Raw genomic sequence first — 144,179 nt, 5'->3', positions numbered from 1 at the left:
AGTTTGTTTTGTAATGAGACTCATTTTGCTAAAGGCACACATTGCATTCCGCAGCTATTGCAATATCACCTCCTGTGCATTCAGTCTGCATAATGCTAATTATTATAAAGTTAAAAAAATTAACTCTATTACAGTATATGGTGGTTGAACAATTGCACTCTTGGTGGCTGGAAGCTAGGGGTGCCAAACTGAGATTATGTCTTGCCCCCTCCCCAACATAAAAACATTCTGACGCACCTGTCAGGAGTTGTCAGATGGTAAGGTAACTTCAGGAGTATAGTAGACATGGTTAAGCACAGAATACAAGGAAAGGCAGGATTTAGAATCTGGCAATGGACAGAAGAAAGTTCAATTACCAGGTCAAGGCCAGCACAGGCAACTGTCATAAGCAAATCTAAATGGCAATCCAAGGGTCATGGAAAGATAGTTGTCTGAAGCAACTCTGAACAACAAGCCATGATCAAGGATAGGCAGCAGTCAGTGGCAACTCTGAATAAAAAGCCAAGTTAAGGGACAGGCAGCAGTCTGAGGCAACTCTGGTTAACAAGCCAAGGTCAGGGTCAGGCAGCAGTCAGAGGCAACTCTGAATAAAAAGCCAAGTTAAGGGACAGGCAGCAGTCTGAGGCAACTCTGGTTAACAAGCCAAGGTCAGGGTCAGGCAGCAGTCAGAGGCAACTCTGAATAAAAACCCAAGGTCACAGACAGGCAGTTATCAGAGGCAACTCTTGATAACAAACCAAGGTCATAGACAGGCAGTTGTCAGAAGCAGAAACTTAATCCATAGCAAGAATGAAGGATTGGAGTACAAATGGCCCACCTTTGAGCAACTTTCCTGAGAACATAGGAGAAGCAATGCTACCCCTATTGTTACCAACTAGCACTGAAGATCAGAAAAGCTGTGGTGCATGTCAATGGCGGCACCAGGGTCAGTGACATCTGGTGCCGCCAATAGTACCCCTTGTGCACTAAAGAAAAAGTGCATGGCCTCGCATAATGGGATGTTTGCCTCGTGAAGCCCGCACTACAATCACTGTGAGGGCATGACCTAGTGAGAAGCCACCCTGTTAAATCACTCCAGGGGCATCCAATCATCCCCAGAGATGCTGGGCTGTGCCCAGAGACTAGAGATGCTGGCTCCTTCTCAGTGACAGGAGCCAGTTGCTGCAGGATAATGTCACACTGCAGCACCCATCTCCTGTCAATGCCAAAGAGCCAGCATTTTGTTGTGTCCACCTTTGAGAGTGACACATGAAAATGGCCCGTACCTTCCACATGCCCTTTGTGACGCTTGTGGCACTGGTTTGATTTATGCCAGCACCCATTGCCAAGAAATGGCAACTGCAGCAGATCAGTAAAGCACTGCACTGCACTATACAATACAGTGTAAGTTTTAGAGACTGAAAACTTGCCTGAGGAAGCAGTGTGATCACCGAGAAATGCGTTGCAAGCATCTGATGGGGATGTGAATGAAGCTGTGCTAAGGGGTATAGTGGTATCTGCATATGTTTGGTGCAGCAGATTCCGCTTCTCACCATGTACTAATGTGGAAAAGTGTAGAAGATGTCATTATCGGTGCTTTTATATGCAAGATAGCGCACCAATGTGCAACTAAAGGTATGAACAGTCAGTGGCACTGGACATTCTGACAACTGCAGCTATCGATTTTTAACAGATATCATTTTCACACCGCATTGTCCCTAGCTGTCCATTCTGACAGCCAAGGATTGTGCAGACAAAAACAATAAAGATTTTTTTTTTTAATAAGAGGCGAGTGCTGCTGGGGGATTTCTGACCTGCACATGTGCAGACTGTTTGCATGCGCCGGTCAAAGCAGCCGCAAGAGGGAGAGTGGACTTCAGCAGAAAGATCAGGTAACACTCTCCCTCTTCGACAACACACAGGCAGCAAATAATACATTCCACGATAAATGGGTAAAGCAGGTCCAGACAAATAACGTGAGTGAAAACTTCCCTCTTCTACTTCATTTACATTTTTTTGTATTTTAAATTGTACTCATTTTTTTAGATATTTTTTATATTGTGTATGATGTTTTACATTTGTATTACTAAGTGCTGCTAGATATTTTATTTGTTCAGAAGCATTTTTTACATTTATAAATATCTTTCATTTTAGGTGCACTAATTCTATAAATCTGCGTCTGTTCTTTGAGTAATGAAGTGAACAGTCAGCAAACAAAGCATCATACCAGTTGTTCCGGAATGAAGGATTGAACACCCAGATATTGCAGTATTATTTAAATAAACTTTTATATATTATTTATTTTATATATTGGTCCGTTTTAAATATTTATTTAGTCTCCTACAAAAAAAGAGAGTATGCTACTCACCATCCCTAATTTGAGCCCTTAATCGGGATGCAAACTAGGGGTTTATCATACAGTTAACTTAGAACATGGATATTTTTCCAGCACCTGAGTACATATATCTCATCAGTGTAAGTTATAGGTCAATTTGCATGTTTAATAAATAAATAAAATAATTTATTTGTATTTTATTGATTTGTCTTATTTAAGGTTTTTGACTGATAGCCCAGAATCTATACGGAAATATCAATATTTAAATACAAATATTGATTTTTGCTACGAAATAATCATGATTTGATTTTAGTTTTTAAAAAGGATGTGTTTACTTTGCAAATCATTTAAAAGAAGACAAAGCATTTCTACAAGGCCACATTATGCTAACCCAAGTTTAGTTTTGTTGAATGATTTTAAATTATCACCTTGCCAACAGGTTTTGCAGGAGTAGTACTTAAAGCGTCATTATTTTTAAACTCTAATTGTATTCATTTCTCTTTATTTATGGAATGTCATTGCCAGCTGTGGAAAGACTATCTGACCCTTGCTGATAAAATTGATATAATGCAGAGATCCATGAATCCCAGAGGCCTTTATTGTGTTTTCTGGTTTCATATAATACATTTAAATATACCAAACTAAAATCTATGAGCTCCTTATTAGATCAAGATCAAAGAATAACCTTTGTTAGCAGCCTATTATAGTTTCTAATTTTTCCATCCTAGGAAACTGTAACACTGCTTTGACCCTTAAATTATATATTGATACAGTGTCCTGCATAACCTGTATAATGAAATAAGATGATTTGAACAATATTGATTCCATTTTCAGCATACCATTAAGCTGATTTTAAATTCTGATTTTAGTTATCACATTATTTAAAATGTAACCTTTTTTATACAATTTTTTAATGGCTCTTGTACAATACAGTGAAAAACAATACAAGACAGGCCATCTTAACAGCATAGTAGGTCCTGTGCAAAATAATGCAATGGTACCATTACATACCTATTCTCAAGAACCAATTTTAAAAAATCATAACATGCCCTTATTGCAGTTCCACGCCTTCTCTCTACATGCTTCCATACAGTGAATAGCTATCAGCACTCTGACTGGTGAATAGCCATAACTATCCACCAATCAGCATGCTGACAGCTATTCACTGTCTGGCTGCAGGATGGGAGGCAGGTAGAGAATGTTGCCTTGTTGCTCTCTTTGTGTGACCACCACCCGCTGCAGTTGGAGGGCCCATACAATTACGAGGCGACGGGCAAATGCCAAGTGTGCCTATACGTTAAGGTGGCCCTGAATACATGTATGGCAGCCAGTCCTTAAGGCCCACTAACAGTCTAGGTTTTTGTAACATCCATGCTTGAGCACAGGTGACTTAATTAGTATCTCATATATGTTGATTTAACCAACTGTGTTGAAGTCTGGATATCACTAAAACTTGCACTGTTAGTGTCCCGAGAGGACCGAGGTGGGGATGCCTGATGTAAGGTATAAAAATACTTTGAAACAAATATTAAATTATATTGAGCATTGTTGGGTACCAGGTGCCACCGTGTACTGCAGTGCCAGTTAGTAGGGAAAACCGAGCATACATTAAACTGGGCCACATAAAAAAGGTAGACAAATTAAATGGCAAAGCTTCTAAGAGAAATATAGCTGGTAAAAAGTGAAAGAGGAATAGAACTGTCTCATGAAGGTCATGAAGGTCATTATAGTGAAAGGGATGAGGGTGATCAGTGGTTTTAACGTTTCAGGAAGATTGGTATGGAGAAATGATCCTTAAACTTCCTTCCTCTAAGGATCGGAATTTTGAGGAAAACAGCTCAACATTATGGAAAGGAGCTACATTATTAAATGGCCTCTATAGAAAGGTTACAGTTGTTTGTACTCAAATACCTTTGCAAATTTCAATGTTAATTTATAACATATTCCACAAAGAGTGTATCACTCTAATTATCTGTGTATTATCACTTTAAGTAGAATTAGCAGAGGTTTAGGTAGAGGTTTGTTTTCTTTTTGCTTTTTGTCACATTTTGTATATAACACCAAAAAACTATAAAGGGGGGCACATATGTTAATATAAATAAAAGAGACACATTTTTATATACAAATGGGTGGTCATAGCATTTTTTAAATAAAGGGGCATTTAGCATATACTTGGGCATCACTAGGATGCTGGGACCTGGACAGGGATTCAGTCTCTACTATAATGGTAGTAATTTTGATTACACTGCCATTGGACTTTGCTAATGTACTAATCATTGGGGTAACTATAGTGCTATGGGGCCCAGAGGCTTTGGGGGGTTTAAACCCAGGTTATAAAGTTGAATATAAATTTCCCAGATTTGCCTGCTAAGCAATTGGGTCTGATCCATTGCCCAGACTGAATTGTGTGACTTTACATTTTCAGTTAGGTGTGTGTAGTGGATGTTATAATGGTAAGTGTGCACTGTAATGTGCCATAATTTTAACTGGAGTCCACTGTAATGTGGTAAAAGATGAACTGGAGGGCACTGTAATGTGTCGTAATCTGAGCTGCTCATTGTAATATGTAGGACACTGTAATGTTATATATTAAGAATTGGGGCATTTTAATGTGGCACAATATGAAATGGAGGCATTATAGTGTAGCATAATATAAATTGGGGCACTGTAATGTGGCATAAATTGAACTGGAGGGAAATCTAATGTGGCACAGTGTGTTCAGGGGGTACTGTAATGTGACAAAATATGAACTGGGTACACTGTATGTCATAATACGAATTGGTGATACTGTGTGGCATAATGTATACTGGCAGCCCTATAGTGTGACATCATATAATCTAGGGAACTACTATGGTCCATAGAATAAACTAGGGCACTACTATGGAGCATAATATTAACTAGGACACTACTATGGTTCAGAAAATGAACTTGGGCACTATTATGCATATAATTGATAACTGCTGCAGAGAGGTGTCTATCAAGAAGCATTGGGACAGGGGCCCCTTGAATATGTTGCTATGGGGCCCAAAACATTCTGGTTATGCTCCTGCTGCTGGTGTCACAAGCCGTGCAGTTAACTCTTCCCTGCCTGGGGTGTGTGTTTTTTTAGCACACTCTGACTGTGTCCCTGTAGCTTATGGTCATCAGCTGATTCAATAACTGTAAGCAACACCTGTACTACCTTATTTAAACCTGCTTCACAAGCCCTCCTGTACCAGTTCATTAGATTACATTTCCAGTTGTTCCAGAAAGTGTTCTCAGTGCACATCTGATGGTTTTACAGTAGGTTCTTGGCCCTACAATCTGCTTTCTTTGTGCCTTCATTAAGTTGGGACACTGCATCTCCAGTGTTTAATTCATCAGCCATTCTGGACTTTATTTATTCACCAGCTATCAGAGACCTGTTCATTTTATGAACCCTGCTTCCTTTGTTCCTCCATCAACTAAGTTATCTGAGACAATGCTCTGAATCTCTAGTGTTCAATTAATCAACCATCTGGGACTTGGTTTATTATTTATTTCACCAGCTATCTGGGACTGCCGATACCAGTTGTACAGTATTTGGGACTTTGTTTATTACCTGCATACACACATGATATATCAGTTTGTCTGGACTATACTTTGATGCTTGATAATCACTTACAGTGGTCTGCAAATATTTTCATGGTTTTCAGTTTCATGTACTTGACCCATCATTTGTCCTCTTCTTAGTGCTGTTCCTGTTCCTTTATATCTCCCTCATCTTCCATGGCTGTATCACTATTACCAGTGTTAGACTGGGGAATGAAGGGGCCCATGCTTAAGGGCGTTGCCAGACTCCAGAGCGGGTGTGGCCAGCTACCACAGAGGTTTGGCTAACCATTGGAGAGTGCATGGTCTGGGCCCCTTGATAAATATATATAGTAAATACTGCTAGTCCATGCATGAAAATGTACCACATTAATAACAGCAATGCACTGTAGAGAATATACTACACTACTGATTCAAAAGTCGCGGTACACCCTTTTGTTTCAAAAACTGTGTAGGAAATGGGAAAATTGAATATTCCAGTAAAGTATGGGTGAGGTGGGCTATCTTTCAGGGTATGTACCAAACATGGGTGCAATCTTGAATCTAAGTCAGTTTTTACATATGGAAAGGAGGTTGTGCAACATGTCAAGCAACATTAGAATTTGCTGAAAAGTTTGTTGCTGCAAACAGATTTGAAGCAGCAGTTATGGTTCAATAGTTACAACACTTTTTTTTGTTGGATTTACGGGCTGAATTTTTCTCTATAAAGGACAGTCATTTAATGTGTGGGCATTGGGGGTAATTCCAAGTTGATCGCAGCAGGATTTTTGATAGCAATCGGGCAAAACCATGTGCACTGCAGAGTAGGCAGATATAACATGTGCAAAAAGAGTTAGATTTGGGTGGGTTATTTTATTTCTGTGCAGGGTAAATACTGGCTGCTTTATTTTTACACTGAAAATTAGATTGCAGATTGAACACACCACACCCAAATCTAACTCTCTCTGCACATGTTAAATCTGCCTCCCCTGCAGTGCACATGGTTTTGCCCAACTGCTAACAAAAATCCTGCTGCGATCAACTTGGAATTACCCCCAGTGTGCTGTGTTGTGGGCTCTTCATGAAGGATGCCAAAATTATTGTTGTCTCGTCAGTAGCACTTTTTGGACGACCACAGTCCCAGTTTCTCAGAATTTTGAAATTAGGCACCTGACAGTGTTATGTGAAATTGGAGGTCTTTCTGGGTGGCAGTTGTTAAAATCCGCAGCTATGATATGGAAACATTGTTTTCCAGACATCAAAATGACCCCAATTCTCTCCTCTTTTGTCAAAGCCATCTTCAGTTACCTGCAACAAAAAAAGTGTTGTAACTTTTAAACCATAACCGCTATTTCAAATCTGTTTGCAGAAATAAACTTTTCAGCAAATTCTGATGTTTGACATGTTACACAACCCCCTTTCCATTTGAAAAAAACTGACTTAGATTCAAGATGGACGATTTCAAGATGGCGCCCATGTTCGGTACATACCCTAAAAGATAGCCCACCTCACCCATACCTTACTGGAGTATTCAGTTTTCCCATTTCCTGCACAGTTTTTGAAACAAGAGTGTACTGTGACTTTTGAATCACTCTGTATAGTCCTGTGCAGTACAATGTAACATATGTATAATGTATAATTCAAGTGCACTAAGATAAAGGGGTCTTTTTACTAAGCCTTGTATGGAGATAAAGTGGACAGAGATAAAGTACCATCCAATCAGCTCCTAACTGCAATGACACAGGCTGGGTTTGAAAAATGACAGTCAGGAGTTGATTGGATGATACTTTATGTCCGTCCCTTTTTATCTCCATCCAAGTCTGGAACTTGATCCCTAGATCCCTACAGTCTTAGGTGTTTCCTCTTTTACACTGTATGCCAGTCCGACCCTGACTATTACTGTATTATTGCCCACTAGCTACCTATACTCATTAAATGTCTACCTGAACCTTGTTTCTTGTTTGCTTAGCTGCCTGCTTAAACACTGCACTACCCTGCATGACAAAAAATCTTACTATTTCACCTTAACCATAGTATTGGCTCCTGCGAGTATGCTCATACAGGGAATTTCCCTCATGAACCGTCACAGCTGGTCATCTAGGGGTTGCAAACCAACCACACATTGGCAGCAACTTGCATTTTAACCACTTGGTATTAAATCATCAACTTGGTTGCAAAACCTTTAGAAATTAGTAGCAGGTTTGAACTGCTCACCAGTATCACCCTCCATTAAATCCACCATAATGTCTCCTGGGACTCTAGGCACTATTAATAAATTATCTTTTGATGGATTTTGGGTCAATAATACTAATCGTCATTATAATCATCATTATGATTTTCCTTTTCTATACTTTGTTTTTACTAAATAAATTCTTAAACTTAATAGAAACATTTCAACAATGTCATATTGTGTTATCACAGATTCAATCCAAATTTGTCTATGTACGTAGTCTTAGATTATTTAAGTTTTTAGTAGAGATTTTAAGATGATGCTAAAAAAAAATAAAACACACAATCATATCAGGTTGTACAATCTAAATTTATCAGCTTGAAACTAATTCTGCAACTGTGAAAAACATCATACATTCATATAATATTACCTGTGTGTAGCAGCTATCTTCTTTGTAGTGTGGTTGATGCTGTGCCTTTGTGTGAAAGAGGAAAGTGAAAATCATCTATGGGAATGGTCAGGCTGTTGCAGATGGGAACTGTCACGACCAGTAAGTGACAGGAGAGGGGAGTCATCTCAGAGCTGGGGAACTGGGGGCAGATTCTCTATTCCTCAGTGAGGCAAATAACGGAGTAGTGGCAGCTGAATAGTGCCTATCCAATACCCAAGGAGCTATTGTTGGAGAGTGCCAAAAGACTGCAGTGCCTCAAATAAAGGGGGAAGCCACTACCATGGACTGGGTAAGAGCAACCTGTTCAAGGGGGAGAGTCACATGTGTGAGAAGCCCTCTACTAGAAGCACAAATTAGTGGCTAGTGCAGAGCCAGAGTAGTGGAGATTTACAGTATTAAGCTATGGAGAAAGAGAACATGGAGAGAGACAAAGTGCCAACCAATCAGATTCTGTCATTTTACAGTCTATCTGAAAAATGACAGGGCCTGATTGGTTGGTACTTTATCTTTCTCCGCTATTTGAATTTTGGACAGCGCTGAAACTGAAACTGCAGAAGAGATATTTATCGAAGTTTTTTTTAAACAAACTTATCCCCGTCTCCAGAAAACATAAATATCAAATTTTCCCGTTTTTTCCCCCCAGATAATTATGTCTATTAAAGATCCCCCTTAGAGAGGGGAAGTGCCATACTGTATGATGTGTTTACCTTGTGTGTATGTGGGGAATGCAACCTGTTAACATACAGTACATTAGTGGCAGAGTATGTGTGATAGCTGCTGGAAATAAAGGGCCGGATTCAAATGTACCGCCACCTCCCACCCGCGATCGCACCCTCTGGCAGTATTCTAATGTTGCTGACGATGGGGTAGCAACCTGAAATGCGCATAAAGAGACCCATTTGGGCACGATCGCGCCCATTACTTTAGTCGAGTTTAGGTGCTTTGCGCGCCTAAACACCAGTTTAAAGGGCACGATCAGTATGATAACGGGTGGCATTTGAATATCGCTCCTCTTTCTCCCGTCACTTTAGATGGGAGATTGGGGGTGCAATAAGATTTGAATTCCCCCCAAAGAGTTAATATATGCATCACACACCATTAATATTGTACTGTTTGAGTGATCAGTATATTTTGTATTGCTATAATTGGAAACATTTCTGAAATATCTCTATCTATCCAGGATGTGTACCTCCACTGTTGCACACCCTGCCAGTGTGACCTAGGCAGTGTTCCCCAGATGGTGGCCTCAGATGGTTTCTAGGTGGACAGAATGTTCTTCATGTGGATCTTTCCATGAATGGCATATACTACTACTACTACTACTATATAATTCTTCTATGTATGCATTGGGTCCTTGTATGGCTCACCTACCACAGTGTAAGCTTCGTAGTGAACCCAACATGGCTGCATCATCTGGTAAGCTAGTGGATGGGATGAAAAATACATGGACTGGGTGGTTTTGTTTGGAACCTACTCTGAGCGTTAAGACATTACAATCTCCCCATTTTGTGTCATCTCTTCTAGGGGTAGACTATTCTACCCAGGGTAATCCTACGCAGTGCGCCCAAGATGGCTGCCTCATCTGGTACCTTGTAAGAGTGGAATACACAACCCTTGGAAGTTGTTACCCAAAAATGCCTACACCAATTCCTACATTATTCTTTAATGTGTGCTCAAGGTTGTTTTTTTATGTTTGTGTGGCTTGTTAATTGCTGTATTACTTAAAGCTTCTGTATTATGTGCATTGCCTTTGTCATTTGTTAAGTGCCTAGAGTCCTGTTGAAGAAAGAGTGCTATATAAATAAAATTATTATTATCATCATCATCATATATATATATAGATATATATATATATGTAGTGCTGACCTCAGCATTGCTTTTTTGTCGCTGTCTTTATTGTGCCTGGAGTGCCAACCATATTGCTCCTACATACTATATATACAGATGGTGCAGCGCTCATCTGAGGCGGCTCCATCGCAAATGTGCACTCCCGGCAAGACTAGGCGGTCTGTCTACCTAATCACACAAGGAGTGCTCAGAGATGCTCCCATTCAGAGTGTCTCTGTTAAGTGAACGGGGCGTGTCTCCGTCACGGGCGGGCGCGCCCGGCCTGACAGGGACATTCTTGGTGATAGGTGCGCCCAGGTGGGCATGTCTAGTCACAGATGGAGCCATGACTAGTGTGGCTCCATCTGTAAATATTAGTTTTTAATGTAAAGTACAACTGCTCATGTGAACACAGTTTGTAGGCTAGTTAATGTGCTGCATGAGGTATTGACTCTAGCACTTACTGACTTTGAAATGTCAAACTAGGCTACTAAACAATGTTAGAATCTGATTAGAAAAGCTGATAAAAATTAGAGATGTGCACCAGACACTTTTCGGGTTTTCTGCTTTGGTTTTGGAACTAGACCTCCATTTGTGTTTAGGATCTGGATTGGCTTTATCAAAACCACCCTTTCGGGTTTTAGATTTGGATTAAAAAACAAAACAAAACATAAAGACAGCTAAAATCAAATATTTTTTTTTGTTTTTTTTTTATTTCTACAGTATTATTAACCTCAATAACATTCATTTAAACTAATTTCCAGTCTATTCTGAACACCTTACACCTTACAACATTGTTTTAAGGCCAAAAGGTTTCACCAAGGTAGCTGGATGACTAAGCAAACATGTGGCCCAACTAGGAGTGGCACTGCAGTGGCATACAGGATGGCAGTTTTAAAAACTAGGCCCCAAAGAGCACATAATGCAAAAGAAAAAAAAGAGGTGCAAGATGGAATTGTCCTCGGGCCAACCCACCCACCCTTATGTTGTATAAACAGGACATGCACACTTTAACAAACCAATCATTTCAGGGACAGGGTCTGCCAAACAACTGTGGCTGAAAAATAAGCAATTAATCTCTCCTTACACAAACTGGCTCTACATAGGCAAGATGTCGTCCTCATCCTCCAATTCCTCACCCTATTCAGTGTTGACATCCTCATCCTTCACAGAGTATTAATTCGTCCCCACTGGAATCCACCATCACAGGTCCCTGCATACTTTCTGGAGGCTATTGCTGGGGAAGGTCTTCCTGGAGGAATTTATAATTTATTTTAATGAACATCATCTTCTCCACATTTTGTGGAAGTAACCTCCTATGCTGATCACTGACAAGGTTACCGGCTGCTCTAATCAATCTTTAGGAGTACACACTGGAGGGGGAGCAACTTAGGTAAAATAAAGTCAGTTTGTACAAGGTCTTACAAATTGCCTCTTTTTTCTGCCAATATACATAAAGACTTTCTGACACGCCTACTTGGATACTTTTACTGATATAACTCCACAATTCTTTCAATTGTAACAGCATCACATTGTCACAACTGAGGGCCTGAGCTGACGGGAGGCAGCCTCAGTTGTAGGGGCTGAGATGTACCGGAACCTGGGAGGTTGTATCAGACCCCTGGACATGTAAGTAACATGAATAATAACTGCCCGAAGCCGTGACCACGACAACTTGGATAAAAGTCAATGATGTTTATTATGACAACTCCGCAACACAGCAGCAGTAAAAGAAAACGTAAAAGTCAGCAAAGAATAAATACAGTTCCTGGGTACTACAGGATGGCAGGAGCCACAGGGCACTGGTAGTGTGAGATAGTTCTTATAATCTTCTAGATGGAAAGTCCTTACCAGGCCCGACTGTAGCAATGGAGATAACCCAGGATTGTGCCAGCTGGTGTTCCAGGAAAAGCTGGGTTGCTGAAGATAAAACGGCTGCTGTGGATACTGGCTGGAACCAGACTGTTGTTAGCACGGAGTGGATACAGGCTGGAACCAGTTAAATAATAAATGAACTTGGGAGCGATGAAATATGAACTGAAATGTAGAACTTGAGAGCGGAGAAATAATAATACCGGTGAAGAGTGGTAAAGTGTAGAAAGGACACCGGCCCTTTAAGAGAAGCTGTACTCTGCTGGAAGCTGAGCTGGAAGCAGGTAATGTTGTAGCTGGAAACAGATGAATCCACAATGGATTGGAGAGTCAGGCTACACCGCAGGTGGAATGCTGGTGCGGGTCTCTATGGTGGAAGTCTTGAGACAGGAGCTGGAACCTGGAAGACAATCACAGGAGAGAGACAAACAGGAACTAGGTTTGACAACCAAAGCACTGACGCCTTCCTTGCTCAGGCACAGTGTATTTATACCTGCAGCAAGGAAGGGATTGGCTAGGCAATTATGCAGATTATCAATACTGAGAACAGATTGGTGGAAATGATCAGCTGACAGAATCCAAGATGGCTGCGCCCATGCAGACACTTGGAGGGAAGTTTGGTTTGTAATCCATGTGGTAATGAAAACAGTAATGGCGGCGCCGGCCACCGGAGACAGGAGGCGCCAGGCTGACAGATGCACATCCAACCACGCGGACACAGCGGAGGCCGCGGCTGACGTAATCGCCACTCAGACACTCTGCATGCAGAAGTTCAGGGACGGCGGCGGAGGCCGCGGGAGACGCCATGCCAGGTGTAATATGGCGTTTACTGTGACAGCGTCCCAGAGTGACAGGAGAGGATACAGGAAGGTACACATCAGGATAACAGATGGGATCCGGTCCTGGAGCGCTGAGCCAGCCTTAGGAGGCATCTGATGGGTAAGAAATGGCGTCCAGATACCCGGATCGTGACAGCACCCCCCCCTTTAGGAGTGGCCCCAGGACACTTCTTTGGCTTTTGAGGAAACTTGGAATGGAATCTCCGGACCAAGGCAGGAGCATGGACATCAGAAGCATTGGTCCATGAACGTTCCTCAGGACCATAACCCTTCCAGTCAATAAGATATTGTAGTTGACCGTAACGGTGACGTGAGTCCAGGATCTTGGCCACTTCATACTCAACGCCTCGTTGAGTTTGGACTTTCGGAGTTGGAGGAAGTGAGGAATGAAACCGATTCAAGATCAGCGGTTTCAACAGGGAAACATGGAATGTCCTGGGTATTTTTAAGAAGGGAGGCAACTGGAGTCTGTAAGCAACAGGATTGATGACTTGTTCAATCTTGAAAGGACCGATATAGCGAGGTGCAAACTTCATACTGGGAACTCTTAACCTCAAATTCTTCGTGGATAACCATACCCGATCACCCACCTTGAGAGCAGGAACTGCTCGACGCTTCTTATCCGCAAACTTCTTGTACCTGAACGATGCCTTGAGCAGAGCTGATCGTACGCTCTTCCAGATATTGGCAAACTGATGCAAGGTGATATCCACTGCGGGAACAGAAGTTGCTGGAAGCGGTTGGAACTCAGGGACTTTAGGGTGGAATCCAAAGTTAGTGAAGAATGGTGTTAAAGCAGATGAAGAATGATACTGGTTGTTATGACAGAACTCGGCCCAGGGAAGTAATTGAACCCAGTCATCTTGAGAGGAGGACACATAGATGCGGAGGAAGGCCTCCAAGTCCTGATTCACCCTCTCGGTTTGACCATTGGTCTGAGGATGGTAAGCCGTGGAAAACTTTAGCTTGACTTGGAGGACTTGACATAAACTTCGCCAGAATTTGGCTGTGAATTGAACTCCTCGATCTGAGATAATTTCTTCAGGAAGACCGTGGAGTCGGAAGATTTCTTGTATGAATACTTGAGCCAACTTGGAAGCTGACGGAAGACCGGTGAGAGGAATGAAGTGTGCCATCTTGGTGAACCGGTCAACTACCACCCAGATGGTATTGAACTTGTTGCACATGGGTAAATCTGTAATAAAATCCATCGACAAATGGGTCCAAGGTCGACGGGGAACAGATAGTGGAACCAGTTGCCCCGCAGGCGACTGGCGGGATACCTTATGTTGAGCACACTTTGGGCAAGATGCAATAAACTCCAAGACGTCCTTTTTCAGAGTTGGCCACCAATAGGACCTAGAGATAAACTCCAGGGTTTTTTGGATACCTGTATGTCCGGCAAAATGGGAAGCATGGGCCCAATGCATGAACTTCTTCCTTAGCATCGGTTTCACAAAACTTTTCCCTGATGGGGGCGTAGAGTCCATCCCTACCGTGGAGAATGCCAACGGATTTATAATAGGATGCTTGTCTGAAGACTCTGACTCATTTTCTTGCTCCCATGAGCGGGAAAGGGCATCGGCCTTGCGATTCTGAGAGCCCGGACAGAACTGGAGTTTAAAGTCGAACCTGGAAAAGAAAAGTGCCCATCTGGCCTGACGAGGGTTGAGACATTGTGCGCCTTTCAGATATAAAAGGTTCTTGTGGTCTGTAAGTATGGTGATTGAATGAGAAGCTCCCTCCAACAGATACCTCCACTCTTCTAGAGCGAGCTTGATGGCTAGCAACTCCTGGTCGCCAATGGCATAGTTGCGCTCAGCTGGGGAGAACTTCCGGGAGAAGAAACTGCAAGGGTGTAAATGGCCATCTTTAGCCCTCTGAGATAACACTGCTCCTACTCCAACGGAGGAGGCATCCACCTCTAAGATGAAAGGAGAGTCGATGTCAGGCTGTTTCAGAACAGGCGCAGAGATGAACCTTTGTTTTAAAAGATGAAATGCTTGCATGGCTTCTTCAGACCACTTGGACGGGTTAGCACCCTTCTTAGTGAAAGCAGTAATAGGCGCCACAATGGTGGAAAAGTCTCGTATAAACTTTCGGTAATAGTTGGCGAACCCTAAGAACCTCTGGACCCCTTTGAGGGTTAAGGGTACCGGCCAATTTTGGATTGCTTGTAGTTTCTCAGGATCCATCTCTAGTCCGGAACCGGACACAATGTACCCTAGAAACGGAATGGACTTGACTTCAAAGACGCATTTTTCTAATTTGCAATAGAGATGATTGACACGGAGACGGGACAGAACCTCTTTAACCCAAAAACGATGTTCCTCTAAATCGTTGGCAAAAATGAGGATATCGTCTAGATAGACCACGACATGACGGTATAGAATGTCTCTGAAGATCTCATTGACAAAATGCTGGAAGACAGCTGGAGCATTGCTCAATCCGAAGGGCATGATGAGGTACTCATAATGTCCGTCACGGGTGTTAAAGGCGGTCTTCCACTCGTCACCCTCACGGATCCGGATGAGATTGTATGCACCTCTCAAGTCCAGCTTTGTAAAGATGGTAGCTCCGCTAACTCTGTCAAAGAGCTCAGTAATCAGGGGTAAAGGATAACGGTTCTTGATGGTAATGTCGTTCAAACCTCTGTAGTCAATGCACGGCCGCAGACCACCATCTTTCTTTTTTACAAAAAAGAAGCCTGCGCCGGCTGGAGAAGAAGAAGGTCGAATGAACCCCTTTGCTAGGTTCTCTTTAATATATTCCTCCATAGAATGCGTCTCAGGCAGAGACAACGGATAAGTTCGGCCTCGAGGTGGAACCTTCCCTGGAACGAGATCAATCGGGCAGTCCCATTCTCTATGAGGAGGAAGGATATCAGCAGAAGCTTTACTGAACACATCCGTGAAATCTTGATATGGAGGAGGTGGAACATCAGACGACCTGGGGGAGGAAGAACAGACAGGCAATACTTTAAACAAACATGTCTCAGCACAGGAGGAACCCCATGCCAGGATTTGCGTAGTCGTCCAATCAATTGTAGGATTGTGAAGACGGAGCCATGGAAGGCCCAGGACCACAGGATGTGTGGCTCTTGGAATCACTAAAAAAGAAATAAGTACGGAATGAAGAACTCCCACTCTCAGACGAACTGGTAGAGTCCTTAAAGAAATAACTGCATCAAAAATTTTGCTGCCATCCACGGCAGTTAAAGAAATGGACGAAGGAAGTCTCTCGGTGGGTAGGGACCACCGTTTAACATAGGCTTCGGTAATAAAGTTCCCAGCTGCTCCGGAATCAAGGAGGGCAATGACGTTCCGATAACGTTGAGCAACTTGAAGCGAGACTGGGAGATTACAATCTTGAGGAGATGGAGAGGAGATCATTACTCCTAGCCGGCCCTCTCCTTGGCGAGCTAGGATTTGGAGTTTCCCGGACGCTTGGGACAGGCATTAATGGTGTGAGACGGAGCTGCACAATAGAGACAGAGAGACTCGGAGAGACGTCTTCGGCGCTCAGCAGGAGTTAAACGGGAACGGCCAAGTTGCATGGGCTCATCTTTAGATGGTGACAGTTGACGAGGAGGAGGAGCAGAAGATTTTGGAGCAGATGATCTTCCACGCTCAGTTGCTCTCTCTCTGAAACGTAAATCAACTTTCGTGCAGAGTGAGATTAGCTCATCTAACTTAGAAGGTAAGTCTCTGGTAGCTAACTCATCTTTAATACGCTCAGATAAGCCATGCCAGAATGCAGCATACAGGGCCTCGTCGTTCCATGCCAGTTCGGATGCCAGGATCTGGAACTGTATCAGATATTGTCCTACAGTACGTGACCCCTGGCGTAAACGGAGAATCTCGGATGAAGCTGAGGTTACCAGGCCTGGCTCATCGAAGATGCGCCTGAATGTTGACACGAAGGCAGTGTAGGAAGATAGCAGGGTGTCGGACCTCTCCCATAACGGTGATGCCCAATCAAGGGCTGAGCCACTGAGAAGAGAAATAATGTAGGCAATTTTTGTACGGTCACTCAAACTGAATCTCACACTGGTTGAGAAATCCCCTGCAGAATCTTGGAGATCCGTCAAATTTTGCTGGCGTTGGAAGATGAAGACGTGGAGCAGAAATGGGTAAGGTGGGTGGGGTTATAGCTGGAGTCACTGTGGTTGACGCACCAGACGCGCCTGATCCACGGAGAGTTGTCTGAATCCCATCCAGCCGAGTAGAGAGATCCTGGAGACAGCGGATGATGTGGCCCTGTGCAGCCTCCTGATGTTCTAGTCGGGCTGCCAGTTCTTGCATCGGCCTGGCCGCTTGATCCTGGTCTCCGGCTGGATTCATTAGGTCAGTGCTTACTGTCACAACTGAGGGCCTGAGCTGACGGGAGGCAGCCTCAGTTGTAGGGGCTGAGATGTACCGGAACCTGGGAGGTTGTATCAGACCCCTGGACATGTAAGTAACATGAATAATAACTGCCCGAAGGCGTGACCACGACAACTTGGATAAAAGTCAATGATGTTTATTATGACAACTCCGCAACACAGCAGCAGTAAAAGAAAACGTAAAAGTCAGCAAAGAATAAATACAGTTCCTGGGTACTACAGGATGGCAGGAGCCACAGGGCACTGGTAGTGTGAGATAGTTCTTATAATCTTCTAGATGGAAAGTCCTTACCAGGCCCGACTGTAGCAATGGAGATAACCCAGGATTGTGCCAGCTGGTGTTCCAGGAAAAGCTGGGTTGCTGAAGATAAAACGGCTGCTGTGGATACTGGCTGGAACCAGACTGTTGTTAGCACGGAGTGGATACAGGCTGGAACCAGTTAAATAATAAATGAACTTGGGAGCGATGAAATATGAACTGAAATGTAGAACTTGAGAGCGGAGAAATAATAATACCGGTGGAGAGTGGTAAAGTGTAGAAAGGACACCGGCCCTTTAAGAGAAGCTGTACTCTGCTGGAAGCTGAGCTGGAAGCAGGTAATGTTGTAGCTGGAGATGAATCCACAATGGATTGGAGAGTCAGGCTACACCGCAGGTGGAATGCTGGTGCGGGTCTCTATGGTGGAAGTCTTGAGACAGGAGCTGGAACCTGGAAGACAATCACAGGAGAGAGACAAACAGGAACTAGGTTTGACAACCAAAGCACTGACGCCTTCCTTGCTCAGGCACAGTGTATTTATACCTGCAGCAAGGAAGGGATTGGCTAGGCAATTATGCAGATTATCAATACTGAGAACAGATTGGTGGAAATGATCAGCTGACAGAATCCAAGATGGCTGCGCCCATGCAGACACTTGGAGGGAAGTTTGGTTTGTAATCCATGTGGTAATGAAAACAGTAATGGCGGCGCCGGCCACCGGAGACAGGAGGCGCCAGGCTGACAGATGCACATCCAACCACGCGGACACAGCGGAGGCCGCGGCTGACGTAATCGCCACTCAGACACTCTGCATGCAGAAGTTCAGGGACGGCGGCGGAGGCCGCGGGAGACGCCATGCCAGGTGTAATATGGCGTTTACTGTGACAGCGTCCCAGAGTGACAGGAAAGGATACAGGAATGTACACATCAGGATAACAGATGGGATCCGGTCCTGGAGCGCTGAGCCAGCCTTAGGAGGCATCTGATGGGTAAGAAATGGCGTACAGATACCCGGATCGTGACACACATGCAGTGACACAAGACATGTCAGTAATTGTTGGCAGGACCGGACCAGATGTCAACACTTTCTCCTGACTGGCTGCAACACCGCCTGCTGGTTGACTAGGAAATTTTATTCTTTTCCTCGCAGCCCCAGTTGCAGGAGAAAATGAAGTAGCAGTTGTTTACAAGTCATGGTCCGCTTGAGCTGACAATTTACTCACCAGCAGGTCTTTGCACCTCTGCATACGTGTGTCAGCCGGAAAGAGAGATACAACGTAGGCTTTAAACCTAGGATAAAGCACCATGGCCAAAATATAGTGATCTGATTTCAAGAGATTCACTACCCTTGTATCATGGCAAAGCGAATGAAGGGCTCCATTCACAAGTCCCACATACTTAGCGGAATCGCTCCGTCTTAGCTCTTCCTTCAATTTCTCCAGCTGCTTCTGCAAAAGCCTGATGAGGGGAATGACCTGACTCAAGCTGGCAGTGTCTGAACTGACTTCATGTGTGGCAAGTTCGAAGGGTTGGAGTACCTTGCACAACACGGGAATCATTCTCCACTGCGCTTGAGTCAAGTGCATTCCCCCTCTTTTGCCTATATCATAGGTGGATGTATAGGCTTGAATGGCCTTTTGCTGCTCCTCCATCCTCTGAAGCATATAGAGGGTTGAATTCCACCTCGTTACTACCTCTTACTTCAGGTGATGGCAGGTCCAAGAGTGTTTGCTGGTGCTCCAATCGATGGCACACAGTCACGGAATGTCTAAAGTGTCTTTCAATTCTTCAGGCCACCGACAGCATCTCCTGAACACCCCTGTCATTTTTCTAAAAATTCTGCACCACCAAATTAATTGTGTATGTGCAAAACATAGGTCATGCTGGAATTTGCCCAGATGTAATGCTTGCACAATATTGGTGGAGTTGTCTGATATCACAAATCCCCAGGAGAGTCTAAGTGGGGTAAGCCATTGTGCAATGATGCTCTCAGATTATGTAAGAGGTTGTCAGTGGTGTGCCTCTTATAGAAACTGGTGATACACAGCATAGCCTGCCTAGGAACGAGTAGGCATTTGTGAGATGCTGCTGCTGGTGCTGCTGCTGTTTTTGCTGTGGAAGGCAATACATCTACCCAGTGGGCTGTTACAGTAATGTCATCCTTAGTTTTCCCTGCTCCACTTGTCTACATGTCCGTGGTTAAGTGGACAGTGGGTACAACCACATTTTTCAGGAAACCGAGGACACCTTACTTAATGTCCCTGTACAGTCCGGGAATCGCATGCATAGTGAAGTGGAATCTAGATGGGATTTGGTACCGGAGACACAGTACATCCCTCAACTGACTAAATCCCACTGCACTAATGGCGGATACCATATGCATGTCTAACACCAGCATAGTTGTTATGGCCTCTGTAATCCGCTTTGCATTTTTCATCTTCATCATATTTCATCTTCCCCTCAAAGGACTGTTGGACAGTCAATTGCTTAGTTAAAGTAGTACAAGTGGTTTTCCAACTTTCTCTCTGGGATGACGATCGACTCCCAGGAGCAAAAACAGCAGCAGCAGTAGTACCACTCAGGGATCCTCCGGAGCAATCCTGGATAGGAGATGACTCATCAGTCATGCCAGTGACATGGCCTGCAGGACTACGTCCGTTCCTGACTAAGGAGGAAATTGATGTTGAGGGAGTTGGTGGTGTAGATTGCAGAAGCTTGGATACAACAGGAAGAAGGGATTTAGGTGTCATTGGACTGCATATGCTATTACCCAAAGTTTCTGAACTTGACAATGACTTATGATGACTGTGCTGCAGTTTACGTATAAATGTGGATGTTCCTAGGTGATTAACGTCCTTACCCCTACTTATTATGGATTGACAAAGGTAACACATGGCTTGACATGTGTTGTACGGATTTGTGGAGAAATAATTCCACACCGAAGAGGTGGATTTTTTGGTATTTTGCCCAGGCATGACAATGGGCTTTTTCATCCCATGGACATCAACTGTCTCCACTGGTGCCTTATTCAAACAAACCACATCACTATCAGAATCCTCACAGTCAACTTCCTCCTCAGTGCCAGCTACACCAATATCCTCCTCATCCTGGTGTACTTCTACAGTGACATCCTCAATATTAATATCAGCAACTGGACTGGCGGTGCTCCTCCCAGCAGTGGCAGAGGGCGTGCAAATGGGGGTAGTAGCCTCCTCTTCCCATACAGTCTTGGGAAGGTCAGGCCGAGACATCACAACCACCGACACACTTGGACTCTCCTTGAAGATTTGTCATATCTCTAAACACAGAGATGTTTTTCCTGTGCTTTAACAAGCTTTATTTTTTCATTTTTTGAGATGGAGGAGGGCTTTTATCTTCAGGAGAAGCTGAACCACCAATCATGAACACAGGCCAAGGCCTTAGACTTTCCTTGTCACTGCATCACTGTATGTTTACAGTATACAGGACAGGGCCAGTGTACCTTTATTTTAACAACACCCCTGTATTTTTACAGCATACAGGATGGGGCCAATGTTTCTTTACTTTAACAACACCTCTGTATTTTTACAGCATAGAGGACAGAGCCAGTGTACCTTTATTTTCACAACACTCCTGTATTTTAACAACATCACCCCTGTATTTTTTACAGGACAGGACCAGCTCCCCTGTATTTTTACAGCATACAGGACAGGACCAGCACCCCTGTAATTTTATAGCATACAAGACAGGGCCAGTGTACCTTTATGTATATAACACTCCTGTATTTTTACATCATACAGGACAGGGCCAGCACCCCTGTAATTTTACAGCAAACAAGACAGGGCCAGTGTAACTTTATTTATACTTGACCCCTTTATTTTTACAGCATACAGGACATGGCCAGCACCCCTGTATTTTTGCAATACCCATGTTTTTTACAGCATACAGGACAGGACCAGCACCATTGTATTTGCACAGCACTCAGTGTAATTTTACATCATACAAGACAGGGCCAGTGTACCTTTATTTATAAAACACTCCTGTACTTTTACAGCATACAGGACAGGACCAGCACCCCTGTATTTTAACAACACCCCTGTAATTTTACAGCATACAAGACAGGGCCAAGTACCTTTATTTACACCCCTGTATTTTTTTTTCAGCATACAGGATAGTGCTGCAAATTGTATATGTTAATACCGTGCTTGTAGGTGAAAAAGCTGCTCCAATAAAAATTTATGTGAAAAAGGAAGTATGGGAGCGCTAGTGTTAAATGTGTACCTGCAAAGTCAAAAACAATTTATTATTCACAGTAATGCTGTATAGTAGTAATGTTTACACTCTTTTCAGAGTACTTTTTTGTTGGGATACCGGATGGCCGGTGCGGAGGTTGCTAGTGTCCGAGTTTCCGAGTTCTGCTGGCTGGAGGTGGAGTCCCTATCTAGCTTTCCCTTTCCTACCTTCCCTCCTTGCGCTGCTGGTCACTCGTTCTTGCAGTCGTCCTCCGTTTCTGGCCTGTTTCACTGTACCGGAAGTGTCCGCTCCGTGACTTCCGGTGTGACGTCAGTCCGGTTTTCCCAGCAACCAATGTGTTTCGTGACAGGGCACTTCGTCAAGGATGATTGTAGTTCCTGTTGGAATGGTTCTTTATAAAGGAAATTTTGATAAAACTTTATTCATAAAAAACGGAAGTCCTTACCGGAAGTGACTTCATAAAATAGCGGGTAGCACATGTTTTATTTGACTTTGCAGTGTTTCATATAGATAAAAGTGATGTTTTTTATTTAAAAAGTGTGAAAGGAGTTTTTCTAGAAAATATTTTATAGGAAAACTTTTAGTTCTATATCTATATTCAGACCTTTTCGTGTTATTGTTGCAAGTTCATATATCCATTTTGTCTCAATCTTTTTCAGATCAGTAACTAGGTCTCCTCCTCTCCAATGGGGTTTTACTTGTTGTATAGCTGTAAATTTCAAATCAGCGGGATTCATTTGGTGTTTGTCTTTAAAATGTACAGGTATGCTGTGTGTATGAAGTCCTCTTCTAATGTTATATAAATGTTCAGCAACGCGGGTTTTTAATTTTCTTTTTGTCTGTCCCACGTATTGCATGCCACATGGGCACTCTAACAGATATATTACCCCTTCTGAATCACATGTCAGCTTTTGTTTTATAGGGTATATTTTGTTAGTTTGGTTAGATTTGAAAGTTGTAATGGCATGTGTGGATTTTGCCTTCGTTAATTTACAACAGTTGCATGTGAGACATTTGAAGAAGCCTTTAGTGTCATTCTTTTTTGCTGTTATATTTTCTACCGGAATGTAACTTCTTGTCAGTTCCTGTTTGAGATTTCTAGCTTTCCTATATATTATTTGAGGTTTTTCTGGAAGAAGAGTTTTTAATTCTGTATCTAGTTTAAGTATGTGCCAATGTTTGGATATGATGTTTTCAAAATCTTGATGGTTGGAGTAATATTGTGTGATGAAAGCTGTATCCATTTTTCTTTTATTTTTTTCTTCTTTATCCTTATAGATGATGGTCTCTTTTCTATCTGTTTGTCCAATTTTTTCAAATTGTTGTAGCAGAGCATCTTCATTATAGCCTTTTTCTGAGTATTGCTTCATTAGTGCACTTCCCTGTTCTTGAAAAAGGTGATCTTCTGTGCAATTTCTCCAAATTCTTCTAAGTTGTCCACTTGGTATGTTTCTTATCCAGTTTCTATGATGGTTACTGTTGTATGGGAGTATATTATTCCCATCAACTTCTTTCCTATAGGTCTGCGTTTGAAGTTTTCCATCTTTTATGTAAATCTTTAAATCCAAGAAGTTTACTTCTACTTTGCTAGTAGTGGTTGTAAATTCCGGTACAGTGAAACAGGCCAGAAACGGAGGACGACTGCAAGAACGAGTGACCAGCAGCGCAAGGAGGGAAGGAAGGAAAGGGAAAGCTAGATAGGGACTCCACCTCCAGCCAGCAGAACTCGGAAACTCGGACACTAGCAACCTCCGCACCGGCCGTCCGGTATCCCAACAAAAAAGTACTCTGAAAAGAGTGTAAACATTACTACTATACAGCATTACTGTGAATAATAAATTGTTTTTGACTTTGCAGGTACACATTTAACACTAGCGCTCCCATACTTCCTTTTATACAGGATAGTGACCCTGTATAGCACAGTGACAGGATAGCAACACCATGTACAGCACCCCTAACAGCACAGTCACCACAGTGACAGGACAGCACCCCTAACAGCACACAGGAAAACACCCATAAAGAGCACAAACTGACCCCACCCAAGACCACCACCCAGAGAGATACAGAGGTCTTTCTCCCTTACTCTCCAATTCTGGAGTTAAAATGGCAGAGACACGTGCCTCCTTATAAACCCATGAGAATCCGACAGTGGGATGATGACACTTTGCCTCGTACTGGGATTTCAGTCTGATGGCAAGTCCCAAGCCGGACTCGGTTCCCGGCTCAGATCGTGAAGTTCGGGGGGTTTCAGATCTCTGAGATCCGAACCTTCTCATTTCTAATAAAAATATAAATTACAACTGTCCAACTGTCACTAATGTTGCTTAAGAGTTTAGAAAACCATAGCACAACTTGAGCCAATCACAAATATAACATAATTAAATTATATCAAGACTACAAGTATATACATTACTAGGATTTACCAAACAAAACCAAAGTGGACTTCTCCTTTATCTTAAAAACTATCCTTTATTATAAAAGTAACTTACTGCTTGAGATCATTTTTTTTGTCTTATGCATGTGTCTACCTTTTACAATTGTAAAGTAATCCTTAAACACTAATGAGTAGTAGATTTTCAAGCATCTATAAATCTTTCAGGCTCATGTTGTATATCATAAGTAACCACTTTTCCAGAAACAAAGCAACTTAAAATGCAGATCGTTATCGTATCCTACTTCAAAGATACTTATAAAATAAGAGCTACAGTATGATATTTAAAATGTTGATTTAATAAATGATGTTTATTTATATTTTTATTACCATGGAGTGGACATTGGACAATTCAAAAGAATAACACATGAACATGTTAATTACAGTACATTACATTCAATATGTGATTTCTTTCAAGTTACAGTGGGCCTGACTCAGAGGGAGAGACAGTTCATGCTCAGCTGCAATTACTTACGGATTCTCAAGTGTGATAATATGCAATTGCTAGTTTAAGCATTCCTCTAGTGTATTCCCGAGCAATGGACTGACCAAGCCACGCGTACTATTCGTATCTGAGTATTGCTCGAGTGTGCTGGCGGATCCAATCTCTCCTCATCAATGCACTATTGCTCACAATTTTGACTCCTCAAGCTGCCTATGCCTGGCCCAGAGTCTCCCTTGTAACTTTTTAAGATATGACAACTGCGGCTGCTTTGCTGTGACCAAGATCACAGCTGCATGTTGAAACATGCCCATGACACTGCCATAACATGCATATACATATTACACCTCCTCTTTTTGTGAGGGCTTCAATTCACCTCAGTCTCCACTCTCCATCCTGAACTGCTCATGGATTGCAGAAGCCATCTCAAGTAATAACGAAATGATGAAACTGATATTTTCAACAGTATTTCATATTCTCATTCTTTTGGCAGAATACAAGTCTACAAAATGCATCATAAATCATTCTACAAAAACAATGGCATACATCATATATTGGGTGTGCACTTATGGATATGCACAATGGATAGAATTATGTTTTAAGTACTGTATATACATTTTTTCATACCATAAACGAGTATTTATTACATTTAAGATATAACTCAATAACCTAGCAGAAGTTCAAATTATAAAATAGTGCAAGAAAAAATAGGTGGTAACACTGCACTAGGCACCAATCTAAGTAACAATGAATAGTGACAATAGGTCAAAATTTGGGTGACAGAAATTAAAGCAGAGGTAAGTGAAGTGTAATGATGCACATTCCTTTACAATACTTTAATTCAGGTGTGTAGAAGATTCTCTGAACTTCTCATATGTAGCAAGACACCCTCAGCAAGGTCTCATTCCACGATGTCATAAAAAAGAAGATATGAAATATATCGTGTAACACAGCTTTTATTTCTCACAAAAGATTTCCAAACACATACTGTATAAAATTTCATCCAAATAAAAATTCTCCCTCTAACTGGGCAGAGCACATGCAGCACAAACGATGACAGCCATGCTGTGTGTATAGGTTATAATTACTGGATCATGAGATAATATAAATTACTCAATCAAGCGTGTTTCAATTCACCAGGTGGCCTCCCGGGAAAAGGAGTTCTGGGTATACCGGCAATCTTCCTTCCACCAACAGCAAAGAAGCACCTTTAGCTGTGCCGACGTATTTCAGGCCTTCCTAGGCACTTTTTCAAGGCTAATGTGCTCCCCCTCAGAACTACAATGCTTATATTCCCAAGACTATCCAATCAGGTCAATAATTAGAAGTTAATAATAACACCTGTAAGGAACATGGCTCCTTCACTAGGTTTACTTCTGTTGCTATGACTACCACTTCCAGTCATGTCTCACACTGCTTCAGATACTGACAGAAATAAAAGGCGGGCAGGGTTTAATATAGAGTCCATATAGATCCGTCCTTATTGCATTCATCTTATGATATTTCCTGCAAGTAAACACTTTCTAAACTTGCTAGAATCATTTGGAAAGTCCCGATCGTAACTGGTCCCCACAGGATGTCACTTCCGGAATACTCAGGTTACTGGATCCACCCACAGTCCCATCTTCTAGCTAGGATCCGTCATCACTTCCTCCCTGAATCTCCTCTTAAGAACGTCCATATCACCAGACGGGGCATGGCTAAAAGAGGTATCGTTATGCAGGGCGTCATACACATAATTTGTTTATGAGTGTCACTATGGCAACCGGATCCCGCTGCAGTTTATTTCCATAATGTAGTCCATGATAAACAGTCATAGAACTTTATAGGAATCTGTATTGGAGCCTATTAAATAAAAAACAACTTTTTATTGACCCTAAAATGAGATATTTCAATTCCATAAATATTAAAAATAAAAATAAATTTTTCATAGTAAAGGACAAAAATAAAAAATGCCCATATTAAAACACAGTAAAAGATGAATACTCATAATAAATGGATAATTTCATAAAAATTCCATACTTTTCATCAATAAACAAGTGATTTCATAAATTACATAAAAATTTCATGAAAATTTCATAAAAACCACTTGACTGCAAAGTCTGAATTGAGACCCCCCAGGTATAAGTGTATTAATTTTATAAATAAGCTACATCTCTAGTTTCGCTAATTGCTTTGCTGTATTTTTTTGGTGATGATTTGCTTCCACTCATTTTAACCCTACAAATCTTAAAATGTGTCCTGGATCACAATTGTGAATTTTTTTTAAATGATTAGACAAGGCGTGGGTTTCGAGGCCTTTTTTCACATTCTTCAGATGTTCCCCTATGCGTATTTTTAGAGGTCTCGAAATTCTTCCTATATAAAACATATGGCATGAGCACTCTATTGCATATATAACGTTTTTCACATTACATGTTATAAAATCACCTATCAAATGTGTTTGTCCATTAATGACTAATTTTTCTAATTTCTTCCCACTGTCTGTCTAAATCGTTTTACATCCAACACATGACCCGCATCGATGAAAGCCTTTAGTACTAATATGCCCCTCTTTCTTTATAGTTGGTAAATCGCTTCTAACTAGATTATTTTTTAGTTTAGGTGCCTTTTTTTAAATAAATATCAGCTTTTCTGGTAAGACTCCCATCAACACAGGATCTTTTTTTAGAATACTCCAATGTTTCTTAATCGAGTGTTCCAATGATTTGTGTTGTATACTATAATTAGTTAAAAATGCATATTCAAAACGATTATATCCACCCCTGACTTGTTCTTTATCTTTTAGAAGTTCTTCCCTATTCATCCCCATGGTTTGTTCCTTAACTCTCCTGACATGTTCAACTTCATAACCACTATCTTGGAATCTCTTTTCCAGTAGGTCAGCTTGTTGTTTGAAGGTGTTATCTTCGGAACAATTACGTTTGATTCTCTTAACTTGGCTATTCGGTATTGACTGTAGCCAATTCCTATGGTGGCAGCTATTTCTGTCTATGTATGTTTGGGAGTCTGTAGGCTTAGTATAGGTCTTTGTGCACAGATTACCCTCCTGTACATAAAGTGTAATATCCAAAAAATCTATACTTTCAGTACTTATATGGAATGTCAAGTTTATGTTAATTGGATTACTGTTTAGGTAAGTGCAGAAATTTTCCAATTCCTCCCTTCCTCCTCTCCATATAAAAATGATGTCATCAATATAACGTTTCCATGACACCAGGCTCGCCCCAAATGGGTTGGGTTCCCAGACAAAATCTGATTCCCATTTCCCCATAAATAAGTTGGCATAACTTGGGGCGAACCTGGTGCCCATGGCCGTTCCAATTTTTTGGAGGTAGAAATCTCCATCGAACATAAAATAATTGTTCACTAGAATGAAACGGACTGGTTCAATTTTGAAGTTTTTAGTGTCAGTGTTGAGATCACTCTTATTTAGGAAATCAGAGACTGCTCTTATTCCCACATCATGGTCTATAATTGTATAGAGGGATTTGACGTCAGCTGTGATCATCAGCATGCCATCCTCCCATGGAACCATGGGTAAGTAGTTCAACAGATCCTTAGTGTCTTTTAGATGAGATCTATTGGTTAATACCAATGGTTGTAAATAATAGTCAATCATTTCTGATAGACTAGCAGTAATAGACTTGATTCCAGATACTATAGGTCATCCGGGTGGGTGTTGTGCATCTTTATGAACCTTGGGGAGAAGGTAAATCACTGGAGTTACAGGTTCCTTGTTCAAGATAAACTCCTGTTCCTTTTCAGTTAGTACTTTTAGAGTGCCATATTTATTAACAAGGGTCTCCAATTTTTCCTGAATTTTAGATGTGGGATCAGATCTTAGTTTATGATAGGTGGTTCTATCAGCTAAGTGAAGTGTAACTTCATTGACATACCATGTCCTGTCCATTACAACAACCCCACTGCCTTTGTCAGTGGGTTTGATGACCAGTTCATTATTAGTTTTGAGGCCTTTGAGTGACGCCCTTTCTTTAAAAGTTAAATTACATTTAACTCCACTGGTATTTAGTTCTTTTATGTCATCCTGAACTAGAGTTGCAAATGTTTCAATGAAGTTCCCTTTCATATGGTGCGGATAAAAGACAGATCTTGGTTTGAAAGGGGTATTGGACATTAGTTCAATCTCCCCTAAATCCCGTACTGTCTCTTTTGAAAGGAAAAGCCTTTTTAAGCAGAGTTTCCTTACAAATTTTTGTACATCAATAAATGTAGAAAATGTATCTATTGATATCGTAGGGGCGAACATCAGGCCCTTCTCCAAAACGGAAACCTCAGACTTTGATAGTGTATACAAACTGATGTTAAAAATCTTGCTCTAGCACAAAATTCACCCACAGGACTTCTATAGTTGCAATAAAAGCAAAATGTCAATAAATTTGAGTAGGGTATCCAGGGAAGCCTGATAAGAAATAAGACAGAGACCTATTTAGCATGATTTGCTAGGTCAATTCAGCAAAATACAGTACCTTCGGGTTATTCAGCTTTGTTAGCAAAAAAAAAAAAAAAAGCACACCTATGGGCAAAACCATGTTGCACTGCAGGTGAGGCAGATATAACATGTACAGAGAGAGATAGATTTGGTTGGGTTATTTGTTTCTGTGCAGGGTAAATACTGGTTGCTTTATTTTTACCCTGCAATATATATTTCGGTTTGAACACACCCCACCCAAATCTAATTCTCTCTGCATGTTATATCACCCCCACCTGCAGCGTAACATGGCTTTGCTCTTTAGTGTGTTTTTTTGGGTTTGCTAACTAACCTGAATAAGGCGCTTAGTTTCAAATCTTTATATTTGTCACAGTGAGTTGATTACCACTAGTGACAGTGTTTTTTTATCAAGAAGAGGAAATTAGGTACTTGTCTGTGAGGTAATGGTGCAGTTGTATACTGCAGGGCCTTATCTAGGTATGTGTGGAGTGTGCCTCTACACATATCGCTGCAGGGTATGGGGCGCAGTTGGCAGCACATGTCAATTATCTGTTTTAATTACATTCACTTGTAGCTTCCCCGCTTTTTGAAGTTTAGCATCTCCTGACCGCCCCAACATTCATGAACTTAATTTGAGAGCTCTTTGTTATTCAGTCACACTGACCTTTATTACATTTCAAGATGCTGACATACCTGGGATTCGAACCCTTTGCCTGTTGCATTACAGTCATACACTCTATTCATTAAGCTATTTGCCCTTACATAGAAAGCTAGAGAATTCTAACTATTTGAAGCTTACTTTGTATTTTGTGAAAAAATTATCAGCATTGCAGCTGAACAGATCTATGTAGTATGTGGCTGCAAGAGATTGGATGTGTTGCTGTATACTACATATTATTATTATTTTTTTTGTTACAAAGTGCAAGTAGCTTCATATAGTTAGAAAACTCCTAGTTTGTATGCAAGAGCAAATAGCTCAATGAGTAGGGTGTTTGGAATACAACAGGTTATAAATTTGAATGCCAATATATTGAAATGTGTTATTTAATAAAGGGTATTGTAACTGAATAACAACAAGTTCTCAAGTGCAAGAATGAGGTATAAAGAGGATTTCTGTCTATATTTTGTCATGTCCCTTCCCTATGAGAGCATGCGCCTTATTTCCCTATTGGAAAAATGGCGGTGTGGGGGATGGGGGGGAATTCTCTCTCTTGCACAGGGCATCAAAAAGTCCAGTTACGGCTCTGGTAAACTGTATATGAAGAAAAGTTTGCCAGTATCAATCCTATGATGCACTGAATAATTTCAAGACTACAGGGAGTGGGACAATTCTCAGACGATAATAACAGTAATAACACAAGATGAGTGCTGAATGGGTCACATTACATACTGTATCCCACTGCTTCTGCACCTTTGCAGCATATTTAGAGGAATGCATCTGATAACTGTCCAGGCTCATCTACTGATTGGGTGCCCCCCAGATCTGGGCATATGCTGATTCATCAATCCATTTCCCATTAACTACAAAATATTTCCACTGTACTGTATTGTATACATCTTAATTGTCCACACTTCATTCAAGATGGCATACAGTATGATACAGAGAAAATACTTTGTAATTACTAGGAAATTTCAGACTGACAGTAAAGAACAAGTAACCAATTGCCATCCCCAGTAAGTGGCTCCTTAACAGGATATTGACCATTGGAAGAGCAGGTGGAGCTGATGTTCTGGGGGTTAGAGCTGACAAGGGGCACTAGGCAAGGTACATTAGTAATCACCCCCCACGTGCAGCTGTTAATATGACTGCCAGGTACCATTCACCAGCAGAACAATGCAGTAATGATGGGTGTGCTAGCCATTGTCCCCCATTCTGAGTGCACATCTGGTCATATGCGGCCTAATGCTAAACTATGGCTCTAAGTTCCTCTGAGTTCCCACATGCTGCTGGCTACTTGACTATTACGTACCGCCTATCTGTCTGGTTGTACTACAAAATAATTCTTAGGGGTCCGGTCAAAATACAGACAGTTAGTAGAATGACAGCAGGATCTCAATGACCAGAATCCCGACACATCTCAGAGGTACAAACAGGGGTTGGGGTTCAGGTAAGGCACTAGGGAGAGGGAGTGTGTTAAGCTGTAGAGTGAGGTAAGGCTGCAGGGGTGGGGGAAATTAGGGTTAGCCTGTGGGGGGGATAGGGTTTGGCTGTGGGACGGGGGAGGTTAGGGTTAGGATTAGGGGTAGGGAGAACATGCTTACCAGGATGTGTCAGGATTATGGCCATCGGGATCCTGCTGTTGGTCTCCAGACTCCCAACTGTTGAGATTTTATATCCAACCCAAATCTTATTACTAGTCCAGCTTTATCGCTATTTAAACATGTGAGTATAATAATATTGCTATCTGGGTGATATTACTGGGTGTGTCGTATGCCCATCATCTCCACCTCAAAATCATAAGTGGTAAATACTAAGTATTTTTTTGCTGGTGTCAACAAAATCCTGCAGTCTTTTAATAAAACTCATAGTCTGCCTAGGGCATATATACAATACATACAATATATATATATATATATATATATATATATATATACATACTATGGACAAGATATCACTCACAAAGGGATAATGATGGTGGTGCCAGGTTAATTTAAAAATGCAAGAACACTCACTTTTCAATAAAAGCAACATAGAATCAGCACTCACGTTTAGCAGTTTAATTGCAATGCAGAATCATATTAAGTCCATAGAGAAGGTTAGTGGCAGCAGCCTACCCGACTGCCTTTTCAACTAAATCCCAGTACAAATGTAGTTCTTATGTTGTGTCTTTTTTAGTAAGTAAGAGCAAATTAAAGTATCAGAGCTGTGATACATATAGTATCATGTTAACTTTGTATAGTAATGCAAGCTTTCTATGTCTGTGGATCCTGGTGAGCTTTCAGCCAATGACACTTCAAGCTTCCCATGTCTGTGGACTCTGCCCTGAAGAAACTACAGAGGTGGAGTACTGTAGGTGAGCTTTCAGTCAGTGACACCACTTTAATTAGTGCTCCTGGCCCTTTAGTGTTGTAGAACTGCCAAGCACAGCATGCCATGCCATTGGGCACATGGAAACTTGTATTTCCAAAGTAGCTGGAGAATCTAAGTTGTTTTGTATACAGCCAGCTGCAAAATAGGGGTTTTGTATAGTATATATATTAAACTGTATAAAGAGGACATGTGGAGGTGTTGCTAATAGCAACCAACCAGATTCTAGCTAATATTTTATAGAATGTACTAAATAAATGATAGCTAGACTCTGATTTGTAGCTATGGGCAACACCCCCTTAGTAATTAGAGGGTTTGATAAAACTCCCTGTATAAAGTGAAACTTTACCAATATTTGTGATACCTACTGTACAAGCCAGTGACGTGCGGTGAGGTCACTGGTTGGGGAGGCACTGGCAGCTAACAAGCCCTCCCCCCCTCCCCCCGAAAAATAAAAAATAAAAAAAAGTGTGGTTCCCCAACACATCAGTAAAACCAGCACTAGGCAGAACCAGCCAGGGGGAGTAATGCCATAGCAGGGGAGACACTCAGTGTGGTGTCCCCCTGCCATAACATTAATCTGCCCCCCCCCCCAGCCAGTCAGCCCAGGGTTGGAATTCCTCGGAAAGTGGGAACCCCAAAGAATAAAAATGGGGTCCCCCCTCCCGAGCAATAACCAGCACTGGGCTGATAGCCCAGTGCTATGCCCCGCACCCCTGGTGGCGATGGGTGCGGGGTTCATTGTGTGTTAATATTGTTCTGTAAAGGTGGCCTACAGGTCCCAGCAAGCCTGCCCCAGCATGCTGGCACTTGGAGAACCACAAGTGCCAGCATGCCTGGACTTAAAGGGCCTGCTGGCACCTGTAGTCCACCTGCAAAGAATAGTAATATTGTTCTTTACAGGTAGCCTACAGGTCCCAGCAAGCCTGCCCCAGCATGCTGGCACTTGGAGAACCACAAGTGCCAGCATGCCCGGACATAAAGGGCCCGCTGGCACCTGTAGTCCACCTGTAAAGAAAATATTAAAATAAAACACCACACGTCTTGAAAATAAGCTTTATTAAACTGGGTCTTATTAAACTGGGTCTGGGGGCAGTGGCCTTTGAGCTCTTTTGTGTGGCTGCCGCCTTCCCAGGGCTTCCGGCATCTTCACCTGGGGGGCGCCACCCCCCCAGCGCTTCCAGCGTCTTCACCTGGTGGGCGGCGGCTGCTAAGCTCTTTTGCATAGCCGCCGCCCAGCCAGGACTTCAGCCGTCTTCTTTCTTCAGGAGCTCTACACAGCTCCTCCTCCGCCGTCGGACTGACTCTCCTCCACCTCGCGCTGACTTATATAAGTCAGCCGGAGGGGGCGGGGCGATGACGCGGCGAGCCGTGATTGGCTCGCGGTGGCCATCTTGAATTTCAAAAATGACGCTGAGGCGCCATTTTTGAAACTGGAACCGCTCCGCTGCCAAACTCTGCAGGATAAAGGTAAATTTCCGCCGCCGCACCGCCGCCGCAACCCACCACCCGCACCACCTCCACCCGCACCACCGCCGCAATCCGCCGCCCGCACCATCGCCGCATCCAGCCGCCCGCACCTCCTCTGCCAGCGACGCCCACACAGTGATTGACAGCGGATCCAGTGACGGATCCGCTGGCCAATCACTGTGGCCTCACTGACAGGGACGTGCTTTCATAGGTTGAAAGCACGTCCCTGTATGAAAGCGGCACCACTAATGGTGCCGCTTTCCCATATATTTTCAATGGGCTTTTACAGCCCATGGCTAGTCTCCGCCCGTGCCCGCCCCCCGCTCCCCATACTTTCCCCAGTGACAACGGGAGGCACCACGATCGGTGCCTCCCAAACACAAAAAGAAAACAGCAATGCAAAGAATAATATTAAGAAGATACATATGACACAGAATATGTGTCATATGCATCTTCTTTGTATTATCTTAATCATTAATGACAGGGGATGCACTGCCTCCCCTGCCTCCCCTGACTGCACGTCCCTGGTACAAGCACCTTAGAAAATGTGCTGCTGCTCCTTCACTCTGATATGTACTCGCCCACAAGGCTAAAATTCACTTATTCTTGGGTCAGGGCCAAGCTCATGAATTATAGGTGCCTATGTACTGTCATCCTTGCACACTTGCACTGCATTCACCAAGTGGGCCTTTAAGACCCCAATTCAGTATTGCCTCTGATTATTTTTTTCACAGGAACTTGCTCCATATGCTGGTCATGTTCCATCCAACAGCATATTTCAGTATGGGAAGTGTGTGTGTGTGTGTGTGGGGGGGGGGGGGGGGGGGATAGGAACTAAAGCATGCTCCATGCTATGCCTAAATGTGTAAATGCTTTGTTTTTATCATTTTTTTGCATGTTTGAAAAATACTAGCTGCTTTTGCATGTAGCAATCACATACAGTGCAGCTTTGTGTGTACACTGAAATTTGGATTTAAGGTTTTGCCAATGTGAAAATGTGCTCTTTTTTATCTATACATATAATAATACTGTATGGGTTGTGTCCGTACATAGCAATTTGTTTTGAGAAATATATATCTAAGCACTGTTTATGAACTATGAAGACAGAAAAAAAAAGTTAACATTTATGTATGTCTGTCTGTTCGTTCTAGCACAGGGGTGGGGAACCTTTTTTCTACCGAGGGCCATTTGGATATTTATAAAATCCTTCGGGGGCCATACAAAAATTCTCATTTGAAATAATTACCCTGCCCCCCAGTAGGTCTGCCCCTTAGAGGTACTGTGTGTGCGCGCCGGAGGCGGCATGTAGGACTTCAAACCAGCCGCCTGTTCGAGAGCCAATCAGACCTCGCGGACCGGCAGCCGCGGTTCCTGATTGGCTGCCGGTCCGTGAGCTCTGATTGGCTCACGAACCGGTGGCTGGTTTGAAGTCCTACATGCCGCCGCCGCCACCCGACATAGCCGCGCTCTCCTCCCTGTCCTGACAGCTGAGACATGCTGCCGCCGAACTGAGCGGCAGCGTGTCTCACTGACAGAAGCGGGTGGGCCGGAGCAAACGGCTTTGCGGGCCTTATACGGCCTGCGGGCCGGAGGTTCCCCACCCCTGTTCTAGCATCATGCAAAAACTACTGGATGCATTTGGATCACATTTTTACTATTGTATAGCTTAGTGACCTAGAAAGAAACTGAGGTATGTATGATTTCGATGTAACATCTGGGAGTAGAGCAATAAAGGAAAAACCAGATGCTTGACACTCTGTGCATGCAGTGCGCAGTCTACTCAAGTCCAAAATGAATATATGTATGAAAATATAGAAAGTTGGTTCTGATCATGCTTCTGCAGAACTTGACTCTGCCCAATTCATGCAACAGAACCAGACTTAAAGTGACTGGTCTGCAGATTAACCTTATTGTGGCAGAGACTCTAACGGGATGTGACACAGGTGAGACTGTGTTCATACCACGTATACACCTTATCCCCGACAATTTTCAAGCTTTTTTTTTCAAAATTCAAACTTTCCTGTAGGTGTCTACTTTGCTATAATGATCAACAAGCAGAGTTGGCCCTAACTAATATGATGCCCTAGGCAAGATTTTGACTGGTGCCCCCTAGTACCATCGCTAGTTCCACCTCTGACCCGCACCCCTTACCTAGCACCATCACCCTTCACCCATAGCAGTTCTCATTCTGGTGCTCCTACTCCCTATATTTTAAATAAGAACAGTGTGCACATTTGGTATGCAGCCCAAAAAGGGGCATGTTCTTACTGGAAAGGGGCATGGCCACAAAATAGTACCCTCAATTCAATTTACGCCACACAGTAGTGCAGCTTTATTCACATGATATCATGTGATAGTGACCCTTATTCACGTTACATCACACAGTAGTACCACTTTACCTTAAATAAGTTACTCCTCATAGTAGTGCCCCTTATTAACATTAAACCACACCATATTGCTCTTTATTCACATTAGACCACACATTAGTGCCCTTTCTATATGTTACGCCACACAGTAGAACACCTTATACACATAATGACACACATAATGCCCCTTACACAAATACTGCACATTATTACTGCATTTATGCACATGACACACATAATGCCCCTTAAACATATGCCGAACATTATTGCACAACCAAACAACTGCACACAGCACTCACACGGCCGCTAACACTGTGACCTCTGCCTCTGCTTGGATACATATGTGTCCTCATACATCTTGCCTCAATACACCATGCAGCAGGAGATGCCTGGCATGAGTCAACTGGCAACTCCCTGCTAGCTCTGCTAACGTCGGGCACCTTTTTGCTGAAAATGTGTCTTATTTACATTGCTATGTGACTAGGACGGACAAGCAGCTTCTGCTGATTAAAATGATATGCGACATGCCTATATTCTGTGTGTGACTGTGGCTGTATCTGCATACAGAATGCTACATTACAGTGATTTCCATGAATACTATGTAACGTAGCATTTCGTATGCAGATTGAGCAGCAGTCACACACAGAATATAGGCATGCTGCATATCATTTTAATCAGCAAAAGCTGCTTGTGCCCCTAGCTATTCCAAGTGCCCTAGGCATTTGCCTAGTTTGTCTAAGCCTGGGGCCGGCTCTATCAACAAGTCACAGGGCAAACACTCAGGGCTGCAGGCATAGATCTTCTCCCATGGGCAGCTTCACGTGGCTTGTTCATGAAATAGTAGCCTCAAGCATCTTTTTCTGTTACTCCCTGAAGGAAAAACTGCAAATATTGTTTAAAGACATTTTATGATCAATGTGTAGACTATAAAATATACACCACAATATTAGATGGCAACACTGTCTAAATTAGTTCTGCTGAACCACAACAGATACAGTATCAACATGAGCGAAGCTACAGCCAAATGCAAGTTTACTCCTAATTATGTATAAACCCCAGAGACTTTTAGCTGATTAAGGTAGATCTTTCCTCAATCCAACAATGCAAAAGTGTACAACATTTAAAAAATATAGAATTGTGTAGTACATGTTAAAATTGTGTGTTGTCTAGGCGTCACATACAGGGGGAGATGTATCAAACTTTGGAGAGAGATAAAGTGGAGAGAGCTAAAGTACCAGACAATCAGCTCCTAACTATTATGTTACAGGCTGTGTTTGAAAAATGACAGATGCTGATTGGATGATACTTTAACTCTCTCTGCTTTATTACACTCCAAGCCTTGATACAACTCCCAAACTGTATTACAGACATTTGGAAGAAGATTTAATACAGAGAGCACCAAGGACCAAGTACTGTAAGTGGTATGTTTACTAAAGCTTCTACAACTGAAAAGTGGTGATGTTGCCCACAGCAACCAATCAGATTTTGTCTATCATTCAATAGAGAAATGATAGAAAGAATAAGGTTGTTACGGGCAAAATCACCACTTTCATACATCAAACTATTCTACCCTTATAAATCAAATTGCTCAATTTAATGAGGCCAATCAATTAAAAGTGTGCCATCTAAATAATCCTCACACTTTTATCCCAGCAAAATTGTTAACAAAAACACAGCCACTATCATGGTCAAATTATTTAGATATTATGGTGGGATCAGGGGCGAATCCAGAAGAAAATGAAAGGGGGGGCACCATGATAGCGGAATGATAATAATTATATTTACATGCACCTAAGACACGCGTGATCCCAGACAAGGGGTCTGGTATCACAGGGAGCGTAGCCTCACAGAATATGGCATCAGGTAATGATTGGCTGTAGGAGCGCATCCTGGTTTATTGCCAATGTTTCACCCTGATGAAAAGGCTGATTGGGCCTTGAAATGTTGGTAACCTGTTCCATTAGTTATTAGTTGGTGGTGGCAGGTGCAGCATACCTTGTTTTGGGCACAGCACTGAGACTCAGACTGCAGGACACAAACTGCCCATCTTTGATTAGCAGAAGCAGCCAGCTGGATCTCCAACAAGCAGCATAAGACATCTGCAGGACAGCCCTGTCACAATCACACGGGCCGCCTTCTCAAAGCTGAGGCTGAGTTTGACTTCACCTAGCATGGTGATAAAGGAAGAGGAGGAGGAAGCATTGGGATACTGTGCAGTGCATTGAGGGCTAATGAAGCCTTCTGCGCCGTCATAAGCAACAGTCTTACTCGATGCTTGCATTTGACCCCGCGCCTGGGCTGGACTCTGGCTGGCTGGCAGTGGGGGAGGAAGGTTGCGGTGTGAGAAGGGGGAGGCTGGAGTTGCAGCTCCAGCCTCCCCATTGGTTACCACATGGACTTTCTGTTAGAGCTGCGACGGGTCCTAGTGCCTGCCGACTCTTTTATCAAATCTGACTGACGTTAATAGCAGTAGTGCTGCTGCTGTTCTCATCCTTTTGAAAAACAAAAGAAGTCACAAACAACAGGGGGGGCACGTGCCCGAGTGTCCCCCCCTGGATCCGCCTATGGGTGGGGTCATTTCTTCCTGGACAGAACTTAAAAGATTACTAAAAAGGCAAACAGTTATGTTTCCATGACAATGGGGGTGATTCCGAGTTGTTCGCTCGCTAGCTGCTTTTAGCAGCATTGCACACGCTAAGCCGCCGCCTACTGGGAGTGTATCTTAGCATAGCAGAATTGCTAACGAAAGTTCCGCTAATTTTCTCGTAACGATTACCCCGCAGTTTCTGAGTAGCTCCAGACTTACTCAGCCATTGCGACCAGCTCAGTCCTTTTCGTTCCTGGTTTGACGTGACAAACACACCCAGCGTTTGCCCAACCACTCCCCCGTTTCTCCAGCCACTCCTACGTTTTGCAACTCGAACGCCTGCTTTTTTCCGCACACTCCCATAAAACTGCCAGTTTCCGCCCAGAAACACCCACTTCCTGTCAATCACACTACGATCAGTACAGCAATGAAAAAGCTTCGTTATGCCGTGAGTAGAATACCTAACTTTTGTGTAAATAACTAAGCGCATGCGCCCTGCGAACCTTGCGCATGCGCAGTAAGCGACTAATCGCAGTATAGTGAAAATCGGCAACGAGCGAACAACTCGGAATGACCCCCAATGTTCTTCTCTTAACCACTGAACAAAAAAACATGTGTAGCTAAGATTAAATACTAATTATATTATAAAGATGTACGTTACAAAACAAAATGTAAATAAATTACAATTTATGTATTTGCTCCAGGTTTGCATGTTCCTGACTGCAGAGACTGCTGCATGGCTCTTTAACATACACTGTTAAATCCTGCGCATTGATTCTATTTTGATGTGAAAAGAAATTAAAGCTCTGGTCTCATTAGATAACCAGTTCTGGTTAAAGATCACAGGGATACTCTCTCTCCATTTGTATGACACTGAATGGTCACAGCAGGCAGTTGCTTTCATACAATTGATTTCAAGCAGAGTTTTGTCTGATAGATGCTTCAAGATTATGACAAGAAAGCATTTTATAATCCTCCTGCCAATGCAGTTATGTTTAACAGACATTCAACTCTTATCGCTGATTGATAACACTTAACTCAAAACATATTTAAGCTTCAGAATGTCAATATTTTGCCGCCAAGTGAAGGTGACCCTTGCACCTCTTGTTTGTTAAATGCGCACAGTGGTTTGCTGGTAAATTTGTAAGGGTGGTTATTATGTGGGCAGGCTGTTATGGATTTACTATCTTAGCCTGAAGTGTTTGCTGCTGATTATGTGATTAAATCAATAATAATTTCTGTTGGACCCAGCGCTTCTTGATTCATCTTCTTTTCCATGCTGTGGAGCAGAACAATGAGCTCTAGTACTTGAGCCTTAAGTGCTGTGTTGTGAAAGTAATGCCAGTGGTTAAGCAGGTGGTTCCTAAATAATCCCACTGAGTACAATGTTATAGCAGCACTGAAGGTGCACCTAAAGTAGTAAGCATGGTGGCTGCATGGAGGACAAGTGCAGGATAAGGGCGTCTTTTTATTATTGCTCCAATTATCCTGTCTTAGCTGAAGCACAGTGAAGCTTGTCCATGTAGCTACGATATGTATTAAACAGTTATTATTTGATTACAGTGGGTAACAAACATTTAAACTGTTCTGTAGATTAATTTCCGGGCATAAGACCAGATCACACTACTTTTACATTGCAAGACTTTTCTTATTTCATCCCCTGCCCCCTAGAGATGGAATTTGCAATCATTGTTGCTAAATTATCTGCTGATCTAGTGGAAAAGTACTGTATATGGGGCCTTATTCAGGTTTGTTAGCAAAGCAAAAAAAGTTAGCAATTGGGCAAAACCATGCTGTGCTGCAGGTGGGGCAGATGAAACATGTACAGAGACGTTTAGATTTGGGTGGGGTGTGTTCAAACTGAAATGTAAATTGCAGTGTAGAAAATAAGCAACTAGTATTTACCATGAACAGAAACAATTTAACCCACCCAAATCTAAATATCTCTGCACATGTCACATCTGCCCCACCTGCAGGGCAGCATGGTTTTGCCTAATTGCTAACTTGTTTGCTTTGCTAACAAACCTGAATAACCCCCTATATCAAGTATATTAAAGTTGTTTTAGCCAATTGTCTTAAGTGCTTGTGATTTCTGCTTTTAAAACAGATGTTTGGGCTTTCATTATATCTTTCTTTTTCATTCCATATATAAAACTTGGTAGGCATAAAGGACTATTGTTAGTTTTATTTTACTTTGTTGCAACAATGTTGTAGCACTCTGCAAAACAATTAACCCTTAGTGCTACAGAAGTGATAACGTAAAATGATCTGCATGTAAGCCAAGGATAAATATCATTTTCAAATACATTTTTCATTTTGGGGTGATGAACACAAAGTGAATGGACATCCCTAATACAATCTGTAGAACATTTTATGGGGCAAGAACACATTTTTGTGCTCCAGCAAGTTGTTTCCCACACATTTTCCTAAGATTTCCAGACATTTCCTATGTGCCCTTTACTTACTATTTGTTGTAGACATTCAGTTCTCCAGTTTTGTTTCTCTGTCTTTTTTCTATTCTTTCACACATGCTCATTAAAGCAGACGCAAGGCATTGCAATAATTCCTTTGAGCGCAATAAAAAAGCAATAAAATATATTTTTCATGGGTTTCGGTAGCTCGCTGACTACCAAGCAGCATCAATTCCTAAAAAAAAATAATGTAAAAAATGTTCTTGAAGAATTATAACATATAAGAAACAGAGTCAAATTATTAATGTATTAATCTCATTCATATTGTAGGAATCTTCTGAACTCAGAGGGTGGGTCTTCCTTAATCCCCTCTTTTGCAAATACCTTATGGCTGAAAGGCCTTTACCTTTCATGAAACGTCTGTGCAGTTAGCGAACACAGCAGGAAAATCTGGGACAATTCAGTGTCCCAGCAGAACACATGGGGACACCAGCAGATCTAATAAAATGGGAACATCTGGTCACATTTTCCTATATGGGTGTGCAAAACTTTCTAGTATGTTAATTAGACTGTGCTGGAAAACTGATCGAAACTCAGGCAGTTTAGCAGTTTTAGTATAGTAATTTGCTATGTAATATTTGAAAGACTATAAATGTTGTAAACCCTGATGGACAACAACTGTGCTAATCAATTATCTTATACTACAAATAGCCATGCTGAGCTGTCTTAATTGTTAAGAGACTAGGAAGTTTATATTATACCAATATGTCTTCTCACCAGGGTGGTAGTAGTGAACTTGCCAAGAGAAACCATATTTGAGAAGTTTGCTATTGATGAATCATGTTTATCTCTGTGGATTGCTAATCAAGTGTGGAGTGAGAGAATCAATATCTGATAAAGCCGTTAATATTTTGCTGAAATTTTCCTCGCAATGTGGGTCTTTTCATTTACACATAAATAACATTCACGGCAGCCTGAAATGATTATAAAAATTGTATAGTCCATACCCCATATTTCACAATAAGTACGGTGCTCAACGTTATATAAAATATACAAGTAATTATAGATATCTAATGTACTAGCATGAAAATTGTGATGAAATATTTTCTGAAGGAGCAATAATTCTAAATTGATATCATAACAAGTTTGCACTGGAACATATTTTTGCTGAATAAATTATTAAATAAATATGATGTAAAGTAATCTTGTATTAAGGTACAGTACATTTCTAGGTATTGCTCTATTATCCTTTAATATGTACCTTATGTCATAAACATTTCAATAAGATTGTGTATGGTCTACTAACATACTATTTACAATAATGAGTATTTGCTGTGTACAGTATGCTATGCCAGTAATATTTGCCTTTTTAACCTATCTTCTCCCAGTCCTAGAAGCAATTTTCTTTCTAGACTACTGGTATTCTTATACAATGCAAAGTAGAAGACCAAGGGAAGAGGTAAATCTAGAGGTCTTTTTTATTAAGATGAAAAACATACAGAAATATCAGTTTCCACATGATTTAAGCATAGGCTTGCCATTATAGCCCTTTAATCTGGGACACATATAATTTAGACATATATAGTGGTAGATGCTCAATTAACTTAGTGATGTCACTCAGGTGCTTGCAAGGGAAGGGTATTTCTAAGCAAGAAAAAAACATTTTGTTTCCCACAGCACCCTGAATGACATCAGTAACCAGATTTATATCCTACACAATATTAGAATTCAGAGATCTTGGTTACATATATTTGCACAAATGAATGAATAAGCCCCCAAGCCGCGTCAAGGCCTCTCTGTATATTGAGGTCTTGACGCATCAAGGCCTCTCTGTATATTAAGGCCTAAGGCTCTATCTAGGTGCAGGGTGTGTCACCCCAAAAATCTGCATAAACCAGATAGCCCAGGGCAGCATACCAGTGAAAAAACTATAGTGTTAATAAATTAGTGTTAGAAAGCCAAAGCTATATACAAAAAGTGATACAAAAAATAATGAAATGTAATTAAAATAAAGAAATAGTGTTAGTGAAGAAATTAGTAAGTGATAGGTGTTAATAGAATGTAAAGGTATGCCACACTAGAGCCATCCAGCCCAGCCAATCCAATCCAATCTAGAGGCACCTCACCCCACACCTCCATTACCCCATTCTGGGTCTATGATTAACCAGCAAGGAGCCACATGATAATGGCTGCTTACTTAATATATCTAAGCTAAGAGCTACCTATCTTGGAGCTCCATATGGCATATCAGGACCTGCACCTCCTCCTAATGCAGGATCCTATCTGCCTCTCACAACAGACATATAGTGGTAGATGCTCAGTTAGCTTAGTGATGTCACTCAGGTGCTTGCAAGGGAGGGGTATTTCTAAGCAAGAAAAAAAAGCATTAATTTACACAGGTTCTGTGGTTGAGTACAAGATGACATGCAGGCTTGAATTTAGCCAGCCATAGAACCTGTGTAAATCTTCCAGTAGGTGTCCTGGATTAAAGGGATATTATGGCAAGCCTATTTAAGTATCATACCTATTTAATAAATGTTTAACACTAGCGATATGAGAGATACAGCCAGTATTGTCAATGGGCTAATTTACTAAGCCTCAAAATCTATTTCCTTCTTCAGATAAAATAAAAAAAAGAAAAAGAAAATAAATGAATAAAAAGAAAACTATACTGAGCAATCTCAAACTTACTTAAAAGTTTTAAAGTAGAATAAATTCTGTAATATATGTTTGTCATGTGGTTGTGAGATGTGAAATATACCTACCTAAATTGGGATATAAGAGTTAAATCACAATGAGAACTACTTTGCTGTTCCCCAGTAAAAGTAATTTGCAGTATAATGAAAGCAGCAGACACACCCTGCATGCTCTATTTTGGAATATTGGTACAATTTATCAGTTTTGACAACTAATAAGTCATGAAAAGAGTTTTAGATGGTGGCACATTATGTGTAATTAGCAGTGATAGTTTCGTTATTTGGATAAATGTATGGAAGTCCTACTGTACACCTCTGAGATGTCTCCAGCATAATATTGGCACCGCCATAGCCAGCTAGGGTGGTAAACTTTTTTTTTAACTTATCAAGAAATCAAAAGCACTTTACTGAGCCATGATTAGTGGCTATGCATAGAGAGGGCAGGACACCAAGATGCTAGCATAGCACCACACCCCTGTGCCACCTGCCCGACTGCCCACTCCCCGGGACCGTCCCAGAGACCAGTGATAAAAAGTCAGCAAGTATGTCAATTCACCATATCGGCCCATGAGGGTAGTTTTCTACCCAGCACTTCAATATGTTTTTCATTATATTGAAAAAAACAATCCACCACATTTTTCTTTTTTGGGGAAAAAATTAGCCATCCCTCAAAAAATCTTGAAAAATGGGTAGAAAACGACCCATCCGGGCCAAGATGGGATTTAATACCTTTTCTCCTCTTCACTCTTCCCAAGCAAATGTGTACTATTTTCTTTTGGCAGCATTTTAGAATAATTAGCACTTAGTTATGTGCAAACTGTATTTTCTCCTTATTTGTTTAATTTGATTTTAATAAAAAAAAGTATCACATTTAGTTGACGTGCATATAATGTTCGTTTTATTTTGCTACATTAGTTTGAATAAAATCTTCAAAGAAGACATTTTTGTACAAATAAATTCCTTGGCCCTTGCTTGATCAAAATATTAATGTAGTTTTATACAGAAGAAACTTGATATTGCAAAAGATAATATGGCCTGATATTTGTTTTGAGTCCTCTTAAATTCTGAAAACACCTCAAATACAAAAAGCCCAAATATACAGAAAAGCACATGCTGGGCCCTAAGTTCCATGTCTTATAAATCCTAAATGTAAAGAGACATTCGATACACCTTTAAATCAAGTGATAAACATTACTGATATGAACAGTCACAAGTGCACATTCACATGATACCTTTTCATTAGCAAATTTATTAATATTTAATTTTCTCTCCCAGATTTATAGAAGTGGAGATATTGCCCATAGTAGCCAATCGGATTCTAGCTATTAAATAATAATAAGTAAAATCTGATTGGCTGCTATGGGTAGCATCTCCACTTTTTTAAACCTGTATTTTAGTAAATATATCCCCAGGTTTGAGTAGCAAATCAGCCAATTTCCCAAGTCCTCAATTTGAAATGGCCCATACATTATTTATGTGTCTTTTTGTGGCAATTAAGAACTATTACAAAGCTCCTACTACCTATATTCTCCTGCCGCCCTTTTAGCACATTAGTAATATGAATCTACAGTTCTAAACACTAGCGTGCATGAGTGGGTCTCTGGAAACATGGCGCCTGCAATGTTCTCAGAAACAAATTAGTACTGTATGTGCAAAAATCACCAGCAAAATGTCCGCCTGGCCGTTTTTCAAGTGATTTATCCTTTAGCAGCAGTGCCGATGTGGGACAACAGAGAGGTAAGTAATTAAATATCAGTGCCGGGTGTGCACCCATTATGGAATCGCTCCCCAGAATTAAAGCAATGCAAAAATTTGGTTGGGAACTGGCCAATCAAACAAGGAACCAGTTTAGCATATAACCTAATCCTAATTGTACAAAAATAGAAAAATGAAATGTTGACCTACACAGCATGGAAAAGTGGCATTCATGTAGACAAGATCATAGTGCATATTCAGAGGGCCTCAAAGTGAGCTTAAGTTTCAGTGGGAACTGTTTAGTACACAAAACACATTTGTATGATTTTTTGCATACTGGAAAACAATGGCATATAAGGGTTTCCATCGACTAACATGAAAACATTATGGGGTAACAACCTCTTTTCCCCCCGCCAGCAGTAATTGATTTGAAAATGATATTGTAGTAAGACAAGCAATTAAATTCCCTTGCTATATTGACCCCAACTGAATAATGGGAGATTCCCAATGAGCAACAGGAGGCAGAGCTCATCAGTTATGTAAATAAAGAAAGGAATGGGTAGTATAAAGTTATATGTATTACCAAAATATATTTCCCATAAAGTATAGTGGATAGGCAAAAACAATCTTGTGAACACAAAGTTCAACCGATGTCATTTAACTATGAGGCCTTTTCACATTTGATAGAATTCACAGGCAGTGTCAGACTGGGGCATGTAGGGCACACCAGGGGAATGTAGAAGCAGTGTGGCCAGCCACCACACAGGTCTGGACCCCTTTTGAAATATATAGAAAATCTTGTTGTAGTTTCTATATAAGTAAAACAAGAACCCATTCCCATTAGTGGTCCTGCTCCAGCAGGTAACTGACAGTCTAATTAGCATTGTATATTTTGAGTGGACAGTCTGGAACCTGACTTCTAGAGGCAGGAGAAGGCCCTCGGGGATTTCTCCTGTGGGTCAGTCCGACCTTGTGTACAGGTTAAAAAAATTATAGAATAGAAACTCTTTTATGAATAAACCACCAAACTACACAACAGTTAACTTTATCTCAGCATACAAAAATTTACACATGCCAGTGTGGTTTCAGTATTTTGCCAAGTTGCAAAAGTTGGGCATCATGTTCCTAGATCAGACTTTCTGTTTTAGTGCATGTAATTGATACTGATTTATGTTACTGACAGAGTTTATAGAAAGAACAGAGAGGTTAGTCTTTCATTGAAACTTTAGTTCCATCATTCTTCACAACTATATCTTTATACAATCTGTGATGAGTTGAATCAACTCAGTGAGTCACTCATCTCTGCCACAATGAATAAGTGCACAGTTTTCTTGTTTACAAATCTACGTTTTATTGCGAATCCAACTCCTTTGGAGAACTATTGCCCTTATACACATTAGTTCTCTGTGTACATTTATAAAAGTTTTATTATTTTGTTAATGGGATGGTTGAAAATCAAATAGAATGTTTGATTAAAAAAAGATATATTTGTTCATTTTATATTTTATTTTTGTTCTTGTGGATTTTAGAGTTCAATACAGGTAGAGTTATGTTTAAGGATCCTGAAAGTGGCATACAGTTAAATAGTAATTATTATAAAAGTAAACATAACCATTCCAGAGCTCAATATGTTAAGAAATTATTGGTCTTCTTCAAATAAAAGTAAATATTGTGTGAGTTTAAAAGTTCAGGTTCAAACCTCTTTCGTAAATCATTGATGCTGCTGATAGCATTTATAAGTATGATTCATACACTACTATTAAATCTCTTACCTGATATTGTTTTATATTTTATGAATGTGGCATAGATTTAAGTAAACATAATAAGCTACAAATAGGAGTAGCTTCTGCTAAGCAGTCATCATATTGCTACTGTAATGCTCAAAAGACAGGGATCCTAATAATATAATAATGGAGGTACTTCAAGAGGCACAGTATGTAATGATTTAAAATTGTTTAGAAAATCAAATTTGTCACAGCAATGAAAAAATTCTTAGGGTGAAACAGAAATTAATGTAAAACCATAAATCTCTATACATTTAAATGATGAAGTAATACGTTTCATTTCAATTGCCTGCCCTCTTATTACAGCTGTCCAATTCTGTTTTCTTTTACTGTGCAACCTAAGCTGTAGTGTGATGTTTATTGAATAAAGAGGTTTAACATGTAATCAAACAGGTGCTCAGTGTTGGTTCTGAAAACGCGCATGGATTGCAGTGTACCGCTTCATTAATTCAACCTGAGTACAATTTTATTTACTATTGAAACGTCGACATACACATTTACATTTATATTGGTCTCAGTATCTTGTTGAATAAGGTAATGTATTTGATAAAGTAATGATTTAACTGAAAAGACTACAGCTTATTCTGAATATATATTGCATTGTATCTAGATTATAGATCATCACTTTATTGTTATATCATTACTAAACACAAAGCCAATTCATTTTTATTTTAATCCCCTTGCCATAATAAGCTCCCATCCTTCCAGCTATTGTGCATGGCTTCATTGAGGAAACACTATTTCCTCTTACCATCTAGTGACCACCAGCTTGAGTGATACTCTGCAATACCAGGGACCCTTTTAGTTTCTATTGCAAAGGGGATCTGTGGTTAGAAGATCCGATGTGCTACAGTGCTGTGTATTGTAACATTGGATTTATTGGAGAATCCTTAGATTTTGGAATACATTTATTTTTAAAACTATAATTTGGTTGAATTGGACCATTTTTAAGAGGAGATGTTATGCCACATGGAACCATGAAAGAAACCTTTATGTGCAGTGAACTACCCTGCTGACTGTGAATAGGGTATGCTGATCCATTCTGGAAACATTCTATATTAAAGATACCTTTACAGGCTTGGTTCTTCACAATATATAGTGAGTGGGGTGTGCACATGCATTGTTTTCCTCAGGGTATTTGCACTGGGGTGTGAATTAATTATCCTAAAGGGTAGAGACTCTACACTTCAAAAGATACCTTGATATGTAAATTACCACTTGATGAAGTGTGAGTTTGGGTATGTAATTAACCCTGAACCTTGAAGACCATCTCTTGAGGGGTCATCATTTTGAAGTTAATTTCTCTTGATGAGACAACACATAATAAAAGCACATACAGAAGAACACCCAAATATCATGAGGCCTTCCAATAGACAATTACATGGCCCTAAGTGGGTACTGTCATCATGCTGTGTAGGGACTGACGCTAATCAGAGAAGCTGTGAAGGTCTCTGGCAGCTTACCATGTATTTGGAAATGCATGCAACAAATATCTTTGACTTTCTATTACAGTATTATTTTCAAGTATTGCTGCAAGTACTATTTAGTGTGCTGGGGGATACCTGGGGGAAAAAGGACCACCATTTTTGTTTTCTTTCTTGACCATCATGCAGACTGCGACCAGTTAAACCTCTGTAGCACCCAATTTAGAGTTTTCTCCTCTCCCAAACAAACCCTGTAAGGTGTGCATGAGCGGCTGCCAATACCAAAAAGACATGTACATGTGGCACCAAGAGCTAATTAGCTACAGTATTTTCTCCCGAACCACCACTAGCCTATAAATTGTAACAGGTTTCTTTCTACTATATAGTATTGTTCCCCCTCGGCCAGTCTCTCAGCCTTCCACATTCCATTTACTTTTGCCACATATACAATATGTAGGCATTCTCCCATGCACTGTCATTATGGTCTAGAGAAAAGAGTTGGAGCGATGCAGTCCTGGACACAGGAGACCAATACTTTCCTCCAGCTGGCAAAGTTTCTGTCTCTCCCCCTTTTACTCCATCCAGGACTTCTTCCTGACATCTCCTGGAATGTGATACTGGTCTAGTATCAGCCAATGCCCAGTACTTACTATTGCTGTCTCTTTAGCTCTCCCTTCAGTTCTGGGGTATGAGTAACAAGACCATGTAGGGTCAGACGTCTGGCTGGTAATTCAGTGGCCATTAGGTCTGGACCGATCCAGTCAGTTATATTTTCCTGGAAGAGGGGAAAGTCATGTCCCAGAATAAGGGGGTATGGCACCTTGATGCTATTGCCACTATGACTTGAACCATTTGTCCCCTTACAGTAACAAGAAGACAGACACGGTCATATTGCTTAGTGGTACCGTGAATGCTCTGGACTTTTGCTGGCAGTAGCCGGTCCATCTACCATTCTAGAACCATAGTGCTAGATATCAAAGTGACTTCAGTGTCAAAATCCAGCAACATGAACACTGTCTGTTGTTGTATCAAAATGGTCACCTGGAACAGCAATGGGCTACCTGTGGACAAGGCAAGACAAGTAGGAAACATGGGCCCAATCATACCACTAAACCATCTGACTTTTGCTGTTCTGAACAATTTCTCCAATAGTGCCCCAGTTTGCCACACTCAGAGTACCCCACGGGAGCCATATTGTGACTTGTTATTGCATCTTTTGCCAGTTTCTGTCTGCCTTCCTTCTCTTCTGTCTGAGCCATTTGCTCCAGATCATAATACTAATCAATGACTGTCACAAGCTCTTCAAATGACTTAGGATTGCTCTGCAGGAACCATTTTGCAGTTCCTGATTTAGGCACTGCATACAATGGTCAAATGCCAGGAATTCCAAGATCCTTACCAGTGGGTTTTGATTGGGCTCTAATCAACTCTTGGTTAACTTATCCAGCTCAGCCAGCTAAGCACACATTGAGGGCACTGGTCTCAATCGCCAATCCCAAAATCGTTGTTCCTTCCCCGGCCCTGTTACTCCTATCTGTGCCAGAATAGCAGTCTTTAGTGGCTGATAATTTGTGTCCTGGACTTCTGGCATATCTACATAGGCTCACTGGGCTTCAGCCATCAAATAAGAAGCCGATTTTTGCACCCACTCCACTGGTGGTCATTTAAGCTGGGTTGCCGTCCTTTAAAATGACAACAGAAATGCCTGCATGTCATCCAAGAGTGTCATTTTTTGCATGATGTCAGGTCCATGCTCACCCAGTCAGCTCTGCCTGCAACAGCCTATTGCTATCCCCTGAGCCTTTTCAATGGTTAGCATTTTTCCCTGCTGGGCCTGCTACTTGACAGCCACATTAGTTAAGGTCCAGAGGTTTTCCTCCATCTTGCTATTTGAGGTGAATGGATAGTGAAACCGGAAATCTCTTAATATACACCGACATGCCAATTTCCAACCCTTTTAGAGTCTTAGCTGCCAGAGGCTGCTGCGTGTTACCTCCTAGAGAGGAACAACAAAACAATAAACAAAACAAAAAAACATCCTATTTGCCTGGATTTACACAAAAACCACTTCTGTCCAGCTGTCTTGTGCATAGGTACCCATACCACACCCAGACTTAATAAGAAGAGGAGAGGAAGAGGAGAAGCCCCCTTTTTTTCAATAACCGTTTTTCTGCTGCAACAAACCCACAAGCAGTTGCATTTGTTAGCAAATATTCCCTTATTTCTCTTTCAAGGGCACAGCATAGACTTTACAAATTTAATCTTTGCATAACTTTTCCACAAGTCCAAACACACAAATTTTTATTGGCCAGTCAACCCCATTCACTGACCCAGCAAGGCAACACCTGGTCTCTGCCATGTGGACCATGGCTAGCAGAAGAATCCCATGAATGACACCACTTTGTAAGAATCTGCTTACAAATGAATGACAAATTGGTTGGCTGTCAGATGTGTTCTGTACTCATCACAAATATTTTAACAGCAGGTATATTTACATGTGATGGTTTCCTAATGTTAGCTATGCACCACTTGCACTAGCTATCATCCAGGGGCTAGACAGCATTGCAAGCCCTGCCCAATAGATCCAACAGTCCTTTTATCCCTTCAAACACTCCAGAGCAATCACACCCAGGTAGTGCAGCTGTGTGTAAAACCTTTCCTGTAGGAAACCGAGGGGCAGATGTATTAACCTGGAGAAGGCATAAGGAAGTGATAAACCAGTGATAATTGCAAGGTGATAAAGGCACCAGCCAATCAGCTCCAATCTGTAAATTAACAGTTAGAATCTGATTGGCTGGTGCCTTTATCACCTTGCACATATCACTGGTTTATCACTTCCTTATGCCTTCTCCAGTTTAATACATCTGCCCCCCTGTCTGCCCCACGTCCTAGGGAGTGAGTCATGCTCTAGACATCAGAACATGGCAAAGTACCTTCTTTGCCAAAATAGCTAAAACAAGTTTTGTGAAAACATATCAACAGTAAAGAGTGACGGTCCAATAATGCTTTAGTGATCAGTACATTCGAACATGAATATATAAAAATTCCACATAGCTGTATATCTAACAAAATGAATACTATCGGGGTAGACAAACAGATAAACAGAATATGTGGAGTTTACAATTTTGTTAGTATTTGACCAGTAAACAAATCACTATCAGATATGGGCGCTTTGAGTATTTGGTCACACTGTGTAATACCCTTGCACTTTTGTAGCATTTTATAAATGGTGTAGTAAGATATAAATTTGATATACACTAGATAAAATTTTTCCTGATAACCTCAAAGAAAATTAAAAAAAGATTTCATCTCAAACTATTGTACTTTAAGTTGGTAAAAAATATTATTATTGTTCAATTTTGTATATTTTTTTTTATTGATGTCAGGCACTGCCCTATATGAGTCTATGGTCTAATTTCCTAGCACACACACATTCACACAAACACACACTAAAGTCCAATTTAGTCAGTTGTCAATTAAAGTATGTCTTCGGAGTGTGGGAGGAAACTGTAATATTGGACCGGAAATTCACCCAAATACAGGGAGAACACAGATAGGACCCTATTCAGGAATTGAACTCATGACACAGGGGGTCATTCCAAGTTGATTGCTAGCTGTCGTTGTTCACAGCGCAGCGATCAGGCTAAAAATTGTCATTTCTGCACATGTGTATGCACCGTAATGCTCAGGCGTGTCGTACGGGCACAATGAGCATCGTGGTTTTGCAAAGAATCTAACGAACATTCCAGTTGCACGTCCGAACGCAGGAAGATTGACATGAAGTGGGCGTTTCTGAGTGTCAACTGACCGTTTTCAGGGAGTGCTTAGAAAAACGCAGGCGTGGCAGAAAAAATGCAGGCGTGGCTCGGCGTTCGCTGGGCGGGTGTGTGACGTCAAAAGCCATCCCTCCATTGTTAGAATCAACGCACACGAGGAGTAACTACAGTGCTGGTCTTGTTTTGCACAAAATTATATTGCAGGCGCTCTGCTGCACAAGCGTTCGCACTTCTGCAAAGCAATAATGCACTCCCCAGTGGGCGGCGACAATGCGTTTGCACGGCTGCTAAAAGTAGCCAGCAAGCGATCAACTCGGAGTGAGGGCCACAGTGTGAAGCAGCAATACACTGTGCTACCATGCCGCCTAATAACATAAAATTTAACAGACACAAATCCCATTCTTAGGGTATATTTTTTTCCCAGATGTTCAAGAATGGATCTAATAAAATTGATGCAGCTGTTACTGTAATTGACCTGAAACAGGAGTTATACAATAGTTATGTCCTCATACGTATTTGCTGCAGTTACACCACAGAGACTCTGCTGAGCATCTTTTTAGTTTCTTGATATTTGACATTTGTTTATCTGTGCTCGACAGTCTCTGAATCTGTATACAAAGTACTACAATCGGGCATTTTAACAGAGGAGGGGGCCTGTGTGTAGACTCCAGGTGGGCACCCTGGTCTCCAGAGAACAGTAGGCTCCTGCATTGCGCCAGAGTCTACTGCGTACTTGTAGGTCTCCGGAAACATGGTGCCCACCATGTTCCAGAGACTAATTATTACTGCACATGTGCAGAGCCATTTTGGCTGTGTTTTTTTCATGCGGCTGCAGTGCCCAACATGGGATTCCAGAAAGGTAAATATTAAAATATAGGTACAGTGTGTGCATTGTGGTCCCTCCTCCCCATGGGCCCAGGGGCCTGTGTGCACCACACATATTGCACCCATTATACTGTAGAAACACAGATGACTATAATGTAGAAGCCACAGCATGTTTAAAAGTACAAGTTCTGTTGTGCTCCAGCCCATATACAGACTCAGTCACACACAACATACTAATAACATACTGTATAGCAAATTAATCAGTGTAGTCGACTAAGATGCATGTTTGGCACGGAACCTGGCAGCTCACTCACGCCAGGATTTTTGCATTGCATGGCGTTTTGAGGCTAGATGAGGGCACATCTGTACTAGAGATGTGCACCGGAAATTTTTCAGGTTTTGTGTTTTGGTTTTGGATTCGGTTCCACAGCCGTGTTTTGGATTCGGACGCGTTTTGGCAAAACCTCCTTGAAAATTTTTTGTCGGATTCGGGTGTGATTAGGATTCGGGTGTTTTTTTTTTTTAAAAGCCCTCAAAAATAGCTTAAATAATAGAATTTGGGGGGAATTTTGATCCTATAGTATTATTAACCTCAATAACCATAATTTCCACTCATTTCCAGTCTATTCTGAACAGCTCACACCTCACAATATTATATTTAGTCCTAAAATTTGCACCGAGATCGCTGAATGACTGAGCTGAGCGCCCCAAGTGGGCGGCACAAACACCTGGCCCATCTAGGAGTAGCACTGCAGTATCAGACAGGATGGCACTTAAAAAAATAGTCCCCAAACATCAAATGATGCAAAGATAAATAAAAAAAAAAGAGGTGCAAGATGGAATTGTCCTTGGGCCCTCCCACCCACCCTTATGTTGTATAAACAGGACATGCACACTTTAACAAACCCATCATTTCAGCGACAGGGTCTGCCACATGACTGTAGCTGAAATGACTGGTTGGTTTGGGACCCACCAAAAAAGAAGCAATCAATCTCTCCTTGCTCAAACTGGCTCTACAGAGGCAAGATGTCGACCTCATCATCATCCTCCGATTCCTCACCCCTTTCACGGTGTACATCCCCCTCCTCACAGAGTATTAATTCGTCCCCACTGAAATCCACCATCACAGGTTGCTGTGTACTTTCTGGAGGCAATTGCTGGTAAATGTCTCCACGGAGGAATTGATTATAATTCATTTTGATGAACATCATCTTCTCCACATTTTGTGGAAGTAACCTCGTACACCGATAGCTAACAAGGTGACCGGCTGCACTAAGCACTCTTTCGGAGTACACACTGGAGGGGGGCAACTTAGGTAAAATGAAGCCAGTTTGTGCAAGGGCCTCCAAATTGCCTCTTTTTCCTGCCAGTATACGTACGGACTGTCTGACGTGCCTACTTGGATGCTGTCACTCATATAATCCTCCACCATTCTTTCAATGGTGACAGAATCATATGCAGTGACAGTAGATGACATGTCAGTAATCGTTGGCAGGTCCTTCAGTCCGGACCAGATGTCAGTTTTCGCTCCTGACTGCCCTGCATCACCGCCAGCGGGTGGTTTTGGAAATCTGATCCTTTTCCTGGCAGCTCCAGTGCTGGTAGAAAATGAAGGAGGAGCTGTTGGCGGGTCACGTTCCGCTTGACTTGACAAGTGTCTCACCAGCAGGTCTTTGAACATCTGCAGATTTGTGTCTGCCGGAAAGAGAGATACAACGTAGGCTTTAAACCTAGGATCGAGCACGGTGGTCAAAATGTAGTGCTCTGATTTCAACAGATTGACCACCCGTGAATCCTGGTTAAGCGATTGAAGGGCTCCATCCACAAGTCCCACATGCCTAGAGGAATCGCTCCGTTTTAGCTTCTCCTTCAATCTCTCCAGCTGCTTCTGCAAAAGCCTGATGAGGGGAATGACCTGACTCAGACTGGCAGTGTCTGAACTGACTTCATGTGTGGCAAGTTCAAAGGGTTGCAGAACCTTGCACAATGTTGAAATCATTCTCCACTGCGCTTGAGTCAGGTGCATTCCCCCTCCTTTGCCTATATCGTAGGCAGATGTATAGGCTTGAATGGCCTATTGCTGCTTCTCCATCCTCTGAAGCATAGATAGGGTTGAATTCCACCTCGTTACCACCTCTTGCTTCAGCTGATGACGGGGCAGGTTCAGGAGTGTTTGCTGGTGCTCCAGTCTTCGGCACGCCGACAGCATCTCTTGCACGCCCCTGTCATTTTTTAAAAAATTCTGCACCACCAAATTCATTGTATGTGCAAAACATGGGACATGCTGGAATTTGCCCACATGTAATGCACGTACAATATTGGTGGCGTTGTCCGATGTCACAAATCCCCAGGAGAGTCCAATTGAAGTAAGCCAATCTGCGATGATGTTCCTCAGTTTCCGTAAGAGGTTGTCAGCTGTGTGCCTCTTAAGGAAAGCGATGATACAAAGCGTAGCCTGCCTAGGAACGAGTTGGCGTTTGCGAGATGCTGCTACTGGTGCGGCCGCTGCTGTTGTTGCTGCGTGAGGTAATACATCTACCCAGTGGGCTGTCACAGTCATATAGTCCTTAGTCTGCCCTGCTCCACTTGTCCACATGTCCGTGGTTAAGTGGACATTGGCTACAACTGCATTTTTTAGGATACTGGTGAGTCTTTTTCTGACGTCTGTGTACATTCTCGGTATCGCCTGCCTAGAGAAGTGGAACCTAGATGGCATTTGGTACCTGGGACACACTACCTCAAGAAATTCTCTAAGCCCTTGTGAACTAACGGCGGGTACCGGACGCACGTCTAACACCAACACAGCTGCCAAGGCCTGAGTTATCCGCTTTGCAACAGGATGACTGCTGTGATATTTCATCTTCCTCGCAAAGGACTGTTGGACAGTCAATTGCTTACTGGAAGTAGTACAAGTGGTCTTCCGACTTCCCCTCTGGGATGATGATCGACTCCCAGCAGCAACAACAGCGGCGCCAGCAGCAGTAGGTGTTACACTTAAGGATCCATCGGAGCAATCCCAGTCAGGAGAGGACTCGTAAGACTTGCCAGTGACATGGCCTGCAGGACTATTGGCGTTCCTGTCTAAGGAGGAAATTGACACTGAGGGAGTTGGTGGTGTGGTTTGCAGGAGCTTAGGTACAAGAAGAAGAAGGGATTTTGTTGTCAGTGGACTGCTTCCACTGTCACCCAAAGTTTTTGAACTTGTCAATGACTTCTGATGAATGCTCTCCAGGTGACATATAAGGGAGAATGTTCCTAGGCGGTTAACGTCCTTACCCCTATTTATTACAGCTTGACAAAGGCAACACACAGCTTGACACCAGTTGTCCGCATTTCTGTTGAAATAATTCCACACCGAAGAGGTGATTTTTTTGGTATTTTGACCAGGCATGTCAATAGCCTTATTCATCCCATGGACAACAGGTGTCTCCCCGGGTGCCTGACTTAAACAAACCACCTCTCCATCAGATTCCTCCTTGTCAATTTCCTCCTCAGCGCCAGCAACACCCATATCCTCATCCTGGTGTACTTCAACAGTGACATCTTCAATTTGAGTATCAGAAACTGGACTGTGGGTGCTCCTTTCAGCACTTGCAGGGGGCGTGCAAATGGTGGAAGGAGCCACATCTTCCCGTCTAGTGTTGGGAAGGTCAGGCATCGCAACGACACAATTGTACTCTCCTTAGGGATTTTTGATTTAGAAGAACGCACAGTTCTTTGCTGTGCTTTTTCCAGCTTAACTCTTTTCATTTTTCTAGCGGGAGGATGAGTGCTTCCATCCTCATGTGAAGCTGAACCACTAGCCATGAACATAGATCAGGGCCTCAGCCGTTCCTTCCCAATCCATGTTGTAAATGGCATATTGGCAAGTTTACGCTTCTCCTCAGATGCTTTTAATTTAGATTTTTGGATCATTTTACTGAACTTTTGTTTTTTGGATTTTACATGCTCTCTACTATGACATTGGGCATCGGCCTTGGCAGACGATGTTGATGGCATTGAATCGTCTCTGCCATGACTATTGGCAGCAGCTTCAGTACTAGGTGGAAGTGGATCTTGATATTTCCCTATTTTACCCTCCACATTTTTGTTCTCCATTTTTTAATGTGTGGAATTATATGCCAGTAATATTATTATATCAATAGCAATGGCCTACTGTACTGTACTACTATATACTGGTGGTCACCACAATGCTGCACTGTACTACTATATACTGGTCACAACAATGCAGCACAGATATGGATACTAGAATTGACACAGAGCTGCAAGATACAGCAATGGCCTACTGTACTGTACTACTATATACTGGTGGTCACCACAATGCTGCACTGTACTACTATATACTGGTCACAACAATGCAGCACAGATATGGATACTAGAAGTGACAAAGAGCTGCAAGATACAGCAATGGCCTGCTGCACTGTACTACTATATACTGGTGGTCGCCACAATGCTGCACTATACTACTATATACTGGTCACAACATTGCAGCACAGATATGGATACTAGAAGTGACACAGAGCTGCAAGATACAGCAATGGCATACTGTACTGTACTGTACTACTATATACTGGTGGTCACCACAATACTGCACTGTACTACTATATACTTTTCACAACATTGCAGCACAGATATGCAGGGCCGGCTCCAGGCACGTTCGAATTGAGCGGCCGCGCGGGGCGCCACCCTTAATGGGCGCCGCGTGCTGGCGCCGCCATTTTCATTCCTAGAGCCGGCCCTGTGCTGCGCTGCCCGGCCTTAAACTATTGTGTGCTTACGCGATGTGCGGCGCTGGCATCTGAAGTCAGACGCCAGCGCAGCGCACATAGCGCACACCACCCGCACCGCCGCCACACCACCCGCAGCCCTGCGCCCTGCTCCCTCAGACAGCAGCACTCCTCCCCCTCCCAGCGCAGCAGGTATTGGGGGCATTTATGGATGGCATTATGTGGGGGCTGCACTGTGGGGTCATATCTGCACTGTGGGGGCATTCATTTATCTAGCACTGTGCGGGCATTTATTTATCAGGCACTGTGGGGGCATTTATTTATCAGGCGCTGTGGGGGCATTTATTTATCTGGCACTGTAGGAGCATATCTGGCACTGGGGGCATTTATTTATCTGGCACTGGGGGCGTTTATGTATCTTGCACTGTGGGGGCATTTATGTATCTGGCACTGTGGGGGCATATCTGCACTGTGGGGGCATTAATGTATCTGGCACTGTGGGGGAATATCTGGCACTGTGGGCATTAATGTATCTGGCACTGTGGGGGCATATCTGGCACTGGGGGCATTAATGTATCTGGCACTCTGGGGGCATATCTAGCACTGGGGGCATTAATGTATCTGGCACTGGGGGCATATCTGGCATGGGGGCAATAATGTATCTGGCACTGTGGGGGGCATTAATGTATCTGGCACTGTGGGGGGCATTAATGTATCTGGCACTGTGGGGGCATTAATTTATCAGGCACTGTGGGGGGCATTAATGTATCTGGCACTGCAGGGGCATATCTGGCACTGTGGGGGGCATTAATGTATCTGACACTGTGGGGGGCAATAATGTATCTGCACTGTGTGGGCACTTATGCATCTGGCACTGGGGGCACTTATGCATCTGGCACTGGGGGCATTTATGCATCTGGCACTGGGGGCATTTATGTATCTGGCACTGGGGGCATTTATGTATCTGGCCCTGTGGGGGCATATCTGGCAGTGTGGGGGCATTTTTATATCTGGCACTGTGGGGACATATCTGGCACTGTGTGGGCATTTTTATATCTGGCACTGTGGGGACATATCTGGCACTGTGGGCACTTATGTATCTGGCACTGTGGGGGCACTTATGTATCTGGCACTGTGTGGGCACTTATGTATCTGGCACTGTGTGGGCACTTATGTATCTGGCACTGTGGGGGGCATTAATGTATCTGGCACTGTGGGGGGCATTAATGTATCTGGCACTGTGGGGGGCATTAATGTATCTGGCACTGTGGGGGCATTAATGTATCTGGCACTGCAGGGGCATATCTGGCACTGTGGGGGGCATTAATGTATCTGACACTGTGGGGGGCAATAATGTATCTGGCACTGTGTGGGCACTTATGCATCTGGCACTGGGGGCATTTATGTATCTGGCACTGGGGGCATTTATGTATCTGGCCCTGTGGGGGCATATCTGGCACTGTGGGGGCATTTTTATATCTGGCACTGTGGGGACATATCTGGCACTGTGGGGTACAATTACTAAGATTCGTATTTTCCAAATTCATGTCCAAGTTCAATCACGAATGACATCGACAGTGTAAAATTGCAACTTTTTGAATTGATTACGATGGATTTACTAAGCTGTCGTATTCGGGTTTTTCTTTTGTTCCGATGTCGATGTCATTCGTGGTTTTTTACCTATTTTTACGGCAGTGATTAGCAAAACACTGCCGACTTTTTTTACAATCAATCTCGGCCGGATCTGTGTGATCCGTGCTGGGGTTTTTTTTTTTTTTTATTAAATTAAACACTGTAAAATCATTAAAAAAAATGCGTGGGGTCCCCCCTCCTAAGCATAACCAGCCTCGGGCTCTTTGAGCCGATCCTGGTTGCAAAAATATGGGGGGAAAAATGACAGGGGTTCCCCCATATTTAAGCAACCAGCATCGGGCTCTGCGCCTGGTCCTGGTTCCAAAAATACGGGGGACAAAAAGAGTAGGGGTCCCCCGTATTTTTAAAACCAGCACCGGGCTCCACTAGCTGGACAGATAATGCCACAGCCGGGGGTCACTTTGATATAGTGCCCTGCGGCCGTGGCATCAAAAATCCAACTATTCACTCCTGGCCGGGGTACCCTGGGGGAGTGGGGACCCCTTCAATCAAGGGGTCCCCCCCCCCTGCCACCCAAGGGCCAGGAGTGAAGCCCGAGGCTGTCCCCCCCCCATCCAATGGGCTGCGGATGGGGAGGCTGATAGCCTTTGTTGTAAAAGAAAAGATATTGTTTTTAGTAGCAGTACTACAAGGCCCAGCAAGCCTCCCCCGCATGCTGGTACTTGGAGAACCACAAGTACCAGCATGCGACGGAAAAACGGGCCCGCTGGTACCTGTAGTACTACTACTAAAAAAATACCCAAAAAAAGACAAGACACACACACCGTGAAAGTATAATTTTATTACATACATACACACATACATACATACTTACCTTAAGTTCCCACGCAGGTCGGTCCTCTTCTCCAGTAGAATCCAAGGGGTACCTGTTGAAGAAATTATACTCACGAGATCCAGGGGTCCAGGCTCCTCGGGAAATCCAGGGGTAATCCACGTACTTGCATAAAATAAGAAAACGGAAAGCCGAGCCACGAACTGAAAGGGGCCCCATGTTTTCACATGGGACTCCTTTCCACGAATGCCAGAAACCCACTCTGACTGATGTCTAAGTGGGTTTCTTCAGCCAATCAGGGAGTGCCACGTTGTAGCACTCTCCTGATCGGCTGTGAGCTCCTGTCCTCACTGACAGGCAGCACACGGCAGTGTTACAATGTAGCGCCTATGCGCTACATTGTAACCAATGATGGGAACTTTCTGCCCTGCGGTTGACCTAAAGTGACGTCACCGCTGAGCAGAAAGTTCCCATCATTGGTTACAATGTAGCGCATAGGCGCTACATTGTAACACTGCCGTGTGCTGCCTGTCAGTGAGGACAGGACCACACAGCTGATCAGGAGAGTGCTACAACGTGGCGCTCCCTGATTGGCTGAAGAAACCCACTTAGACAGAAGTCAAAGTGGGTTTCTGGCATTCGTGGAAAGGTGACCCATGTGCAAACATGGGTCCCCTTTCAGTTCGTGGTCGGGACACCGTTTTGTTTTTTTTGTCAAGTACGTGGATTACCCCTGGATTTCCCGAGGAGCCTGGACCCCTGGATCTCGTGAGTATAATTTCTTCAACAGGTACCCCTTGGATTCTACTGGAGAAGAGGACCGACCTGCGTGGGAACTTTAGGTAAGTATGTATGTATGTGTGTATGTATGTAATAAAATTATACTTTCACGGTGTGTGTGTCTTGTCTTTTTTGGGGTATTTTTTTAGTAGTAGTACTACAGGTACCAGCGGGCCCGTTTTTCCGTCGCATGCTGGTACTTGTGGTTCTCCAAGTACCAGCATGCGGGGGAGGCTTGCTGGGCCTTGTAGTACTGCTACTAAAAACAATATCTTTTCTTTTACAGCAAAGGCTATCAGCCTCCCCATCCGCAGCCCATTGGATGGGGGGGGACAGCCTCGGGCTTCACCCCTGGCCCTTGGGTGGCTGGGGGGGGGGACCCCTTGATTGAAGGGGTCCCCACTCCCCCAGGGTACCCCGGCCAGGGGTGACTAGTTGGATTTTTGATGCCACGGCCGCAGGGCACTATATCAAAGTGACCCCCGGCTGTGGCATTATCTGTCCAGCTAGTGGAGCCCGGTGCTGGTTTTAAAAATACGGGGGACCCCTACTCTTTTTGTCCCCCGTATTTTTGGAACCAGGACCAGGCGCAGAGCCCGATGCTGGTTGCTTAAATATGGGGGAACCCCTGTCAATTTTTTCCCCATATTTCTGCAACCAGGATCGGCTCAAAGAGCCCGAGGCTGGTTATGCTTAGGAGGGGGGACCCCACGCAATTTTTTTTAATAAAATAACAACTTTCCCACCCCTTCCCACTGATATACATGCACGGATCTCATGGATCCCTGCATGCCTATCCAATCACGGAAAAAAAAAGTAGGTCTGTTTTTTTTTAGCACTTTTTTACGAGTTGTAATTTTTCACGGCAGTGTTTGTTTGTTTTTTGCTTTGCACTTCTTAGTAAATGACCGAGATTCATACTTAAACAGCCGCGTTTTGACCGATGGTGTATTCATTCGTAATTTTTTACCTGAACTTGCAAAAAATTACGAATGCCCTCATCACTGCCGTGATTAGTGCTTAGTAAATTACCGAGATGACACTTTGATGAAAAAACGGCATCTCGGTCAAAATCGGGAGCTTAGTAAATTTACCCCTGTGTGGGCATTTTTATATCTGGCACTGTGGGAACATATCTGGCACTGTGGGCAGTTATGTATCTGGCACTGTGTGGGCACTTATGTATCTGGCACTGTGGGGGCATTTATGTATCTGGCACTGTGGGGGGCATATCTGCACTGTGGGGGCATTTATGTATCTGGCAATTTGGGGGCATTTATGTATCTGAACTGTGGGTGCATATCTGGCACTGTGTGGCCATTTATGTAGCTGGCACTGCTGGTGGGGCATGTCACGTGTAGCTGGCACTGCTGGGGGGGCATGTCACGTGTAGCTGGCACTGCTGGGGGGGCATGTCACGTGTAGCTGGCACTGCTGGGGGGGCATGTCACGTGTAGCTGGCACTGCTGGGGGGCATGTCACGTGTAGCTGGCACTGCTGGGGAGCATGTCACGTGTAGCTGGCACTGCTGGGGGGCATGTCATGTAGTGTTCCCGCTAGGCGTCTGTGGCTAGGCAATGTGTCTCAGTGCTCTCCCTGGTGCAATGTGTCTCAGTGCTGTGCCTGGCGCAAAGTGTATAGGAGGTTCTACCTGGTGCAGTGTGTATTAGCTGCACTACTGTGTGGTGTAATGCAAATTGCCACTATTATGTGGCCATGTACCTTCCCCACAAAGTAACTCCCCTTAATTTTTGCTGCGCGCCTTCGGCGCGCACTGTCCATGCTGTGGCATGCAGGTATGGGAACAACAAGCAGTATGTACATCATTTTGCCCTCCTAACTTAAAAATGTGCCCTCCCTGTGATCAGCACCATGCCCTAAAAGGTGAACACTATCATATGTAGCTGGCACTGCTGGGGGGCATGTCATGTGTAGCTGGCACTGCTGCGGGGCATGTCATGTCTAGCTGGCACTGATGCGGGGCATGTAATGTCTAGCTGGCACTGCTGCGGGGCATGTTATGTGTAGCTGGCACTGATGCGGGGCATGTCATGTCTAGCTGGCACTGCTGCGGGGCATGTCATGTGTAGCTGGCACTGCTAGGGGGCATGTCATGTCTATCTGGCACTGCACATTATGTGTATCTGGCACTATACTGGAGACATTGTGTGTAAGGAACACTACTGTGGCTATGTGTAAGGCTGCTAATTGTGTGAAAATATATTTATAGTTTGATGATTCGAAGTTACGAGGCCACGCCCACTTTTCCAGAGGCCACGCCCACTTTTACGGGAGCGCACGCGCCTTCGGCGCGCGCATGGGGGGGGGGGGCGCTTTTACATTTTCTCGCTCAGGGTGCTAGTAGGCCTGGAGCCGGCCCTGCAGATATGGATACTAGAAGTGACACAGAGCTGCAAGATACAGCAATGGCCTACTGTACTGTACTACTATATACTGGTGGTCACCACAATGCTGCACTGTACTACTATATACTGGTCACACAACAATGCAGCACATATTGAGCACAGATCAGGATTCTAGAACTGAGTCTGACACGGAGCTGCAAGATACAGCAATGGCCTACTGTAATGTACTACTATATACAGGTGGTCAGCACAATGCTGCACTGTACTACTATATACTGATCACAACAATGCAGCACAGATATGGATACTAAAAGTGACACAGAGCTGCAAGAAACAGCAATGGCCTACTGTACTGTACTATTATATACTGGTGGTCACCACAATGCTGCACTGTACTGCTATATACTGGTCACACAACAATGCAGCAGATATTGAGCACTAATCAGGATTCTAGAACTGTGTCTGACACGGAGCTGCAAGATATAGCAATGGCGTACTGTACTGTAGTACTATATACTGGTGGTCACCACAATGCTGCACTGTACTACTATATACTGGTCACACAACAATGCAGCAGATATTGAGCACTAATCAGGATTCTAGAACTGTGTCTGACACGGAGCTGCAAGATATAGCAATGGCGTACTGTACTGTAGTACTATATACTGGTGGTCACCACAATGCTGCACTGTACTACTATATACTGGTCACAACAATGCAGCACAGATATGGATACTAGAAGTGACACAGAGCTGCAAGAAACAGCAATGGCCTACTGTACTGTACTATTATATACTGGTGGTCACCACAATGCTGCACTGTACTACTATATACTGGTCACACAACAATGCAGCAGATATTGAGCACTAATCAGGATTCTAGAACTGTGTCTGACACGGAGCTGCAAGATATAGCAATGGCGTACTGTACTGTAGTACTATATACTGGTGGTCACCACAACGCTGCACTGTACTACTATATACTGGTCACACAACAATGCAGCAGATATTGAGCACTAATCAGGATTCTAGAACTGTGTCTGACACGGAGCTGCAAGGTATAGCAATGGCATACTGTACTGTAGTACTATATACTGGTGGTCACCACAATGCTGCACTGTACTACTATATACTGGTCACAACAATGCAGCACAGATATGGATACTAGAAGTGACACAGAGCTGCAAGAAACAGCAATGGCCTACTGTACTGTACTATTATATACTGGTGGTCACCACAATGCTGCACTGTACTACTATATACTGGTCACACAACAATGCAGCAGATATTGAGCACTGATCAGGATTCTAGAACTGAGTCTGACACGGAGCTGCAAGATACAGCAATGGCCTACATTACTGTACTACTATATACTGGTGATCACCACAATGCTGCACTGTACTACTATATACTGGTCACAACAATGCAGCACAGATATGGATACTAGAAGTGACACAGAGCTGCAATATACAGCAATGGCCTACTGTACTGTACTACTATAAACTGGTGGTCACCACAATGCAGCACTGTACTACTATATACTGGTCACACAACAATGTAGCAGATATTGAGCACTGATCAGGATACTAGAACTGAGTCTGACATGGAGCTGCAAGATACAGCAATGGCCTACTGTACTGTACTACTATAATATACTTGTGGTCACCACAATGCAGCATACTGAGTACAGATATTGAGCTTTTCAGGCAGAGAACGTAGCCACATTCTCTCCGCTCAATCTACAATGCACGAGTGAAAATGACGGTGACGCGCCTTTCTTTATATGGAATATGAATCTCGTGAGAATCTGACAGTGGGATGATGACGTTCGGCCTTGTTTGGGTTAACCGAGCATGGCGGGCAGATCCGAGGCTGCCTCAGACCTGTGTAAAACACGTGAAGTTCGGGTGGGTTTGGATCTTGACGATCCGAACCCGCTCATCTCTAATATGTAAAAGTGAAACTTTTCTGGTATCCTTATTGTGGCACCCCATTGGCGTTGCCACAAACTGTAGTGTAACTTTTGTGTACCTTCCCATGCTAAATGCATCCATGGCTGTACACTATTAAACTTGCAGCAGGGCAAGGGTTAATTGTGCCCTGAGTGCTGCACCTGGCACAGGGACACTTACCAGTTAGCATGAAGCATATGAATCCCAGGGAGAGAGAGAGACAGCTAGCACTGTGGCATTTACAGCCATCTTTGGGGACACTTGGCAATTGGGTAGCAGCCATCTTAGGAGGACACCAGCAGCAACTTGGAGCAGAGGGTGCTGTGGAGTAACTCACCCAATTCCATGGCATTCCTGTTGACCAGAGGGATGGTAGTGCGACAGCGCCAGTCAGAGGACAAGGTGAGTTGCAGGTACCACAGAGAGAGAGACTCATGCACTACCATTCACAGAAACTTATTAAAAGCAGTGAGAGCCCCAGTTATAACTCCTCATTATACAAGATCGGACTATACACTCCCCAGAGTATTTACTAAATGACTATCCACAGGCTTGCTAAGTCTAGCACAGCTAGGTGACTACAGCTGCAGTAGCAGTTCACTGTAAGCACTGCTAACCCACAGCAGTGCAGAAAAGGCTCATATAACTTCAACATTACAGGCAGCAAATAACTAAGGATTCAGCTCTTCAGAGACCTGCTGCTTATAGGGCCTAATTCAGACCCAATCGCAGCAGCAAATTTGTTAGCTAATGGGCAAAACCATGTGCTCTGTAGGTGGGGCAGATATAACATGTGCAGAGAGAGTTAGATTTGGGTAGGTTATTTTGTTTCTGTGCAGGATAAATGCTGGCTGCTTTAGTTTTACACTGCAATTTAGATTTCAGTTTGAACTCACCCCACCCAAATCTAACTCTCTCTGCACATATTATATCTGCCCCCCTGCAGTGCACAAGGGGACTCATTCCGACCTGACCGCACGCTAGCTATTTTTTGCAGCGCTGCGATCAGGTCAAAACTGCATATGCACCGCATTGAGCAGGTGCATCTGACACGGTACAAAGCAGATCGGTGCTGGGTGATGGACTTAACAAAGAATCCATTCGCACAGCCGATCGCAAGAAGATTGACAGGAAGAAGGCATTTATAGGTGTCAACTGACCATTTTCAGGGAGTGGTTTGAAAAATGCAGGCGTGTCCAAGCATTTGCAGGGCGGGTGTCTGATGTCAATATCGGGACTGAAGTGATCGCAGCGGCTGAGTAAGTTAAGACCTACTCAGAGACTGCACAAACTGTTTTTGTACCACTCGGCTGCACAAGTGTTCGCACACTTGCAAAGCGAAAATACACTCCCCCATAGGTGGCGACTATCTGATCGCAGCGCTGCAAAAAATAGCTAGCGAGCGATCAACTCAGAATGACCCCCAAGGTTTTGCCCATTAGCTAACAAATTTGCTGCTTTGATCAGATCTGAATTAGGCCCATAGTTGTTATTGTTGCACAGATAACGAGTGAAAGCAAGCATTAAACCATTTATATTCGAGGAAATCTCCCCTCCTTTGAACAGAGCAAGCCTATACTTGTAAAGCTTTTATTTTCAGTGTAAGCCTTTCAGTTTGAACAACTGGGCATTATACTAAGTAACTTTAGTAGTTTTTAAAGAATACTCCAATGAGAACTATTTAAACTAGTGTACGGGGCCTCAATAGTGGTGCAATTTATGTGTGATTATTTTTAAATGCCTTTATTAATTTGACAATATTATTAATTGTTGATAGTCAATTCTGTGATGTTTTTGCTGTATTGTGTGCCGTATATACAAAGTGCATGGTTCTGAAATCAGATTGATGTAGCAGTAAGTAAAGTACTGGCGTATGAGTTTCATGTATACTGTATCCATTATAAGTATCCAATGCTTGTGTGAAACATTTTAAAGCTTTTACAGCAAGTTAAGACTTCACTGACAAGTTCTGGTACAATAACACTTTATAATGGTCTGTCAAATTTAATTGACTGAGCTGAGTTTACAAATACTTACCAGCAAGGTGTACTTACCTGAGTGTCACCTTATTGTTACACAATTTACCAAAAAATCAAGTTCCTTTAGAATGGTCACTTAATACGTGAAGACTTTTTATTTAATTTAAGACTCATCAAAGTCAACACTGGTACATCCAAATCCCAACAACTTTTTGTTGAAGATGATGGCTCCATCATCAGCATGAAAGTAAGAAAAGGATGTTGTTGCACCCAAGCCTATTTTTCTAGTCAAATAATATCAGCTGCGAAAAATTACAATATTGGCAGTAAAGAATTATTGCACATAAAACATGCTTTTTCAGTATGGAGACAACATCTTGAGGATTCGTCCAACCAGTGACAGTTTTTACTCACTACAGAAATCTGTAATTTATATGAACTGCTAAACAATTGTCTTCTAAACAGGTCAGATGAATTCTTATTTCAGTTTACTTCATAATTGCATATTGATCTGGATCCAGAAAGCTGACACCCTCTCTAGAATGTTTTCAGAACCCCATATAAAGGAAACTCTGGAAACACAATTCTGAATTGTAAGAACATATCTTTTATGTTTCCACTGTTTCTATTGATTTACTCATCTTCAGAAAATTGTATATTAGCGTGACTATTTTTTTAAAACATTCTTCAGAGGATGTTAATGTTTTACAAAATCTATTGCACTGGACTGAACGTCATTACCTTTATGTACCTGAGTCAGAAAGAGCAGAAGTATTAAAATTTAGTCAATGACTGCTGGACATTTAGTAGTATATAAAAGTCACGAATTGATGGACAAATATAAAGGAAGATATTAAAAGTTATTTAATAACATGACTGATGCATACCCAGAACAAGATGCCATTCAACACCCCATCTTCCAATCCATTATTCAATTTTGCCCTTGGTAATCAATTTCTACATCTTTTACGTCTTTTAAAATGATGATGATCAATGCTGTATTGGATCATTTCGCAAAAATGTTTAATTTTATCTCAACCAACAAGGTAAGGTGTCCAGTACTGGACTAAATGTGGAATTAATGATTCAGGAAATATTCAGTCCTAATGGCATTCGTGATTATTTAGTTACAAACTGAGGTATTCAAACTACTTCCCAGTACTGGAAGAGTTTCAGCACCACCCATGGGGGTATATTTACTAAGGTCCCGATTTTGGCCGAGTTTGTTTTTTTTCCAAAGAGTCATCTCGGAAATTTCCTAAACACAAATCTCGGCAGTGATGAGGGCATTCGTATTTGTTTTAACGGCAGAGTTCACAAATACAAATGAATATACCATCGGTCAAACACACCTGTTATTTTATAGAACTCAGTAATTTACTATGAATTCGTATTCACAATCACTGCCGGCAATAGCCAAACACTGCCGGTAAATGTTCTAATTTGTAAAAAAAAAAAGCAGTTTTCAAATAGACCTGCTTTCTGGATACGTATTCTGATAGGCATGCACGGATTAGTGAGATCCGTGAATGCTCATCTATGGGAAGGGGTGTGAAAGTGTTAAAAATAAATAAAAAAATTTGCGTGGGGTCCCCCCTCCTAAGCATAACCAGCCTCAGGCTCTTTGAGCCAGTCCTGGTTGTAAAAATACAGGGGAAAAATTGCGTAGGGTCTCCCCATATTTAAACAACCAGCACCGGGCTCTGCGTCTGGTCCTGGTTCAAAAAATACGGGGAACAAAAGACGTGACCCCAATTAACTTTGCGGTTAACCGCAGACCATAAAGTTCCCATCATAGGCTAGAATGGAGGACTGAGATCCTCCATTCTAGCCGCTGCGCTGAGCCTGATTGACAGGCAAGGAGCACACAGCTAATCAGGAGAGCACCATGACGTGGTGCTCCCTGACTGGCTGATGGGACCTTCACTGACAGTAGTCACGGGGGGTCCCGGCAGTCGGAAAAAGGGGTTTCATATGTAAACATGGAACCCCTTTAGTGAAAGGGATCGGGTTTTAGTGGTTTGTTGTATTTTAACCCCCTGGATGCTACATGGAATGAAGAGGACTGAACTTCACCGGATAATAGGTGAGTATTTTGGGCATCTTTTCACAGGTCCACCATGGATTCTACGGGACAAGAGGATCGAGGGGCTCCGTGGTACAATAGGTAAGTATGACAGTGTGTAAGTGTGCATGTATGTAAAATAAAGCTTTACTGTCACGGTGTGTGTGTTGTGTTTTCTTAGGGGTATTTTTTTGTAATAGAACTACAGGTACCAGCGGGCCCATTCTTTCCCCGCATGTTGTTACTTGTGGTTCTTCAAGTACCATCTTGCGGGGGAGGCTTGCTGGGACTTGTAGTTCTACTACAAATAACAATATTCTTTATTTTGACACAATTCTATCAGCCTCCCATCCTCTGCCTACGGATGGGGGGCAGCCTCGGGCTTCACCCCTGGCCCTTGGGTGGCTGGAGGGGGGGACCCCTTGATTTAAGGGGTCCCCACTCCTCCAGGGAACCCAAGCCAGGGGTGATTAGTTGGGGGGGTAATGCCATGACTACAGGGACCTACATAAAATACCTGGCTGTGGCATTATCTCTCTGGCTAGTGGAGCCCGGTGCTGGTTTGAAAAATACAGGGGACCCCTATGTCTTTTGTCCCCCGTATTTTTTGAACCAGGACCAGACGCAGAGCCCTGTGCTGGTTTTTTAAATATGGGGGGACCCTACGCAATTTTTCCCCTGTATTTTTACAACCAAGACCGGCTCAAAGAGCCCGAGGCTGGTTATGCTCAGGACAGGGGACCCCACGCAATATTTTTTAACCCTTTCAACACTTAGGAGAATGTACACAATGAAGCCCTGTACGGATCTCACTGATCTCGCCGGGCTTCATTGTGTTATGTCCGGCAGTGTTTTACTAATCACTCCCGTAAAACACTGCCCGACTATACTATTCACATCGACGTCAGAATATACAAAAGAAGAGGACTCAGCAGCTTAGTAAATTACATCAAAATAAAGCAAAAAGTTGCAAAAAAAATACTACCGATACTATTCGAGATGAATCTCCCACCAAATCGGCACAAATAGGATTCTTTGTAAATATACCCCCTGGAGTGAATGTTACTTTTTCTTCATCCTTCAAAACACAATGATAAAATTGGTCAAATACATGCCAGTCTCACTACTTCAATGAGTGAGATTTGACCAATTGAATCCAGAATGCAGCATTACAATTCCTTAGATACATTCATTGAGCAGAATCCCTCTCCTCAAATATAAATGAGTCATTGGGGATAATTTGTGTAAATCTTAGCTGATTTCAAAATGTAAAAACATATCTGCCCAGCACCTGTTACCTGGCAGTACTGCGGTGCTTCCTAAAATCACATCCATCCGGTGTCTGATTCTGACCGTGCAGCACTAGTGGATAGTAGACAGGAACTGAGAGCATGAGCAGTTAATTATGCAGTGCGTCAACCTGACAGCACACCTCAGACAAACGATGAGGAGATAGAAGAGAGTGTAAGAGGCAGAAGAAAAAGAAATTAAACAAGTGAAGAAAAAAAGAACAGATGTCCCAAGATGAGCAAACTCTATGGGTAAAGGAAAACTGGCATACAACAGCAGTGTTTGGTTTGGAATGGAGACAGCTGGGGCACTAGGACTATAGAACATTCAGTTATACATAAATTAATTGAAATGCAGAAGTACAGTATATGTATAAATAGTACTATGGGATTTAATACCTTGAAATCACTGTATTAAAAAAAATAATATTCTGTGGCTAGAATAACATTTTATATTTTAATTTTAAAAAAGCACAACACACATCATATAATAATTAATAACCCATACAATCACTAAATTAAGATGGGAAGAACCAGAGGATTATCTGGAGTCCAAATTAAACAGTATAAATGAAAAGTCCAGCATATCATATAAGGCTTCTACTTATTATTAGCTGTTCTATCCATTCTTCACATGGGAATTTCTAAATTTCACGGTTGTACATATACATGAGTGTTAATAATTAGGTAAATCTATAGAGATATAAATTTGAGATGTCTTAATGTAAGTAAATATTAATCCATGGTTCTTGGCGTTACCTGAGGAGCACCTGTAGCATATACGGTAAAAAGTGACAGGACCCTTTTTGTAAATAGAACAATATGGCAATAGATCAAAGGCAACACTCTATTAAAACAGCAATGCATACTAATAGCCCCCCTGCATCCCCTTAGGGGAGATTTATAAAAATTCTAATTACGTAGTTTTCCTATTTCCTACCTGAAGAATACATATGTTAAATTTCAGCTTCCTAACATATTGGGAAGTAAAAGAATTCATGATGAGTCAGTCAGTCAGTCAGTCAGTCAGAGAGTGAGTGAACGATATGGTAAAAAGTACAATATAACAAAGATTTGCTAGATTTCAGTGCGCTGCCCACAGCCGCTATTCGGGTATCACTAACGAGGTTCCTCCACCCTCAAATCACACCGACAATCACAAACATATAGGATACCACTGAGTCAGCGCTGTATGGAGGTCAAGATCGATCGTATTCTTATAATCTCTTTCTCTTAGCCCGACAGACCGAAAAAGGAAAGAGAAATGTGGGACATAGTGCAGTACCTTAAGGTTAAAAAGGTTTTTAATCACACACGTTATACCACACAAAAATGTTAAAACATCCTGAATACTACCACTTTTTGTCAATAAAATATACAGCCTACTATGCTGTTTGGCATTCTTTGGTGGACTCAATCCGACACAGATAAAGGTAATGGGTAATTACCAGAAAAAGGTAGAAACTGGCAAAATACAGTTCCACAGGCGTGCAGACATCAGGCCTTTCCGGCTGCAGCGGGAGAGTTCTCTGGTGTCAATTCAGCCTTCTTAATCTGGCATAGATGTACCACGTCCTCCTCTGGTCAGCTAAGTCCACTGGGGCACCCACGCGTTCCGACCCTGCCTGGGTCTTTCTCAAGGTCAGCTCCCTCTGTGAATGCCTCATCTATCTCCTGGTCTGGTTTAAAAATCCCCCTCTCTCCTATGATTGGTCCCGGCACAGCTGGTCACTATACATAGATCATCCTAATAGTCTCTGACACTCGTGTGCCGGGTACCGCCTCCCTATGACATCCTCTCTGAGTGTTTCCAATCGGGATGTCGCTATGCTCTATCAGTCCGGTCACGTGATCTCTCAATGGAGCGTCATGATCTCCTCTGATCTCCAACTCCCTTGTGTGAATGCGTTCAGAATCTCCTCCTCCGGTCACATGAGGAGGCGTACGTCAGTGCGTCATTACGTCATCGCGTCATGTTGTTACCCGTTGTCACGGTAACCATTCGCTCTCGTAATCACTACGGCATCAAGGGTTGTTATGGAGACCACATTTCAAAACAAGTCCCGGACTGCTTGGATCGCTTACCAAACTTCAAAAGCTGATAGTATACAGAAAGTTCAATGCTCTTATGAGCGTTTAGGGATCAATTTCTCTACGGATGAGAAAGGTACATATTAAAATAGTGTAATAGAAAAAAAGTTAGTTTAAAAGCAAAATCCTAAAAGGCTATACACTACAGGAACCATTTTACTTCAAAATCTATGTTTAACCCTCCCGGTTGGAGGGTACCCATATCATAGATTAAACGCATTTCAGCCTTAGCTAATTGAGTAGAGATATCGCGCCTTCTCCAGTGTCCCTGAACCCACTGTAGGCCCACAAATCGTGTAATCGCTGATACTGAACACCCATGCACCCTCTTAAAGTGATTAGAGAGTGCATGGGTTTCCAAGCCCCTCTTAATGTTCCTGATGTGCTCCCCTAGTCTAACCTTTAGCGGTCTTGAGGTCCGCCCTATGTAAACTAAATTACATTCGCAAATTGTCCATTTGGGCGTTATCATTCACACAACGCAAGCCACGCATCTGTAATGATGACAGCAGGTCAACCCCCTTTTCATCCCCTTAGGTGAGGTTTATTAAAATTCCAATTATGTAGTTTTCCAATTTCCCACCTGAAGAATACCTATGTTAAATTCCAGCTTCCTAACATATCGGAAAGTAAGAGAATTAGTGATGAGTCAGTTAGTCAGTCAGTGAGTGAGAGATATGGTAAAAAGTGACAGGACAATTTTTGTAGTTTATTAAATTCTACCATTGGAGGTGCAATTCAAATTTTGATCTGATAGTCCATTTGGGAGTTATCGTTCACACAACGCAAGCCACGCATCGGTAATGATGACATTAGGTCAACCCCCTTTTCATCCCCTTAGGTGAGGTTTATTAAAATTCTAATTATGTAGTTTTCCAATTTCCAACCTGAAGAATACTTATGCTTTCAGCTTCCTAAAATATCGGGAAGTAAGAGAATTAGTGATGAGTCAGTCAGTGAGTGAGTGAGTGAGTGAGTGAGTGAGGGCTTTGACATTTACAGTATATATACTAATAAACCCATATTCACCAGATTATAATGCATTTTAGAAATAGACATTACAGCGGCTGTCCATGTACTAGACCAGGTGACGAATGTTAATAGTCTGCTGTATAGGTATTAACCTGAAAGTATTGTATATCCAGATTAAATAAAAAGTCTTTGTTCTTAGCAGTAGATATTACAATTGATTTTTTGGCCTCTTAAAGCTGCCTCAAAAAGGTTTGTTAGTTAGGAGTCACTGAGGGCAGAGTCTCTCTTCACAAATATTAATTAGTCATAGGGGATAATTTGTGTATCATTAAAAAAAATACTCTTGTTATTTATGTATGGTGATTTCAAAACCTGTATTTGTATTGTATTGCAGCTTTGAAATTGCTCTATAAAGAGTATGGCGGTCTCAAAAATGCACTATGTATTATATGACAGTCTGTTCTAGCCATATTATTTTATACTGTTTCTGTTAGAGATGAGCAGGTTTGGTTCTCAGAGAACCGAACTCTACTGGACTTCACGCTTTGAGCCCAGTTCCGAGTCAGGCTGGGTTTTCCCACCTGACTCAGAAACCAGAACGAGGCAAAACGTCATCATCCCGCCGTCGAATTCTCGTGGGGTCTGGATTCCCATATAAGGACCCACGTGTCGTTGCCATTTTCACTCCGGCATTGGAGAGTGTAGAGAGAGGTATGTCTCCGTTCTCTCAGTGTCCTCAGTGTCTGTGTCTTGTGCTGCAGCTGTCCAGTCACAGTGGTTGAGTCCTCTGCTGCCATATGTTCAGTGCTGTCCAGTGGAGCTGTGTTGTGCTGCATCAGTTCAGTGGTGGTGTTTTGTGCTGCATCATTCCAGTCTTAGTGGTGGTGTCCTCTGCTGCCATATGTTCAGTGCTGCTGTATAATAAGTCCCTTACAGTGTTGCTGTGTTTTCCTGCATCAGACCAGTGGTAGTGTCCTGTGCATCAGTCAGTCCAGTGATTAGTCACAGTGGTGTCCTCTGTTGCCATATATCCAGTGCTGCTTTGCCATATGTCCAGTGCTGCTGTATAAATCCAGTCCATTGCAGTGGTGCTGTGTTGTCCTGCATCAATCTAGTGGTGGTGTCCCTGTGCTGCTGTATATGTTCAGTGATCCTGCCGTATGTGTCCAGCGGTACTGCCGTATGTGTCCAGCGGTACTGCCGTATATGTCCAGTGGTACTGCCGCATAAATCCAGTGATCCTGCCGTATAATTCCAGTAATCCTGACGTATAATTCCAGTAATCCTGCCGTATAATTCCAGTAATCCTGCCTTATAATTCCAGCAATCCTGCCATATAATTCCAGTAATCCTGCCGTATAATTCCAGTAATCCTGCCGTATAATTCCAGTAATCCTGCCATATAATTCCAGTGATCCTGCCGTATAATTCCATATACTGTAAATCCATATAATTCTGTATAAATCCAGTCCAGTGGTGCTGCCATATAAATTCAGTGGTGCTGTCCTGTCCTGTATATTATTTACTTTGAATAAAGGGGTTATTAATATTTAATCCAAATAATTTTGACAGGGTTTGCCCTGTGTGGTGTAGGGGTACACTCACCTGTGCTGCATATTATTATAATAGCTTCAAATTAAGGGGGGGGGGGGGGTGTTTGGTTTAGGCGTATGCTATCCTGTGCCACCAATATTGTGCGTGTATTACATCTATGTAAATTCCAGCATGTCCCATGTTGTTTGTGCCGCACACTTGTGTCGCTTAGTTTAGTCATACAGCTACCTCATTGCACCTCTTTTTCTTCTTTTCATGATGTGCTGTTTGGGGCCTAGTTTTTTAAAGTGCCATCCTGTCTAACACTGAAGTGCCACTCCTAGATGGGCCAGGTGTTTGTGCCGCACACTTGTGTCGCTTAGCTTAGCCATACAGCTACCTCATTGTACCTCTTTTACTTCTTTGCATGATGTGCTGTTTGGGGCCTAGTTTTTTTAAGTGCCATCCTGTCTGCCACTGCAGTGCCACTTCTAGTTTGGCCAGGTGTTTGTGCCGCTCACTTGTGTTGCTTAGCTTTGTCATCCAGCCACCTCGGTACAACCTTTTGGCCTAAAAACAATATTGTGAGGTGTTCATAATAGACTGGAAATGAGTGGAAATGAATGTTATTGAGGTTAATAATACCGTAGGAGCAAAATTACCCCCAAATTTTGTGATTTTAGCTGTTTTTATGTTTTTTTAAAAAATCATCCAGACCCAAAACCTAAACGCAAAAGGGTGGTTTTGGCAAAACCAAGCCAAAACCAAAACACGAGCAGGGAAATAAAACCAAAACCAAAACACAAAACATGAAAAGTGCCCGCCGCACATCTCTTGTTTCTGTAGTGTGTATGTATACTAATGTAATGCCCGTTGTAATTATTAATGTCATTTGCAAGCAAATAATGTATTTGAATGGTTGAAATTTGAATGTTGAAACATCTTGGTTGGGGTGCCTACTTTTCCGTCTTCGCTCCTCTTCATGTCAATAGTCGGCTACGCTACTGCATACAAACAATAAAAAGCATGATTACATGCTTGTACGTTAGAAAGGCCAAATGTAGTACTTTAGAATAGATATTAGACACAATTCTTACAGGGAAAATATACTCCATTGAGGATTGGAGCTTGTTGCTATGTTATATTTCCATTAAAGTTTAGTGATAAATTTAGCAAATACTGCAGAGAAATAAGGATTGACTGAACCTTGGAAATCAAAAGTGCGTGTGGTGCAAGTAGGATTCTGGATTAGTCGTTAGGCATTCTGGAAGCAACCAATAGGTTTATCAGGCTGAAACCTGGGATGTCAGCACTGAAGCCACTGTGCACTAAAATTAGTGATATCTCTGAAAGAGACCTCTTTATTCTACTTACTGCTGGTGGTGTTGGCACACTGTCAGCGCTTACACAGGAGTGGTCAATTTATGTATGTAAGAGATAGGACTGCCCAATGGACTAGCAATTTAATCTGATCCAAGTATCCTTCTCATCTAATGGGACACTAGAGACATATCTAATATCACAGTTGTATTTTTGCTTCTGTGAAAAAAAGCTTAACTTCACCCCTGATAGAAGCTACTGCGCTACTTCTCCTACAAAGATGAAATGAAGTACTGTATCAGCCATAAGGGGAAATTTATGACTAATTGTACCATGCAAATGTACATGTTATATAGCACTGCTGCATCTGCGTTCTCTAAAATACTGTGTTGTTGCAAAAGGGTAGTGGTAGCAGGTCAATGTGCCAAATCTTTCACCTCAGCCCAGGTCAAACCTCCACTATCAGATGTATCTACCTATTAGGGGCCCACATAAGGAGTCTCTGAGGTATATTTAATAGCCTTTATATTGCAAACAGGCATGATTTATATGTAAAGTGGCAATTTTTTAAGAGGCTTGTCCTCCCTTTGCCGAGGATGTTCTGTTATGGTGTCTTAGAAAGAAGAGCCATTAGAGAGACAACAAGAGGCTATTCAATATAGAAATAGACTGTATACCCTACTTATACCATAAAACAAGATAAAGGGAGGGACTAAGGTGGAACCAACTTTTTTCGCTAACAATCACATACTTGTAATACATAGTAATCAAAGAATATAAAGTTGCAACTACATTTAGTCTTACTGGTAATAAGCTTCTTACTTCTACAGAGAACAAATTAGCAAATAAAATATTTATTTAAATGAAGAAAAAAAGGGAGTTTAAAAAGTAGCTGAAAAAATACAATAAGCACAAAATACAATAATAATGTTTAAAGTCTTTTTAAATACCGCACCAATACTCCAAACTACCAGTCTAAAATATATATATTTATTAGAGATAAGCGGGTTCGGATCCCTGAGATCCGAACCCTACCGAACCTCCCTAGCTGAGTCTGGATCCGAGTCAGGCTCGGGTTTTCCCACCTGACTCGGAAACCAGAACGAGGCAAAACGTCATCATCCCACTGTCGGATTCTCGTGAGGTTTGGATTCCATATAAGTAGCCGCACGTCACCACCATTTTCACTCTGGCATTGAAGAGTGTACAGAGAGGATGTGTCTCCATTCTCTCAGTGTCCGTGTCTTGTGCTGCATCTGTCCAGTCACAGTGGTTGTGTCCTCTTGCTGCCATATGTCCAGTGCTGCTGTATAGGGTGCTGTGTTGTGCTGCATCAGTTCAGTGGTGGTGTCCTGTGCATCAGCCATCAGTCATTCCAGTGACCAGTCACAGCGGTTTCCTCTGCTGCCATATGTCCAGTGCTGTATAATAATAAGAAGTCCCTTACAGTGTTGCTGTGTTGTCCTGCATCAGATCAGTGGTGGTGTCCTGTACATCAGCCATCAGTCATTCCAGTAAACAGTCACAGTGGTATCCTCTGTTGCGATATGTCCAGTGCTGCTGTATAATAATAACAAGTCCCTTACAGTGTTGCTGTGTTGTCCTGCATCAGACCAGTGGTGGTGTCCTGTGCATCAGCCATCAGTCATTCCAGTGACCAGTCACAGTGGTATCCTCTGCTGCCATATGTCCAGTGCTGTTGTATAATAATAAGTCCCTTACAGTGTTGCTGTGTTGTCCTGCATCAGATCAGTGGTGGTTTCCTGTGCATCAGTCATCAGTCATTCCAGTAAACAGTCACAGTGGTATCCTCTGTTGCCATATGTCCAGTGCTGCTGTATAATAATAACAAGTCCCTTACAGTGGTGCTGTGTTGTCCTGCATCAGACCAGTGGTGGTGTCCTGTGCATCAGCCATCAGTCATTCCAGTGACCAGTCACAGTGGTATCCTCTGCTGCCATATGTCCAGTGCTGTTGTATAATAATAAGTCCCTTACAGTGTTGCTGTGTTGTCCTGCATCAGATCAGTGGTGGTTTCCTGTGCATCAGTCATCAGTCATTCCAGTAAACAGTCACAGTGGTATCCTCTGTTGCCATATGTCCAGTGCTGCTGTATAATAATAACAAGTCCCTTACAGTGTTGCTGTGTTGTCCTGCATCAGACCAGTGGTGGTGTCCTGTGCATCAGCCATTAGTCATTCCAGTGACCAGTCACAGTGGTATCCTCTGCTGTCATATGTCCAGTGCTGCTGTATAATAATAACAAGTCTCTTACAGTGTTGCTGTGTTGTCCTGCATCAGACCAGTGGTAGTGTCCTGTGCATCAGCCATCAGTCATTACAGTAACCAATCACATTGGTATCCTCTGCTGCCATATGTCCAGTGCTCCTGTGCCGCATATTGTGTTATATAACTCAAAATAATGGAGAATAAAAATTTGGAGGATAAAATAGGGAAATATCAAGAACAATTTACTCCTAGTGCTGAAGCTGCTGACACTAGTCATGACATAGACGATGAAATGCCATCAATGTCGTCTGCCAAGGCCGATGCCCAATGTGATAGTAGAGGGCATGTAAAATCCAAAAAGCCAAAATTTCAGTAAAAAGATGCCAAAAAATAAATTTAAATGATCTGAGGAGAAACGTAAACTTGACAATATGCCATTTACGACACGGAGTGGCAAGGAACGGCTAAGGCCCTGGCCTATGTTCATGACTAGTGGTTCAGCTTCACATGACGATGGAAGCCCTCATCCTCCCACTAGAAAAATTAAAAGAGTTAAGCTGGAAAAAGCACAGAAAAGAACTGTGCGTTCTCAGATGGTATCACAGATCCCCAAGGAGAGTCCAAGTGTGTCGGCCCCCTGCAAGTGCTGGAAGGAGCACCCACAGTCCAGTTTCTGATATTCAAATTGAATATGTCACTGTTGAAGTACACCAGGATATGGGTGTTGCTGGTGCTGAGGAGGAAGTTGAGGAGAATTCTAATGGTGATGTGGTTTGTTTAAATGAGGCACCGGGGGAGACACCTGTTGTCCATGGGATGAAGAAGCCCATTGTGATGCCTGGGCAAAATACCAAAAAAGCCACCTTTTCGGTGTGGACTAATTTCTCCACAAATCCAGACAACAGGTGTGAAGGCGTGTGTTGCCTCTGTCAATCTTTAATAAATAGGGGCAAGGATGTTAACCACCTAGGAACATACTCCCTTATACATCACCTGCAGCGCATTCATCAGAAGTCAGTGTCAAGTTGTGAAACTTTGGGTAAGAGCGTAAGCAGTCCGTTGACACCTAAATCCCTTCTTCCTCTTGTACCCAAGCTCTGCAAGCCACACCTCCAACTCCCTCAACTTCAACTTCCTCCTCAGCCATGAACGTCAGTAGTCCTGCAGGTCACGTCCCTGGCAAGAGGGACCAGTCCTCTCCTAACCGGCAATCCTCTGGAGGATCCTTGAGTGATACGCCTACTGCTGTTGTTGCTGCCACCTCTGCTGTTGTTGCTGCTGGGAGTCGATCGCCATCCAAGAGGGGAAGTCAGAAGACCACTTGTACTATTTCAACTAAGTAATTGACTGTCCAACAGTCCTTTGTGAGGAAGATGAAATATGACAGCAGTCATCCTGTTGCAAATCAGATAACTGAGGCCTTGACAATTATGTTGGTGTTAGATGTGCATCCGGTATATGCCATTAGTGCAGTGGAATTTAGACAATTGATGGAGGTATAGTGTCCCCGGAACCAAATCCCATCTAGGTTCCACTTCACTAGGCAGGCTATACCGAGAATGTACAGAGACGTCAGAAAAAAGTGTCCTCAGTGTCCTAAAAAATGCGGTTGTATCCAGTGTCCACTTAACCATGGACATGTGGACAAGTGGAACAGGGCAGTCTAAGGACTATATCACTGTGACAGCCCACTGGGTAGATGTATTGCCTCCCGCAGCAACAACAGCAGCAGCGGCACTAATAGCAGCATCTCGCAAATCCAATTCGTTTCTAGGCAGGCTATGCTGTGTATCACCGCTTTCCGTAAGAGGCACATTACTGACAACCTCTTACAGAAACTGAGGGACATCATTGCACAATGGCTTACCCCACTAAGACTCTCCTGAGCATTTGTGATATCGGACAACGCCACCAATATTGTGCATGCATTACAGCTGGGCAAATTCCAGCACATCCCATGTTTTGCACATACAATGAATTTGATGGTGCAGAATTTTTGGAAAAATGACAGGGTTGTAAAGGAGATGCTGTCGGTGGCCCGAAAAATAGCGGGTCACTTTAGACATTCTGCCACTGCGTGCCGAAGACTGGAGCACCAGCAAATACTCCTAAACCTGCCCTGCCATCAAGTGAAGAAAGAGGTGGTAACGAGGTGGAATTCAACACTCTATATGCTTCAGAGGATGGAGGAGCAGCAAAAGGTCATTAAAGGCTATACATCTGCCTACGATATAGGCAAAGGAGGGGGAATGCACCTGATTCAAGCGCAGTGGAGAACGATTTCTGTCTTGTGCAAGGTTCTCCAACCCTTTGGACTTGCCACACGTGAAGTCAGTTCAGACACTGCCAGCTTGAGTCAGGTCATACCCCTCAACAGGCTTTTCCAGAAGCAGCTGGAGAAATTAAAGTAAGAGCTAAGAGGGATCAATTCTGCTAAGTATGTGGGACTTGTGGATGGAGCCCTTCATTCGCTTTGCCAGGATTCAAGGCTGGTCAATCTGTTGAAATCAGAGCACTACATTTTGGCCACCGTGTTCAATCCTAGGTTTAAAGCCTACGTTGTATCTCTCTTTCCGGCATACACAAGTGTGCAGAGGTATAAAGACCTGCTGGTGAGTAAATTGTCAACTCAAGCGGAATTTGACCCATCAACAGCTCCTCCTTCAATTTCTCCAACCACTGGGGCTGCAAGGAAAAGGTTAAGATTTCCTAGCCCACCCGCTGGCGGTCATGTAGGGCAGTCAGGAGCGAGTGCTGACATCTAGTCCAGACTGAAGGGAGTGCCAACGATTACTGACAGGACTACTGTCACTGCATATGATTCTGTCACCATTGAAAGAATGGTGGATGATTATATGAGTGACAGCGTCCAAGTCGGCATGTCAGACAGTCCGTATGTATACTGGCAGGAAAAAGAGGCAATTTGGATGCCCTTGCACAAACTGGCTTTATTTTACCAAAGTTGCCCCCCCCCCCCCCCCCCTCCAGTGTGTAGTCCGAAGAGTGTTTAGTACAGCCGATAACATTGTCAGCGATCGGCATAGGAGGTTACTTCCACAGAATATGGATAAGATGATGTTCATCAAAATGAATTATAAATTCCTCCAGGAACACCTTGAGCAGCAATTGTCTCCGGAAAGTACACAGGGACCTGTGATGGTAGATACCAGTGGGGACAAATTAATACTCTGTGAAGAGGGTGAAGTACACAGTGAAAGGGGTGAGGAATCGGAGGATGAGGTCGACATCTTGCCTCTGTAGAGCTAGTTTGTGCAAGCAGAGATTGATTGCTTCTTTTTTGGTGGGGGCCCGAACAAACCAGTCATTTCAGCCACAGTCGTGTGGCCAACCCTGTCGCTGAAATGATTGGTTTGTTAAAGTGTGCATGTCCTGTTTATACAACAAAAGGGTGGGTGGGAGGGCCCAAGGACAATTCCAACTTGCACCTCTTTTTCTTCTTTGCATCATGTGCTGTTCGGGGACTATTTTTTTAAAGTGTCATCCTGTCTGACACTTCCGTATATATCCATTAGGTACTGCCATATAATTCCAGTGATACTGCCGTATATGTCCAGTGGTACTGCCATTTAATTCCAGTGATATTGCAGTAATAATTACAGTGATATTGCTGTATAATTACAGTGGGAATTGTTTGTGTTGCTTGGCTTAGTCAGACAGCTACCTCATTGCACCTCTTCTACATCTTTGTATGAGGTGCTGTTTGGGGCATAGTTTTTGAAAAGTGCCATCCTGTCTACCACTGCAGTGCCACTCCTAGATGGGCCAATTGTTTGTGTCGCTTGGCTTAGTCATGAAGCTACCTCATTTCACCTCTTCTACATCTTTGCATGAGGTGCTGTTTGGGGCCTAGTTTTTGAAAAGTGTCATCCTGTCTGCCATTGCAGTGCCACTCCTATATGGGCCAATTGTTTGTCGCTTGGCTTAAGTCATATAGCTACCTCATTGCACGTCTTCTACATCTTTGCATGAGGCGCTGTTTGGGGCCATCTTTATATCTGCCCTCCTGCCTGCCACTGCAGTGCCACTCCTAGATGGGCCAATTGTTTTTGTCACTTGGCTTAGTCATACAGCTACCTCATTGCACCTCTTCTACATCTTTGCATGAGGTGCTGTTTGGGGACCTTTTTTATATCTGCCCTCTGTCTGCCACTGCAGTGCCACTCCTAGATGGACCAATTGTTTTTGTCGCTTGGCTTAGTCATACAGCTACCTCATTGCACCTCTTCTACATCTTTGCATGAGTTGCTGTTCGGGGCCTTTATTTATATCTGCCCTCCTGTCTGACACTGCAGTGCCACTTCGAGATTGACCAGGTGTTTGTGTTGTCCACTTGTGTCACTTAGCTTAGTCATACAGCAACCTCGGTGCAACCTTTTGGCCTATAAAGAATACTGTGAAGTGTGAGGTGTTCATAATAGACTGGAAATGAGTGGAAATGAATGTTATTAAGGCTAATAATACTGTAGGATCAAAATCCCCCCCAAATTCTTTGAATTTAGCTGTTTTTATGTTTTTTAAAAAAATCATCCAGATCCAAAAACAAAAACAAAACACGAAAGGGTGGTTTTGGCAAAACAAAGCCAAAACACGAAAGTGGAATTAGAACCAAAACCAAAACACAAAACACGAAAAGTGCCAGACGCACATGTATAAATTTATTAAGCATCTATTTTGTTATTTTTTTGGCGGATTTCTGGTAGGTTTGCAATATGCTAATTTGATATATAATCAATGCAATACCCAGCTCAGATGCCACCTGTCCCACCTGGGTGTCCGGGACAGTGTAGGCGCCTGGGATTGTGCTGCTGCTGGTTGGGAGGGCGGAGGAAGGAAAGGGAAGAGCACTGTCCTCCGTCGCCGCCGCATGCACCACAACACCACCTCCTTCATGTCCACCGCTGCTATAGCCGGGACAGCTCCAACGCCAGTCACCTCCGGGTCCCGCCGCTTCTACTCATGGGTGATTGGACAGCGGATCCAGTACTGGATCCGCTGAACAATCACAGCTGCCTCGCTGAAATGGGCATGGTGTCCATATCAACGGGGCACATTTTTTTGAATGGGCTTTTACAGCCCAAGTGCTTGGCCCTGCCCCCTGCTTAATCCCATTCCAATTGCCAACGCGAGGCACTGCTATCGGTGCCTCCCAAATCAATTTAAGGCATTAAAATGGTTAGCATAACATAAAAATTATACTTAAAAACAAGATGGAGCACCTGAACAAAGAGAAAATGTCTTCTGGAATTGTGACAATTTTAAGGTATGCTGATATTCTTTTTTTTCTTTGTTGACTGCACTATATTTCTTCTCTGTAAGCACTAGAAAGTCACAATTTCTCTGTCTTTTGTAATCAGTCAGAAACTAAGAGCCCTCCAAAAAGCTTTCAAACATCTCCACATGACCTACAGATCTCTCTACAACATCCCACATACCAGATTTCCAACATGTCCCCACAGACCACTATACACCTCCTCAGATGCCATCAGACCAACACACATGCTCATCAAACTTCACAACTTGCCAATTACATTCAAACATCCATACATGCCCATCAGGCATACCTGCATGCCCATCAGACCTCCTGACGTTCTCTTTACATGCTATTATATGAACCCACATGCCTCCTCGTATTCACTTAATTGCCATCAGACTCCCTCCATATGTTATTAGTCCACCCAATGTGTCATCAGGCATTCTTCCTGGTTCCTACATGCCATCAGACTCCCTACAGGTCCCGTATGCCATCAGACTTCACAACAAATTGATAACCACACCTAGACCTTCAAGACTATGATTTTATAAAAAAAAAAAAAGATAGACAATGGACGTTGGACCCCTTAATTTTACACTAACCAGCACTATGCCAGTCAGTACTAGTGGTACCGTACTTTATAGCTAGGGAAACACTCAGCTTAGGGTCCTTTTGCCATTGTGCCAACCAACCCTCAGCAAGTCAGCACAGAGCTGGTATCACTAGACTTCCACTAGGGAAGTGCCCCCCCCCCACCAAGTTCCTCAGGGGTAATGAACCCTGAACTGATAGTGCTATTCCCCACAACTCTCAGGCATTAGATGAAGGGTTAATACTAATTGTTACAGATTTAATATTCTTTTGGGAGAGTGATCTTTGGCCCATGTAGGCATCCAATGGACTTGGCAAAATAAAAAAACAAATGGCAGCGCAGGTCAGGACACTCGTAGGTACCACCATAGGAACCACTATGCCAGGTAGGTACCACCATGGTCAGGGTGGGGGAGCTGGCACTGCCTCCCCCCCCCCACACACACACACACTCCCCGCCTCTATTTTCTGCTAGTTATCAGCATTTTTTTTGTGTCTATTTTCCCTAAAAACTAAAAAAAAATTGATGTATTTTTCTATGTTTGATGCCTTTTATGTTTCTCTACAATTTGATGTAAATGAATCCCTATTTGGGACAGACATAAAATTGTGTCATCAGCAATATGATATACCACAACAAATAGGGTGTATTATTAATATTATTATTATTATTTTTATTATTATTTTTTCTTGTATTCTTTTTTTTTTGTGTATTTTTCTTGTGTATATTTTCTTCTGCATTTTTTCATCCTTGCTCACTTTTTCTTCCAAGCACTCTCTCATCCACAATTAAAGGATTGTCCTCTGCAATGCCAATTATGGCAACAGGGGCTTCCTAGTGGACAGCAGAAGTGCTACCCTAATTCTGTCCATCCTTCAATTTTGAACCATCAGGTCTATTTTTACTCGGCTGACACTTGAAAAATGTCAATTTTGTTTAAACATTCTCTCATATAATTGGGTACTCCTATACACTGTTGGATGTTTGCCTAAGTATCTACAGTCATACCATGCTGGACATGCCCGATCTCGTCTGATCTTGGAAGCCAAGCAGCGTTGGGCCTGGTCAGTACCAGAAAGGGAGACCCTATGGGAATACCGGGTACTGTAGCATCAAGGAACATACCTTCCGTTGATGCACCCAGGATTAATCAGTAACCAACACTTTCAATATCAATATCAGATCACGTGCCTATGCTTACTCATTTAGAAGGAGTCCAGAGTTGGAAAAGTCAGGTTTCTTGTTCCTCTCTTATGAATGTATTTATATATAACAATTCATAAGTTGATAGAGAAAACAAGAGATTTAAAATTTTCGCTTTGATGAACGTCAAATATTAATACTCACTTAAAATACAGTGGGTGTGCAGACAAACAACCTGCCACCTACCCCACATTAAGTGAGTAACATACCTTTATATTGTTATTTAATACTTTTTTAAAGCTATTGTTGTTGATAGAAACAACAATATTTTTCTGTCTAGAAAAATAAAAGTTAAGTTTTAATTCCACACTCATAGTGTACCTCACATTATTACATTATTAGCATATTGATTGATACAAAGAGTGCCCCAGAGAGACAATAAAACAGTCTTTTCTTTTCTTTTTTGCTATCTTTTGCTTCTCTGCAAAAAAACCCCCCCCACAATAGTTTGCTCTGAACTAATGTCCGGGAGCACCACCAACTCAGTTCTACCACAAAAGCCTAGTCGGCAAAGTCGGTAGCTTTATGTTGGTTATCATTCATGCCTTTCATACATAACATAGTAACATAGTATCTGAGGTTGAAAAAAGACAATTGTCCATCGAGTTCAACCTATTTGTGGTCTCCTATGCATGATGATTTGACTAAAATTTCTGACTGATGCTGCTGTCAGCCGTTGCATTTTATCCCTATTTATAGTAACTATAATGCATGACTATGCACCATACCCCTGGATATCCTTATCCATTAGGAATTTATCTAACCCATTCTTAAAGGTGTTGACAGATTCCGCCATTACAACTCCCTCGGGCAGGGAATTCCAAACACGTATTGTCCTTACCGTGAAAAAGCCTTTACGCCGTATTGTGCGGAATCTCCTCTCCTCTAACCTGAGCGAGTGTCCACGAGTCCTCTGTGTTGATCTAACCAAAAACAGGTCCCGCGCAAGCTCTGTGTATTGTCCCCTTATATATTTGTAGATGTTGATCATACCCCCTCTTAGTCTCCGCTTTTCCAATGTAAACATGCCTAGTCTTTCAAGCCTTTCCTTGTATTCCATCGTCTCCATGCCCTTAATTAGTTTGGTCGCCCTCCTCTGTACCTTTTCTAGCTCCAGGATATCATTTGTGTAGTACGGTGCCCAGAATTGTACACAGTATTCAAGGTGTGGCCTCACTAGTGATTTATATAACGGGAGTATAATACTCTCGTCCCTAGCATCAATACCCCGTTTTATGCATGCTAATATCTTATTAGCCTTCTTTGCTGCAGTCCTACTTTGGGTACTACTGCTTAGCTTGCTATCTATGAGGACACCTAAGTCCTTTTCCAGTACAGAATCCCCTAATTTTACCCCATTTAGTAGGTAGGTGTAATTTTTGTTCTTGTTACCACAGTGCATTACCTTACACTTGTCTGTGTTGAAGCGCATTCTCCATTTGGCTGCCCATGCTTCTAATTTAACTAAGTCGTTCTGAAGAGACTCGGCATCCTCCTCTGTATTAATAGCCTTACACAATTTGGTATCATCTGCAAAAATTGACACCATGCTCTCTAGACCTTCTGTTTGGTCGTTAATGAAAATATTGAACAATAGCGGTCCTAATACTGAGCCTTGCGGCACACCACTTAGCACTTCAGTCCAAGTTGAAAAAGATCCATTAACCACAACGCGCTGCTCCCTATTATCTAACCAGTTTTTGACCCAAGTGCATATTGTGCTTCCTAGCCCTGATTCTTGTAGCTTGTAGATAAGTCTCATGTGTGGTACAGTATCGAACGCTTTGGCAAAGTCTAAAAAGATTACATCCATGTCTTTACCCTGATCTAGGTTTGCGCTTACTGTTCATAAAAGCCAAGTAAGTTGGTTTGACAGGATCTGTCCTTCATAAACCCATGTTGATTCCTTTTAATGACCTTATTGACTTCAAGGAACTTCTGAATACTATCTCTTAGAATACCTTCCAATTCTTTCCCCACTATAGATGTAAGACTAACTGGTCTATAATTACCTGGTTCAGCTTTACTTCCCTTTTTGAATATAGGCACTACTTCCGCTATACGCCAGTCTTTGGGAACCATACCTGATATAACTGAATCCTTAAAGATCAAAGATAGCGGTTTTGCCAGTTCAGAGTGAAGCTCCATTAGAACCTTTGGGTGAATACCATCGGGCCCTGGTGATTTATTAATCTTTAAATGTTTTAATCGGTCACAGACTACTTCCTCGCTTAAATAAGTATCTATCAGTGGGATATTCTCATTATTGAGATTGTGTGTCAGTCCCTGAATTGGGTCCTCTCTAGTGAATACTGTTGAAAAAAACTCATTTAGTGTGTCCGCTATGTCATTATCATTTTTGCTTAAGACTCCCAACTTGTCTTTTAAAGGGCCTATACTATCCTTCTTTAATCTCTTGCTATTAATGTATTTAAATATTTTTTTGGGATTCGCTTTGCTTTCCTTTGCTACTAGTTTTTCAGTTTCTACTTTAGCCGCTCTTATTTCCTTTTTGCAAATTTTGTTACATTCCTTATAGTGTTGAAATGACTCTGCTTCCCCGTCAGATTTGTATTTTTTTAAATGCTCGCCTTTTCTTACCCATAAGTTCCTTAATCTTTTTGTTAAGCCACATCGGTTTATGATTTTTATTCCTTTTTTTGCTGCTCATAGGAATAAATTTGAGTGTATTTTTAGCTAGCAGGAATTTTAGTACCTCCCATTTCTCCGTAGTATTTTTTCCTAAAAACAAACCTTCCCATTCAATATCCCGGAAAAATACCCTCATCTTTTCAAAATTTGCTTTGCTAAAGTTTAGAGTCCTAGTTGAGCCAGTATAGGGCTGTTTATGGAAACTGATATTGAATGTGACCATATTGTGGTCGCTGTTTCCTATGGGTTCCCCTACTATAATACCTGATACCAAATCCCCATTGTTTGTTAATACCAGGTCTAAGATTGCATTGTACCTAGTTGGTTCCTCAATTAGTTGGACTAAGTAGTTATCATTAAATGTGTTTAAAAACATATTGCCCCTAGCAGTATCATATGAATCGTTTTTCCAGTTTTTCTCTGGATAGTTAAAATCTCCCATCACTACTATGTCTCCTACTCCTGCTGCTCTTTCAATTTGCTTTAGGAACAATTCCTCATCAGATGCGTTGATACCAGGCGGTCTATAGCATACACCCAATACTAAGTTTTTTATTCCTTTTTCCCCGCATGCAATTTCTACCCATAATGTCTCGACAGTGTCTACAGTCCCCTCCTGAATATCTTCCTGTATATCAGGTTTTAAAAACGGCTTTACGTAAAGACACACCCCTCCACCCTTTTTATTTAGTCTGTCTCTCCTAAACAGTGTATAGCCCTCTAGATTGACTGTCCAATCATGAGATTCATCCCACCAAGTTTCAGTAATGCCTATAATATCATACTGTTTGCTTGCTGCAAGTATTTCTAGTTCACCCTTTTTACCAGTAATGCTTCTGGCGTTTACATACATACAACTAAGATAAGTATTTTCCCTTGTATTAGGGACATCTTTCACCTTATTGGTTAGTGCTTTGGTAAAATCTCTTTTAGTACCCATGTTAGTAACCTTACCGCCTGCTCTTACCCTCCCCCCAACTTCTCCCCCATTTCGTTTACTACCGCCATCCCCACTATTCTCACTGCATGACCCGTAGTTTCTAGCTAAACCCTCCCCCCAGGCTCCTAGTTTAAAATCTCCTCCAACCTTCTAACCATCCTTCTTCCCAGCACCGCTGCCCCCTCCTCAGTCAGGTGCAATCAGTCACGACAAAAGAGATGGCGCCTGACTGAGAAGTCCGCCCAGTGTTCCAGGAACACAAACCCCTCTTTCCTGCACCAATCCCTAAGCCACACATTTACCTCCCTAATCTCCCTCTGCCTCCCTGGACTAGCGCATGGCACGGGTAATAATTCCGAGAATATTACTTTAGATGTCCTTGCCTTCAGTTTCTTTCCTAAGTCCCTATAGTCTTTCTTAAGGACATCCCACCTTCCGCTAACTTTGTCATTGGTGCCAACGTGCACCAAGACCGCCGGGTCTTTCCCAGCTCCTCCCAACAATCTATCTACCCGGTCCGCGATGTGCCGTACCCGATCACCCGGGAGACAACAGACTGTACGGCGATCACGGTCCCGGTAGCAGATTGCCCTATCTGCCTTCCTGATGATAGAATCCACTACCACCACCATCTGACTAGGTACCTCACTATCTTTTATCCCAACCGCGCCAGAGGGACCGCTCCTCTGGATGCTAGAGGGAGCAGTCTACTCCGGCACCGTCATGGTATAAAAATTGTTTGACATCCACTCACAATCCGGTCCAGTGCTGATTCCAAAACCCCAACCCATACCTGCATGCCCATCAGACCTCCTGACGTTCTCTTTACATGCTATTATATGAACCCACATGCCTCCTCGTATTCACTTACTTGCCATCAGACTCCCTCCATATGTTATTAGTCCACCCAATGTGTCATCAGGCATTCTTCCTGGTTCCTACATGCCATCAGACTCCCTACAGATCTCGTATGTCATCAGACTTCACAACAAATTGATAACCACACCTAGACCTTCAAGACTATGATTTTATAAAAAAAAATGATAGACAATGGACGTTGGACCCCTTAATTTTACACTAACCAGCACTATGCCAGTCAGAACTAGTGGTACTGTACTTTATAGCTAGGGAAACACTCAGCTTAGGGTCCTTTTGCCATTGTGCCAACCAACCCTCAGCAAGTCAGCACAGAGCTGGTATCACTAGACTTTCACTAGGGAAGTGCCCCCACACCCCTCCACCAAGTTCCTCAGGGGTTATGAACCCTGAACTATTCCCCACAACTCTCAGGCATTAGATGAAGGGTTAATACTAATTGTTACAGATTTTATATTCTTTTGGGAGAGTGATCTTTGGCCCATGTAGGCATCCAATGGACTTGGCAAAATAAAAAAACAAATGGCAGCGCAGGTCAGGACACTCGTAGGTACCACCATAGTAACCAATATGTCAGGTAGTTACCACCATGGTCAGGGTGGGGGAGCTGACACTGCCCCCTCCCCCCCCCCCCCACACACACACACACACACACACTCCCCGCCTCTATTTTCTGCTAGTTATCAGCATTTTTTGTGTGTCTATTTTCCCTAAAAACTAAAAATTGACCCATGCAGCATTTTACCTGGGATGCAGTCAATTTACCTGCAATCAAAATACCAATACTCATTGACCGACGGTCAAAATTCAGACAAGGTCAAAATACCGACATTTAAAATACAAAGTCATAATACCGACATTTAAAATGTCGACAGGTCAAAAAGTTATGAGTTTTTCATGATTTTTTCATTGAAACCGACTTGTTCATACTTTACCATCCCTGTGGACCTGGAGGGGGAATATGCACTCGCCATGCGAGGGGACACGGTACACTTATACGGTGTTCATGTCGACATACACACAGAAAACAATAAAAAACTTGTCGACTTTTTGACCTGTCGACACTTTAAATGTCTGTATTTTGACCTTGCTGGGATGTGAAATATCGGTATTTTGACCATGTCGGTATTTTGACCTTGCCGGGATTTGGGGATTTTGACCGTCGGTCAATTGTTGTCGGGATTTTGACCGTCGGGATTTTGATTGTAGGTACAGATGGAGCCATGCTCATCTAGCCTTCTCTGCTGCGCCTAGGTGCACCAAGGTTTATTAGCATAAGCCTTTCATCTATTCTCAGCTGCAATACAATACAGAGAGAATAATACAGCAGGGGATTAAGTCATTACAGCAGGGTATTAAGGGGGTAATTCAGACCTGATCGCTCGCTAGCATTTTTTGCAGCGCTGTGATCAGGTCAGAACTGCGCATGCGTATGCACCACAATGTGCAGGCATGTCGCACAGGTACAAAGTGCATTGCCGCTCAGCGATGGGTTTGTGCGAAGAATCCATTCGCACAGGCGATCGCAAGGAGATTGACAGGAAGAAGGTGTTTGTGGGTGGCAACTGACCGTTTTCAGGGAGTGGTTGGAAAAACACAAGTGTGTCCATGTGTTTGCAGGAAGGGTTCCTGACGTCAATTCTGATCCCGGACAGGCTAAGTAAGTCCTGGGCTATGCAGAGACTGCACAAGATTTGTTTGTACAGCTCTGCTACACATGCATTCGCACACTTGCAAAGCTAAAATACACTCCCCTATGGGCGGCGACTATCTGTTCACATTTCTGCATAAAAACCCTAGTGAGCGCTCAGGTCTGAATTAGGCCCCAAGTCCAACTGCCCTGGCTCAGTTAATCATATTAAAGGGATAGATGAAGAGGGCTCCATCTGTATTTCATACTGATCCCTTTTACCCAAAATGTTCTCAGTATCAGAATATTTTTTTGAGCGTCTTGTGTTTCAGGTTTGCTTAGTAAATCTAGGGTTTCTAATAGGAAAAATGTGAGGATGGTGAATTCTTCTCTAAAGTACGGATTCTCTGCAGGATTGCCGTGGTTTTGAGTTTAGTAAATTGGCAGGATATAGGGGGTCATTCCGAGTTGATCGTAGCTGTGCAAAATTTTGCACAGCTACGATCAACTTTCCTGACATGCGGGGGGACGCCCAGCATGGGGCTATTCCGCCCCGCATGTGAGTCCAGCCCCCCTCGCAGAAGTGCAAAGGCACCGCACAGCGGCGACGCCTTTGCACTTCAGGAATAACTCCCGGCCAGGCAGAGGTGATCGTTGTCCTGCCACGGCCGTCGGCGTGCCGCATGTGCAGGAGCACAAAGGCACCGGCGCATGCGCAGCAGGGACCCGATCGCTCTGCTGCGTGAAAACGCAGCGGGCAAATGGGTCGGAATGACCCCCATAACCTGTAAAACATGTCAATCGTGCCAATATTGCCAAACCAACATTTAATGAATTCCTTCCCCCCTTTTTCCAGGTCTCAGAATGTTCCCTGTCATTCTCTTTTTGAGACTGGAGATCAAACATCTCTCACCCACTTCTGTTTCAGTAGCCAGTAGTAAACATACAGTATATAGAAAAGCTATATATGACTGGCACATCTCCAGTACTACACAGCTCCCGACACTATGGTGAAAGGCCTTCACTATGAACCAATTGGGATATACATTAAATCATAGCCAGATGTTTTGGGTTTGCAATGACTATACACAAGACGCAGGGGTAATTCAGACCTGATCGTAGATGTGCGAAAAAAATCTACTAACAGTATCTCTGACATGCGGGGGGACGCCCAGCACAGGTCAAGTCCGCTCCACATGCCGGGACCTGCCCCCCCACACACACACAGACATGTGAAAGCTTCACACTGCAGCGATGCTTTCTCATGGTTCGAGTAGCCCTCTGCCTACACAGCCTAGCTGCAAAGGCAGACAGCTACCTGCCATTTTTTGGGTCGCAGCAGCTGCATGTGACGTCATGCAGCTACCGCGATGTGCCCCAGCAACGGTCCGGACACACCTGCATTGTCTGGTCTGCGCTCCTTAAATGGAGCGTTGACGCCCACAAAACATGGCATCGAAGCCCCGTCCCTGCCCCCCTCCAGGTCTTAAACTGCGTTCTGAAGAGAACGCAGTTTAGTACCTTGTACATGCGTGTACCATAGCTTGCGGCATGGTCTTTAGGCCCACAGCCACCATAGTTTGCAGTCTGCATTCCACTGATTTGCAGTGTCCTTTATAGAACAACCCAATGTTTTGGATCTGCATTGTAAAGCCAACAGAGTTATTAAGTCATACAGCGCACACATACTCTGCAGAGCTTTACATAGAATATTTGGTCATTCATTTTGGACTGGGGGAAGAAACCTAAGCAAGCAAGGGAAGAACACGCTCCACATTTAGGGCTTTGGTGGTAATCCAATTTGGGTCTGCATAATAATGCACTAGAGATTTGTGATCTGCAATGTATGGTCAAAAGAAATTTGGACTATACTCTGTAAAGCCACCAGAAATCAGATTTCCACTTGTGTTCTGCATTGTAAAGCCACCATATATCTGGGTCTGTAATATAACGCAATCATCAATCTGGGATCGGCATTAAATATTTGGAGTCTTCATGGTACAGAATCCAAAGAATAAAGGTGGGTACACATGGAGAGATGTTTGCTTAATTTCTAAGTAATCTGGCTAGATTGCTTAGAAATTAAGCACTGATCACTCCGTGTGCATAGCCCATAGCGATAGCGATGCCCGGCCCCGCGCGACGCTATTGCTGACTCTAGATTGGCAAATCTAGACAGATCGCTTACTACACTGCTGTGTTGACTGTTGAGCGTCCTGAGATGTGTGCTGAGCGTTCAGTGCTAGATCGCTCAGCACACATCTCTGGGACACATCTCTCCGTGAGTACCCCGCTTAAGGCTGGACACACACTAGGACGATGTGTGTACCCGGCAAAGCAATGTAATGTAATGATACATTGCAGTTCTGTACACACTGCACTCTGCGTGTATTGTTGCCCTTCTCATTAAAAATTTATGCAATCATTCGCTGGGTTGTCCCATTGTGCGTATAGCAAGTTTCTACAACTGATTACTGATCTACCTTAAGACCTTAAGACCTTTCTCTAGGAGATCTCCTCTGCTTTGGCACCCTGAACTGTACAGTGTACTGCAGTCATCTAATTTCTTCCGATTCCAAAGGAATGTACCCTTGCGGGCTCGCCGCGCTTTGGGTTTCGTGGCTCACTCTGCTCACCACTGGGTTACTAAAGGGAGTAGTTGGTGGCATGGATAGTCAAAGTACTATCCTGCCAACCTTGCTCCTGCCCATGACGTCAGAGGTCCTTTAGCCCACTTGGTTGTAGCATCTACCCAAAGGATATTGAGGCATAGCTTGCGGATGCGCAGCTCACGCATTGCATTCTAATTCCCAGATTTTTCCTAGAGAAAAATGAATGAGACTTACAGAACTTGTAGATGCTGCAGCACATACAGGAGGTAGCATGCACACATGACACGGTTTACAGCGCTAACATGTATATGGCACAGGCAGGCTGGCTGGCTGCTATAGGGAAAGGCAGAGACAAAGCACCAGGGAAACCCCTCAAGTTGTGCAGTACAAGGAGACAAGTGGTGAGCCCTAACAGCAGGGTCAGGAGGGGGACACAGGCAGGGCCAGGCACATCCCCATCACACAGGGTCACCTCTACAGCTGCTGATCTGTGCTCACATACTCAGCACCAGGGACAGGGCACAGGCTGGCGTATGAGCCAGACATCATCCAGCCTCAGCCCCCTGCCCGGCGCTGGCCTTGCGGACGATGGAAGAATGACCCGCACACCCCCACAGGCTGCATTCCCGGCTCTGCACACAGGGGTCCCAGCCCAGGCACATGAAACTCTGCCGCGGAGCTCAGCTACTCACCCAATGCCCGTGTCTCTGCTGCACATCCACCCCATACTGAGTCAGCCCGGGCCGAGAGACAGCTTGGCAGATGCCACCAAGCTCTGGAACAGCAGCAGGGATTGGGGGCCCGCAGCGCCGGCAACCCTCTCTCGGGACACACTCACCACCATGCCGGGAGATTGCGGAATTTTCGCTTCTGCCTTTTATATGGGGTGGTATGCTGGAGAGAGGGTGTCCCCCAGGAATGGTGCCTCCTCCATTCCGCTATATACAGTGTACATGCTGTGGCGGCCTCTTGCGCTATGCATGGATACATGCTGCTGGTGCAGTGCCTGGCTGCTGTCCGCGCCCATGCTGTGCCTGTAATGGGGAGCCCCTGCCATACGTGGCCGGTGTGTGCCGGCAGTGTATGGGGGAGCACACGGTGAGGATGGTACATGTAGTGCATCTGTGACGGCACTTCCCTGAGTACAGGCTAGTGGGATGCTGCACAGGTAATGCTGCTATGGGGAGTGCACGCTTTCTGCCTTTCCCACTTATTTTGCAATTGCAGTAGACCGGACTGTGTTATATAAGCAATGCCAAATGCATTTTAACATCAATTAAGTATGCCTAGAATTGCAGAAAATGGGAAGATGAGCTGGGAGAGCAGAAGCAGGCACTGCCATTACACTTCCACACAGAAGCGTGTTGATGGAGATAAAGGGGGTCATTCCGAGTTGATCGCCAGCTGCCGTTCTTCGCTGCGTAGCGATCAGTGGAAAAAAACAGCTAATCAGTGCATGCGTATGCATCGCAATGCGCACGTGCATCTTACGGGTACGAAGTCCATTGTGGTTTTGCACTGGTTCTAGCGACGATTCCAATCGCACAGCCGAACGCAAGGAGATTGACAGAAAGAGGGCATTTATGGGTGTCAACTGACCTTTTTCTGGGAGTGTTTGGAAAAATGCAGGCGTGGCCGGGCGTTTGCTGGGCGGGTATCTGACGTCATTACCGTGTCACTCGTCGCAGCAATCAATGCACAGGATAAGTAACTACAGGGCTGGTCTTGTTTTGCACAAAATGTGTTTGCAGGCGCTCTGCTGCACAGGCGTTCGCACTCCTGCAAAGCGAAAATACACTCCCCCGTGGGCGGCAACTATGCGTTTGCATGGCTGCTAAAAACTGCTAGCGAGCGATCAACTAGGAATGACCCCCAATATACGGAAATCATTGCAATCCAATAAATATCTTGTCAAATAAACATAGTCAGATTACATTTATATTTTAACATTTATATTTTAATATACATACATGTAAAATGTTAACTGATCTGTGTGTAATAACCACATGTCATTAGAAATCAGTATATAAGTTACAGACAAAGCTCACCTAAGGCCTCATTTATCAACAATATTAAATACTAGCGACATATTTAATTTAGTATGGATAAGCAGCTGGTATTCCGCATTACCTCTCCAGCGAGGTCCAGCGCTGTCTCCCACCCTCAGCAGCGCTGGCTTCCCATTGCTGGCAATAGTGGCTTTACAGTTTCACCATCTATAGATGGCAAGAGCGGTGCAGGGGTAAACAGCGGTAAACTTAGTTTACCATTGTTTGTTGAAAAAACAGGACATAACCTCATTAGCGAGTGCTCAAGGGGTTATGTATCGTTTGTGAATGCGGTCCTTTGTTGAAAAATGGCCGTTCCAGGTACAAAATTCTCATAAACCACTTGTAGTGTAAGGGTTAATCCACTTTTAATATTTCATTGTACTCATAAATGAAGAATTAGGGAGCCTTGTTTAAAAGTTAAGGTAATATAATGGAAGCAGGGACAGTAAGTCCTACTTTTAACTAAATCTTGATTATTTTATACCATTTTAGCAATTTGATATAATTTTATTAAAGATTTCTAAAACAGCATATGAGAAATTATTTAATTAGAACTATATAAGTAAAATCATTTTGACTACATGTGTCATGCTGCTTGGTGTGCCGGCCTGTGACTATTCGCAGCCAGCAATAGCTCCGTCTCCTTACGTATGCGAGATGCAGCCATGGGTGAGAGTCAGACGAGTCAGCCCATATTTTACATGTGGTGATAATGTAAAAGGCACAACCAACCTGGTTAAAAATATGTTTACCCCATCACTGCTGAAGGTTTTCTCACCCTTGTACTGAGGCCATTTCCGACATTAGTGCTTGCCACATGCAGGACCTACACAAATGATACCTCTTTTTTTCATAAGACTTTGCATTTTCAGTAAATACCATTAGTCCTTTTATTCATGCTAACCCGTCAAACAGCATGAAACCCCAATGGATAGAAAAGTGTTTTTTACTGAAATTTCAAGAAAAGGAACCAAGAGCAAACTTTATTTTCATCCTATAAAAACTACAAAGAAAAACTTTGTTTTTTGTTTAGCCAACAAACTATCTTTATAAAAATAGGATAAAGCAGAATGTGTAGGTTTTGTACTTGAAATTAAAATGCAGTTTTTACATTTTCACTGTCTTTATGTTTATGATTACTATGTGTAGGCCTAGTATTTTATAAACTACAGTAGACGCCCTATCGCAATAAATGAGGGATCACTTTCTTTATTTGACACAAGATGAGGGAGATGTGGCCTTTAAACCCCTCTCATCTTTGGAAAATTTATTTTTTGTGTGTTGTTTCTGTTATTATCTGGTGATCACCACACAATAGCTACTAAAGGGCCAAATTGTTTGAAAGATGAGACTCCCCTTTTCAAGAGAGGGTGTCACCACGTGTCTGATGGCCTGTTTGGGGTATATAGGGCACAATGTACCTTTCCTCATTTATGGAAAACTCTTTTTTTACGTAGCACTGGGTAATATTGTATGCTGATCACAGGTGATAATAAGACAGTAGCTGCTCAGGGGATCAACATAATTTCATATGGGATCGACTCCATATTTACAGGTATAATTATGGGTGTGATAGCGCATGTACAGTAGTGCTCACCCAGCAATGCATGACAGCCAGTACAGGGAGCATACAGCTGGTCTCACAGCCACTGGCTGCCCAGAGTTCCATGAGGCACAGTGGCAGTTGGTGTAAACTGACTGAAGCTGAGCAGCCAGCGATGGAGCCCAGTGAAGGAAAGTGACACCCCCAACCCCAAACTGCCATGAGAGGAGACAAGAAGAGCAAAGAGAAGAGGCACAGAGGAGATGTGTGGAGAGAGGAGTGGACAGAGGAAGAATGGAGAGAAGAGCGGAGACAGGGAGAGCGTGGAGGTCAGTAGCAGAGGTGCTGTACCATCTAGCAGTCTGCAAAATCCCAATAGGGAGGATATTATCAAGTTACAGATCATTACATTCAACGAGCTAGGAGAATACGAGATCCCACTGATTTCACCCCTTCATTGGACAGACCAGGTAAGGAAGCATACATGGTTTTAACAGTAAAATGTTTCTTAATATGGAGAACTTGACCTCCTACTGCTACTAACTATAGATCAAACTGTAGCTGATTGTCAATTTTTTTTATTAATGTTCCATTCACATAGAGGGGCAGGTGTAGCCCCTGAGCCTCTATCCTAAGCCTTGAAGGGGGATAAAGTACCGACTAATCAGCTCCTGTCATTTTCAAAAACAGCCTGTAACATGGCAGTTAGGAGCTGATCGGCTGGTACTTTATCTCTCTCCATTTTAATATTCCCCAAGGCTTAGTACATCTAGCTCAGAGTGTGGTATTGTGGCATCCAGAAATTAGATGAGATATTGAAGTACATAATATGAATTGCATTCAATCTGCCAAACAAATGGGCCTTATACACCTGTAAGCTTGAAGCCATCCCCACTATAGTCGGCTTTTAAATTCACTACCTAATAGTGGCAAATTCTCATACAGGGCATGTTTTCGTTAGAGATGAGCGCCGGAAATTTTTCGGGTTTTGTGTTTTGGTTTTGGGTTCGGTTCCGCGGCCGTGTTTTGGGTTCGACCGCGTTTTGGCAAAACCTCACCGAATTTTTTTTGTCGGATTCGGGTGTGTTTTGGATTCGGGTGTTTTTTTCCAAAAAACCTAAAAAACAGCTTAAATCATAGAATTTGGCGGTCATTTTGATCCCAAAGTATTATTAACCTCAAAAACCATAATTTCCACTCATTTTCAGTCTATTCTGAATACCTCACACCTCACAATATTATTTTTAGTCCTAAAATTTGCACCGAGGTCGCTGTGTGAGTAAGATAAGCGACCCTAGTGGCCGACACAAACACCGGGCCCATCTAGGAGTGGCACTGCAGTGTCACGCAGGATGGCCCTTCCAAAAAACCCTCCCCAAACAGCACATGACGCAAAGAAAAAAAGAGGCGCAATGAGGTAGCTGTGTGAGTAAGATTAGCGACCCTAGTGGCCGACACAAACACCGGGCCCATCTAGGAGTGGCACTGCAGTGTCACGCAGGATGTCCCTTCCAAAAAACCCTCCCCAAACAGCACATGACGCAAAGAAAAAAAGAGGCGCAATGAGGTAGCTGTGTGAGTAAGATAAGCGACCCTAGTGGCCGACACAAACACCGGGCCCATCTAGGAGTGTCACTGCAGTGTCACGCAGGATGTCCCTTCCAAAAAACCCTCCCCAAACAGCACATGACGCAAAGAAAAAAAGAGGCGCAATGAGGTAGCTGTGTGAGTAAGATAAGCGACCCTAGTGGCCGACACAAACACCGAGCCCATCTAGGAGTGGCACTGCAGTGTCACGCAGGATGTCCCTTCCAAAAAACCCTCCCCAAACAGCACATGACGCAAAGAAAAAGAAAAGAAAAAAGAGGTGCAAGATGGAATTGTCCTTGGGCCCTCCCACCCACCCTTATGTTGTATAAACAGGACATGCACACTTTAACCAAACCATCATTTCAGTGACAGGGTCTGCCACACGACTGTGACTGATATGACGGGTTGGTTTGGACCCCCACCAAAAAAGAAGCAATTAATCTCTCCTTGCACAAACTGGCTCTACAGAGGCAAGATGTCCACCTCATCATCATCCTCCGATATATCACCGTGTACATCCCCCTCCTCACAGATTATCAATTCGTCCCCACTGGAATCCACCATCTCAGCTCCCTGTGTACTTTGTGGAGGCAATTGCTGCTGGTCAATGTCTCCACGGAGGAATTGATTATAATTCATTTTAATGAACATCATCTTCTCCACATTTTCTGGATGTAACCTCGTACGCCGATTGCTGACAAGGTGAGCGGCGGCACTAAACACTCTTTCGGAGTACACACTTGTGGGAGGGCAACTTAGGTAGAATAAAGCCAGTTTGTGCAAGGGCCTCCAAATTGCCTCTTTTTCCTGCCAGTATAAGTACGGACTGTGTGACGTGCCTACTTGGATGCGGTCACTCATATAATCCTCCACCATTCTTTCAATGGGGAGAGAATCATATGCAGTGACAGTAGACGACATGTCCGTAATCGTTGTCAGGTCCTTCAGTCCGGACCAGATGTCAGCATCAGCAGTCGCTCCAGACTGCCCTGCATCACCGCCAGCGGGTGGGCTCGGAATTCTGAGCCTTTTCCTCGCACCCCCAGTTGCGGGAGAATGTGAAGGAGGAGATGTTGTTGACAGGTCGCGTTCCGCTTGACTTGACAATTTACTCACCAGCAGGTGTTTGAACCCCAGCAGACTTGTGTCTGCCGGAAAGAGAGATCCAAGGTAGGCTTTAAATCTAGGATCGAGCACGGTGGCCAAAATGTAGTGCTCTGATTTCAACAGATTGACCACCCGTGAATCCTTGCTAAGCGAATTAAGGGCTCCATCCACAAGTCCCACATGCCTAGCGGAATCGCTCCGTGTTAGCTCCTCCTTCAATGTCTCCAGCTTCTTCTGCAAAAGCCTGATGAGGGGAATGACCTGACTCAGGCTGGCAGTGTCTGAACTGACTTCACGTGTGGCAAGTTCAAAGGGCATCAGAACCTTGCACAACGTTGAAATCATTCTCCACTGCGCTTGAGACAGGTGCATCCCACCTCCTATATCGTGCTCAATTGTATAGGCTTGAATGGCCTTTTGCTGCTCCTCCAACCTCTGAAGCATATACAGGGTTGAATTCCACCTCGTTACCACTTCTTGCTTCAGATGATGGCAGGGCAGGTTCAGTAGTTTTTGGTGGTGCTCCAGTTTTCTGTACGTGGTGCCTGTACGCCGAAAGTGTCCCGCAATTCTTCTGGCCACCGACAGCATCTCTTGCACGCCCCTGTCGTTTTTTTAAAAATTCTGCACCACCAAATTCAAGGTATGTGCAAAACATGGGACGTGCTGGAATTGGCCCAGATTTAATGCACACACTGGCGTTGCTGGCGTTGTCCGATGCCACAAATCCACAGGAGAGTCCAATTGGGGTAAGCCATTCCGCGATGATCTTCCTCAGTTGCCGTAAGAGGTTTTCAGCTGTGTGCGTATTCTGGAAACCGGTGATACAAAGCGTAGCCTGCCTAGGAAAGAGTTGGCGTTTGTGAGATGCTGCTACTGGTGCCGCCGCTGCTGTTCTTGCGGCGGGAGTCCATACATCTACCCAGTGGGCTGTCACAGTCATATAGTCCTGACCCTGCCCTGCTCCACTTGTCCACATGTCCGTGGTTAAGTGGACATTGGGTACAGCTGCATTTTTTAGGACACTGGTGACTCTTTTTCTGAGGTCTGTGTACATTTTCGGTATCGCCTGCCTAGAGAAATGGAACCTAGATGGTATTTGGTACCGGGGACACAGTACCTCCAACAAGTCTCTAGTTGGCTCTGCAGTAATGATGGATACCGGAACCACGTTTCTCACCACCCAGGATGTCAAGGCCTCAGTTATCCGCTTTGCAGTAGGATGACTGCTGTGATATTTCATCTTCCTCGCAAAGGACTGTTGGACAGTCAATTGCTTGGTGGAAGTAGTAAAAGTGGTCTTACGACTTCCCCTCTGGGATGACCATCGACTCCCAGCAGCAACAACAGCAGCGCCAGCAGCAGTAGGCGTTACACGCAAGGATGCATCGGAGGAATCCCAGGCAGGAGAGGACTCGTCAGAATTGCCAGTGACATGGCCTGCAGGACTATTGGCATTCCTGGGGAAGGAGGAAATTGACACTGAGGGAGTTGGTGGGGTGGTTTGCGTGAGCTTGGTTACAAGAGGAAGGGATTTACTGGTCAGTGGACTGCTTCCGCTGTCGGCCCAAGTTTTTGAACTTGTCACTGACTTATTATGAATTAGAGATGAGCGGGTTCGGTTTCTCTGAATCCGAACCCGCCAGAACTTCATGTTTTTTTTCACGGGTCCGAGCGACTCGGATCTTCCCGCCTTGCTCGGTTAACCCGAGCGCGCCCGAACGTCATCATGACGCTGTCGGATTCTCGCGAGGCTCGGATTCTATCGCGAGACTCGGATTCTATATAAGGAGCCGCGCGTCGCCGCCATTTTCACACGTGCATTGAGATTGATAGGGAGAGGACGTGGCTGGCGTCCTCTCCGTTTAGACACTTGATTTACTAATTTTGGGGAGCATTAGGAGTACTCAGTAGTGTACAGTGCAGAGTTTTGCTGATAGTGACCAGTGACCACCACTTTTATTTATAATCCGTTCTCTGCCTGAAAAAAGCGATACACAGCACACAGTGACTCAGTCACATACCATATCTGTGTGCACTGCTCAGGCTCAGGCCAGTGTGCTGCATCATCTATATATATTATATATCTGTCTGACTGCTCAGCTCACACAGCTTATAATTATGGGGGAGACTGGGGAGCACTACTGCAGTGCCAGTTATAGGTTATAGCAGGAGCCAGGAGTACATAATATTATATTAAAATTAAACAGTGCACACTTTTGCTGCAGGAGTGCCACTGCCAGTGTGACTAGTGACCAGTGACCTGACCACCAGTATATAATATTAGTAGTATACTATCTCTTTATCAACCAGTCTATATTAGCAGCAGACACAGTACAGTGCGGTAGTTCACGGCTGTGGCTACCTCTGTGTCGGCACTCGGCAGCCCGTCCATAATTGTATATACCAGTGACCTAACCGTGGTTTTTTTTTCTTTCTTTATACATACATACTAGTTACGAGTATACTATCTCTTTATCAACCAGTCTATATATTAGCAGCAGACACAGTACAGTGCGGTAGTTCACGGCTGTGGCTACCTCTGTGTCGGCACTCGGCAGCCCGTCCATAATTGTATATACCAGTGACCTAACCGTGGTTTTTTTTTCTTTCTTTATACATACATACTAGTTACGAGTATACTATCTCTTTATCAACCAGTCTATATATTAGCAGCAGACACAGTACAGTGCGGTAGTTCACGGCTGTGGCTACCTCTGTGTCGGCACTCGGCAGCCCGTCCATAATTGTATATACCACCTAACCGTGGTTTTTTTTTCTTTCTTTATACATACATACTAGTTACGAGTATACTATCTCTTTATCAACCAGTCTATATATTAGCAGCAGACACAGTACAGTGCGGTAGTTCACGGCTGTGGCTACCTCTGTGTCGGCACTCGGCAGCCCGTCCATAATTGTATATACCACCTAACCGTGGTTTTTTTTTCTTTCTTTATACATACATACTAGTTACGAGTATACTATCTCTTTATCAACCAGTCTATATATTAGCAGCAGACACAGTACAGTGCGGTAGTTCACGGCTGTGGCTACCTCTGTGTCGGCACTCGGCAGCCCGTCCATAATTGTATATACCACCTAACCGTGGTTTTTTTTTCTTTCTTTATACATACATACTAGTTACGAGTATACTATCTCTTTATCAACCAGTCTATATATTAGCAGCAGACACAGTACAGTGCGGTAGTTCACGGCTGTGGCTACCTCTGTGTCGGCACTCGGCAGCCCGTCCATAATTGTATACTAGTATCCAATCCATCCATCTCCATTGTTTACCTGAGGTGCCTTTTAGTTGTGCCTATTAAAATATGGAGAACAAAAATGTTGAGGTTCCAAAATTAGGGAAAGATCAAGATCCACTTCCACCTCGTGCTGAAGCTGCTGCCACTAGTCATGGCCGAGACGATGAAATGCCAGCAACGTCGTCTGCCAAGGCCGATGCCCAATGGCATAGTACAGAGCATGTCAAAACCAAAACACCAAATATCAGTAAAAAAAGGACTCCAAAACCTAAAATAAAATTGTCGGAGGAGAAGCGTAAACTTGCCAATATGCCATTTACCACACGGAGTGGCAAGGAACGGCTGAGGCCCTGGCCTATGTTCATGGCTAGTGGTTCAGCTTCACATGAGGATGGAAGCACTCAGCCTCTCGCTAGAAAACTGAAAAGACTCAAGCTGGCAAAAGCACCGCAAAGAACTGTGCGTTCTTTGAAATCCCAAATCCACAAGGAGAGTCCAATTGTGTCGGTTGCGATGCCTGACCTTCCCAACACTGGACGTGAAGAGCATGCGCCTTCCACCATTTGCACGCCCCCTGCAAGTGCTGGAAGGAGCACCCGCAGTCCAGTTCCTGATAGTCAGATTGAAGATGTCAGTGTTGAAGTACACCAGGATGAGGAGGATATGGGTGTTGCTGGCGCTGGGGAGGAAATTGACCAGGAGGATTCTGATGGTGAGGTGGTTTGTTTAAGTCAGGCACCCGGGGAGACACCTGTTGTCCGTGGGAGGAATATGGCCGTTGACATGCCAGGTGAAAATACCAAAAAAATCAGCTCTTCGGTGTGGAGGTATTTCACCAGAAATGCGGACAACAGGTGTCAAGCCGTGTGTTCCCTTTGTCAAGCTGTAATAAGTAGGGGTAAGGACGTTAACCACCTCGGAACATCCTCCCTTATACGTCACCTGCAGCGCATTCATAATAAGTCAGTGACAAGTTCAAAAACTTTGGGTGACAGCGGAAGCAGTCCACTGACCAGTAAATCCCTTCCTCTTGTAACCAAGCTCACGCAAACCACCCCACCAACTCCCTCAGTGTCAATTTCCTCCTTCCCCAGGAATGCCAATAGTCCTGCAGGCCATGTCACTGGCAAGTCTGACGAGTCCTCTCCTGCCTGGGATTCCTCCGATGCATCCTTGCGTGTAACGCCTACTGCTGCTGGCGCTGCTGTTGTTGCCGCTGGGAGTCGATGGTCATCCCAGAGGGGAAGTCGTAAGCCCACTTGTACTACTTCCAGTAAGCAATTGACTGTTCAACAGACCTTTGCGAGGAAGATGAAATATCACAGCAGTCATCCTACTGCAAAGCGGATAACTGAGTCCTTGACAACTATGTTGGTGTTAGACGTGCGTCCCGTATCCGCCGTTAGTTCACAGGGAACTAGACAATTTATTGAGGCAGTGTGCCCCCGTTACCAAATACCATCTAGGTTCCACTTCTCTAGGCAGGCGATACCGAGAATGTACACGGACGTCAGAAAAAGACTCACCAGTCTCCTAAAAAATGCAGTTGTACCCAATGTCCACTTAACCACGGACATGTGGACAAGTGGAGCAGGGCAGGGTCAGGACTATATGACTGTGACAGCCCACTGGGTAGATGTATGGACTCCCGCCGCAAGAACAGCAGCGGCGGCACCAGTAGCAGCATCTCGCAAACGCCAACTCTTTCCTAGGCAGGCTACGCTTTGTATCACCGCTTTCCAGAATACGCACACAGCTGAAAACCTCTTACGGCAACTGAGGAAGATCATCGCGGAATGGCTTACCCCAATTGGACTCTCCTGTGGATTTGTGGCATCGGACAACGCCAGCAATATTGTGTGTGCATTAAATATGGGCAAATTCCAGCACGTCCCATGTTTTGCACATACCTTGAATTTGGTGGTGCAGAATTTTTTAAAAAACGACAGGGGCGTGCAAGAGATGCTGTCGGTGGCCAGAAAAATTGCGGGACACTTTCGGCGTACAGGCACCACGTACAGAAGACTGTAGCACCACCAAAAACTACTGAACCTGCCCTGCCATCATCTGAAGCAAGAAGTGGTAACGAGGTGGAATTCAACCCTCTATATGCTTCAGAGGTTGGAGGAGCAGCAAAAGGCCATTCAAGCCTATACAATTGAGCACGATATAGGAGATGGAATGCACCTGTCTCAAGTGCAGTGGAGAATGATTTCAACGTTGTGCAAGGTTCTGATGCCCTTTGAACTTGCCACACGTGAAGTCAGTTCAGACACTGCCAGCCTGAGTCAGGTCATTCCCCTCATCAGGCTTTTGCAGAAGAAGCTGGAGGCATTGAAGAAGGAGCTAAAAGGGAGCGATTCCGCTAGGCATGTGGGACTTGTGGATGCAGCCCTTAATTCGCTTAACAAGGATTCACGGGTGGTCAATCTGTTGAAATCAGAGCACTACATTTTGGCCACCGTGCTCGATCCTAGATTTAAAGCCTACCTTGGATCTCTCTTTCCGGCAGACACAGGTCTGCTGGGGTTGAAAGACCTGCTGGTGACAAAATTGTCAAGTCAAGCGGAACGCGACCTGTCAACATCTCCTCCTTCACATTCTCCCGCAACTGGGGGTGCGAGGAAAAGGCTCAGAATTCCGAGCCCACCCGCTGGCGGTGATGCAGGGCAGTCTGGAGCGACTGCTGATGCTGACATCTGGTCCGGACTGAAGGACCTGACAACGATTACGGACATGTCGTCTACTGTCACTGCATATGATTCTCTCAACATTGATAGAATGGTGGAGGATTATATGAGTGACCGCATCCAAGTAGGCACGTCACACAGTCCGTACTTATACTGGCAGGAAAAAGAGGCAATTTGGAGGCCCTTGCACAAACTGGCTTTATTCTACCTAAGTTGCCCTCCCACAAGTGTGTACTCCGAAAGAGTGTTTAGTGCCGCCGCTCACCTTGTCAGCAATCGGCGTACGAGGTTACATCCAGAAAATGTGGAGAAGATGATGTTCATTAAAATGAATTATAATCAATTCCTCCGCGGAGACATTGACCAGCAGCAATTGCCTCCACAAAGTACACAGGGAGCTGAGATGGTGGATTCCAGTGGGGACGAATTGATAATCTGTGAGGAGGGGGATGTACACGGTGATATATCGGAGGGTGAAGATGAGGTGGACATCTTGCCTCTGTAGAGCCAGTTTGTGCAAGGAGAGATTAATTGCTTCTTTTTTGGGGGGGGTCCAAACCAACCCGTCATATCAGTCACAGTCGTGTGGCAGACCCTGTCACTGAAATGATGGGTTGGTTAAAGTGTGCATGTCCTGTTTTGTTTATACAACATAAGGGTGGGTGGGAGGGCCCAAGGACAATTCCATCTTGCACCTCTTTTTTCTTTTCTTTTTCTTTGCATCATGTGCTGATTGGGGAGGGTTTTTTTGGAAGGGACATCCTGCGTGACACTGCAGTGCCACTCCTAGATGGGCCCGGTGTTTGTGACGGCCACTAGGGTCGCTAATCTTACTCACACAGTCAGCTACCTCATTGCGCCTCTTTTTTTCTTTGCGTCATGTGCTGTTTGGGGAGGGTTTTTTGGAAGGGACATCCTGCGTGACACTGCAGTGCCACTCCTAGATGGGCCCGGTGTTTGTGTCGGCCACTAGGGTCGCTAATCTTACTCACACAGCTACCTCATTGCGCCTCTTTTTTTCTTTGCGTCATGTGCTGTTTGGGGAGGGTTTTTTGGAAGGGCCATCCTGCGTGACACTGCAGTGCCACTCCTAGATGGGCCCGGTGTTTGTGTCGGCCACTAGGGTCGCTAATCTTACTCACACAGCTACCTCATTGCGCCTCTTTTTTTCTTTGCGTCATGTGCTGTTTGGGGAGGGTTTTTTGGAAGGGACATCCTGCGTGACACTGCAGTGCCACTCCTAGATGGGCCCGGTGTTTGTGTCGGCCACTAGGGTCGCTTATCTTACTCACACAGCGACCTCGGTGCAAATTTTAGGACTAAAAATAATATTGTGAGGTGTGAGGTATTCAGAATAGACTGAAAATGAGTGGAAATTATGGTTTTTGAGGTTAATAATACTTTGGGATCAAAATGACCCCCAAATTCTATGATTTAAGCTGTTTTTTAGTGTTTTTGGAAAAAAACACCCGAATCCAAAACACACCCGAATCCGACAAAAAAAATTCGGTGAGGTTTTGCCAAAACGCGTTCGAACCCAAAACACGGCCGCGGAACCGAACCCAAAACCAAAACACAAAACCCGAAAAATTTCAGGCGCTCATCTCTATTATGAATGCGCTGCAGGTGACGTATAAGGGAGGATGTTCCGAGGTGGTTAACGTCCTTACCCCTACTTATTACAGCTTGACAAAGGGAACACACGGCTTGACACCTGTTGTCCGCATTTCTGGTGAAATACTTCCACACCGAAGAGCTGATTTTTTTGGTATTTTCACCAGGCATGTCAACGGCCATATTCCTACCACGGACAACAGGTGTCTCCCCGGGTGCCTGACTTAAACAAACCACCTCACCATCAGAATCCTCCTGGTCAATTTCCTCCCCAGCGCCAGCAACACCCATATCCTCCTCATCCTGGTGTACTTCAACACTGACATCTTCAATCTGACTATCAGGAACTGGACTGCGGGTGCTCCTTCCATCACTTGCAGGGGGCGTGCAAATGGTGGAAGGCGCATGCTCTTCACGTCCAGTGTTGGGAAGGTCAGGCATCGCAACCGACACAATTGGAGTCGGACTCTCCTTGTGGATTTGGGATTTCGAAGAACGCACAGTTCTTTGCGGTGCTACTGCTTTTGCCAGCTTTAGTCTTTTCATTTTTCTAGCGAGAGGCTGAGTGCTTCCATCCTCATGTGAAGCTGAACCACTAGCCATGAACATAGGCCAGGGCCTCAGCCGTTCCTTGCCACTCCGTGTGGTAAATGGCATATTGGCAAGTTTACGCTTCTCCTCCGACAATTTTATTTTAGGTTTTGGAGTCCTTTTTTTACTGATATTTGGTGTTTTGGATTTGACATGCTCTGTACTATGACATTGGGCATCGGCCTTGGCAGACGACGTTGCTGGCATTTCATCGTCTCGGCCATGACTAGTGGCAGCAGCTTCAGCACGAGGTGGAAGTGGATCTTGATCTTTCCCTAATTTTGGAACCTCAACATTTTTGTTCTCCATATTTTAATAGGCACAACTAAAAGGCACCTCAGGTAAACAATGGAGATGGATGGATTGGATACTAGTATACAATTATGGACGGGCTGCCGAGTGCCGACACAGAGGTAGCCACAGCCGTGAACTACCGCACTGTACTGTGTCTGCTGCTAATATATAGACTGGTTGATAAAGAGATAGTATACTCGTAACTAGTATGTATGTATAAAGAAAGAAAAAAAAACCACGGTTAGGTGGTATATACAATTATGGACGGGCTGCCGAGTGCCGACACAGAGGTAGCCACAGCCGTGAACTACCGCACTGTACTGTGTCTGCTGCTAATATAGACTGGTTGATAAAGAGATAGTATACTCGTAACTAGTATGTATGTATAAAGAAAGAAAAAAAAACCACGGTTAGGTGGTATATACAATTATGGACGGGCTGCCGAGTGCCGACACAGAGGTAGCCACAGCCGTGAACTACCGCACTGTACTGTGTCTGCTGCTAATATATAGACTGGTTGATAAAGAGATAGTATACTCGTAACTAGTATGTATGTATAAAGAAAGAAAAAAAAACCACGGTCAGGTGGTATATATAATTATGGACGGGCTGCCGAGTGCCGACACAGAGGTAGCCACAGCCGTGAACTACCGCACTGTACTGTGTCTGCTGCTAATATAGACTGGTTGATAAAGAGATAGTATACTCGTAACTAGTATGTATGTATAAAGAAAGAAAAAAAAACCACGGTTAGGTGGTATATACAATTATGGACGGGCTGCCGAGTGCCGACACAGAGGTAGCCACAGCCGTGAACTACCGCACTGTACTGTGTCTGCTGCTAATATAGACTGGTTGATAAAGAGATAGTATACTCGTAACTAGTATGACTATAAAGAAAGAAAAAAAAACCACGGTTAGGTGGTATATACAATTATGGACGGGCTGCCGAGTGCCGACACAGAGGTAGCCACAGCCGTGAACTACCGCACTGTACTGTGTCTGCTGCTAATATATAGACTGGTTGATAAAGAGATAGTATACTCGTAACTAGTATGTATGTATAAAGAAAGAAAAAAAAACCACGGTTAGGTGGTATATACAATTATGGACGGGCTGCCGAGTGCCGACACAGAGGTAGCCACAGCCGTGAACTACCGCACTGTACTGTGTCTGCTGCTAATATAGACTGGTTGATAAAGAGATAGTATACTCGTAACTAGTATGTATGTATAAAGAAAGAAAAAAAAACCACGGTTAGGTGGTATATACAATTATGGACGGGCTGCCGAGTGCCGACACAGAGGTAGCCACAGCCGTGAACTACCGCACTGTACTGTGTCTGCTGCTAATATATAGACTGGTTGATAAAGAGATAGTATACTCGTAACTAGTATGTATGTATAAAGAAAGAAAAAAAAACCACGGTTAGGTGGTATATACAATTATGGACGGGCTGCCGAGTGCCGACACAGAGATAGCCACAGCCGTGAACTACCGCACTGTACTGTGTCTGCTGCTAATATAGACTGGTTGATAAAGAGATAGTATACTCGTAACTAGTATGTATGTATAAAGAAAGAAAAAAAAACCACGGTTAGGTGGTATATACAATTATGGACGGGCTGCCGAGTGCCGACACAGAGGTAGCCACAGCCGTGAACTACCGCACTGTACTGTGTCTGCTGCTAATATAGACTGGTTGATAAAGAGATAGTATACTCGTAACTAGTATGACTATAAAGAAAGAAAAAAAAACCACGGTTAGGTGGTATATACAATTATGGACGGGCTGCCGAGTGCCGACACAGAGGTAGCCACAGCCGTGAACTACCGCACTGTATTGTGTCTGCTGCTAATATAGACTGGTTGATAAAGAGATAGTATACTACTAATATTATATATACTGGTGGTCAGGTCACTGGTCACTAGTCACACTGGCAGTGGCACTCCTGCAGCAAAAGTGTGCACTGTTTAATTTTAATATAATATTATGTACTCCTGGCTCCTGCTATAACCTATAACTGGCACTGCAGTGCTCCCCAGTCTCCCCCACAATTATAAGCTGTGTGAGCTGAGCACAGTCAGATATATATATACATTGATGCAGCACACTGGGCTGAGCAGTGCACACAGATATGGTATGTGACTGAGTCACTGTGTGTATCGTTTTTTTCAGGCAGAGAACGGATATATTAAATAAAACAAACAACTGCACTGTCTGGTGGTCACTGTGGTCGTCAGTCACTAAACTCTGCACTCTCTTCTACAGTATCACAGCCTCAGGTCAATCTCTCTCTCTCTCTCTCAACCCTAATCTAAATGGAGAGGACGCCAGCCACGTCCTCTCCCTATCAATCTCAATGCACGTGTGAAAATGGCGGCGACGCGCGGCTCCTTATATAGAATCCGAGTCTCGCGAGAATCCGACAGCGTCATGATGACGTACGGGCGCGCTCGGGTTAACCGAGCAAGGCGGGAGGATCCGAGTCTGCTCGGACCCGTGAAAAAAACATGAAGTTCGTGCGGGTTCGGATTCAGAGAAACCGAACCCGCTCATCTCTAGTTTTCGTCTCTTAAAAAATAACAAACATACTACACTGTGGTACTTAGTGTTTCAGTGTTGGGGGTTGTTATTGAATATTGGGTACTGTGCAGTTAGATGCTCTGCCTGCAATCACCTGTGATTGGTCTTTTATTACATACAGATGATGATCTCTGCTGCTTTCCTGGGGCATGAAAATGACAGTTGATAAGTTGTGCTGCCTAGCCCCACCCCCTCCCATAGCTCTGCTGCCTGTACATCGCTACCACTGCTGTCAGTGACTGCGCTGCTGTAATATAGAAACATAGAATTAGACAGCAGATTAGAACCATCTGGACCATCTAGTCTGCCCTTAGGGTGTGGTTATTAGGGTTATGGGTTAGGGTTGGATTAGGGGTTTTGGTTAATGGTTTGGTTAGGGCTTTAGGGTCAAAGTTCGGATAAGGGTTAAGGGTTATGGCATTAATGATAGGGTTTTAAAATTAAGGGGGATGGTCAGATAATTAGTGGTTGCGGTTAGGATTAATAATAATAATAAGTCTCATTCTATAGCACACTTTCTCCAGTAAGACTCAAGGTGCTTAAAGGTGAGGGTTAATGTATTTGTGTTATGGTATTAAGATTAAGGGTGAGGGATAAGTTATGTAGATTCACTTATCTTGGTCCCTGTGGTGAAACTACAGAGGCTGCTGTTGGAACTGAGCGTAAGGGCAATGTTATGTTTCCTCTACCCACAATTTAGGGAAGAGTGGAGGACTGATCGAGGCCAGCGCATGTACTGGACTGTGCATCATCGGGTCCCCTCTGGTCTTTTCAGAGCAGAGTTGAGGACCGGTTAGGTTAGAGCAGCATTTCCAGCTCCTACCCAGGCCTGACAATGGCTGTTCTATACTACACAGCATTCACACATATAGGACAAATAAGCCCTCTCCAAACTGCAAAATGCTGTCCACTTTTGTTGAAATGTCACCCCGTTTGCGGTCTGCAAAGTTGGGAGGTATGAAATTTCTGCTCCTGTTTATCCCTAAAAACACAAATGGTTGCAGGTTTGGCTATGGCCAATATCTATGCGATGACATCATAATAGTTCCAATATGATGCGCTGTTGACATAGCAAAGACAATACACTACAGATTATTCTGTTACCCAAGACACCGGAGAGTTGGCAGCATTATAAGGAGCTTGTGTTATTTTTAGGATATTAAGAATAGATTAATTAGAGATACGGAAAAGGGTGAGATGTGGGCAGCATTTAGGAGCTGCATATGTGGCAACAGTTCCTGGAGACAGGTAAGTGCATTGTTACTTATTTGTTGTACTTTGATCATTTACATTATCAGAGCATTTTGCAGATCTACTAGTCTTATTTTTATTTCAGTCATCCATGTATAATATATTAGAGCAGATCTCAACACCATTACATACTTTAAAGAATCCGGGTGTAGTATGGTATACTGGCGGCCAGGCTCCCGGCGACCAGCATGCCGGTGCCGGAATCCTGACAGCATGGCGAGTGCAAGTGAGCCCCTTGCGGGCTCGCTGCGCTCGCCATGCTGCGGGCACAGTGGCACGCTATTTATTCTACCTCCAGGTGGGTCGTGGACCCCCACGAGGGAGAAAAAGTGTTGGTATGCCGGCTGTCGGGATTCCGGCACCAGTATACTGTGCGCCAGGATCCCGACAGTCGGCAAACTGAAGACCACCCAAAGAATCCCTACTTTCATTATCAGTATCTGCAATTTTTTTATAGAATCAGGGCCATATTAACCATACTCCAGGCATTCACATAAATATAGGCCCATAATCATGACCATATGATGACAACCAGCTACCCAGCTGTTTTCACTGTCACCCATAAATCACAAGTATTAAAATTGTAGTTCTATTTTTATTACAAAATTATACAGTTATTCTAGTTTTACGTATTTAGGGAGACATTGGGGTTAACTGTGTATATAGGGAGCTGCACCAAAGGTAAAAATAGTATTTGGCAAAGCCCATTGCTGGTATTTAGCCAGAAGTAGGCGGGAAGTGTCAATTAACTCAGGGCTGTTTCTATACAAATGTGCAATCTCCCCCCTTCCCCCATACTCATAGAAAAAAATGTTCATGCCCCAGGGAAATACTACCTTACATACTACCTAACACAATAGCACCCCTTACACCACATAATGCCCCTAGCACCATATTATGCCCCACAAAGTAATGCCCCTAGCACCAAATTATTCCCCACACAGTAAAACCCAGACCTTTGCACCATATTATGCCCCATGCAGTAATGCCCCTAGCATCATCGGGTCCCCTCTGGTCTTTTCAGAGCAGAGTTGAGGACCGGTTAGGTTAGAGCAGCATTGCCAGCTCCTACCCAGGCCTGACAATGGCTGTTCCATACTACACAACATGCAGACATGTTGGACAAATAAGCCCTCTCCAAACTGCAAAATGTTGTCCACTTTTGTTGAAATGTCACCCCATTTGCGGCCTGCAAAGTTGGGAGGTATGAAATTTCTGCCCCTGTTTATCCCTAAAAACACAAATGGTTGCAGGTATAGCTATGGCCAATATCTATGTGATGACATCATAATAGTTCCAATATGATGCGCTGTTGACATAGCAAAGACAATACACTACAGCTTATTCTGTTACCCAAGACACCGGAGAGTTGGCAGCATTATAAGGAGCTTGTGTTATTATTAATTTTAGGATATTAAGAATAGATTCATTAGAGATACGGAAAAGGGTGAGATGTGGGCAGCATTTAGGAGCTGCATATGCGGCAACAGTTCCTGGAGACAGGTAAGTGCATTGTTACTTATTTGTTGTACTTTGATCATTTACATTATCAGAGCATTTTGCAGATCTACTAGTCTTATTTTTATTTCAGTCATCCATGTATAAGATATTAGAGCAGATCTCAACACCATTACATACTTTAAAGAATCCCTACTTTCATTATCGGTATCTGCAATTTTTTTATGGAATCAGGGCCATATTAACCATACTCCAGGCATTCACATACATATAGGCCCATCATTATGACTGTATGATGACAACCAGCTACCCAGCTGGTCTCACTGTTACCCATAAATCACAAGTATTAAAATTGTAGGTCTATTTTTTAGAGATGAGCGGGTTCGGTTTCTCTGAATCCGAACCCGCCCGAACTTCATGGTTTTTTTCACGGGTCCGAGCAGACTCGGATCCTCCCGCCTTGCTCGGTTAACCCGAGCGCGCCCGAACGTTATCATGACGCTGTCGGATTCTCGCGAGACTCGGATTCTATATAAGGAGCCGCGCGTCGCCGCCATTTTCACACGTGCATTGAGATTAATAGGGAGATTGGCGTCCTCTCCATTTAGATTATAAGAGAGAGAGATTTACTGGAGCTTAGGACTAGGAGGAGTACTGTAGAAGTGTAGAGAGTGCAGAGAGTTTACTAGTGAGTGACCACCAGACAGTGCAGTTTATTTAATATATCCGTTCTCTGCATGAAAAAAGCGATACACACAGTGACTCAGTCACATACCATATCTGTGTGCACTGCTCAGGCTCAGCCCAGTGTGCTGCATCATCTATATATATTATATATCTGTCTGACTGCTCAGCTCACACAGCTTATAATTGTGGGGGAGACTGGGGAGCACTGCAGTGCCAGTTATAGGTTATAGCAGGAGCCAGGAGTACATAATATTATATAGTGAGTGACCACCAGACAGTGCAGTTTATTTAATATATCCGTTCTCTGCCTGAAAAAAGCGATACACACAGTGACTCAGTCACATACCATATCTGTGTGCACTGCTCAGGCTCAGCCCAGTGTGCTGCATCATCTATATATATTATATATCTGTCTGACTGCTCAGCTCACACAGCTTATAATTGTGGGGGAGACTGGGGAGCACTGCAGTGCCAGTTATAGGTTATAGCAGGAGCCAGGAGTACATAATATTATATTAAAATTAAACAGTGCACACTTTTGCTGCAGGAGTGCCACTGCCAGTGTGACTGACCAGTGACCTGACCACACTGACCACCAGTATAGTTAGTAGTATACTTATATTGTGATTGCCTGAAAAAGTTAAACACTCGTCGTGTGACTTCACTTGTGTGTTGTTGTTTTTTTTATTCTATAAAAATAAAACTCATTCTGCTGACAGACAGTGTCCAGCAGGTCCGTCATTATATAATATATAATATATACCTGTCCGGCTGCAGTAGTGATATATATATATTTTTTATATCATTTATCATCCAGTCGCAGCAGACACAGTACGGTAGTTCACGGCTGTGGCTACCTCTGTGTCTGCACTCGGCAGGCAGTCCGTCCATAATTGTATACCACCTAACCGTGGTTTTTTTTTCTTCTTTATACATACATACTACTACGACATCTCTTTATCAACCAGTCTATATTAGCAGCAGACACAGTACAGTACGGTAGTTCACGGCTGTGGCTACCTCTGTGTCTGCACTCGGCAGGCAGTCCGTCCATAATTGTATACCACCTAACCGTGGTTTTTTTTTCTTTCTTCTTTATACATACATAGTTACATAGACATCTCTTTATCAACCAGTCTATATTAGCAGCAGACACAGTACAGTACGGTAGTTCACGGCTGTGGCTACCTCTGTGTCTGCACTCGGCAGGCAGTCCGTCCATAATTGTATACCACCTAACCGTGGTTTTTTTTTCTTTCTTCTTTATACATACATAGTTACATAGACATCTCTTTATCAACCAGTCTATATTAGCAGCAGACACAGTACAGTACGGTAGTTCACGGCTGTGGCTACCTCTGTGTCTGCACTCGGCAGGCAGTCCGTCCATAATTGTATACCACCTAACCGTGTTTTTTTTTTTCTTTCTTCTTTATACATACATAGTTACATAGACATCTCTTTATCAACCAGTCTATATTAGCAGCAGACACAGTACAGTACGGTAGTTCACGGCTGTGGCTACCTCTGTGTCGGCACTCGGCAGGCAGTCCGTCCATAATTGTATACCACCTAACCGTGGTTTTTTTTTCTTTCTTCTTTATACATACATAGTTACATAGACATCTCTTTATCAACCAGTCTATATTAGCAGCAGACACAGTACAGTACGGTAGTTCACGGCTGTGGCTACCTCTGTGTCTGCACTCGGCAGGCAGTCCGTCCATAATTGTATACCACCTAACCGTGGTTTTTTTTTCTTTCTTCTTTATACATACATAGTTACATAGACATCTCTTTATCAACCAGTCTATATTAGCAGCAGACACAGTACAGTACGGTAGTTCACGGCTGTGGCTACCTCTGTGTCTGCACTCGGCAGGCAGTCCGTCCATAATTGTATACCACCTAACCGTGGTTTTTTTTTCTTTCTTCTTTATACATACATAGTTACATAGACATCTCTTTATCAACCAGTCTATATTAGCAGCAGACACAGTACAGTACGGTAGTTCACGGCTGTGGCTACCTCTGTGTCTGCACTCGGCAGGCAGTCCGTCCATAATTGTATACCACCTAACCGTGGTTTTTTTTTCTTTCTTCTTTATACATACATAGTTACATAGACATCTCTTTATCAACCAGTCTATATTAGCAGCAGACACAGTACAGTACGGTAGTTCACGGCTGTGGCTACCTCTGTGTCTGCACTCGGCAGGCAGTCCGTCCATAATTGTATACCACCTAACCGTGTTTTTTTTTTCTTTCTTCTTTATACATACATAGTTACATAGACATCTCTTTATCAACCAGTCTATATTAGCAGCAGACACAGTACAGTACGGTAGTTCACGGCTGTGGCTACCTCTGTGTCGGCACTCGGCAGGCAGTCCGTCCATAATTGTATACCACCTAACCGTGGTTTTTTTTTCTTTCTTCTTTATACATACATAGTTACATAGACATCTCTTTATCAACCAGTCTATATTAGCAGCAGACACAGTACAGTACGGTAGTTCACGGCTGTGGCTACCTCTGTGTCTGCACTCGGCAGGCAGTCCGTCCATAATTGTATACCACCTAACCGTGGTTTTTTTTTCTTTCTTCTTTATACATACATAGTTACATAGACATCTCTTTATCAACCAGTCTATATTAGCAGCAGACACAGTACAGTACGGTAGTTCACGGCTGTGGCTACCTCTGTGTCTGCACTCGGCAGGCAGTCCATAATTGTATACTAGTATCCATCTCCATTGTTTACCTGAGGTGCCTTTTAGTTGTGCCTATTAAAATATGGAGAACAAAAATGTTGAGGTTCCAAAATTAGGGAAAGATCAAGATCCACTTCCACCTCGTGCTGAAGCTGCTGCCACTAGTCATGGCCGAGACGATGAAATGCCAGCAACGTCGTCTGCCAAGGCCGATGCCCAATGTCATAGTACAGAGCATGTCAAATCCAAAACACCAAATATCAGTAAAAAAAGGACTCCAAAACCTAAAATAAAATTGTCGGAGGAGAAGCGTAAACTTGCCAATATGCCATTTACCACACGGAGTGGCAAGGAACGGCTGAGGCCCTGGCCTATGTTCATGGCTAGTGGTTCAGCTTCACATGAGGATGGAAGCACTCAGCCTCTCGCTAGAAAACTGAAAAGACTCAAGCTGGCAAAAGCACCGCAAAGAACTGTGCGTTCTTCGAAATCCCAAATCCACAAGGAGAGTCCAATTGTGTCGGTTGCGATGCCTGACCTTCCCAACACTGGACGTGAAGAGCATGCGCCTTCCACCATTTGCACGCCCCCTGCAAGTGCTGGAAGGAGCACCCGCAGTCCAGTTCCTGATAGTCAGATTGAAGATGAAGATGTTGACGTACACCAGGATGAGGAGGATATGGGTGTTGCTGGCGCTGGGGAGGAAATTGACCAGGAGGATTCTGATGGTGAGGTGGTTTGTTTAAGTCAGGCACCCGGGGAGACACCTGTTGTCCGTGGGAGGAATATGGCTGTTGACATGCCTGGTGAAAATACCAAAAAAATCAGCTCTTCAGTGTGGAGGTATTTCAACAGAAAAGCGGACAACAGGTGTCAAGCCGTGTGTTGCCTTTGTCAAGCTGTAATAAGTAGGGGTAAGGACGTTAACCACCTCGGAACATCCTCCCTTATACGTCACCTGCAGCGCATTCATAATAAGTCAGTGACAAGTTCAAAAACTTTGGGCGACAGCGGAAGCAGTCCACTGACCAGTAAATCCCTTCCTCTTGTAACCAAGCTCACGCAAACCACCCCACCAACTCCCTCAGTGTCAATTTCCTCCTTCCCCAGGAATGCCAATAGTCCTGCAGGCCATGTCACTGGCAATTCTGACGAGTCCTCTCCTGCCTGGGATTCCTCCGATGCATCCTTGCGTGTAATGCCTACTGCTGCTGGCGCTGCTGTTGTTGCTGCTGGGAGTCGATGGTCATCCCAGAGGGGAAGTCGTAAGCCCACTTGTACTACTTCCAGTAAGCAATTGACTGTCCAACAGTCCTTTGCGAGGAAGATGAAATATCACAGCAGTCATCCTGCTGCAAAGCGGATAACTGAGGCCTTGACAACTATGTTGGTGTTAGACGTGCGTCCGGTATCCGCCGTTAGTTCACAGGGAACTAGACAATTTATTGAGGCAGTGTGCCCCCGTTACCAAATACCATCTAGGTTCCACTTCTCTAGGCAGGCGATACCGAGAATGTACACGGACGTCAGAAAAAGACTCACCAGTGTCCTAAAAAATGCAGTTGTACCCAATGTCCACTTAACCACGGACATGTGGACAAGTGGAGCAGGGCAGGGTCAGGACTATATGACTGTGACAGCCCACTGGGTAGATGTATGGACTCCCGCCGCAAGAACAGCAGCGGCGGCACCAGTAGCAGCATCTCGCAAACGCCAACTCTTTCCTAGGCAGGCTACGCTTTGTATCACCGCTTTCCAGAATACGCACACAGCTGAAAACCTCTTACGGCAACTGAGGAAGATCATCGCGGAATGGCTTACCCCAATTGGACTCTCCTGTGGATTTGTGGCATCGGACAACGCCAGCAATATTGTGTGTGCATTAAATATGGGCAAATTCCAGCACGTCCCATGTTTTGCACATACCTTGAATTTGGTGGTGCAGAATTTTTAAAAAAACGACAGGGGCGTGCAAGAGATGCTGTCGGTGGCCAGAAGAATTGCGGGACACTTTCGGCGTACAGGCACCACGTACAGAAGACTGGAGCACCACCAAAAACTACTGAACCTGCCCTGCCATCATCTGAAGCAAGAAGTGGTAACGAGGTGGAATTCAACCCTCTATATGCTTCAGAGGTTGGAGGAGCAGCAAAAGGCCATTCAAGCCTATACAATTGAGCACGATATAGTAGGTGGAATGCACCTGTCTCAAGCGCAGTGGAGAATGATTTCAACGTTGTGCAAGGTTCTGATGCCCTTTGAACTTGCCACACGTGAAGTCAGTTCAGACACTGCCAGCCTGAGTCAGGTCATTCCCCTCATCAGGCTTTTGCAGAAGAAGCTGGAGACATTGAAGGAGGAGCTAACACGGAGCGATTCCGCTAGGCATGTGGGACTTGTGGATGGAGCCCTTAATTCGCTTAACAAGGATTCACGGGTGGTCAATCTGTTGAAATCAGAGCACTACATTTTGGCCACCGTGCTCGATCCTAGATTTAAAGCCTACCTTGGATCTCTCTTTCCGGCAGACACAAGTCTGCTGGGGTTGAAAGACCTGCTGGTGACAAAATTGTCAAGTCAAGCGGAACGCGACCTGTCAACATCTCCTCCTTCACATTCTCCTGCAACTGGGGGTGCGAGGAAAAGGCTCAGAATTCCGAGCCCACCCGCTGGCGGTGATGCAGGGCAGTCTGGAGCGACTGCTGATGCTGACATCTGGTCCGGACTGAAGGACCTGACAACGATTACGGACATGTCGTCTACTGTCACTGCATATGATTCTCTCAACATTGATAGAATGGTGGAGGATTATATGAGTGACCGCATCCAAGTAGGCACGTCACACAGTCCGTACTTATACTGGCAGGAAAAAGAGGCAATTTGGAGGCCCTTGCACAAACTGGCTTTATTCTACCTAAGTTGCCCTCCCACAAGTGTGTACTCCGAAAGAGTGTTTAGTGCCGCCGCTCACCTTGTCAGCAATCGGCGTACGAGGTTACATCCAGAAAATGTGGAGAAGATGATGTTCATTAAAATGAATTATAATCAATTCCTCCGCGGAGACATTGACCAGCAGCAATTGCCTCCACAAAGTACACAGGGAGCTGAGATGGTGGATTCCAGTGGGGACGAATTGATAATCTGTGAGGAGGGGGATGTACACGGTGATATATCGGAGGGTGATGATGAGGTGGACATCTTGCCTCTGTAGAGCCAGTTTGTGCAAGGAGAGATTAATTGCTTCTTTTTTGGGGGGGGTCCAAACCAACCCGTCATATCAGTCACAGTCGTGTGGCAGACCCTGTCACTGAAATGATGGGTTGGTTAAAGTGTGCATGTCCTGTTTTGTTTATACAACATAAGGGTGGGTGGGAGGGCCCAAGGACAATTCCATCTTGCACCTCTTTTTTCTTTTCTTTTTCTTTGCATCATGTGCTGATTGGGGAGGGTTTTTTGGAAGGGACATCCTGCGTGACACTGCAGTGCCACTCCTAAATGGGCCCGGTGTTTGTGTCGGCCACTAGGGTCGCTAATCTTACTCACACAGTCAGCTACCTCATTGCGCCTCTTTTTTTCTTTGCGTCATGTGCTGTTTGGGGAGGGTTTTTTGGAAGGGACATCCTGCGTGACACTGCAGTGCCACTCCTAGATGGGCCCGGTGTTTGTGTCGGCCACTAGGGTCGCTAATCTTACTCACACAGCTACCTCATTGCGCCTCTTTTTTTCTTTGCGTCATGTGCTGTTTGGGGAGGGTTTTTTGGAAGGGACATCCTGCGTGACACTGCAGTGCCACTCCTAGATGGGCCCGGTGTTTGTGTCGGCCACTAGGGTCGCTAATCTTACTCACACAGCTACCTCATTGCGCCTCTTTTTTTCTTTGCGTCATGTGCTGTTTGGGGAGGGTTTTTTGGAAGGGCCATCCTGCGTGACACTGCAGTGCCATTCCTAGATGGGCCCGGTGTTTGTGTCGGCCACTAGGGTCGCTAATCTTACTCACACAGCTACCTCATTGCGCCTCTTTTTTTCTTTGCGTCATGTGCTGTTTGGGGAGGGTTTTTTGGAAGGGACATCCTGCGTGACACTGCAGTGCCACTCCTAGATGGGCCCGGTGTTTGTGTCGGCCGCTAGGGTCGCTTATCTTACTCACACAGCGACCTCGGTGCAAATTTTAGGACTAAAAATAATATTGTGAGGTGTGAGGTATTCAGAATAGACTGAAAATGAGTGGAAATTATGGTTTTTGAGGTTAATAATACTTTGGGATCAAAATGACCCCCAAATTCTATGATTTAAGCTGTTTTTTAGTGTTTTTTGAAAAAAACACCCGAATCCAAAACACACCCGAATCCGACAAAAAAAATTCGGTGAGGTTTTGCCAAAACGCGTTCGAACCCAAAACACGGCCGCGGAACCGAACCCAAAACCAAAACACAAAACCCGAAAAATTTCCGGCGCTCATCTCTACTATTTTTATAACAAAATGATAGTTATTCTAGTTTTACGTGTTTAGGGAGACATTGGGGTAAGCTGTTTAAGTAGGGAGCTGCACTGAAGGTAAAAATTATTTTTGGCAAAGCCCATTGCTGGTTATCCTGAATATTTAGCCAGTAGTGGGCGAGAAGTGTCAATATACTCAGGGCTGTTTCTATTAGTGATGAGCTGGTTCGGATCCTCGGGATCCGAACCCCCCCGAACTTCACCCATTTTACACAGGTCCGAGGCAGACTCGGATCCTCCCGCCTTGCTCGGTTAACCCGAGCGCGCCCGAACGCAGGGCCGTCTTTTCGTATGGGCTCAATGGGCTCTTGCCCAAGGGCCCCAGGAGTATAAGGGCCCTAGGCTGATAGCCGAGGGTCCCCTCTTTCCAGGGGTACCAGATTTTTGAAAATCGGCCCTGGGGAACCGGAGATATCTGACATTAAAGCAGGGGTCCCCAACCAAGCCTGTTAATTGCACTTCCCAGCCTGATATCTTGGGTTTTATCTGACTTAGAGTATTTGTGAGGGTATACGCTAAAAGCTGTGACTCTCCCCTTTTGGTGGACACTGGCAGCTTGTCTCTACTATGCCCAGAACCAGAGATATCAGCCTTCAAGCAGCTGGTCCCTGCTCCAGCTCCACACGCCTAATATGCAGTTTTAGATTTTCGTTTTTGAATTGCTCTGGCTCCTCAACTCTGATCCCCAAGTTCCCAGAACCTTCTGAAAGGTGGGACACTCTAGTTTTTTTTTATCTCATTCAAAGCTAAGAAATATATTATCAGAAACTTGAGATATCTGCAGTCAAGCAAGCTGCCCTCCCAACGGAAAATGATAAATATTAAGCCCACTCCACTATCCACCCCTCCCCTACGTATTAAACACCCGCTACCACTCTGGAAGTCATGTAACAGGGCCCCTTCTTTCAGCCCAATGCCCCCTTCTACAGTTTAGCCCCATCTGTGCAGTAAAGGAGTAATTAACAGAAATTACTGCTCCAGGTCCTACATGCTGAGCTGAAGATAGAACACCCCCTACCACCCGCGGGACATCACAGCTGCACTGATAGCACCCCCCACCGCTACCGCTGGAGGATGGGTAGGGGGCCCAGTGCATTGCTGTGCCCAGGGGCCTACACTGCTGTTAAGACGGCCCTGCCCGAACGTCATCATCCCGCGGTCGGATTCTCGCGAGATTCGTATTCTATATAAGGAGCCGCGCGGCACCGACATTTTTCACTCGTGCATTGGAGATGATCGTGAGAGGACGTGGCTGGCGTCCTCTCAGTTTCTATGTTCAGTGGGCTGCAAATTGTGCTGCAAATATCTGTGCTCAGTGTGCTGCAAATATCTGTGCTCAGTGTGCTGCAAGTGCAAATATCTACGTTCTCTGCCTGATAAACACTCCATATCTGACTGTGCTCAGTGTGCTGCAAATATCTGTGCTCAGTGTGCTAATTGCTTTATTGTGGGGACTGGGGACGAGCAGTATTATATAGTAGGAGGACAGTGCAGAGTTTTGCTGACCAGTGACCACCAGTATTATACATTCTCTGCCTGAAAAACGCTCCATATCTGTGCTGCATTGTAGTATATAGTAGGAGGACAGTGCAGAATTTTGCTGACCACCAGTATAACTATATATATAGCAGTACGGTACAGTAGGCCACTGCTCTACCTACCTCTGTGTCGTCAAGTATACTATCCATCCATACCTGTGGTGCATTTCAGTTTTGCACAGTTTGCTGACCACCAATATATACTATATAGCAGTATGGTACAGTAGGCCACTGCTCTACCTACCTCTGTGTCGTCAAGTATACTAGTATCCATCCATACCTGTGGTGCATTTCAGTTTTGCACAGTTTGCTGTCCACCAGTATATAATATATAGCACTACGGTACAGTAGGCCACTGCTCTACCTACCTCTGTGTCGTCAAGTATACTAGTATCCATCCATACCTGTGGTGCATTTCAGTTTTGCACAGTTTGCTGTCCACCAGTATATAATATATAGCAGTACGGTACAGAAGGCCACTGCTCTACCTACCTCTGTGTCGTCAAGTATACTATCCATCTATACCTGTGGTGCATTTCAGTTTTGCTGACCACCAGTTTGCTGACCACCAGTTTATAGAGCCAGTTTGTGCAAGGAGAGATTGATTGCTTCTTTTTTGGTGGGGGCCCAAACCAACCAGTCATTTCAGTCACAGTCGTGTGGCAGACCCTGTCGCTGAAATGATGGGTTCGTTAAAGTTTGCATGTCCTGTTTATACAACATAAGGGTGGGTGGGAGGGCCCAAGGACAATTCCATCTTGCACCTCTTTTTTCTTTCATTTTTCTTTGCATCATGTGCTGTTTGGGGACTATTTTTTGAAGTGCCATCCTGCCTGACACTGCAGTGCCACTCCTAGATGGGCCAGGTGTTTGTGGGGCCACTTGGGTCGCTTAGCTTAGTCACACAGGTACCTCATTACGCCTCTTTTTTTCTTTGCATCATGTGCGGTTTGGGGACTATTTTTTAAATCTGCCATCCTGTCTGACACTGCAGTGCCACTCCTAGATGGGCCAGGTGTTTGTGTCGGCCACTTGTGTCACTTAGCTTAGCCATCCAGCGACCTTGGTGCACCTCTTTTTTTCTTTGCATCATGTGCTGTTTGGGGACTATTTTTTAAATCTGCCATCCTGTCTGACACTGCAGTGCCACTCCTAGATGGGCCAGGTGTTTGTGTCGGCCACTTGGGTCGCTTAGCTTAGTCACACAGTTACCTCATTGCGCCAGGGACGTGCAGTCAAGGGAGGCAGGGGAGGCAGTGCCTCCCCTGTCATAATGATTAAAATAATAAAAAGAAGATATTTATGACACAGCGTCTGGTATAAATATCTTCTATTATTTTAACCATTCCCCCCTGTCACTGTGCTGCAGCCTTCGGTTGAGGCAGCAGGAGAGGTGCCTCCCGCTGCAACCATTTCAGTCCGGGCAGGGGGGGGCGGGCAGGGGGCGGGGCACAGCAATGGGCTGTGAAAGGGGAGATATGATTTGTCCCCAGGATGAATGCCATCATTAGCATCTTGAATTTTGGTCTAACGAGGGAATAATGGAGGATGTATAAAATGTTTTGTTATAGTGATTAGTAGATTTCCCCGGTCTTTTAAGGTAATGTAACTTAAGCGCAGTGCAACATATTATAGATGGACATAAGGGAGAATAATCTCCACAGATTAAGATATGATAAGGAGATACACGTCTATATATGCTGCGCTGTATATTAATTTAATTTAATTTAATTTTAAGATATGTATATTACATTGTATGATATGAGAATGAGGCTCGAACATCTATGGCAAGATGGCCACTGATATTCGGAAGGAGGCTTGAATATGGGAGGAAATGGAAATGAGGCTGGAATACAAATGGCAACATAGTTGCACGATGAGGCTTGTATGTATACATTGAAAATGAGGCTTGATTGTAAGCGGCAAGATGGCCACCGTAGGAGATAAAAGGAAGTGATTCAAGTTGAGGCTTGGAACGCACGAAAGAGTGCGCATGCGCGTAGCGGCGTGGGAGATCCGAACGGTGAACGGTGTATTTAAGGAGATCGAGCAGAGCTGGGTCATTTGAGCTGAGGAAGCCGCTGAGGGAGCATCAAGGCGGAGAAACGAGTGACCGTGGTAACAGATTTTCACCTCCGGACCGCTGTAGCACGGGGTCAGCAATACTGTCACACAGTGTAAATTGCAAATACGGGCTAATACCAGCAGAGGGAGCCTGAGCACTGTGAGCAGAAGCACCTGACGATTGATGTCTTCAATTACTAAAGGAGAACCGTAACAGCAAAGAGTCCAGTACTGGAGGTGAAATCAATAAGAATCCGTATGGTAACACCTGTGAAGGTAAAATATATGTGTGCACACAATATTAAGAGTCCAAGTAAAATTGGGACAATCTGAAGATTTATACACCTATTAATTGAATCAATTTTGGATGACAGAGATTATGAAATGAAAGGATTTTTGCACCTTACTGGGACATATTGATGTAATGTGGACATTACCCAGCTAAATTGGTTTTAATATAAGCCTTAGATCCGGATACAAATAAGCCTCTTAGGTTTTTTGGTTGTAATATTAATTATTATGCTGCAGCATGTATTGTATATGATGAAATTCTTTTTATTTGTGCTTATTTAGAGTACTATTTTTATATAAATAAAAAAGATTGAATATAAAACCGGTTGTTAAATTATATAATAGTATAGAAATTGGGGTGGAAGCAGCGCTCTTGGTATACTCCCGAGATTGTATCCCGGGGGGTATTTTTATATATCTTTGTTTTTTATAAGGAATGCAATTATCCTTTAACTAAAGAGCAGCAGTAGTCACTAACTATATTGGAAAAAAATCTGCTCCATTGGTAAACCCCAGCGCCCATTCTTTGTGCACACTGGAGTCCTTGTGTGCCAATCAGGGAACACGGTGTGTGCAAATATATGTGGCTGTGAAAGCCCATTGAAAATGCATGAGGAAGCGGCACCTTTACTGGTGCCGCAATGACAGGGGCGTGCATTCAGCCCCGATGAATGCACGCCCCCTGTCAGTCCCCCAGATGTGATTGGACCAGCGGATCCAGTGCTGGATCCGCTGTCCAATCACTAGCGATCCCCCTTCCTGGCTGCAGCAGGCGCCGTGGGCTGTGTGGGCGCCCGCTGCAGCCAGCGCCGCTGACTGACACTAGAGGTCATAATTGACCCCTAGTGTCTGAGCGGCGCTACAGTGGGAGAGGAGCCGGTGGACGGAGACGGAGGCAGCGCTGCAGGAGTGGTAAGTATGTGTGTTTTTTTGTTTTTTTATGTGTTTGGGCTTTGGGGCACCGCCACAAGGGGCACAGTGACTTGGGGCACAACTACAGGGGGCACAGCGACTGGGGGATAACTACAAGGGGCACAGTGACTGGGGGCATAGCTATTGGGGGCAGAGCTACAAGGGGCACAGTGACTGGGGGCACAACTACAGGGGGCACAGCGACTGGGGGCACAACTACAAGGGGCACAGCAACTGGGGGCACAACTACAAGGGCACAGTGACTGGGGGTACAACTGCAGGGGGCACAGCTACAGGAGGCACAGCGACTGGGGGCACTGCTACTAGGGGCACAACTACAGGGGAACAGCTACAGGGGGCACAGCGATGGGGCACAGCAACTGGGGGCACTGCTACTCGGGGCACTGCTACTTGGGGCACAGCGACTGGGGGCACAATTACAGGGGTCACAACTACTGGGGGCACAGCCACAAGGGGCACAGCTACAGGGGGCAAAGCTACAGGGGTCACAACTACTCGGGGCACAGCAACTGGAGGCACTGCTACTCGGGGCACTGCTACTCGGGGCACAGCGACTGGGGGCACAATTACAGGGGTCACAACTACTGGGGGCACAGCCACAAGGGGCACAGCTACAGGGGGCAAAGCTACAGGGGTCACAACTACTCGGGGCACAGCGACTGGGGGCACAACTACAAGGGGCACAGTGACTGGGGGTACAACTGTAGGGGGCACAGCGACTGGGGGCACTGCTACTCGGGGCACAACTACAGGGGCACTGCTACAAGGGGCACAGCTACAGGGGGCACAGCGACGGGGCACAGCGACTGGGGGCACTGCTACTCGGGGCACTGCTACTTGGGGCACAGCGACTGGGGGCACAATTACAGGGGTCACAACTACTGGGGGGCACAGCCACAAGGGGTACAGCTACAGGGGGCAAAGCTACAGGGGTCACAACTACTCGGGGCACAGCGACTGGGGGCACAACTACAAGGGGCACAGTGACTGGGGGTACAACTGCAGGGGGCACAGCTACAGGGGGCACAGCGACTGGGGGCACAGCGGCACTGCTACTCGGGGCACAACTACAGGGGCACTGCTATAAGGGGCACAGCTACAGGGGGCACAGCGACGGGGCACAGCGACTGGGGGCACTGCTACTTGGGGAACAGCGACTGGGGGCACAATTACAGGGGTCACAACTACTGGGGGCACAGCTACAGGGGGCAAAGCTACAGGGGTCACAACTACTCGGGGCACAGCAACTGGAGGCACTGCTACTCGGGGCACAGCGACTGGGGGCACAATTACAGGGGTCACAACTACTGGGGGCACAGCCGCAAGGGGCACAACTACAGGGGGCACAGCGACTTGGGGCACAGCGACTGGGGGCACAACTACAGGGGCACTGCTACAAGGGGCACAGCTACAGGGGGAACAGCGACGGGGCTCAGCGACTGGGAGCACAGCTACTGGGGGCAAAGCTACAGGGGTCACAACTACTTGGGACACAGCGACAGCGGGCACAACTACTTAGGCACTGCTACTGGGGGCACAGCTAGAGGGGTCACAACTACAGGGGGCCCTTGCTCCATCCTCCCAGCCAGCAGCAGCACTCTCCCCTGTCTGTGCTAACGTCTTCCCTCGTCAGCGAGTGTATAATATTCATTAATTTCTCTCTCTCTCTCTCTCTCTCTCTCTCCCCCCTCCTGTGGATTACTTCATTTGTAAGTTTAATGTTCATTTTTACAGGTGCCGGCCCTATTGGATTCTACTGGACAAGTGGAAGTGATTCTCGGCGTGGGATGTAGGTAAGTAATCTCTCTCATTTTTACAGGTACCCCTATTGGATTCTACTGGACAAGTGGACGTGAATCTCAGCGTTGGATGTAGGTAAGTATGTGTGAGTGTGTAAGTGTGTTTTAATAAATTTTTACTTTCACGATGTGTGTGTTGTGTTTTTATTTGGGTATTTTTTTTTGTTGTAGAACTACAGGTACCAGCGGGCCCATTATTTCCCCACATGCTGGTACTTGAGGTTCTCCAAGTACCAGCAAGCGGGGGAGGCTTGCTGGGCCTTGTAGTTCCACAACAAAAAACAATATTCTTTTTTTACACACTTATGGCTGTCAGCCCGGCACCCACTGCCAAGGGGTGCTGGGGACAGCCTCGGGCTTCACCCCTGGCCCTTGGGTGCCTGGAGGGGGGGACCCCTTGATTTAAGGGATCCCCACTCCTCCAGGGAACCCCGGCCAGGGGTGACTAGTTGGGGGGGGGGGTAATGCCACGGCCGCAGGGACCTACATAAATGTGTCCCCCGGCTGTGGCATTATGTCCCTGGCTAGTGGAGCCCGGTGCTAGTTTTAAAAATACGGGGGACCCCTACATCTTTTGTCCCCCGTATTTTTGGAACCAGGACCGGACTAAGAGCCTGGTGCTGGTTGTCTAAATACGGGGAACCCCTGTCCAATTTTTTCCCAGTATTTAAACAACCAGGACCGGCTCAAAGAGCCCGAGGCTGGTAATACTTAGGAGGGGAGACCTCACGCATTTTTTTTTACATTTTTTAACCCATTCAGACCCTTCTCCATTAAGTTCATGGAAGCCCTGGACAACAAAATTGCACTCATGTCCTCCTCCCACTCCCTTCCCAGTCCCAAACACAAATTATTATTTTTATTTTTGATAACAATTTACAATATATCACAAGTATGATGAGCAGGCAGGCAGCAGGCATTGGCGGCATCGGACTGAGATGCAAATTAGTAGCGGAGGGCTGGGTGAGTTGATGGTGGGCACGTTTGTAAGCCATTGGCGGTGGCAGCGGGTATCAGCTCAGAGGCAGTAGCGGGCATTGGCTCGGCGGCGGTAGGGGTCATCGGCAGGATCCGTCGGACATTATGGCTGTAGTGCCTCACCAGCCACTGACCCCACCGCACGCCACTGCATTGCGCCTCTTTTTTTCTTTGCATCATGTGCTGTTTGGGGACTATTTTTTTGAAGTGCCATCCTGTCTGACACTGCAGTGCTACTCCTAGATGGGCCAGGTGTTTGTGTCGGCCACTTGGGTCGCTTAGCTTAGTCATCCAGCGACCTCGGTGCAAATTTTAGGACTAAATAAATAATATTGTGAGGTTTGAGGTGTTCAGAATAGACTGAAAATGAGTGGAAATTATGGTTATTGAGGTTAATAATACTATGGGATCAAAATTACCCCCAAATTCTATGTTTTAAGCTGTTTTTGAGGGTTTTTTGTAAAAAAACATCCGAATCCAAAACACACCCGAATCCGACAAAAAATTTTCAGGGAGGTTTTGCCAAAACGCATCCGAATCCAAAACACGGCCTCGGAACCGAATCCAAAACCAAAACACAAAACCCGAAAAATTTCCGGTGCACATCACTAGTTTCTATATAAATGTGCGATCTCCCCCTCCCCTATACTCATGGGAAAAACAATGTGCATGCCCCAGGGAAATACTACCTTACATACTGCTTAACACAATAGCCCCCCTTACACCACATAATGCCCCTAGCACCATATTATGCCCCACACAGTAATGCCCCTAGCACCACATTATACCCCACACAGTAATGCCCCTTGCACCTTATTATGCCCCATACAGTAATGCCCCTTGCACAATGCATCACTTAGTAATAATGCCCCTTAATTGGCACTGTACCTGCTCGTTGGCAGGGATTGTTTGTTTCATGCTGCTGCTCCCTCCGTTGCCACTCTGCTGCCAATGCTGCAGCATTCCTGGCACTGCTGTGCCATTGTCTGCCTCCTACCTCTGGGCTCAGTCTATAGTTACACGTATAAAGACCACCAGAAACTCCATTTGGTCATGCCACAGACTGGGAATCCAGACTTCTGAAGTGACCACTTTTCTGGTTCACTGCAGGAAACCTTACAACTCCCACATCTCTTTTCTAGGATGAAAATAGTCTAATTAGTTGAATAGCACCCCGTCACAAGATTTTAGACCTCTCCAATATTTAAGGGCTGAAATAATGGTTTGTGTTTATTTATTCTTATTAAGGGCTTATAGTTAAAGGAAATGCACTTCTCCCCCTCAATTCCACCCAAGCAAATATCTCAAGCTGCTCGTCCAATACAAAAGTTCTTAATAGAATACAAAATAGCTTTTGATATGGTGCACATTAAAAAGGGAGAACTGGACTATAAACATGTTAAAAATTAAAATTGATGTGGCTCTCACATTTGCCAGGTGGTCTTGCCACAACCCCATTGCTGATACTATCATCCTCCCATATAAGTTCATCCACCAACAGACTCCTCAAACTCTCAGGAGACTAATAGTATTTTACTGCTCAAATTGAAATATGAAACCTCACAGGTGTGAATAACCCGAGTCAGTGGCCAGGTTGAGGGTATAAGGATTGCTGTAGTTACCTGTTATTGCACTGTGGTTGTTTTTGGATTTGTCCCGGATGGAGAGTGTGGCTGGGGAATTTCTCCAGCATCTGGATGTTTCTCGAACCTGCTTGTGGCCAAGTTACACCAAGCACTACTGAACTTAGGGTCTGTTTAAATACAATTATAAATGCTGCAAAACAAAATGTTACAGTGTTGTTAGGAAGATGTTAATGAGACATTGGGGGTAATTCTGAGTTGACCGTAGCAGGAACTTTGTTAGCAGTTGGGCAAAACCATGTGCACTGCAGGGGAGGCAGATATAACATGTGCAGAGAGAGTTAGATTTGGGTGTGGTGTGTTCAATCTGCTATCTAAATTGCAGTGTAAAAATAAAGCAGCCAGTATTCACCATGCACAGAAACAAATAACACACCCAAATCTAACTCTCTCTGCACATGTTATATCTGCCTCCCCTGCAGTGCACATGGTTTTGCCCAACTGCTAACAAAATTCCTGCTGCGATCAACTTGGAATTACCCCCATGGTTTTGCCCAACTGCTAACAAAGTTCCTGCTGCGATCAACTCAGAATTACCCCCGGGTCTGGGACTCAGGGTCGACAGCACAAAGGTCGACACACTTTAGGTCGACGCCAATTGGTCGACACACCTTAGGTCGACATGGACAAAAGGTCGACATGGTCAAAAGGTCGACAGGAACAAGGTCGACATGGAAAAAAGGTCGACATGAGTTTTTAATGTTTTTTTGGTGTCGTTTTCTTCATAGAGTGACCGGGAACCCGAATTAGTGCACCGCGTCCCCTCGCATGGCTCGCTTCGCTCGCCATGCTTCGGGCATGGTGCCTTCGCTCCGCTACCGCTTCGCTCGGCACACTTTACCGTTCCAATCGTAGTCCACGTGGATCGTTAAGTATGAAAAGGTTCAAAAAAAGAAAAAAATTGTGAAAAACTCATGTCGACCTTTTTCCATGTCGACCTTGTTCCTGTCGACCTTTTGACCATGTCGACCTTTTGTCCATGTCGACCTAAGGCGTGTCGACCAATTGGCGTCGACCTAAAGTGTGTCGACCTTTGTGCTGTCGACCTGGAGTCCGGATACCTTACCCCCATAGCTATTAGTGTGATGTGAAATTAAAAAATATTACAAACAAATAGCAATACAGGTAGCCCCAGTATTGCAGCTGCTAAATGAGTGATAAAATCCCATCTTCATAATATCATAATAATAGTTATACATAATATATTACTGATATTTGCGTGAGCTGTCCTACATATATGTGGGTGGGAAGTCACCATTGTGCAGGGAATGTATGGTGTTCATTGTACTTTTAAATAAAACAGCCATATGATAGACTGAATGGGTCTGTAATACTTTAGGGGAGATCTATCAAGCTTTGGAGAGAGATAAAGTGGAGAAGTTGCCAAAAGAAACCAATCAGATTCTGTCATTTCAAATACTGTACTAGTTAAATGAGAGTTAGCAGCCGATGGGCAACTTCCCCACTTTATCTCTCTCCAAGGCTTGATACATTCCCTTTTGTTTGTTGTTCTTCATTTGCACGGTTTCCTGCTTATATAAAAAGCATAACAAGTTAAACATTAAACTGGTTCAATATAAACAATTCCAGTAAGTTTCCTTTTTATGTTCTGTGTTTCACCGTTTGTTACTTGTATGTGCATTAGCTTTGCAAACATAGTGTTTGTCCTGACATGACATGTAGCTCATCCCTAACACACATTACTCTACACCAGAGGTTCTCAAACTCGGTCCTCGGGGGCACATACAGTGCATGTTTTGCAGGTCTCCTCACAGAATCGCAAGTGAAATAATTAGCTCCACCTGTGGACCTTTTAAAATGTGTCAGTGAGTAATTAATACACCTGTGCACCTGCTGGGTTACCTGCAAAACATGCACTGTGTGTGCCCCCGAGGACCGAGTTTGAGAACCGTTGCTCTACACATATATAACAGAGTCATATATACGGTAATATGGAAATATTTACTTGTAAATATGATTATTATTTAATCTGACAACAGTGTAAAAACCATAGTTACCTACTTTCTGGCAGCCCTCTCCGGGAGAGAGCTGCCAGGTCGGCTCAGTGGAGGGGCTGTCTGGGACGATGATGAGAGGATGGGGCGGGGAGGAGGCGGAATGGGGCGTGGTGGAGGCAGGTCGGAGGTGGTACGAGGGCCATGCCATGCCCCCGCTCTGTAATGCCGCTATAACCGGCATTTTCCAGCAGGGGGCAAGACTACGATGACCCGATTCTTGTTGAATCGCGTCATCGAGTGTCCGGACCGCCCACTTTACTCTCAAAGTGGGCGGCCGGGCAGGAGGGAAGTGAAAAGTCGGGAGACTTGTCTGCTCTTCCGTGGGGCCGGGAGGGTCACCCGATTTTCGGGAGCCTCCCGGCTATTCCGGGAGAGTAGGCAAGTATGGTAAAAACAACAAATAATCCTTTTCTAACATAACATGTTATCAGTGCTGGCCTCGGATATGACGGGCCTACAGGGGGAATACTAAGCCCTGGGCACGTGTTATAGTCTGTATGTCCATTTCAGTCTAATATCCATCTGTAACCCCTGTAGTTTTATATGAATATCCTTTAGTTTTATAATGATAATAATAATCTGTGTCCCCTAGTCCAGGCCTGGCCAACCTGTGGCTCTCCGCTGTTGTGAAACTACAAGTCCCAGCATGACCTGCCACAGTTTTAGGATTCTCCCTTATATCAAAACTGTCACAGGGCATGCTGGGATTTATAGTTTCACAACAGCTGGAGAGCCACAGGTTGGCCAGGCCTGCCTTAGTCTAATAAATAATCAATGCCTGCTTTAGTTGAATAATAATCGTAATAATCTGTGACTCCTTCAGACTACTAATAACATAAGGGGTAATTCAGACATGATCGCTGGGCTGCTAATTTTATGTCCTGCATTCAGATAGTCGCCTCCTCCAGGGGGAGTGTATATTCGCCGCACAAGTGTGCAATCCTATGTGTACGCTGAGCTGCTGAAATCCACTTTGTGCAGGCTGATAGGGGCCGGTGCTGACGCCAGACACCCTCCCTGAAAACGCTTGAGCACGCCTGCATTTTTCCGGGCACTCCTAGTAAATGGTCAGTTACCACCCACACACAGCTTCCTCCTGTCAATCACCTTGCGAACGCCCGTGTGATCGTATTTTGTGCACCATGCCGACGCTGGCCGGCGATGCCCTTTCTTGTTGGCCGATGCGCATGCGTATTGCGGTGCATACGCATGTACAGTTAGTACCTGATCGCCCGCTGTGTGAAAAAACCGCACAGCAACAATCAGATCTGAATCACCCCCACAGTCTGCACCACCCGTAGTAAATAAATATTGGGTGTTGCTCCTTAGTAGAATAGTAATACTATGGGCTCCCTTAATTAGATATATTAATAATATGTGGCACCTTTGTTATGACATATAACGTGTTCCCATTAGTATCTTAATAAATGTAATGTTCTATTTAGTATTTTGATAAAATATAATTTATGGAACTATATTTTTTTTTACTTAAAATAAATACTGCCACCATTATTATACTAAATAGAAATAAGGTCCTGCGCTCATAAGGATAAAAAGTAATGAAATAAACAATATAGTAACTCGTCTGACGTGCCAGAAAGATATAAGACACCCATATAGCAATCTAAAAAAACTTACTGATTATTACTTCATACTGTTATGTAAACTTGCAATGCAACTGATTGTGAATAAAGTTAAAATATTTAATTGCATATTAGTCTAATAACAACATACGCAGAAAAATTATGCAGGTGGATGAGTCTTTAAAAAGTGCATAAAGAGCTTGTATAAAATGAAAAGTATGTCCTGGTTGCTGGCTCAGAACGCGGAAACTGAGTTTAGCTGCAGACACATAAAGATATCACATTTATCACCTGGTCTAGAGTTCCACTACCAGACTTACTTTTCCTCCCCACAGGTAATTGAGTTAGCAACACTGATGCAGTCCTCAGTACGACTCCACAACAGCAGATTGTGCTCCACGTCACCATCGGCCAATTTGAACTATACATACTGTAGTCTGATGTGTATTAGTTTTAAAAATTACATAATCCTATTATATCTTCTACTAGTGTCTGGACAATTCTAGAAATAGTTATTATTATAAAAATAAAAAAAATTCCCCCATAGATTCTGAAATATAGTTGATTCATCCCATCAGCCCGGTTCCCTTGTACTCCTGCAATAGTAATAGTACATACCCTGTGAGATGGGTTAACAAACATTCTATGTTACCAGCACTCTTAGCATTTTAGTAATATTTCCTGAAGTGGCCCTAGGCCAAGGGGTAGATTGAAGTTGTGTCGGTGAGATTTTTGTTTCCTCTGGGTTAAGTAGATGGATAGTTGGTGGACTTGGTGCATAGTAAGAAGCTGGATAGTCAGTACAGGTTATGAAAAGAGAATCAAACCATATGATACTCTGAATAAGCATTCAAAAAATCAGGGGGTTGAACACTTCACTGGGTACTACCATAATAACCTACTGCACAGGGGCGGATCCAGAAAAAAATTACAGGGGGGGCACCATAAGTGGTTGCGCTATCAAGGAGGGGTGGAGTTAGAAGTGGAGTAGGCGTGACCAAGTTTCAGTGGGTGTGACCAATTGTGTGAGGGGTATGGTCAAGTGCTCAATGTGAGTATCGAGTGTGTCTGTGGTCGAAATGCACTGCCAATGCCCGCTGCTTGCTCATCATACTTGTGATATATTGTACATTTTTATAGAAAAAAATAAAGATTAGTGTTTGGGACTGGGAAGGGAGTGGGAGGAGGACATGAATGCAATTTTGTTGTCCAGGGCCTCCATTAACTTAATGGAAAAGGGTCTGAATGGGTTAAAAAATTGTAAAAAAAAAATGCGTGAGGTCCCCCCTCCTAAGGATAACCAGCCTCGGGCTCTTTGAGCTGGTCCTGGTTGTTTAAATACTGGGAAAAAATTGGACAGGGGTTCCCCGTATTTAGACAACCAGCACCGGGCTCTTCGACCGGTCCTGGTTCCAAAAATACGGGGGACAAAAGATGTAGGGGTCCCCCATATTTTTAAAACCAGCACCGGGCTCCACTAGCCAGGGACATAATGCCACAGCCGGGGGACACATTTATGGAGGTCCCTGCGGCCGTGGCATTACCCCCCCAACTAGTCACCACTGGCCGGGGTTCCCTGGAGGAGTGGGGACCCCTTAAATCAAGGGGTCCCCCCCTCCAGGCACCCAAGGGCCAGGGGTGAAGCCCGAGGCTGTCCCCAGCACCCCTGGGCGGTGGGTGCCGGGCTGATAGCCATAAGTGTGTAAAAAAAGAGTATTGTTTTTTGTTGTGGAACTACAAGGCTCAGCAAGCCTCCCCCGCTTGCTGGTACTTGGTGAACCTCAAGTACCAGCATGTGGGGAAATAATGGGCCCGCTGGTACCTGTAGTTCTACAACAACAAAAAATACCCAAATAAAAACACAACACGCACACCGTGAAAGTAAAACTTTATTAAAACACACTTACACACTCACACATACTTACCTACATCCCACGCCGAGAATCACGTCCACTTGTCCAGTAGAATCCAATAGGGTTTCCTGTAAAAATGAGAGAGAGATTACTTACCTACATCCCACGCCGGTCACGTCCACTTGTCCAGTAGAATCCAATAGGGGCACCCGGCACCTGCAAAAATTAAAATAAGTACAGAGGGGGAAAAATCATGAGAGAGAGATTCCTTACCTACATCCCACGACGATCACGTCCACTTGTCCATGTAGAATCCAATAGTACCTGTAAAAAAAAATATATATATATAACTTATACTTAGAAACAATCCAGTGATCCATGAATTTATACACAGGGGGGAAAAGACCTTTCATGTATCGACCTTTTGTCCACGTCGACCATGTGACTGTCGACCATTAGTGGTCGACCTAATGATTGTCGACCCAATGACTGTCGACCATTCATACCGAAACCCTTGCGACCTTCCCCCTCCCCCCCAGGCCTCTGCTCTATCCACTCCTCACCACTTGCGACCCCCCCCCCCAGGACTCTGCTCTGTCCACTCCACCACATGCTACCCCCCCAGGCCTCCGCTCTGTCCACTCCACCACATGCGACCCCCCCCCAGGACAAGACTCACCAGAAAGGGCCAGGCACTGGGCAGCTCTCCACCTCTCCCTCCCTCCCTCCTCCTCCTCCTCCTCCTCCTCCCCCCCCCCCCCCAGGACAAGACTCACCCGAAAGGGCCAGGTACTGGGCAGCTCTCCCCCTCTCAGACCCCCCCCCCCCCCTGAACCAGGAAAAGACTCAGTAAGCAGGGCCAGGCACTGGACAGCTCTCCCCCTCCCCCCCCAGGACAAGACTCACCAGAAAGGGCCAGGGCCAACCAGGCACTGGACAGCTCTCCCCCTCTCCCCCTGGACCAGGAAAAGACTCGGTAAGCAGGGCCAGGCACTGGACAGCTCTCCCCGCTCTCTCCTCCTCTCCCCCCCCCCCAAGGACAAGACTCACCAGAAAGGGCCAGGCGTCTTCCTCTTGCAAGGTGGACTGGCAGCTGGCGGGTGCGCTGTCCCTCGTTGGCGGCTGATGTCCGGTGCGCAGCGCTGTGCCTGTGTGAGGCTGGTTCAGCGGTGGCGGCGGGCGGAAGCTGGGACCTCCTACTGCTCGGCTCCTCTGCACAGACAGAAACGTGACATGCACTGACTGACTGCATGTCACGTTTCTCAAAGGAGCCAATCCTGGACATGCAGCAGCTGCAGCAGCCTTATCAGGTCGGACGGGCGCACCGCACCGCCCCGCGCGCAAAAAAAAAAAAAAGCAAAAATCTATTTAAAATGACAGGGGGGGCACGTGCCTTGGTGCCCCCCCCCCCTAAATCCGCCACTGCTACTGCATGTGTGCATCAGCAACTTAGCTTAACTGAGTCTCCCTACAAAAGTTTCCTATTGAGATACTCAGCAAAAATGAGACTCAGAGAATTGTGCCTACCTGATTGATATATATATATATATATATATATATATATTAGAGATGTGTGGCGGGCACTTTTCGTGTTTTGAGTATTGGTTCTAATTCCACTTTGGTGTTTTGTTTTGGATCTGGATGATTTTTGAAAAAAACATTAAAAAAACTAAAATCACAGAATTTGGGGGTAATTTTGCTATTATTAACCTCAATAACATTCATTTCCACTCATTTCCAGTCTATTCTGAACACCTCACAATATTGTTTTTAGGCCTAAAAGTTGCACCGAGGTCGCTGTATGACTAACCTAAGCGACACAAGTGTGCGGCACAAACACCTGGCCCATCTAGGAGTGGCACTGCAGTTGCAGACAAGATGGCACTATTCAAAAACTAGTCCCCAAACAGCACAAGATGCAAAGAAGAAAAAGAGGTGCAATGAGGTAGCTGTATGACTAAGCTAAGTGACACAAGTGTGCGGCACAAACACCTGGCCCATCTAGGAGTGGCACTGCAGTTGCAGACAAGATGGCACTTAAAAAAACTAGGCCCCAAACAGCACATCATACAAAGAAGAAAATGAAGTGCAAAAAGGTAGCTGTTTGACTAAGCTAAGTGACAAAAAAAAAGTGTGCGGCATAAACAACATGGGACGTGCTGGAATTTGCCCAGATGTAATACACGCACAATATTGGTGGCACAGGATAGCGTACCCCTAAACCACACACACACACACACACACACACACACACACACGACAAAGCCTGTAAAATTAATTTAGATAATAACCCTTTTATTTGGAGCAATTATAATAATACTAGGTGATTCATCCCGCTCTACGGGCGCTCTTCACACTGTCGTAAGCAGCAGCGTATACCACTGTGACTGATGGACAGGACACTACCACTGGTCTGATGCAACACAACAACACTGTAAGGGACTGTGGTTGTTGTTCTAATTATTATACGGCAGCAGTGGACATATAGCAGCAGCGTATATCGTCACTGGAATGACTGATGAGACAGGACACTACCACTGGTCTGATGCAGCACAACACAACAACACTGTAAGGGACTTGTGGTTGTTATTATATTTACTATACAGCAGCAGTGGACATACAGTATAGCAGCAGTGTATATCATCACTGGACTGACTGATGAACAGGACACTACCACTGGTCTGATGCAGCACAACACAACAACACTGTAAGGGACTTGTGGTTGTTGTTGTTATAATTATTATAGGGCGGCAGTGGACATATAGCAGCAACGTATATCGTCACTGGAATGACTGATGAACAGGACACTACCACTGGTCTGATGCAGCACAACACAACAACACTGTAAGGGACTTGTGGTTGTTGTTATAATTATTATATGGCAGCAGTGGCCATATAGCAGCAGCGTATATCGTCACTGGAATGACTGATGAGACAGGACACTACCACTGGTCTGATGCAGCACAACACAATACCACTTTATACAGCTACACTGGATATATGGCAGCAGAGGACACCAACACTGTGACTGGCTGGACTGATGCATCACAATACACTGACTACACTGGACTGGACAGCACAACACAGCACCACTTTATTCAGCTACACTGGATATATGGCAGCAGAAGACACCAACACTGTGACTACACTGGACTGGACTGAGCAGCACAACACAGCACAAGACTCACCACCCCACTTTCCCGCCTGCACAAAGACACTGAACACTGAGGACACGTCCTCTCAATACACTCACCGAGACTGAAGTGAAAATGTCAGCAACGCGCGGCTCCTTATATGGAATCCAAATCCCGTGAGAATCCGACAGCAGGATGATGATGTTTTGCAGCGTTCGGGTTTCCGAGTCAGGCGGGAAAACCCGAGCCTGGCTCGGAACCGAACTCGGAAGGCAAAGTCCAGTAGGGTTCGGTTCTCTGAGAACTGAACCCGCTCATCTCTAATATATATCCACATGTCATCCTGACACTCCAAACCCCAAGTGGGGTAACTTGCTCTGGTGCTCTGCTAAAGGTTATGCTCCCCCAAATATGCAAGTAGATCTCTTAGATGGTACTCAGAGGTTGCATATCAATGAACATCCAAGCAAAAGTGGTTAACAGTCTGCGTTTCGGGGATAATATCACCTTCCCCAGGACAATCTATAAACACTGTAAACAAAGAAATATATATATCGTATAAAACAAAATTACCGAAAGTGACGTCATTCAGTGAGACCTGGGTCCATGGAAGCACAATGTCAACAAAGTGAATGACATAAAAAATATTCAGTAGACAGGCTGCAAAAATCAAAATCACATTAAGGCTGGCATATATATATATATATAGATAAAAACAGAAAAAAACAAACACATTATTGCAGAATAAAACGTGCATAGTGACCATAATAAAACAATAAAAAAACTTTATATAATTTATTTGCAATACGAAATTACAAAAAGGTCACCCCTAGCAAAAAAGGATGGATGAGGCAAGAGAATTACCTCTCTACCATCCTCCCACCGGGGAGGGCGGTAGGGAGGTAATGCAGCAAGGAGAGGTGATGGCCCGGCAGCTGAGGGGAGGAGGAGGCTGGAGAAATACCTCCCTCCCATCCTCCCACCGGAGGGCGGTAGGGAAGTAATGCAGCAAGGAGAGGTGATGGCCCGGCTGCTGAGGGGAGGAGACGCCTGGAACATTACCTCCCTCCCATCCTCCCACTGGGGAGGGCGGTAGGGAAGTAATGCAGCAAGGAGAGGTGATGGCCCGGCTGCTGAGGGGAGGAGGAGGCCGGAGCATTACCTCCCTCCCATCCTCCCACCGGTGAGGGCGGTAGGAAAGTAATGCAGCAAGGAGAGGTGATGGCCCGGCTGCTGAGGGGAGGAGGAGGACGGAGCATTACCTCCCTCTCATCCTCCCACCGGGGAGGGCGGTAGGGAAGTAATGCAGCAAGGAGAGGTGATGGCCCGGGCTGCTGAGGGGAGGAGGAGGCCGGAGCATTACCTCCCTCCCATCCTCCCACAGGGTAGTGCGGAAGGGAAGTTTTGCAGCAAGGAGAGTTGATGGCCCGGCTGCTGAGGGGAGGAGGAGGCCGGAGCATTACCTCCCTCCCATCCTCCCACCGGGGAGGGCGGTAGGGAAGTATTGCAGCAAGGAGAGTTGATGGCCCGGCTGCTGAGAGGAGGAGGAGGCCGGAGCATTACCTCCCTCCCATCCTCCCACCGGGGAGGGCGGTAGGGAAGTAATGCAGCAAGGAGAGGTGATGGCCCGGCTGCTGAGGGGAGGAGGAGGCCGGAGCATTACCTCCCTCCCATCCTCCCACCCGGGAGGGTGGTAGGGAAGTAATGCAGCAAGGAGAGGTGATGGCCCCGGCTGCTGAGGGGAGTAGGAGGCCGAAGCGTTACCTCCCTCCCATCCTCCCACCGAGGAGGGCGGTAGGGAAGTAATGCAGCAAGGAGAGGTGATGGCCTCGGCTGCTGAGGGGAGGAGGAGGACGGAGCATTACCTCCCTCCCATCTTCCCACCGGGGAGGGCGGTAGGGAAGTAATGCAGCAAGGAGAGGTGATGGCCCGGCTGCTGAGGGGAGGAGGAGGCCGTAGCAGTACCTCCCTCCCAACCTCTCTCCGGGGAGGGCGGTAGGGAAGTAATGCAGCAAGGAGAGGTGATGGCCCGACTGCTGAGGGGAGGACGAGGCTGGAGCATTACCTCCCTCCCATCCTCCCACCGGGGAGGGCGTTAGGGAAGTAATGCAGCAAGGAGAGGTGATGGCCCGGCTGCTGAGGGGAGGAGTAGACCGTAGTATTACATCCCTCCCATCCTCCCTCCGGGGAGGTCGGTAGGGAAGTAATGCAGCAAGGAGAGGTGATGGCCCGACTGCTGAGGGGAGGAGGAGGCCGGAGCATTACCTCCCTCCCAACCTCCCATCGGGGAGGGTGTTAGGGAAGTAATGCAGCAAGGGGAGGTGATGGCCCAGCTGCTGAGGGGAGGAGGAGGCCGGAGTATTACCTCCCTCCCTCCCACGGGGGAGGGCGGTAGGGAAGTAATGCAGCAAGGAGAGGTTATGGCCCGGCGGCTGAGGGGAGGAGGAGGCCGGAGCATTACCTCCCTCCCATCCTCCCACCGGGGAGGGCGGTAGGGAAGTAATGCAGCAAGGAGAGGTGATGGCCCGGCTGCTGAGGGGAGGAGGAAGCTGGAGCATTACCTCCCTCCCATTCTCCCACCGGGGAGGGTGGTAGGGAAGTAATGCAGCAAGGAGAGGTGATGGCTCGGCTGCTGAGGGGAGGAGGAGGCTGGAGCATCACCTTCCTCCCATCCTCCCACCGGGGAGGGCGGTAGGGAAGTAATGCAGCAAGGAGAGGTGATGGCCCGTCTGCTGAGGGGAGGAGGAGGCCGGAGCATTACCTCCCTCCCATCCTCCCACCGGGGAGGGCGGTAGGGAAGTAATGCAGCAAGGAGAGGTGAATGCCCGGCTGCTGAGGGGAGGAGGAGGCCGGAGCATTACCTCCCTACCATCCTCCCACAGGGGAGGGCGGTTGGGAAGTAATGCAGCAAGGAGAGGTAATGGCGCGGCTGCTGAGGGGAGGAGGAGGCCGGAGCATTACCTCCCTCCCATCCTCCCACCGGGGAGGGCAGTAGGGAAGTAATGCAGCAAGGAGAGGTGATGGCCCGGCTGCTGAGGGGAGGAGGAGGCCGGAGCATTACCTCCCTCCCATCCTCCCACCGGGGAGGGCGGTAGGGAAGTAATGCAGCAAGGAGAGGTTATGGCCCGGCTGCTGAGGGGAGGAGGAGGCCGGAGCATTACCTCCCTCCCATCCTCCCACCGGGGAGGGCGGTAGGGAAGTAATGCAGCAAGGAGAGGTGATGGCCCGGCTGCTGAGGGGAGGAGGAGGCCGGAGCATTACCTCCCTCCCATCCACCCAACCGGGAGGGCGGTAGGAAAGTAATGCAGCATGGAGAGGTGATGGCCCGACTGCTGAGGGGAGGAGGAGGCCGGAGCATTTCCTCCCACCCATCCTCCCACCGGGGAGGGCGGTAGGGAAGTAATGCAGCAAGGAAAGGTGATGGCCCTGGCTGCTGAGGGGAGGAGGAGGACGGAGCATTACCTCCCTCCCATCCTCCCACCTGGAAGGGCGGTAGGGAAGTAATGCAGCAAGGAGAGGTGATGGCCCGGCTGCTGAGGGGAGGAGGAGGACGGAGCATTACCTCCCTCCCATCCTCCCACCTGGAAGGGCGGTAGGGAATTAATGCAGCAAGGA

The 144,179-nt window shown here is 44.5% G+C and overlaps 1 long non-coding RNA gene and 1 pseudogene across 2 annotated transcripts; one reads left to right on the top strand and one right to left on the bottom strand.

The window, feature by feature from the left end:
• Window positions 1–26,384: 26,384 nt before the first annotated feature.
• On the bottom strand, window positions 26,385–132,197 carry LOC134929229 (uncharacterized). Of its 2 annotated transcripts, XR_010178399.1 has the most exons (4): window positions 131,956–132,197; window positions 72,317–73,020; window positions 41,141–41,321; window positions 26,385–26,616 (listed from the first exon to the last, which is right to left on the bottom strand). It is a non-coding gene; the product is annotated as an uncharacterized LOC134929229 (long non-coding RNA). The 2 variants fall into 2 exon arrangements; XR_010178398.1 differs by lacking the exon at window positions 72,317–73,020.
• On the top strand, window positions 85,872–85,990 carry LOC134930773 (5S ribosomal RNA; annotated as a pseudogene).
• Window positions 132,198–144,179: the final 11,982 nt, after the last annotated feature.

The sequence above is a fragment of the Pseudophryne corroboree genome, chromosome 5 (genome assembly GCF_028390025.1).
Source record: "Pseudophryne corroboree isolate aPseCor3 chromosome 5, aPseCor3.hap2, whole genome shotgun sequence".
Classification (NCBI taxonomy): domain Eukaryota; kingdom Metazoa; phylum Chordata; class Amphibia; order Anura; family Myobatrachidae; genus Pseudophryne; species Pseudophryne corroboree.
This window is presented reverse-complemented; position numbering and strand designations above follow the sequence as displayed.